This window comes from Hyperolius riggenbachi, chromosome 1 (genome assembly GCF_040937935.1).
Source record: "Hyperolius riggenbachi isolate aHypRig1 chromosome 1, aHypRig1.pri, whole genome shotgun sequence".
NCBI classification, from domain to species: Eukaryota; Metazoa; Chordata; class Amphibia; order Anura; family Hyperoliidae; genus Hyperolius; species Hyperolius riggenbachi.
Window position 1 is genome coordinate 71,043,539 of NC_090646.1, and position 144,179 is coordinate 71,187,717.

A 144,179-nucleotide genomic window follows, 5' to 3' on the forward strand; every position below is an offset into this window, starting at 1 on the left:
CTTATTATCTCAAGTGTCTGGCTCTGTATTGTTTTTTTTTCCTGCAGAGAACAGTTCAAAAGGTCACTTGCCTGTTCTGTAAAATCATTTAGAATGCTGAGTAGTGTGTAAACTGCAAATATTAGAGAATGATGCAATGTTAAAAAAAAAAGGTAAAAAACAAAACAAAACAAAAAACAATATAACTGAAAATATAAATATGAGAATATTTTCTGTGCTACTAATGTTCTAGTAGTTATCCGTACTACACAACCAATTCATTATATCATTTTGTTTTCACTTCAGTGTCTCTTTAAATGTTGTAGCGTCACATCCCAGCCAATATGTTACTGCCATAATGTCCATATGTTTCTATTGCAAGGAACACTTTTGGCGGGACATGACTGGAACTATGTTCTATCAAAAAATAATAAATACAATGCACTCCTTCTAAAGGCCCCTACCCACTACGGGATTCTTATGATGATTTTTCAGATGACCGGCGATTTCTTCATCGACAAGTGATCATTTCCGTGATCCTGCAACCTGGGTTCAGGTGCATGGCTACATGAATAACGCTTGGCAAAGCACAGCAACGACGACCGGCATGACGGATTGGATCTTTAAGATCCCAGAAGCCCGTGCAAAGTACCTTAACTACTTGAACTCTCGTTTACACCTGTAGTGTGCCATTGTGTGATGTTTTGTGTACCCGCAGGCAGGAAAATGGATCAGGGAATGCTCGTCGGAGGAGGAGCTCGATGTGATCCATCTCTCTTCGTCGTTATGTGAGGATCGGGCTTAATTCTTTACAAAACACTTAAACGTAAGTGAGCACCTGGAGGTAAAAATGTATAAAATTACCCCCCCCCCCCCCGATTCACCATAAGGGAGGCTCATATTAGAGTGTGCCGTTGGGGTGGGTGAGTGTTATTACCTACCTATGGTATGCTGCTTTTCTAGCACCCCCCCATCCATATGAGATCTGCCATCTTCCCCAGGAAAGGCCACAGCTGCACCACTTTTTGCATTTTTTTTTAGCCACTTTAATTTATACTAGTTCCGGCTCTGTATACACATTTTATACATTTTAAGAAAACAGACAGCCTGGGGTCCCCCTCCCAAGCCTCTTTAAAGGATGCCTGAAGTGATAGGGATGTGGAGGCTTCCATATTTATTTTCTTTTAAACAATGCACATTGCTTGGCTGTCCAGCTCATGCTTGTTTCAGGTGGGTGATTCATACACTACTGAAGTCCAAGAGAGCCTTCAGCAGGACTGCCAGGCAACTGGTCTTATTTAAAAGGAAATAAATATGGCAGCCTCCATATCTCTTTCAGTTCAGGTGTACTATAACCCCTTGTCACCCATGCAGGCTTGTTTAGTTAGAATGTGGAACGTGGACCACATGGGGCTCTGAAACCTGAGCCATAAAAGCTGGAATGGTCCATGATATGGGGGTGGGAGGGCTCTATTAGAGGAACGACAAAGCTTTCCCTCTCATCTAGAACCCTTGTCCAAGCCATGGACAGGGGACTCTTTCCCACCTCCAGTGTCCAGGAAGAGGTAGGGGCATATGCCCTAGAGTTCACGATGTCATCTGGGGGTCTCTTTTAACAAGGAGTTTACTTCGTGGTGAGATATAGGGCAATGTCAGGTGTCAGGGAGCTGTGCATGGAAGTGGTGGGTGATGGCAACCGTGCTCTTGGTGTCGCCAGGGGGTCAGGGAGCGGTCCTCAGGGCACTCAGGGCACCAGACAGGGCTTGTTGTACTTTGTGCTGGCGGTTGCGCAGAGATCTTCAATCAACATAACAAGAGGAGATTGGTGCAGGACATTTCCTAGAATATTGACGTAGGAACATTAATTAAAGGTAAGTATTTATGGTTAATTAAGAACAATAAACTACTTTTCTCCTCACTGTGTTTTTGTTTATTTTTTATTTTTTGGGGAAATGGGGAAGTATACCCATTTCACCTGGAGGGTGGCATCTGTGGGTCCCATAATTAAAGGTGACCCCTTCAGGCCACCTTGAAGCCCCCAGGGTGTGCACACCCCACTTCCTCCTGGGCACCAAAGGAAGGGAAGTGCCACTTGTCCATGAATTGGACAAGAGCTCTAAGGGAGAGGGGAAGGCTTGTCCACCGCTCTCTTTCAGAGCCCCTCATACCATGGACCATGCAGTCTGGTAAAGCTCAGGGTACAGAACCTCACACTCAGTCCGGGTTCCACTTTCTGACTATAACAGCCTGCATGGGTGGCAAGAGGCTTAAGAGGGGGACCCCACACTGTTCTTTTTCCTTAAATGTGTATACAGAGCTCGGAACTAGTATATGTTAACAGAGCTCGGAACTAGTATATGTTAAAGCCAGTGAACTGCAGCAAAATGTCATTTTGTCAAAAAAAAACAAAAAAACAAAAAACATCTTTTTAATCAAAATCAATGTCCTCCAAAACTACTGAGTCTTTTTGAAAAGCATTTTTGGACTTGTAGCAGATACCGTGGCTTTGATAAACCACCGGCAGTATTGACTTCAATGTAAATGATAAAATATTATAAAATTACAAACGGATTACTGGAAACCAGCTGAATTTCAAAAACATGATTACTTGTAACTGTAATTGTGAAATTTTGTACAAAATTTTGCATGATCAAAATTAGCAAATTTTGATGATCATCACTCATTAACAGCTTTTCAAAGGATAGAAGACAGACAGTTGACCAATAGTTCCAACATCACATTCTGCTCTCAGTTTTACAAAAACACAATGGGGTGGATTGTTATTTTTTATAGCTTGAGAGGGTATCCACTTTTAAAAGTTGAAATAATATTTTCTCTTAGAGTTCAACCGTTGTAACAGCAGATTGCTATAGAATGTGTGCCTTTTTTTTTCTTTTTACCATACTTTCCTTATGTCACATTGAAAATAGATGACATGTATTATGTCGTTCCCCTTGTGAAAAGCTTTGTGCGTCTCTGAAAAAAATATAGAATTCATTTTATATCATTCCTATTATTATTAAAGACACATTTTTTGCTTTTTTTTTCTTTCCTGCGTTGTCGTTGCCAAATATCAAGATCTTTACATTAGAATACACATCCCATGATCAAACTGCATAATAAAATAGATTAACATATCCTTAGAGAGAATAAGATTTCAGAACAGAGAGAAAAATACATAGACTCCTAATTTCTCCAAGGGAAAATTCTCACATTGTCTAGCAAGCTTGTCCTAGATATTATTCTACACAGAGATGTCTGCACTGCATCAGCTCCTCTGAGGATAGCCCTTTTTTTATATCTCAGATCATTTCTATTGAAATGTAACTTCACCGTAATACTTTTCAGTCTCTGATGTCTCCATGTTTATTTGTGTTATGATCCATTTAAAAAAAGGGGCTCAAGGCAAATGTATAAAACAACCTTTTGTTGTATTCCTTCAAAAGTCGTGAAATCATCTTTCAGTCTGACTGGCATCATTTTAACACATATCTTACGTTAACTTACACAAAGGTGAAGGATGACATCAGGCTGCCAGTTGGAATACTTGCCCTGAACGTGACATTTCCTTCTGCTTAACAAAAAAAGGGGCGGTTCATTTTTGCACTCAGGGTCTCTAAGACCCGAATCCAAATCCAAGAAATGCTTTATTGGCAGGACCAAATACATTTAGCATTGCCAAAGCAAAACATTGGTATTAGCATAGAAGGGGGTGGTTGTGAGGATGAGGAAAGTGTATAGTGGGTTGGGGAACACAGTCCATAAGGGAGTGGAGAATATAAGGGACAGTATAGGGAGCTGGGTGAGGATGGTATTGAGGGCAGTATAAGGGGTATACAGTCCATACAGTCTATGGGGTATTATGTTCCTCTCAGTTAGTGGCAAGCAGCGACATATTGAGCGCTATTTGAACGGTTGTTTCCTCTGACCCCAGTAGAATGTAGAGTTTCCTCTCTTTATCTGTGTGTGAGAAAACGCGGAAGAGCCGCCGCCATGAGCCAGCGGCTGGCGGCTCTTTCCGCGTACAGCGGCCACACACACGGAGAGGCAGCCGCCTCCTCCCAGCAGGAGGCAGCTGTCCCCGTGCAGAAGCGTGCAGAGCGCGGAGAAACCGCCGCGTTGGACGCGGCGGTTAGCACGCATACCTCCACGGTGGAGGCACAGAGCGGGGCTGCTGTGGCTGGGACATGTAGTCCCTCCAGATTTAGAGTGACGCGCGCGCACTCAGGCAGGGCCTATATGGTAGCCAGAGGTAGTCAGCTGACCAGGCTGGTCAGCTGATTCTGGCTTCACTCCCCATTGGTCCAGCACTGTGGGAGGTGCTGGGGAGCGAGATGTGTATATATACTGCTGGCTGGTCATTTCTCGGGTGTCTGGCGTTGCGATCATATATGTGAGAGCACCCAGATCCGTAGTCAGATCCGCAAGTGTGCCGGGACCAGCTGGAGCTGTAATCCTACACTTAGCTAGATATTGATAGCTAAAGTACTAGTTTGATTGTGATTATCTGTTTGACCTATTTTCTGCCTGACCATTCTCCTGAACTCTGATCTTGTACCTCGATATTTCTGATACTCTGTTGCCGAACCACGGCTCGTTCCTAGACTCTGTTTCTGCCTCCTGATTTTGTACCTCAATCTATCTGATACCCCGTTGCCGACCCCTGCCTGTACCTTGACTCCGCCTTTGCCTACTGATCTTGTACTTTATCTGTCTGTGTGTGTACGACCTGGCTTGTCCGACCTCGAGAACCGAACTTGCAGTTAGAGGCGGTTCCTCGCTCTGTTAGTGACCCTTCCTCCTGTGGGTTACTTCCAGACAATCCTTCATACTGTCAGCCTGACTCCTCCCGTCTTGGAGAGTCCAGGTCTGCGGAAGGAATCCATGCAGTACTCTCGACTGCGCTGAGGCCTTGGCCTCCAAGTGTTACTGTTACACCAAAACACTACACTCTACTCAGGTGAACAGAGGTTAGTTAGTATATTGGATTATCGGTGATACTGCAGATCACTTATAATCTGATATACATCTGTATTCCCTGTGATACTGCAGATCACCGGTAATCAGATCCTCTCTGTGCTTCACCGATCGTTACACTGTGGGGGTGAAATCCTGGATGTGGGCGGAGAGTCTCTGGAAGTGGGCAGTCCCCACAGGTGCATATTTGCTGCAATGTAGCAGGAAGTGGGCCTCATCCTCTAGGGCCCCCTGGTCACATTGTCTGCACAGTCTCTCCTCCCGGGGCTTCCATGTCTGTCTGTGCCGCCCTGTCTCTATCTCCAGGCTTTGGGTGCTCAAATGGTATAGGCTCAGAGTCTGTCTGTCTTTGGGATGGTGTAGCTTCATTGTCTATGCCTTCTGCAGAGATTGGTAGATGGTGAGTTTCATGGAGATACTGTACTACTGTAGACAAAAATTAGCCAGGCCTCAGAGCAGAAGCAGAGGGCTCTTGTAATGGTGTTTCTAAACAATTAGACAGGCCTCGGGGTAGAAGTGAAGAGTGTTTTTAAAATATAAGGAAGACAAAATAGTAGATGCAAATGGCCATAGCGGTCTTACTAAGTAAGTTATGGTTTGTGGTTGTGGTGTGGGGGGGGGGGGGGGGGGATTTGAAAGTTGGAAAAGTAGGTTATGCCTGGACTTGCTTAGGCAGACCATGGTATTAAATGGTTGACCAGCAACATTTGATTGGTAATAATTTAAACTATGTATCAAGTCTAACTTGATCACACTCTGCTCTTTTCCAAATGGGGGTAGGAAGGGCACAGTTCACTACTGTCTGGAAAATACAATGGAAAGGTATTGATTTATTTATGCTAAAGGGCAATTTACATAAGTGTGTCCTAGTGGTAAGCTGCTAGATTCCCTGCTCTTTACACTTTCTCATTATAAAATTGCAGCAACAGTTTATGGCTGGTTGCCACTGCTGTTTTATGCCAATCTACAGTACATTTCTGTTGTAATAAATGTGTTAGTGTGACAAGTTGCAACAGGCCACTACTATACACTCTGATCAAAATGTGGGAAGGGGGGGCTGCCTAACATATTTGGCTATGGGGAGGGGGGCTGTATCTGGCTATTTATACTTTGGAGGGGGCTTATTTACAAGACAATTATTGGTTTCTGAGGGAATATTGGGTACCTTTTGCTTATACGCGGGTAGTTATGCAGCCTTCTGCCCAGAGCACCAAGTGTTGTTTCTTCTCATATCAGAACACACAACAAATATTCCGTAGTGATGCTCCTTGCCAGTTTGCAACATGTGAGACATGGTAAGAATGCAAATCAGGGAGAGGAAAGATTTGACAAGGGGCAAACACTGACTAGATCATGTATACATAATTATTGTAAAACGCAAGCAATTGTAATTATTAAGTTATATTCTCACTAAGCACACTGTCAGTCAGAAATTCCTTGTTTTTTGCCTGTACAATACTGGATTATCTCTCCTATCCAGAAATTCATACGAAAACAAAAACAAAAAAATTCCTAACAGTGGGCAGAGCTAATTGTGGTAGAGCTTCCCTTAGGTTCAGTCACATGATGAGGCTCCACTGGAAAATGAAAGCATGCCTCTTAACTCTTGACTGTAATTTTTCTTTAAATGATAAAATGCCTTGTGTAACACTTTTTTATATTTCTCATAAAACATTTCCTTTAAATGTCAAAGAAAACGCCATGTAAAATTCTAACTTGAAAAATTATTTTGCTTTAATTCTCTACAGTATAAACAGTGTTAAAATTTCTCCCCAGGAAATTAACTGCTGTCTAATAATATGTATTAGGTGCAGTGTTACAAGCGAACAGATGGTTCAAGCTAGTCTGTATCTAGGGCAGAGACTATCCATTCTGGCTTCCAAGTCCATATTTCTTATGAAGAAATTCGAAGCACTCCTCGGGGAGACCTCTAAGAAAAGAAAACGGGAGATGGCGTAGTTTATCCGTGCCATAGGTGATACCCAGCCACCTGGTAATTTTGGCCTTGCCCTAGTTCCTGCAAGAGCATCAATTGGTGTCAGAAAACCTAGAGGTAAAAATAGCTACAGTTGCGTAGAAATAATTATAGCATAATTTTAAATTGACAGAGTTCCTTTTTTCCCAACTCATTAAATAGGAAAAAAAAGAAAAATCTCACCCTACTTGGCAAACGTTCTGCAAATTTTGAACCATTTTTAAATAGGTGCTGCTTTGCATCTGGTATCAAGATTTTTTTTTTTTTTTGCTAATTTCTCACTGTGGCCGTTTGGTTTATTATCCCCATTAAAATGGAAAAGGTAATCAGGGTTGACATTACCTAGCTCATTTACAATTTTATGCATTACAGTTAAATTTTCTTTTAACAGTCTCTGCTATTTAAAGTTAGTTCTCAGCTCAACTTTGGAGCCCGGGGATTTGCTTTGATGTGTTTTACTTGGAGCAATTCTCTTTTAATAGGGATATGTTCATTAAAAACAAATTGTATAATCGCAACATAAAGATCATGTTACTGGTATGACCATAAATGTAAATGGGTCCTAACTGCTCTGGGATTTTGGAAAGAGCATGGGAACTAAAGGGGATGCCTTGTGAGACTTCAGAATTTGAGAATAGGTCTCGGAGTTCCCTAAAATAAAGTGTATAAGGAACTAAAGAGGGGGAAATGGAGAAGATTTTTTTTTTATTTCAAGTAACTTCCTTTTTATGGAGAAGAACAAATTACCTGCATTACAGTTATCGACATGCTTTTCAAAGATTAAAAGCAAACCTGTGGGAAACTTTGGACAGTGATGATCTCTGGAATGCTAACAGAAGAAATCCTAATGACTTTGATTTGGATTTTATCCTCCTAATTAATGCACCTGAGCATGTGTGTGCGTGGTGGGTGGGGGGAATTTAAACTTACCCAGCAGGGCGTCTTTTTTAACCCATCCCATGGCACCTCCCACACTGCGTTCCAAGCAGCGTCACGTGACTACAAACACTTCCTCCTTCAACCCAGAAGGAGGAAGTGTATGTAGTCATGTGACCGGCAGCTTGGAACTCAGCATGGGAAGAGCCGTGGGATGGAAGAAAGAAGTCGTCTGCTGGGTGACCCCCACTTCCTCCCGCACACAGGCGCTCAGGTGCATTATTTAGGAGGATGAAATCCAAATCAAAGTCATTCGGGTTTCATTTGTTGCTCATCTCTGACTTTGGGCTCAAATTTAGATACTTATCTTGGTATAGGGAAGTGTCTGGATCCTCCAGAGGCTTCCTACAAAGGAAGGGATGCTCATTTGGATTCCACGAAATTGAAAATTACGTATTTTGGTTTAGAAATTGGCATTTCCAGTTGGATAACGGAACTCGAAAATTTGATTTCCTTGGAAATCTGATTAAATCACAACTCTGCAATTTTAGCCCAATACAGAGCTTGGAAGCATTGGACCAATCAGAGAATGCAGAATTTTTACGCAGAGGTCAGATTACTGTGGTCATTTTAGACCAATCACAAGACTCAAATATTGTCAAGTATCCGAGTCTTGTGATTGGCCTAAAATTTCCGTTGTAAAATTCTGCATTCTCGTATTGGTCCAATAAATCTGAGCCAACTTCTAAGTATGTAGAAAATCAGGGAATGCAAAAAAAATGACAAAAAAAAGAGTTCTCGGAAATCGGAAAAATGGAAACTTGGAAATTAAAAAATTTAATTTGGAAATTGTGGAAATTGGAATTTGAGAGGAATTATCCCTATTACTCCATCCCCCTTCACCTCACCTTTCCAGCATTGGGACCCCTTGAAGCCCCCAGTCATGCTCCCTTACAATAATGAGTGCAGCCATGCTGTGCAGGTACAGGATGGCTGGCACCTATGTAGTAGCACAGAGCTGCCACTTGGGTCTATCGGAAAAAGCCAAGCCCATTTGGGCTATTGCACAGTGCTCCAGTGCTCCATCGACAAGGGCTTGCCGTGCTTGTTTTGGGGAGTCCCAGCCCTGGAATGGTGGTGAGGTAGGAGGAGCATCTAATGCATCCAGAGGCTTCTCTCTACTCTCTATTATATTTTTGACCAAATAGCAATTTTCAAAAATAACTGCCATATTTGAAGTGTGCTTTGTGCAAAAACGCAAACATTTATAGAAAGTAATTTCCTTTCTCCCTATATTAGGCCCATAATAGGCCTTACAGAAATCGAAAAATCAAAGCGAAAAAATGCTAAACAAAATTTTTTACTTTTAAGAGAAAATTAAAAATCACTAAATTATTCGAGCGTATTTTCACTTGTCGAAAAGAAAATTATAATTATTTCTGCGAAAATAAGGCGAAAAGAATATCAGCATTTTCGCTCATTACTGGTTGTGAATGTGCGCACATGAGCTGGGAACAGACATTTAGGATTCGGACATTCCTTTACATGTGAAAATTCCTATTGGCTTGACTGTAGCAATCACATCAGAAACCTCTAAGATTTTTAAAGAGGATCTGTAACATGAAAAGATCCCCTGGGGGGTACTCACCTCGGGTGGGGGAAGCCTCCGGATCCTAATGAGGCTTCCCACGCCGTCCTCCATCCGTCAGGGGTCTCGCTGCAGCCCTCCGTGGAGTCCGTGCAGCGGTGATGTCAATATTAACCTTCCTGGCTCCTGCGCAGGCGCTCTGACAGCTGTCGGCTCCGAACTACACGGAAATACCCAATCGCCGTCGGATCTGCTCTACTGCGCAGGCGCAAGTTTCCTGCGCCTGCGCAGTAGAGCAGACCCGAATGAGATCGGGTATTTCCGTGTAGTTCGGAACGGAAAGCCGCAACAGCGCCCCCGCTGGAGCCAGCAAAGGTAAATATTGAACTGACAGTCGGCACAGTCGCCGGCTGTTCGGAGGGCTGCGGCGAGACCCCCGTGGGACAGAGGACGGCGTGGGAAGCCTCATTAGGATCCGGAGGCTTCCCCCACCCGAGGTGAGTACCCCCCAGGGGAGGTTTTTAATGTTACAGAGTCTCTTTAAGTAGGAATGTAAAAATTAGATAAAATGTTCTATCCTCCAAACAGCAGCATAGCGTTGCCACAGTTGCAAGGCAGTATATTAGATCACCAGGGAATATCGGTAAAATTACTGATATTCTATTACCATTATTTCTCACCAGTGAGGAGCAGAAATGCCAATATTCTTTTTGTGTTCATTTTCGCGAAAATAATGTTCATTCGATTACCGATCGAAAATGCCATTGAAAATACGTTTTGTTATTTTTTGTGCTTACCGCGGTAAAATATTTACTTTTTGCGTTTTACAGGTAAAAACTGACATGGTAAAAAATAATTTTTCCATGTTTTCATGATTTTTGTAGTAAAAATATCAATGTTTTGTGTTTTTGTGAAAAATGCAAAAAACACAAGCTGTTTTTGCAAAAAAAATAAAAATTCCTGAAATAAAAAAAAAACAACCTTTTTCTATGTGAAAATGACTTTGGAGAAAATTTGCAAGCAACACTGTTTCTCACCCATTTATACAAGCAGCACTTTCATATGCACACCGTGTGATAGCTTCCTTACAAGTGCAACTGTAACAAGCTTACCTCCTCATAGCAGGTCCTGCGGCGTCTCCAGTGGGACTCACTCACGTAGGGGGTCTTCTGCGCCATCACCCTCAAACGGCATCTCCGACACCGCTGCGGCGGTGAGTCAGACGCGCGCATGCACAGTTGCCTAGATGTACGAGCGCAAGTCAGAGCGGCCTTTACAGGCTGAGGAGGCGTGTCTGAAGGAAGACTGTCCTCCTGTGAACTGGGTTGATTCCCTCTCCTAGGTACATTAGGCCAAGCGAGTCATTCACTCGCTGGCCTTGATACTAATAATCAGTACACTGGTTCTTGGCCTAGCTAGCCAATATTTGAGCTACATTTATATATCATGTAGACACACAATATATATGTACTCTAGTTAGTCAGTCTTGTATTTTGTAGTTATATTATATATTTTTTGTAATATATCGTAATAACATCTGATTGTACACTTATCTGTGTACCAACTTTTCACCTGCCTCTTGACCTTGTTCTTGTCTTATCCTTCTGTGCCACTGCCATCTGATACACGTGTTCGACTCGGCCTGTCCCTGACTTCGTTATTGCCTGATCCTTACAATGCAACTGACATCTGACTTATGTGTATGACCCTGCCTGTTTATAGACTACGATATTGCCTTGCTACTCTGTACCTCGATACCTCTGACTTTGTGTATGACTACGGCCTGATCCTGACTACGCTTTATGTATTACTGTCTGTGTATACACGTGCATGTTACCTCATTACATACCAGCGTGATAGCAACATTGCAAGTGCTTCTCTCTTCTCCAGAAATACCCAGCAAAAAACATTAGTTAGGGAATTCAGGATAGATGCAAGTTCCATTTCTTTGCCCCATGGCCTTTGCCACCCATTTCAGCCACATGTTTTCTGCTGTAAATAATGCAGGCATGCCTGGGACCTGTACTATGGCGGATACTAAAGCCCTGTTCACATCACGGACATTGCTGTATGCTTTTCACAGGCACAGCTTTGCTAGGTACAGCTTTTTACATGTATTCTAATATACCACATTCACATTTATGTGCTTTGTTACTGTCCATGTGAGAAACGTGGTGTTGCATGCATTTTTGTACAATGCACTGTGAAGCGCTCAGCAATGCACTGAAATGCGTTAGCATATGCACATTTTTTTTTATCATGCGCTTAAAGGGACATTTAAGCCAGAAAAAAAAGAGTTTTACTCACCCGGGGCTTCTACCAACCCCCTGCAGCAGTCCTGTGCCCTTCACAGCCACTCACCAATCCTCTGGTCCCCTGCTGCCAGCTAGTTTCGTTTTTGCCGACAGGACTGGCCACACGTAGCTTTCTCCACATTCCCGACTATTATTATCGCTATTGCGGACCGCAACACGTACAAAGATACGCGTTGCCACATTACCTACGTATAGATATGCGGCAACGCGTATTTTTGTACGCGTTGCGGCCCGCAATAGCGCTAATTACAGTTAGGAATGCGGAGAAAGCTACGCGTGGCCAGTCCTGTCGGCAAAAACGAAACTAGCTGGCAGCAGGGGACCAGAGGATTAGTGAGTGGCTGCGAGGGCACAGGACTGCTGCAGGGGGCTGGAAGAAGCCCCAGGTGAGTAAAACTTTTTTTTTTCTGGCTTAAGTGTCCCTTTAAATACGTTTCTGAACACACCCAATTTAAATATGATTCTGAACGCACCCAATGTGAACGAGGCCTAAACGTCTTACTTTCAGTGTCACATGGGGAAATCTGATGTTTCTAGAAGGACTTGGAGGAGAGAGGAAATAGAGTTTTGCTAAGCCCGTTTGTCCACTGAAACCAGGATCATGCTCACCACTTTGATTTTATTGACTGTTTAAATTCAGTTATTAACATGATTGCTGTTAACATTTGCCCTGTTCAACTTTGAGTTTAGTTGATCTTTAAAGAGCCCAAAATACATGGTCTTGCCAGTAAATGTGGCATTTATCCAGCTATAAATGCTCATAAATGTGTCAGACTGTCAAGAAGTCAGCGTCAAATGCTTATGTATGAACTGCAATTCCAAGAAACGTTTCTTCTGTAACACATTCAGTGTGTCAGGCATCTGTTTAGTGTGAAGCTGTGTAGGTGTGAATTCATTCAACGTTATTAGATAAACCCATTGCGTTGCTGAATTTTTCTTTATACTATGTACTTTCTCTGCTCTCCTACCTAGCATGAGCTGGTGTAGAGAGGTGAGTTAGGCAAAAAATGGTGCTGGAAATTTAGGGTGCAAATGGCAAATCAGGTTGTTTCGGCGGTAGGCAGCGAAACTTGGTGCCGCTATAGCACTGGTGCTATACTACATGCCACGCACTAGGGTATTTTCGAGTTCCGGTAATTGCCAAACTCCAAATTACTTCTCCTTCTGAGTTGCTATGACTCAACCACTTTACCACAACGCGTGCGTATATCTACACTCCTTTTAACACCCTTTCCCCACCAAGGGGGGTAGATAATACGCACCTCCCACCGCTACCGCCCCTGTCCGCACTCCCGCTTGCTCATGCGCGAGCTCCCGTGCATGCCGCCGGCCGCTCTTCTGGAGAGCAATGAATGGGAAAAACCATTTCCGTTCGTTGATCTCAGCTCCCCAGCAATGATCAGCTGCTTCTATGAGAAGCAGCGCGATCATTGTAAAAAAAAAAAAAACGTTTCCCAGCCTCACTGAACTTCCTGTAAGCGTACTTCCGACGCTTACAGGTCGCATGAACAAAAAATTAATGTGCCCATCTTGTGGCCAAATAGTAAAACTACATCCAAAATATTTTTCATATACAAATACATACTTTTACACTATAAAGTAACTCATTACCTCCCACACTCCCCAATTTATTTATTTTTTTGTAATAAAAAGGAAAAAAAAATTACAATTAAAAAAAACATAAAAAGTTACCTTAGGGACTGAACTCTTTAAATATTTATGTCAAGAGGGTACAACACTGTTACTTTATAAACTATGGGTGTAAAGCATAGCGGAGATGCCACCGCAACAGGGAGCGGCATGGCGGCTATCTCCGCGTCTCAGGCGGCGGTTTCCGCTGCGCGGGTACATAATGGAATTGTGCCTGGGACTATGGTGAATGAGGGGGAGGCCGCCGCAGCGCTGAGCGGCATGGCGGCTGTCCCCGCTACTCAGCCAGCGGCCTTCGCCGCGCTGTTACATAATGGAACTTTGCCTGGTCCCTCAGTTGCACATAGACTGAGGTCGCGCACAGACAGGATCTTTATGCAAGCCGAAGGGGAGTCAGCTGATCAGCCAGTCAGCTGACTCCAACACTGATCCTGATTGGCTGAGTGACTGGGGCGGTGCTAAGGAGCGCTCCCAGTATATATAGGACATGCCTGTCAGTTGTTCCTCGTCTGCTGTTGCATATGCTACGTGTTAGCACTCAGACCCTTAGTCAGATCCGAAAGTGTGCTAGAACCAGCAGGAGCTGGGGATCCACACTTAGCCAGATTCTCTTGATAGCTTAAAGTACTAATTGAATTGCATTATTTGTTATGACCCTCTGCTAGCCTTGACTACTCTTCTGTCTTGTGATTCTGTGCCTTTGCTTATCTGATCCAGTTGCCGACTTAGCTTATCCCTCACTCTGATTCCGTCTTCTGCCTTTGTACTGTATCTGTCCGTGTGTTGCGGAACCTGCTTGTCTGACTCTTCTGCCCTCACCAGTGAGCTTAGTCCTGGTGAGGGATTCTCAGTTTAGTAATCACCTGCTCCTCAGGTTGATAGCTGCTGTACAGTCTTAATCACCTGCTCCTCAGGTAGATAGCTTCAAATACAGTCTTAATCACCTGCTCCTCAGGTGACTAGTTACTACGGTACTGTGTGGATCTCCTGCCCCTCAGGTGATCACCTGCTGCAGTACAGTCTGAATCACTCGCTCCATGAGTGATCAGTATACGTTGTCTTACTGTGCATCACCCACTCCTCGGGTGAACCTATCACTAACTCATCTGTGTCTCCAGCCTACTGGAGTACTGATTACAGTGTTCTTTAGAGATACCTCCTTCTACCAGCTCCTCTGGGTTAGTGGGTATCTCTATTTATATTTACTGTTGCACCAAACACTTATCTTACACCTGGGTGTCCTGTGTCTTGCTATACTTGCATTATTGGTGATTCTGCAGATCACCACATAATCAGGTATAACATCTTTAATATTGGTGATACTGCAGATCACCAATAATCAGAAAATCTGTTCTTGCTGACACTGATCGTTACAATGGGCTTGTAATAAGGGATGGATGCAAAACTGAAAAAATGCACCTTTACTTCCAAATAAAATATTGGCGCCAAACATTGTGATAGGGACATAATTTAAATAGTGTAATAACCGGGACAAATGGGCAAATGCATTTCATGGATTTTAATTACAGTAGCATGCATTATTTAAAAACTATAATGGCCGAAAACTGAAAAATAATGATTTTTTTCCCCCACATTTTTTCCTATTTTCCCATTAACACACATTTAGAATAAAATAATTCTTGACATAATGTCCCACCTAAAGAAAGCCTAATTGGTGGCAAAAAAACAAGATATAGTTAATTTTATTGCAATAAGTAATAATAAAGTTATAGACGAATGAATGGAAGGAGCGCTGAAAGGTGAAAATTGCTCTGGAGCTCAAGGGGTAAAACCCCTCAGTTGTGAAGAGTACTTAAATTATAAATTACAGTTTGCTTTAAACCTAATAAGTTGTTAAGATATATAAATTCACACATGACAAAGTGTGACTTTCTCATCCCCAGGGTCCACATTTCATATATGGTCTTGAAATCCCCACCCCCAATGTGAAATTGGGCCCTGGACCTTTTTTTTCTTTCCAAACCATAGGTGCAAAGGATGCTGGGGGATTGATGTCAGAACTCTACCCCTCATGTTCATGTGATCTAATCTAGGCAGACAGACAGACATCTGAAATAAGAATTATCACAGAAAGACATGATAATATAGTCTGCAGCAGTTTTCCTGTGTCTCCTCTCTGTTACACATTGTAAAAAGAGAAGTAATTTGATCCAGGCAAGCAGACAGCAGGGGCGGGAGGGGCAGGGGAGTAAACCAGGCTGAAGAGGTGGGCACACTGCTTTCAGCTTCAGGAGGAATAAGGACGTGCTACTTACAGATATACAGTAAATGTGAGTCTGTTCTATCCAATATGATGTACCAGATGTAAACTTGATATGTTCATCTAACTGTACACAGTGCATAGACTATATGTATTGCCATTATGTATTGCCATTCAGACCTTTTTTTGGCTAGATATGGTCTTTAACGCCACCAGGGATTTGAGCAGCAGTACAGTAAGCCGACATTTGCGTTGTACGGGAGACAGCTATGTCACTGGGCACACAGTTGAGTCCCTCTCATAGGCTGATGTCTATGACACTAGACTGGTCACTACGGGGGTGTAAGCCTGTGGTCCTCAGTAGCTATGCAGTGGTACAGAGGTGCCAGAAGAATAAAAGTGGTATAAAAGGTTTAAAATGAAGAAGGCAGTGGTGGACTTACCCCTTCAAAGCAGACACAAAATTCTGTTGATTTTTTTTAAGAAAAATAGGTTTATTTACATATTACAGAATAGGTACAACATGTTTTGTGGGTATATCCCACTTCCTCAGGCTATAAAAGAGGAGCATATAACTCATGCAGGTCTGTTACCAAGCTTAGCGCTGTCTGTTACCATGACAGAGGCGCTAAGCTTGGTAACAGACCTGCCTGAGTTATATGCTCCCCTTTTATAGCCTGAAGAAGTGGGATATACCCACGAAACGCCTTGCACCTATCTGAAGTATGTAAATAAACCTATTTTTGTAAAAAAAAAAAAAAAAATCAACAGCCTTTTGTGTCTGCTTTGAAAGGGTAAGTCCACCACTGCCTTCTTCATTTTAAAACTTTTATACCATTTTTATACTTCTGGTGCCATTGTACCACTGCATAGCTACTGAGTCCACCCTTGCTGGAGGGGATTTGGCCCCTTTCTTCCAATCTACAGAGAGTGACTTATTAATCCTGACCTGAGTGGGGACAGGTCTAATTCTCCCCACCTGCCCTTTCAGTGGTTACCTGGACGGTAACCCGTGTTTGTGAGCATTAAATTATACTTACCTTATAACACACACACTTCCAGTACATACTACACTATACTGGGCTCTCAGTGTCTCCCTTTTACATGTGGTCCTCAAGTGGTTAACCTTTTCAGTTGAAATTATGTGTTTGCTTGAAATTTTTTAACCACTTATATACATTTTGACAGTTTATCTATGCCTAATAGGAGGACTGTTCCTGTTCCAGGGGCGTAGATATAAGTATCTTGCCGCATCACTGTTTTGCATGCTTCTGAGTGAGTTCCCATGCGTATTCTCATATCCAACTGTTAGTAAAGATATCAGTGAATGGGAACACAGTTCCCATTCATCGATCTAAGTGCCTGTGATCAATTATACCCAGCCTCAATGAGACGCCAGCTGGTCATTGACAACAGTAAAAGTAAAGCATACATGTATGCAATACACAGTAAGCACTAGGAATAAAGTGGGGCGTGAAACATCTAGTGGCCAAATAGAAAAATCACACATACATAAAATATTATTTTTATCCCATTAAATAAAAATACATAAAATACCCCATTAGTTATCCCCTACCATCATTACCAAAATAAAACACTTTAATAAAAAAAAGTGACATTTAAAAATAAATAAATAAATAAATAGTTACTTTAGGGGTTCAACGTTTTAATATATATGTCATGAGGGTATATTCCTGTTATTTTTGCAAATTAGGGCTTGTAATTAGTGACGGATACAAAACTGAAAACATACACCTTTTTTTGAAAATAGAATACTGTTTTCATACATTGTGATAGGGACATAATTTAAATGGTGTAATAACCAGGACAAATGGGCAAACAAAATATGTTTGTTTTTATTTGCAGTAGCATGTATTATTTTTAAACTATAATGGCTGAAAACTGAGAAATAATTATTTTTTCCCATTTTTTTCTTACTATTTCCATTAGAATGCATTTAAAATAAAAAAAAAATCTTAGCAAAATATACCAAAGAAAGCCTAATTGGTGGTGAAAAAAAACAAGATAAGATAATTTTGTTGTGATAAGTTTTGATAAAGTTATTGGCAAATGAAAGGGAGGAGCACTGAAATGGGAAAATTGCTCTGGTCCATGAGGGTAAAAATCCCTTAGTGGTGAACTGATTAAAAGGGGGATTATACTCCCAAAACTAAAGTTTCAGTTATTACTCTTAATTACATAAAAGAACATGTAAAAGCAATCAAACACATTCTCTGTATGTAAAAATGTTACTTTCACTGCAGCAAGCAGTTTAAGATAGCTTATCTCTGGCTAATGGCAAATGTAATCATTGCTGGCTGAAGCTCTCTGAGGCATGTGCCTTCACTCTGCCTCCTTTCTTTTCTGCTAAAGTGACTAAGCTGTTGCCAGGTCGATGTGTCAGTTCAGCAGAGGGAGGGGGGGGGCAAATGAGAAGAATCAAAAAAGCAGCAGAGTATAAAAGTACAAAGTATATGTTTTTACACACAGAGAATGCGTGGGATTTCTTTCAAATGTTCTTTTTATGTAACAATGACTAGTTACTTAAATTTTAGTTTAGGGAGTATAATACCTCTTTAATTCTGCTGTAACTTGACTTTGGAGCAGACTGAATAATTACTACTAGTATCATGCGGACTAGACGTTTCGACTGGAGTTCAACCCAAACAGCGGTAGCTGCAACAGGTTCTGTATAAAGGCCTTAAACTTCCATTCACAGGGGAATGGGAGAATTCATTGTCCTGGCTAGAATTCAGTATAAAGAAGAACATTAATAATTCAAAGAGAAATGGCCTGAATGTTATTGTACTGTGGGAGACTCAGTGGACAATCAGAACTCACATTTCCAGTTAAAGCTTTCATTATTTTTCGTAATGAATTGCTCTTGCCCAAGTGAGTTTTTATGGCTCAATTATTAATAAAGCTGCATTATATCTGTTTCCAGCATGCTGTTGACCCGCAGGTCAGGGAAAGAGCAGGGTAGTTTGAAGGCACCACATTTAAGCGGAAAGTTTGCAATCATTTCTCTCCTCTATTCTTTTATAATTTGCACCGAGCAAGGGCTAAGTGGCACAGAGGAAGGCACAAAACCAAATTGACCTCATTTACACATGAATTCGTTGGAAACTTTTCTTTCCCCTATTGTAAGAGGTGACTAGGTAAAGAACTGCCAATATTTACAGTGAGTGGAAACACTTAGCTGCATTGTGAAATAGTAACTGAAAAGCACTTAGTCCCTTAGCAAAATAGATATAAAAGATGGATTTGTGATAAACTGCGCTATTAAACTGGACAAATGGGTTTTACTTTCGAGACATGTCCTCAAATTACCCCCACCCAGAAACATCCATGGGTCAATCTCTTTAAAGGCTTAATGCAAACCTGAAGAAAATAAACATATGAGATAGTTAATTTATAAATTATAAAATAAAATAAGAAATAGAACATTGGTAGCACAAATATGAGTCTCATTGTTGCAGTACAGGGAGAGTAAAAAAAACAACAACAACAACAAAAACTTTAGTTATTATCCATGCAAAAGAGCTTCTCTGAGCTATTTGACCAACTTGGGTCGAATATAGTCCATTTTTCTGAAGCACTTAAACAGCCAAGAAACAGTGAGAGATGGCTTGAGATAAGGTTTTACTGCAGGGAAGTTCAAAGGGTTATTATTTCTGCTTTGTTTTATAATGTAAAAGATAGAGTTTGTTTTCTCAGCTGCACCTGTGACAGCATGGAAATAAACATATGAGACTCTTTAGTAGATGAGGCCCCAGAGCTGTGAGGAGGCCACATCTACTAACCTTCTTTTCTTCAATAAAGGTCTCCATGCTTCTAATCAGGTGTTTTAGTGGCTTAAGATTTAAAGAGACACTGAAGCGAAAAAAAATATATGATATAATGAATTGGTTGTGTACTATGAATAATTACTAGAAGATTAGCAGCAAAGAAAATATTCTCATATTTTTATTTTCAGGTATATAGTGTTTTTTCTAACATTGCATCATTCTCTAACATCTGCAGATTACACAACACTCAGCATTCAAAATGATTCTTTCAGAGCAGTCTGTGAACTAATGACCTCTCCTCTGGCAGAGGAACAGTAAAAAATTAACTAACAGTTGAGATAATAAAAGTCAGAAAACAGCCCTCTCCATGACTTTGAAAGTCGTAGAGCTTAATGGCTTTTTTGTATAGAGATAACAACTGGAGTTTCTTAAATCTTCCTGTACTGGAAACAATTAGACTGATGTATCTGATCTTAATGCTTTATTTGTTAGCTGTACTACACATACAAATCATAATATCATCATTTTTTTTTTCGCTTCAGTGTCTCTTTAAGATTATGATATCCACACTTGTTTTATGACCCTTGCAAGATGGGCCCCCAGGCTGTGAGGGTCACCAAGGGTAGACAAGGGGAGAGTGTGAACAACATTAGGGGGCACCATAAAAGTTTGGGGAGGGGGTCGTGATTTGTTGCCACGCCCCTGTCCTCTAACCCTTTTCATGATACACTAGCCATGCCTTGGAGCAGATGCTGGTTTACAGCCACATAGATTGAAAGAGGCATGGCTATACTCCGTGAAGCCCTGACTCACCTACCTACTTGACATGAAACCCGCTTTTAGAGCCAGGTGGGCAGGTGAGGGTGGAGCTTCAGGGCCATGGCCTTCATCCCACGCACATGACCATAAACCTCTATTCTAATGCAGTCATACACACGGCCGTATCTCTTAAGAGGCACCCGTGGGCCGGTGCCATGGGCGGCCCCTGGGGGGGGGCGGCCACCTATTGGCTATATATTTTTTTATTTTTATTTTTTTATTTTTTTTTATACCTCTCAGTTTTTTTTTCTTGTATGTGCGGCCTGTGGGGGGGGGGGGGGGAGGTGTATGAGCAGCGGAGAGCAGGCACACACTCATCAGGGGAACTCTCTCCCCCCTCCAGAATTCAGCAAAGTGGCAGCGCCCGGCCGGAACTTGCTACTTCCTAGCATCCGCTCCTCCCCCCCATCCACTATCCTCTTCCGTCTCCTTATGCACTTCCCCTTTCAAGCTCCCGCCACCTGCCGACTTTGAACTTGGGGGCCGGGAGCTAATAATTGGCAAGCAGCAGCCACTTCTTTGATAGTCAGGAGGACTCTAGCTAGTGGGAGACTGAAGCAGCTGCAAGCGGTGACTTGGTGAGTCAGTTTAGTGTTACTGTGTGCTTGCCAGCTGCAGCAGCCCCTAGCAGTCTTGTCCTCCTATTCAATCTGCCCTGTGCCGCGCTGTCATCAGACAGATGACAGTCACAGCTGTGTGGCATAGGGTTGCTAGGCAACAGCAGGAAGCAGATTTCTGCTTCATCGGAAGTAGCCTTCTGCAGCGTTGCCTGAGAACAACCATGTGAGCTGTGGCTGGACTGAACGGGACAGGAAACCCTTTATCTCACTCAGGAAGCAGTGAACCGTGTCTGTAATGCCATGCATGACACAGAGTCCAGGCATCCACATGATGACAGCTGGATCCTTGTCCTGTGCCTGGAATAAAACAGGTATGGAGGGGGAAGGGGCTTTGAAAGGAGCACACGATCAACAGCCAGTCACACACATCACATCAAATAGCTGCCCCGTGACCAGATGTGTTTTCAATATCGCAGTGTCCTCAGTCTAACTCCCCCGGGCCCTCACATAAATCCTATGTAAAGTGAGGGGTGTAGATTGAGGACACTGCAGTACTGAGAACACACATCTGGTCAGCCCAGCCCGTTAGACTGTTCTGATCAAATCTGCTGACATTATTGCTCGTATTTCTGGTCAAATCTGCTGAAATGATTGCTCGTAGTTCCGGTCAAATCTGCCGACATGATTGCTCGTATTTCTGGTCAAATCTGCTGAAATGATTGCTCGTAGTTCCGGTCAAATCTGCTGACATGATTGCTCGTAGTTCTGGTCAAATCTGCCGACATGATTGCTCGTATTTCTGATCAAATCTGCTGACATTATAGCACGTATTTCTGATCAAATCTGCTGACATTATTGCACGTATTTCTGATCAAATCTGCTGACATTATTGCACGTATTTCTGATCAAATCTGCTGACATTATTGCACGTATTTCTGATCAAATCTGCTGACATTATTGCACGTATTTCTGATCAATTCTGCTGACATTTTTGCTCGTATTTCTGATCAATTCTGCTGACATTATTGCTCGTAGTTCTGGTCAAATCTGCTGACATGATTGCTCGTAGTTCTGGTCAAATCTGCTGACATGATTGCTCGTATTTCTGGTCAAATCTGCTGACATGATTGCTCGTAGTTCTGGTCAAATCTGCTGACATTATTGCTCGTAGTTCTGGTCAAATCTGCCGACATGATTGCTCGTAGTTCTGGTCAAATCTGCCGACATGATTGCTCGTAGTTCTGGTCAAATCTGCCGACATGATTGCTCGTAGTTCTGGTCAAATCTGCCGACATGATTGCTCGTAGTTCTGGTCAAATCTGCCGACATGATTACATGTATTTTCTGGTCAAATCTGCCACGATTGAATATATCTTCTGGGCAATCTGCTCACATTACGTGTATTTTCTTGAGAAAACCTGCACAATTATGTGAATTTTCTGGGCAAAGGGTGACCTAAACTTGGGCCCACTGTCTTTGCGTTGCACTTTTAAAGCGAACCCGAGGTGAGAATAATATTGAGGCTGCCATATTTATCTCCTTTTAAGCAATACCAGTTGCCTGGCTGCCGTGCTGGTCCTCTGCCTCTAATTCTTTCAACCATAGACCCTGAACAAGCATGCAGCAGGTCGGGGGTTTCTTACAATATTGTCAGAACTGATAAGATTAGCTGCATGCTTGTTTCTGGTGTAATTCAGTTCACTACTGCAGTCAAATAGATCAGCAGGGCTGCCAGGCAACTAGTATTGTTTAAAAGGAAATAAATATGGCAGCCTCCATATCACTCTCACCTCAGGTTCACGTTAAATTACAGTTAGCTCCACCCTCATCCGGTCATGGCCACACCCATTTTTTTATAGCCACAAAAATTAATCCAGCACCTGCATAGCACCCCTCCCAAAAAACCTGGAGCCGCCACTAACTGTACTTATACTAATTATTTATATAGCGCCAACATATTACGCATCGCTGTACAGAGTATGTATTGTCTTGTCACTAACTGTCCCACAGTGGGGCTCTCAATCTAATCCCTACCATAGTCATGTGTGTATGTAAGTATCGTAGTCTAGGGCCAATTTTTAGGGGAAGCCAATTAACTTATCTGTATCGTATGTTGTTGGGATGTGGGAGGAAATCAGAGTGTCTTAAGGAAACCCACACAGACACAGGGAGAACATACAAACTCCTTGCAGATAGTGCCCTGGCTGGGATTCGAACCAGGAACCCAGAGCTGCAAGGCGAGAGCGATAACCACTACACCGCCGTGCTGCCATACTGCTGTACTATATTGTACTGCCATCTTCAGCAGTACTTCACAGAGTATGTAGTCATGTCACTGACTATCCTCTGAGGAGCTTACAATCTAATCCTACCATAGTCTAATGCCCTACCATATTATTATGTAGTTATATAGCACTGACATCTTCTGCAGCACTTTGCAGAGAACAGTCATGTTACTGACTTTTCTCAGGGGAGCTCACAATCTAATACCTACCACTACTTTGTGCGAGAGAACACTGGCTAATGTGTGTGTGTGTGTGGGGGGGGAACATTTCCTACTTGATTTTTTAGGGTCACTTTACTCATACCCAGGGAGAAAACATGGCCCCACCGACTTTGGCTTACTAGAAAATTTTAATTGGCCACACCCACTGGGTTATGGACACACCCACTGTATTATGTGACCACGCCCATTTTTCGCCGCGGCGCGCTTTGCGCGCCGCCAACGTCCTCGGGAGGGGGGGGGGGCGCCGTAGGTTTGGGGTGCCTAGGGGAGCCCAAACCCTAAATACAGCCCTGGTCATACAGGCATGTCACCGTGGTCCCTTCTGTGGTTGGACTGTAGTACTAGGAAGTTTTAGCTGCGGAGGGACTTCTACAAATCTCTATAGTGTTTTTTTTTTTCAAAAAAAAACATCTTTGAATAATCACAATCACGATCAGTGAATAAACAAAGATCTGTTTTATACTGGAGTATACAAACCCTCTGGATTGTTCTATTTGCTATATTGGTCCAGTACTGCAGGAACGGTGTGTGACTTCTCTGCTGCTATTTCTTCTTTTGCAAAAGGTGCACTATAGGAAAGAATGGTGAGGCTATGTACAATATAACTCTATCCTCAGGCTTAGCACAGATTCACTTTAAAGTGGACCAGAACTCTTGCACAGGACGGAAGGTTAACATGTAGAAATGCAACCTGTATGTATTTAGAGAGTTAAGCCTGTCTAATTTCCCCTCATCTGTGACTAAGCACAAGTTGTAATTTGATCCCTTAGCAGTGTCTGCCACAGCAGAGAACTCATTAGTAAACACAGGATGTTAACACTGTGGGCTTGATTCACTAAAGCGTGCTAACAGTTAGCACGCTGGTGAAAAGCCCCTTATCACACCTAAACTCAGTTTGGGCGTGATAAAACAAACTCGCGCGCAAAGTCCCGTGCGCAAAATGTTGTGCGCACCCATTAAACGCTATGTGACGTTGCGCGTGCACCTGACTTTGCGTGCAAAACTTTGTGGGCGTGACTTTGCACACGAGTTTATTCCTCAAAATGGTGCTAGCCTACTTAGTGCAATGGTTATCACGCCCAAAAGTCTTTAGGCATGCTAACTAGGTTAGCACCGCTAACTAGGTTAGCACCGCTTTGGGAATCAAGCCCTATGGGCTTGATTCACTAAAGGGTGCTAACACAGTTAGCACGCCTAAAAGCATTGCAGCGCAAACTAGGGTGCTAAGTAGTTTGCACAGCAAAGCTGTTACTGTCCACGTGCTATTTTAGCACTCACAAAAGTTTGCGCACGCAAAGTTTTATGCGCACTACTTTGAGTGCAAAATCAGCTGCTTCACATGCAAAGTATACTTATCACACTACTTAGCACGTGAAGCAGCTGATTTTGCATGCGAAGTAGTGCGCATAAACTTTACGTGCGCAAAACTTTATGCGCATTAAACTTTAACATTTAACATTAGCACGTGAAGAGGCAGTTTGCACGTAATAAGCGGCTTTTCACTGGCGTGCTAACACTTACCACGCTTTTGTGAATCAAGCCCAATCTGCTTCCATGAAAGCAGGAAGTAGACAAACTGCAGATTTATTGTAGGATTTGTATCAGCTGTAACAAATAAATGTTTTTTGTAAAGGTTATTATGCTGTTGCTTATCATTTAGAGCTGTTCGCTTTAAAGCAGATCCGAGAGGAAAAACTAACTATAACAAGTAGCTTGTCTATATACAGTGGGATCCAAAAGTTTGGGCAACCGTGTAAATCGTCATGATTTTCCTGTATAGATCGTTGGTTGTTACAGTAAAAAATGTCAGTTAAATATATCATATAGGAGACACACACAGTGATATTTGAGAAGTGAAATGAAGTTTATTGGATTTACAGAAAGTGCGCAATAATTGTTTAAACAAAATTAGGCAGGTGCATACATTTGGTCACCACAAAAAAGAAATGAAATCAGTATTTAGTAGATCCTCCTTTTGTAGAAATTACAGCCTCTAAACGCTTCCTGTGGGTTCCAATGAGAGTCTGGATTCTGGTTGAAGATATTTTGGACCATTCCTCTTTACAAAACATCTCTAGTTTATTCAGGTTTGATGGCTTCTGAGCATGGATAGCTATTTTTAACTCACACCACAGATTTTCAATTATATTCAGGTCTGGGGACTGAGATGGCCATTTTGAGCAGTGTTTAAGGTCGTTGTCTTGTTGAAAGATCCAGCCCCGGCACAACTTCAGCTTTGTCACTGGTTCCCGGGACATTGGTCTCCAGAATCTGCTGATACTGAGCGGAATCCATGTGTCCCTCATCTTTGACAAGATTCCTAGTCCCTGCACTGGCCATACAGCCCAACAGCATGATGGAACCACCACCATATTTTACTGTAGATAGCAGGTGTTTTTCTTGGAATGCTGTGTTGTTTTTAATCCATGCATAATTCCCCTTTTTATGCCCAAATAACTCAATTTTAGTTTCATCAGCCCACAGCACCTTATTCCAAAATGAAGCTGGCTTGTCCAAATGTGCTTTAGCATACTTCAAGCGGCTCTGTTTGTGCTGTGGGTGGAGAAAAGGCTTCCTCTGCATCACTCTCGCATACAGCATCTCCTTGTGTAAAGTGCGCCGAATGGTTGAACGATGCACAGTAACTCCATCTGCAGCACGATGATGTTGTAGGTCTTTGGTGCTGGTCTGTGGGTTGACTCTGACTGTTCTCACCATTCGTCGCTTCTGTCTATGCAAAATGTTTCTTGGTCTGCCACTTCGAGCCTTAACTTCAACTGAGCTTGTGGTCTTCCATTTTGTCGATATGTTCCTAACTGTGGAAACAGACAACTGAAATCTCTGAGATAGCTTTCTGTATCCTTCCCTTAAACCACGATGGTGAACAATCTTTGTCTTCAGGTCATTTGAGAGTTGTTTTGAGACCCCCATGTTGCTACTCTTCAGAGAGAATAAAAAGAGGAGGGAAACCTATAACTGAGCCCCTTAAATACTCTTTCTCATAATTGGTTTCACCTGTGTATGTAGGTCAGGGGTCACTGAGCTTACCAAGCTAATTTGAGTTCCAATAATTAGTTTTAAAGGTTTTGGAATCAATAAAAAGACAACAGTGCCCAAATGTATGCATCTACCTAATTTTATTTAAACAATTATTGCACACTTTCTGTAGATCCATTAAACTTAATTTCACTTCTCAAATATCACTGTGTGTGTCTCCTATATGATATATTTAACTGACATTTTTTATTGTAACAACCAACGATTTATACAGGAAAATCATGACGAGTAACAATGTTGCCCAAACTTTCGCATCCTACTGTATCTTATCTAAAGTTTAGATAGTTTACACAGCAAATCTAGCTGCAAACAGCTTCAACAGTATATGATTATTTCTTCCTGTGATACAATGAGGGCAGCCATGTTCTGCTTGTGATCATTACACACAGGCAAGCTGCTCTGCATCTCCCCACCTTAGCCTCTGAAAACTTCACTCCCCTCTCCTCCTCTCTCTTCCCCTCTGCCTCTGAAATCTCTGGCTAGTAACACCTCCTCCTCCTGCCCAGACTGAGCTCCCATAAGCCCTTGCTACATGAGTCTTAGAGGGCCTAGGCGCTGGAGGGGCTGTGGGCAAGGCTTGTTTAGTTTATAGGGAATTCGGGTATTACTGTAAATCCATAAAAAAGTAATTGGCTTGAGGAATGCCCTTTAACTATATGTAAGGAACACAATTATGCAATGAGTAAAACTTTATCTCGGCTCCACTTTAAATATCAAGCTTATCAGAATCAATGCATCTCTCATCTACACTCTAAAGCGGAGAAGACCACTGAAGCATCCAAGTATTCTGCCTATTACCCAGCTTCATCCAAAATAAAATAAAGTCAAATCAAATCTGTAGGACAGAATAACAAGCACTGCTTTTTTTAATTGTTAACATCGTACCTGCCTGACCACGAACAATGAATTATTTATAGGCTATTATAGAGTCTGTTAAAAACAATGTTGAAAGTGATTGAAAATGTTGCGGGCTTATTTCAGACTCCCATTAATATGTAAAGTTGAAAGGCATTGCCAATCTGCTGCCTTGTAAGCTGAACAGAGAAATTCCTCTGAAAAAGCCTCTCTGGAAAGAGCCACACAATGGCCACTCTGAGAAGTCATTTACATGTTCATGCAGCAGAGCCGCTTCTCTCTGCGGCGCTTCACACTGCGTGTTGCTCATTCATCTGTAGAAGGCGGTGGGTGGTATATGAAGGAATTTAAAAACATATTTATCTCTTCACCAGCGGATATATTTAGTTTATTTTCAATAAGTAAAACACTGAAGTGGCCTGCGCCAACTGGTGTGGCTGAGAATGAGTTCAATCACTTGTGGTATAAGTCACTAACACACACGCGCACACACACACACGCGCATGCACGCACGCATAACTACAATTCATGGTGCCCCCCAGTGAAACCTAGATGCCCCCCCTCATGTTCACACCCTTTCCCTTGCCTCCCCTTGGTGGCTTCTCTCACAGCCTTGAGGTTCATCTCAGAAGGGTCATAAAACAAGTGAATTTTGGTGACCATGCTGCAAAATGAATTCACTAAGGTACTTTATTGATCTGAGGAAGCGGGCAGAGACCCTAGAAATGCATTGTCTTTTTTAATTGTGCTTGAATAAACCTTTCCTGATCTAAACCCGTGTTTTTCTGTGTTGGATCATCTGGAGAGGTAAGATACCTCATATATATATATATATATATATATATATATATATATATATATATATATATATATATATATATATATATATATATATATATATATGTGTGTGTGTGTGTGTGTGTCTTTATAACGTATACTGTGAGAGATGTTTATTTTTGGGCCCCTCCACCCTACTTCATAAAACAAGTGGAGCCATCATGATCTTCACACCCAGGACAAGTGTAGCCACAAAAAGTCTTATCTGAAGTACAGGCCCCTGTATCAGAGGAAGGGGAGGTTATTAGTTGGACACCCTCACAGCTCTGGGCCCCCCTGCAAGGGGACTACTGCCTTTAGATACGACCCTACACACACACACACACACACACACACACATTCACCCTCAGGGCTGATGCTCCAAGAAGTGCAAGAAAGGGCAATAGCTCAGACCTCTGAGCTTTTTAGGGGCCACCAAGTCAGGGGTCATGGAAGCCCTTTGTTTAGAGAATGGCCAAACTAAAGCTCTATTGCCCGTATAATCTCAATGCAGGTGTTGACAAAAGGAAAGTGGAAAATCCAGAATACTTACTGGGCTCTTCCTGTCTTGTGTTTATCTCTCTCTGCTAGCCTGTATCAGTAGTGAGGCAGTATGACTGCAATATATATATATATATATATATATATATATATATATATATATATATATATATATATATATATATATATATATATATATATATATATATATATATATATATACAGGATCTTCTCAAAAAATTAGCATATTGTGATAAAGTTCATTATTTTCTGTAATGTACTGATAAACATTAGACTTTCATATATTTTAGATTCAAATATACACAACTGAAGTAGTTCAAGCCTTTTATTGTTTTAATATTGATGATTTTGGCTTACAGCTCATGAAAACCCAAATTTCCTATCTCAAAAAATTAGCATATTTCATCCGACCAATAAAAGAAAAGTGTTTTTAAAACAAAAAAAGTCAATCTTCAAATACTTATGTTCAGTTATGCACTCAATACTTGGTCGGGAATCCTTTTGCAGAAATGACTGCTTCAATGCGGCGTGGCATGGAGGCAATCAGCCTGTGGCACTGCTCAGGTGTTATGGAGGCCCAGGATGCTTCGATAGCAGCCTTAAGCTCATCCAGAGTGTTGGGTCTTGCATCTCTCAACTTTCTCTTCACAATATCCCACAGATTCTCTATGGGGTTCAGGTCAGGAGAGTTGGCAGGCCAATTGAGCACAGTAATACCATGGTCAGTAAACCATTTACCAGTGGTTTTGGCACTGTGAGCAGGTGCCAGGTCGTGCTGAAATCTTCATCTCCATAAAGCTTTTCAGCAGATGGAAGCATGAACCCACTTTTGAACCAGAAACAGCGGCAGATGCGTCTGACCTGGGCTACAGAGAAGAAGCATTGGACTGTTGCTCAGTGGTCCAAAGTAGTTTTTTCGGATGAAAGCAACTTTTACATGTCATTCGAAAATCAAGATGCCAGAGTTTGGAGGAAGACTGGGGAGAGGGGAATGCCAAAATGCCTGAAGTCCAGTGTCAAGTACCCACAGTCAGTGATGGTCTGGGGTGCCATGTCAGCTGCTGGTGTTGGTCCACTGTGTTTTATCAAGGGCAGGGTCAGTGCAGCTAGCTATCAGGAGATTTTGGAGCACTTCATGCTTCCATCTGCTAAAAAGCTTTGTGGAGATGAAGATTTCATTTTTCAGCACGACCTGGCACCTGCTCACAGTGCCAAAACCACTGGTAAATGGTTTACTGACCATGGTATTACTCTGCTCAATTGGCCTACCAACTCTCCCGACCTGAACCCCATAAAGAATCTGTGGGATATTGTGAAGAGAAAGTTAAGAGATGCAAGACCCAACACTCTGGATGAGCTTAAGGCTGCTATCGAAGCATCCTGGGCCTCCATAACACCTGAGCAGTGCCACAGGCTGATTGCCTCCATGCCACGCCGCATTGAAGCAGTCATTTCTGCAAAAGGATTCCGGACCAAGTATTTAGTGCATAACTGAACATAATTATTTGAAGGTTGACCTTTTTTGTTTTAAAAACACTTTTCTTTTATTGGTTGGATGAAATATGCTAATTTTTTGAGGTAGGAAATTTGGGTTTTCATGAGCTGTATGCCAAAATCATCAATATTAAAACAATAAAATGCTTGAACTACTTCAGTTGTGTGTATTTGAATCTAAAATATATGAAAGTTTAATGTTTATCAGTACATTACAGAAAATAACGAACTTTATCACAATATGCTAATTTTTTGAGAAGATCCTGTATATATATATATATATATATACATATATATATATATATATATATATATATATATACAGTATATACAGTGGGTTGCAAAAGTATTCGGCACCCTTAAAGTTTTCCATATTTTGTCACATTACTGCCACAAACATGCATCTATGTTATTGGAATTCCACGTGAAAGACCAATACAAAGTGGTGTACATGTGAGAAGTTGAAACGAAAATCAAAGTGGGGTGTGCGTAATTATTCGGCCCCCTGAGTCAATACTTTGTAGCACCACCTTTTGCTGCAATTACAGCTGCCAGTCTGAAATCCTTGTCCATTCTTCTTTGCAAAACAGCTCCAGCTCAGTCAGATTAGAATCTAATATGAAAACTGCTGTTCACAAACGCTGTCCATCTAATCATTAGATGGACAGCGTTTGTGAACAGCAGTTTTCATATCTTGCCACAGATTCTCGATTGGATTTAGATCTGGACTTTGACTGGGCCATTCTAACACATAGATATGTTTTGTTTTAAACCATTCCATTGTTGCCCTGGCTTTATGTTTAGGGTCATTGTCCTGCTGGAAGGTAAACCTCCGCCCCAGTCTCAAGTCTTTTGCAGACTCCAAGAGGTTTTCTTCCAAGATTCCCTGTATTTGGCTCCATCCATCTTCCCATCAACTCTGACCAGCTTCCCTGTCCCCGCTGAAGAGATGCACCCCACCATATTTGACAGTGGGGATGGTGTGTTCAGAGGGATGTGCAGTGTTTGTTTTCCGCCACACATAGCGTTTTGCATTTTGGCCAAAAAGTTCCATTTGGTCTCATCTGACCAGAGCACCTTCTTCCACATGGTTGCTGTGTCCCCCACATGGCTTGTGGCAAACTGCAAATGGGACTTCTTATGCTTTCTGTTAACAATGCCTTTCTTCTTGCCACTCTTCCATAAAGGCCAACTTTGTACAGTGCATGACTAATAGTTGTCCTATGGACAGAGTCTCCCACCTGAGCTGTAGATCTCTGCAGCTCGTCCACAGTCACCATGGGCCTCTTTACTGCATTTCTTATCAGCGCTCTCCTTGTTCGGCTTGTGAGTTTAGGTATATAGCCTTGTCTTGGTAGGTTTACAGTTGTGCCATACTCCTTCCATTTCTGAATGATCGCTTGAACAGTGCTCCGTGGGACGTTCAAGGCTTAGGAAATCTTTTTGTAGCCTAAGCCTGCTTTAAATTTCTCAATAACTTGATCCCTGACCTGTCTTGTGTGTTCTTTGGACTTCACGGTGTTGTTGCTCCCAATATTCTCTTAGACAACCTCTGAGGCCCTCACAGAGCAGCTGTATTTGTACTGACATTAGATTACACACAGGTGCACTCTATTTAGTCATTAGCACTCATCGGGCAATGTCTATAGGCAACTGACTGCACTCAGATCAAAGGAGGCCTAATAGTTATGCACACACGACTTTGCAGTTATTTATTTGTAAAAAATGTTTGGAATCATGTATGATTTTCGTTCCACTTCTCATGTGTAAACCACTTTGTGTTGGTCTTTCATGTGGAATTCCAATAAAATTGATTCATGTTTGTGGCAGCAATATGACAAAATGTGGAAAACTTCAAGGTTGGCTGAATACTTTTGCAACCCACTGTATATATATATATATATATATATATATACATATATATATATATATATATATATATATATATATATATATATATATATATATATATATATATATATATATATATATATATATATCTATATATATATATATATATATATACATATATATATATATATATATATATATATATATATATATATATACATATACATATATATATATATATATATATATATATATATATATATATATATATATATATATATATATATATATATATATATATATATATATATATATATATATATATATATATATATCAGGAGATGAGCAGCACAAACCAGATTCTATGCAGTACTACGCAAAGCAAAACTATGTATGGCGTGCACCGATGGAGGGTAAAAAAATCAGTAGTCATGCTCTAGACTCAGAACCACCTGTGCACTACAGTACGGTGACCATACGTCCCGGATTGCCTGGGACGCGTCCCGCCTTCGAGGGGCGCTGTCCCAGGCTGCATAAGGTCCCGGGAAACGTCCCGCTTTTAGCTGTGGGACATCCCGTCCTCGGGACGCTGTCCACCGTATCTGCATGAACTGGCAGCGGCGTCTATAGACGCTGTGCCAGTTCATTGCCCGCAGCCCCGCTCCAGCCTCCTTAGTGTCTTCCGGTGTTCCGACACCAGCAGGCAAGCAGGGCTACGGGAAGATGGCTGCCGAAGCCCTATATACTGGAGACTATTTGTGTCTCCAGTACAGGGCTTTGGGCACCATCTTGCCGTAGCCCTGCTCTGCCTGTCAGCGCAGGAGATGTGCTGCAAGAGAATCGTCCAGGGGAGCTGCGCGCCAGAGGAGACTTCTGCCAGGCGAGTAAATTCTTTTTTTTTTCAGATGAAATGTGCCCAGATTGGGTTTATTTTGTGCTGAAATGTGCCCAGATTGGGTTTATTTTGTGCTGAAATGTGCCCAGATTGGGTTTATTTTGTGCTGAAATGTGCCCAGATTGGGTTTATTTTGTGCTGAAATGTGCCCAGATTGGGTTTATTTTGTGCTGAAATGTGCCCAGATTGCGTTTATTTTGTGCTGAAATGTGCCCAGATTGGGTTTATTTTGTGCTGAAATGTGCCCAGATTGGGTTTATTTTGTGCTGAAATGTGCCCACATTGCGTTTATTTTCTGCTGACATGTTGCCCATTGCGTTTATTTTGTGCTGACATGTTGCCCACATTGCGTTTATTTTCTGGTGTCTGGGGTAACTGTTGCTGCATTTATTATTTAATGGTCATAGTAGGCTATGTTTGCTGCTTTGGGGTTATGGTATACTACTAAATAGCATCACACAGTTTCTGAACACCCATGATGCGAATTCGCGTTTGACCACATCATGGCGTAAACACTGCTTTCGTATGCCTCGCTGTTACATCATTATGTTAGCTCCGCCCATACAATGTCATGGCCACACCCATTTTTCAGTGCGGTGCTTAGCGCGCCCACCCATTTTCTGGTGCGGCACGCTGCCCCGCCGCCCCCACCTCCGTCCCAGGTTGAACCGACAAAAATCTGGTCACTCTAACTACAGTCATCTTCCAATCCATCTTCCAAAAGAGTCAGCACTGACTTGAGTAAAAATAGCTCTTTTATTAGTAATCAAAAAGGGTTAAAAAACACGATGCAGCAGCAGACAGCGACAGCTCTGCTGTTTCGGGCAATCGGCCCTTTCTCAAGCTGTGAAGCTTAACATCATATTCCAGCATTATCACAGATTCCATTTATATAGTGAGCTAATCCTCAACAAAATGGTCAGGTGATCGGTGCACTGGCCAATCAGCAACATGTGACCCCCGGCAGACCTGATGGGAAACTTACAGGCTTAATATTCAAATGACTCTCATAGTCCACACCCCTGAAGGGCAGTGCAGTTTCTAGGCTAAAATGCACCCAGGGCGAGGGTGTAAAAATTGCGCCCCCCCCCCCCCTAGGTTAGATAGGTAGGTGCCTCTCAGTATAGGTTAGATTAGATAAGTGCCCCCTAGTATAGGCTAGATTAGACAGGTGCCCCCCAGAATAGGTTAGATTAGGTAGCTGCCCCCCAGTATAGGTTAGATAAGGTAGCTGCCCCCCCAGTATAGGTTAGGTAGGTGCCCCCCAGTATAGGTTAGGTAGGTGCCCCCCAGTATAGGTTAGATAGGTAGCTGCCCCCCAGTATAGGTTAGATTAGGTAGCTGCCCCCCAGTATAGGTTAGATTAGGTAGCTGCCCCCCCAGTGTTGGTTATATTAGGTAGCTGCCCCCCAGTGTAGGTTAGATAGGTAGCTGCCCCCCAGTGTAGGTTAGATAGGTAGCTGCCCCCCAGCGTAGGTTAGATTAGGTAGGTGCCCCCCAGTGTAGGTTAGATAGGTAGCTGCCCCCCAGCGTAGGTTAGATTAGGTAGCTGCCCCCAGTATAGGTTAGATAGGTAGCTGCCCCCCAGCGTAGGTTAGATTAGGTAGCTGCCCCCAGTATAGGTTAGATAGGTAGCTGCCCCCCAGTGTAGGTTAGATTAGGTAGGTGCCCCCCAGCGTAGGTTAGATTAGCAGCTGCCCCCCAGCGTAGGTTAGATTAGGTAGGTGCCCCCAGAATAGGTTAGATAGGTAGATGCCCCCAATAATGGAGGGGGGAGCCGCGGGGAGGGCAGCCCGACCTCTCCCTCCCTCTCCTCTCCCGGGCGCCCTCCGTGCTCCCCCCTCAGATGCAGAGTTCGTGAGCAGCAGGGAAGCGCTGTTTACAACTCACCGGCTGCCTGGCTCCAAGCGCTGCTCTCTCGCCGCTGGTCTCCTCTCTCTCTCTGTATACGTACTGATACACGCTGCTTCCTGTAGCCGGAAGCAGCGTGTATCAGTATGTATACAGAGAGGGGAGACCAGCGGCGAGAGAGCAGCGCTTGGAGCCAGGCAGCCGGTGAGTTGTAAACAGCGCTTCCCTGCTGCTCACGAACTCTGCATCTGAGGGGGGAGCACGGAGGGCGCCCGGGAGAGGAGAGGGAGGGAGAGGTCGGGCTGCCCTCCCCGCGGCTCCGGCTCCCCCCTCCATTATAGCGCCCCCCTCCCAACAGCGCCCCGGGCGGCGGCACGCTCCGCACGGGGCAAGAAACGGGGCTGCTGAAGGGAAATCTGCATGTCTCATCCCTCCCATCTATGCATCTAAAATAATGCCAAATCGTGTCTATTACTCACCTCGGTCAGCGCTATGGAAGCTTGAGCGAAGAGGACGCTCCTGCCCAACTCCCCAGTCATACGATCTATCACATGTTGTACCCGGAGCGAGGCACACACTGCGCACGTCAATGTGTGGCGGCTGTGGCCCTGTATTGCTAGGCAACAGGCTGCATCATCATAGGGCAATCCACGCCCCTCTCTCACACAATATTCCTATTGGCCAAGCCTGGGTAACTAAATAACCATAGTAAACAAACTATTAGGACTAAGGGATGGGGAACGGGACAAGCACATCCCCACCACTCACCCACCACAGCGCTGATCGACACCCTGGGCAATTTGGATACTTATAGGCCCAAGCTTCCATATCACTGGGTAGCCAGTCACCATACTCCTGAAAAAACAAATACATATGCAAGTAATGAAAGACATTGTAAACACCAAAGACAAATGCAGCAGCACCACTATATACACAATGCCAGGTCATAGTCCTTGTTTAATCCTCCTCTCTCCAGAGTACCCATTTTTTTATCCACACAGCTTCCTTCTTAAGTAGCAATTTATGACGGTCTCCTCTATGCAATCTTAGGGGTGCCTGGTCTATAACTTGTACCTTGAGCTGGGAGACATTATGTCCACGCTCCTTAAAGTGACAGGCAACCCATCCCTCTAGTGGCCATAAGTTTTCTATAAAAGGATATTTTACATGTGAGTCCACTTATGTGGTATATTTGCTAAAGTGCCGATATGGCCTAGGTTATGTAGGGAAAACAACTCAGCCACCAAGGGATAGGATTTAATCGCACAAATGTACCATTTGGGGTGATAGTAGAGAACAGTCAGTTGCCTGTCACTTTAAGGAGCTGGGAGCTGGTGAATAACGGCACAGAGTTTTCGGCTGCAAAGCACCGAGGAGACCAGCAGAAGCTGGAAGCAAGTTTTCACCCACTCCCTGTTCTACTCTGCAGGAGGGAGGAGGTGGCAGCAACAATTTTTGTGAGGGGACGTGAGTTTTTTTAACATATCTTCCTCATGCCACTGCTGTCACATCAATCTGGGAGCAATACACCAGTGGCCAGACCCTCAGAAGAAGCAAGCACTGCTGCTTAACTTGAGCCACAGCTGGAGGGACTAGTCCAGACCAGAGAGGACTGAGAGGCAATTTGCTTAGTTGCTGGCAGAAGCTTCAGTCACAGTGCATGATCTATGATGCTAGCAAGTATGCCTTTTTTCCTCCAACCCTTCACTTAACTAGGATGGTCAGGGGAGAGGGGTGCTTTCATGGCACAGAAACCTTTGATTAAAATATCCCCCTGTGCTCCAGCCCCCCCTTCAAACAGTGTGGGCAGGGGATGGGGGTGATGGGTTGCTTTAGTGGTACATAGACTTTTGATTTAAATGTTCCCTTTGCATATCAGTGCTCCTTTAAGCAATGTGGTGGAGGAGGGTGGCATTCAAAAATTTTGCAAGGGGGGACAGTGATTTCTAGTTATGCCCCTGTCTCACTAGTTTGAAGCCAAAAAGGTCAGTAGGACTGCCAGACATCCCAAATTTAGCAAGAAAAATGGAAGCGCTACTACCACCGCTGTATAGCCCAAGGGAGCAGGAATCACTGGTCTCGAATAATACAGGCAAAAAGAAAGGATATCCCGCTACACCATGGGTGGGTGTAAAAAAGTATCTTCCTTTATTAGCACATCAGTGAACACACAAGAAGCTAACGCGTATCGGAGCTCTTAATCATAGCTAGCATGTACAGGTTCTTCACAAGTTTAAATAATAAGGTGCCCACCCACAGTGGGCATGGTTACCTTCTTAAAGTGACATGTACAATATTACATATAAAATGGCCAAGCCAAAATACAAAATTGTAACATTAAAAAACCAATAATGACATGGTCAGGCATCGAGGTATACAGTTAAATAGCAGACATGTACACTCAAGCTGTACTATAACAACATTGTATTATAATATAATTGAGTGGAATATAAATAGTACAGTAGAGCATCCCAAATTGTTTAAAAGGAAATCAACATGGCAGCCACCATATGCCTCTCACTTCAGGTCCCCTTTAATTTCTGAAAGTCACGGCGCACAACATGGCTTTTCGATTGTTTGTAATGACCTTTAAGGTATTTTCAGCATGAAGCTTGAAAGGGCTTGATAGGATGCACAGCAGTAATGGTGTTTCCTAAACCACAATATAACCATCTAAACCTCCTACTCTCCCAGAAAAAGTCATGTGACATCTCAGCTGAAATAAATTGTCCAAAGCAGCCCTTTTAGTCATAGTAAAAATAACAAACCAAACAGTGTTCAAACAAAATCAGACATGATTTACTGGAGAAAGGGATTACTAACAAAAATATATGCTGAGCTAGAATACGACGACAAACACTGACTCGGGGACAACTCAGCTTTGAAACTACATGGTTTTATCTGACACTATCAGCTACTTAAACAAAATAAATTGAAGTTCTGTTTTGATTGGTGGAATTGGCTATACAAATCTCTCTCTCTGCAGTGTCCCTTGCTCCTGATAGTGGTTAGTTGTGTGCAAAGCTGCTAAGTGTGTATTGGATTGTCTTCGCTGACCTTTGCTGAGCTTTGACCTTCACTTGTATAGCCGCATGTCTTGACTTCTGGCCTGTTTTGACTAAGCTTTTGTTTGACTCCTTGGATTATCTGCCTGGCTAATTGCTCTTCCAGGTATGACCTTTTGGCTTGCTCCTGACCTTGATTTTGTCCGACCTCTGGATTGTCAGTTATCTGATCTTGGTTTGACCTTGGTGTCGTTCCTAGACTCTGTCAGTGTATGGTGTTTGGTTCTTCATTGGCCTCCGCTGCCTCAATTCCTATACTGTGTACGCTAAGTCCTAGGGGCAACTAAAGTTGGGTAGAAGTGTTTTTAGTTTCCTGTTCAAGTGGGGTCTTCTTGGCTAAAAGTGAAGAGAGTGGGGAAGAATGGGGTGTAGGGACTGAACGACTGAAGGGAAGCTGGTGATTGCCATATAGCCTTCCACTCTCTCTTTCTCTGCCACCTACCTCTGCCACCTCATGCTCTTTCTTCCTATGCTCCTTTGTATACCCTTCCTCTCTCTATGTATCAACCTGGCATTTTGCCTCTCTCTTTGCCAGTTTTCTCTTTCAGCCATCCCCACACCCACTCACTTTCTCTGCAGGTTCCATACTTCAAAAATGTACTGATCAGATTCCCCTTGTGCCTAAACTGGTACACTTTTCCTACGTTTTTATTTAAAATAGAGATAATGTAAAGTATGTAACCTAATTGGCTGATACCTGTTTATATTGATTTCTTCTTAACCTTTAGTCTAATTTTCATTTCAAAGGCATTTTTTTTAAATTGACTCCAATCTCCCATAAAGGCGCTATTTGCTATGTATCTAAAATATGAAGCTTACTTCATAGAATTGTGGTCAGGCAAGCATAACCATGAAGATATCTGTTTTTCACTAATTAGCTCTAAACTTCATTTAGTTATTTACCGCGCTTTGCACAGACACAGCAGACACCTTCACATTGTTCAAAAGACGCCATCTTATTTTCATTTACTTTCTTACATTCTTCAAAAATATCTCTTATCAATTAATTAATAGCTTCATTCACCAGAGCTCTGCTATCTCTTTATTTTGTGAAGCTTTTCCAGACTAAATTTATGACAATCTATTTGTGGAATGTAAGGAATTAAACTGAAAAAAAATGTCAATTGACAATCTAGTAAATTAAAAAACATTTAGAGACAAAAATGAACCATTTAAGATAAACGTGATCCTTTTTAAAGCAGTGATCTTGTGCACAGTTCTGTATGGTCTGGAGCATCCTTGGCTTCCAAGTCTAGGTACACTGTTGGAGGTGACCTAAGTATCTGATCATCAAGTAATAGATAGGATTATGTGATTCTTACCTCCTCAAGGACGAACCACAAACATCTCCTCTGTATGCCGCCCGCTGCTTCCTGGTTTAGTGCGACCGGCATACAGAGGAGAGGAGACTGTGTGGACCAGGCGGCTGAACCTCTAGCACCTGCTGGAACCGCCAGAGCTTTCCTATATCTGCCGCTATTCCGTCGCGAATACCAGGAGGGGGGCTCGAGGTGAGGGAGGGAGGGAGGAAGGATAGGAGGCGGTCCTCCAAGAAAAAGAAAAAAAAAATTGGGCCCCTGAAACAATGGAACTTCAGGGGCCCTCGTGCGCTTGCATGGCCTGCACGGCCGTATGTCCGCCAGTGTCCCAAACTCAACCATTTAAAGCACTAAAGTGTGGTCTAATGGAGTTGAACAACCTTTCAAAGGGAACAAAAAATGAGACAGAAACACCAGAAGCCCCTAACAGTGTAGTATATCATGGCTATGAGCAGCCAAATAGCAAAATTAATTATACTCACGAGTCTAGGTTGCAAAAACTCACAACCACAATGTAAACATCAGTGAGGAAAATCCGTCCTCACTCAGGCTCTTGTGGCAGGTTGCACTCCAGAAAAACAGGGTCGGGGGTCCGGGACCCCAAAGCACCTTCCAGCAGGCTAGAGGCAAGAGGTGTTCCCAGCAGGATATACACTTGTTTTAAAACACTTTTTTTTCTGATCTGAGGAAGCAGACGATGATCCATGAATTACGCTATCTACCGAGTGTCTGATTGTCCATTTAATAAACCTGTTTACCTATTGTAGTAAACGCGTAGGAGCAGGACGCTATTTCGAATGGGAACATGAGCAAGGATATGTGTGGCCAGGGCTGCACAGGCGCAGTGGTCAGCCGACTCTCCGTCTTTAAAACCGAAACTAAACCACGGCAGGGGAACGGAGGATCGTAGAGGACTGACACAGGCACAGGACAGCTGCAGGGGGCTGGTAGAAGCCCCAGGTAAGTGAAACCCTTTTATTTTCAGTTGGCTTAAGTAGCCCTTTAATATTACTATGTACTATATTTTACGCATTTTATAATTTTGCATATGGGTAAAGGTTTGATGTTCTTTGATAAATGTTCTGTAGAATAATGAATACAAAAAAAAAAAAAAAGCTTGCTGTTGCTTTTTTTCTTTATAAATTCCCCCAAGCAGCCCCTGCTTTGTTCCATTTTTGTCTCGGGGTACCATTATGATAGCATGTTATGGAATGTTCATCAGGATAATTGATTTAAAAAATAAAGGGGAACTTGGAGCTCCCATAACATGCTATAGACTTCTAAAGAAGGATGGGGTAACCTTCAGGTGTGCAATTAAGGTATTATTAGTACGTCTATGGTAGAAATTAAATTTCTCTGAGAAACATATTATTGAAATGTCAGCACTTTACCAATACATTATACAGTAATAACAACAACAATAAAATAAAAAAAAATGATTGTGGGGGAGACTAACTTCTTGTGTGACCTCAACACATAGGTGGAACGGAATGCACACCAGAGCCAGGACAAGGTCCTCCAGCACCCAAGGCTGAGGCACCAAAATGCGCCCCTCCATCCCTCCCACCCCAGCAGTCACACACTGATTGCTATTAGACTTAAGGTGGCTACACACCATACAATTTTTTTAAATATCTGTTCAATTTAAGAATTGCAATTTTTCTTACTGATTATTACATTTCAAAAATATGACCAATGTACCACACACATATGTTCAATTTGTCCCCGGTTATGATAAAAATGATTGGAAACTCTGAGAAAATTGCACACACCATACAATCTTTAGAAAAATTGAAGAAACATTTCCAGCATTCTGGATCGATACAAATCGGGAAAAAACAGGAAATCGTATTTTTCAGTCGAATAAAAAAAGGTTTCAAATTTTTCGGGAGATCCAATAATATTTATCAAATTGCTGTAAAATCGGATCATTTTATTGTATTGTGTGTAGCCACCTTAAGAGGTACCCCAGGCCCCCCAACCACCCCCAACACTAACACCTTAATCTCTAGTTATCAGGCTTGCAGTCACTACCATTTATCCCCTATTCTTATTTCTCTCTGCTTCAAACTCAATAGAGGAATTATAGCTGTGCGAGTAAGTTGTGCGCCTTCTCCAACACTGCACCCTGAGGCTGGAGCGTCTCTCGCCTCTGTCTCGGCCCGGCCCTGATGCATGCTGTCCGAGGTTATAGAATGCAGTTGTGAATGCGTGATCAAGTTTTGTACATAAAGGCAAAGTGAATGAGTTATAATAATGAAAATGAGCAGTTGACTTATCTAAGGTACTTTAGAGATTTCATTTTCCTCAGTTTTCTAAACTCAGTATCAACTAAATCAGTTATTACTATTTTGCCTCCCTTGAGATCTAGCTATTATTAAACTTTATTTATAAATTGCTAACATTACACAGAGCTGTACAGTAGATCGGAGAGATAATACAACGTCGAACAAAATAACAAGGGACATTACAGTGGTAAAGGACAACTGAAGTGAGAAGAGTATGGAGGCTGCCATATTTATTTCCTTTTAAACAATACCAGTCCTGCTGATCTGTTTGGCTGCAGTAGCGCCTGAATCACACCAGGATCAAGCATACAGCTAATCTTGCCAGGTCTGACAATATTGTCAGAAACACATGATCTGCTGCATGCTTGTTCAGGGTCTATGGCTAAAAGCATGGGAGAAAGAGGACCACCAGGATAGCCAGGCAACTGGCATTGCTTAAAAGGAAATAAATATGGCAACCTCCAAATACCTCTCACTATAGTTGGCCTTCAAACAATGGTGCACAAAATTGTTTGTGAAATCATAAACAGTGTTGTGCAGATTGCAATGAAGGGATAAATATAGAAAACAAGTAATTGAGTCCTTATGGTGGTGGTGAACTTGAGGAAGAGGCCTAGTCAAAAAGGCTTGCAAATACAATCTAATCTATGTTGATGAATGTCTCTACGAAATAATAGGGCCAATGGCAAGTTTAGAAATGGAGGCCTTCCTGCACTTTTTGTCTATACTAGTTCAATTCAGCTTTTTAGATATTTTCAAAATGTTTCTCAGCTTCTTGGTTTCTCTGTATCACACTCAGCTTTCAAATGTGGCCACCAGTTTCCATTTTATCCATATGTCCTACCCTTTCCTATTCGGTTTAGTTGTGATCATTTTGTTTGGTGTCCAAAGCTTTCTAATACTAATGACTACTGATACAGTGGGATTCGCAAGTTTGGGCAACCTTGTTAATCGTCATGATTTTCCTGTATAAATTGTTGGTTGTTATGATAAAAAATGTCAGTTAAGAGTTGTCTATGCTCGGAAACTATCAAACCTGAATGAATTAGAGATGTTTTGTAAAGAGGAATGGTCCAAAATACTTTCAACCAGAATCCAGGCTCTCATTGGAACCTACATGAAGCATTTAGAGGCTGTAATTTCTGCAAAAGGAGGATTTACTAAATATTGATTTCATTTCTTTTTTGTGGTGCTCAAATGTATGCACCTGCCTAATTTTGTTTAAACAATTATTGAGCACTTTCTTTAAATCCAATAAACTTCATTTCACTTCTCAAATATCACTGTGTGCATCTCCTAAATGATATATTTACCTGACAATTTTTATCGTAACAACCAATGATTTAAACAGGAAAATCATGTTGATTACCAAGGTTGCCCAAACTTTTGCATCCCACTGTATATGCTGTCACTGCATTGTGACCTCTGTCAGATATTGTAACCGTACCATATTTTTTTTACAGTAGTTTTGATCTTAATGGGTATTTTTTATTCACTTATTTTCATCGTGCTTTTCTGTGCTATGTGTCTACTAAGTAGTGATGAGCTACTCCCACTGTCTTGGGTGTGATAGGCTCTGCGGCTATTTAGGTGAAAGACACATTTTTTACATTTGTGGATGGTGCTAAGGATAAATCTCCAATGGAAAAACCTGTTCTGGTGACAACTGTCAAAGGTGGATAATTGCACCACCTTTCTGTTGGGATTCTGAGACAGGAAGTGAGATGAAAGAACTGGCCATCTAAGACCAACTCCATGCTCAAACAGCATAAAGGTTTCCCTGGACCTGTGTAAGTTGTCAAGATAAAAACCAAGTTGTTTCTCTGTGCAGAATCTGCTTGATTATCTAATGTCAAATAAATCACTTTTAAGGAATGCGGTCTTAATAGAGTATTGTACTGTGTTAGCCATCAGTGAAAACAAGTTTTTTAAGTGATTAAGTAAGCCAATAAATGGCATCATCCTAATTCAAAACTTCTTGCAAGGTACTTGGTCAGGAGCTTAGGTGCTAACCACTTCCTGTTCACAGACTATAACTGCTATACAATCTTTCTCAGATAGCTGTGTCCTTGCCTCCACCTAATTTGTAGTTCAAACAGCATGCAGTAGCTCCTCCCCCTCAAAAAAAATATTCTGTTAGCTCCTTCATTTGGGCTGTTCCAGGACATCAAAAGTTTCACAAGCTGAACCCTTATGGGACATAAAAAAAAGGTTCAAATTTACTAAACTATCAGATTATTTATTTGGACCCGTTCCAAACCAGGAGTTGTACTTTTAAAACCTGACAAATCTCTTAATGCATCTTAACTGTCTGCAATAAAGGATTTAATTACAGTAAATTAAAAAAAATTAAAAAAAAAAGAAGAAGAAGAAGAAAAAAAAAAACTGACCATATGTAAATTCCTAAAAGCTGATCAAGCCATAATAAATGATTCAACCAAAAATAACAACACTGCATGCAAACATATCAATAAATAATACCATGCTAATTGAAAAACAAACTGATTCTATCTTCAGAACTTTTTAATTACAATGGTTATCAGTTCAATTACTGGACAGCAGAACTTCTACAGCCTCAGGCTCTTTTATTGCGTGAAAAATGCAGGAAATAGGGCTGATGCTTTCAGTAGCCAAGAGCCATGCTGTGAAATGTGCTGGCATAATGTAAAATGCATGGCCCATAACATATTGCACACCAACTTTTATAGGCTCCAGTAGGTCTTTTAAACAAGAACACTAGCAAGCCAGTATGTCAGGACGGCTGGGAAGTAAAAATGCCAAACAAAACATTAAAAGTTTAATAAAATTGGATATGTTTTCTCTCATATCCTGATGGTGGGACTTCCATGATCCTCCATGTAGTATGGAAAACGATGGTCCAGGTAGCAGGAATCGAGGGACTGCAACAGCAGTTTAACCACTTCAACCTTCAGTTGTTTTTTAACCACTTAAGACCTCAGTCGTTTTCACTTTATGCATCCGAGCAATGTTCACCTCCCATTCATTAGCCTATAACTTTATCACTACTTATCACAATGAACTGATCTATATCTTGTTTTTTTTCCACCACCAATTAGGCTTTCTTTGGGGGGTACATTTTGCTAAGAGCTACCTTACTGTAAATGCATTTTAACAGTAAGAATAAGAGAAAAAATAAAAAAAATCATTATTTCTCAGTTTTCGGCCATTATAGTTTAAAAATAATACCTGCCTCCGTAATTAAAACCCACGTATTGTATTTGCCCATTTGTCACGGTTATTTCACCATTTAAATTATGTCCCTATCACAATGTATGGCGACAATATTTTATTTGGAAATAAAAGAGCATTTTTTCCATTTTGCATCCATCACTATTTACAAGCTTATAAAAAGAAAATATAGAGAAATATTTCATCTTTACATAGATATTTAAAAAGTTTAGACCCTTAGGTAAATATTTATGTGTTTTTTTTATAGTAATGTTTTTTTGTTTTTTTTTATTAAACATTTTATGATAGTATTTTAGGGAGGGTGGGATATAAATAGTGTTTTATTTGGGGAAATATTTGTGTATTGTAATGTTTTTTTACTTTTAGATGTAGTTTTACTTTTTGGCCACAAGATGGCAATCTTGAATTTGTTTACATGACGTCACTCTAAGCGTACAATGTACGCTTAGAGAGACATAGAGTCAGAAAAAGCATAGCTTCCGAGAGAAGCTGTGGCTTTTTCCGGGGGGGGGGGGGGAGGAATCAGTGATCGGGCACCACAGCCCGATACATTGATTCCTGGGCTACCGAATCCATGGTCGGGAGTGCGCGTGTGTGTTCCTATTCATTGATCTCCGGGCTAACGGGCCGTGGCCCGTGAGCCCTTGGGCATGAGCGATTGGCTGCGGGAGCGCGCAGCAGCAGCCTTTTGGACGTAGCAGCTACGTCCAAAAGGCTTTAATGGTTAACATGGGATCTACGTCTTTTCAGTAGGACATTGGTAACATTTACCTTTGTACTATTTTACTTAAAATTTTCAAACCGCTAAACCGTAACCCCCCTCCTGCCCCAGAAAAATAAAATAAAAAAATTGGCAAATACGTGGAAAAACAAAAACAAAGAGCTTTGTCGAACATACAAAAATGAGAATTTTCAGCAAATGTACCAGAAAAACAATTGTGAGTGGGCGGCCCCGTCACCTGTTATTTGTCAGGTGTATTTCCATACATAGGCAATAATCCTATGGGCAGCTATTGCAGCGGCCATACTTCCTGAGCACCCAAATTTTCTGCTTCCAACTATACTCCATTTCTAGATGTGTTCCTTGCTTTCGGGGGCATAAAGAGATGATTTTCATATACGGCAATGATGCATCATAGGAAACCACAGATGCTCATTTAAAGAAAAAAAATTCTGTAGGATCTCAATGAGATTCATGCCAAAGAGCAGATAAACATATCTCAAAAATGCAATAAGGATGAAAAAAAGTGTTGTTGGTTTTTTTTTTATGCCGTCAGAAGGCTGCAGTGCAAAGGGATCTAGAAAGATGATTGCTAAACTCAACAATAGAGAAGAATCCTACTGAGCCCAGGGGAGGAGCCAGCAGTACACAGCCCGGTTACATGGGGAGAGAAGCGACAAATCAGCAGCTAGAAATATGAACTAAAAGGGAAGCAGCATAACTTCAGAGGTGTGTAATATATGGGACACTTATGGTTGAACTTTAAAGGACAACTAAAATGTTTGGGACATGGAGTGTGCCATATTTATTTTCTTTTAAATAATACCAGTCTCCTGGAGTTCTGTTAAAGGAAAACTATCGATACCCAAGTGTTCTAAAATGACAGTGTGCAAATAATCTCTAAGTAGCTATGTAAACATTTTCCTACTTTTCATGTTAAATATCAGAGGCAAAAGCTGTAATTTATTGATGGTAGGATTTAGCTATATTGGGACAAATCAATTGCAGAAGGAGTGTCTGCTTCAATGTACAGCCAGAGTTGCATATCAGACTACAGAAAGCAATTATCAAACATATCAAACTCTGAAAGCAAAAACCGTATGAAAAAGCTGTGACAATTAGTTACATTTCCTCTGCTCTCTTCAGACATGTCAGTCAGAAACACAGGACACAGGAGCTGCAGCTGTTGGGAGCTCTCTTCTCTGTCACACACAGAGCTACACAGAGTTAACTGATCAAGTGTGAGGGGAATTTCCCCTCTCCTCATGGCTCAGTCAGCCGTCAGTTTTGGCGTCAGTAAAGTTTGAATGTATTTTTATAAGAGTAAACAAAGAAGTTGCTACTAAAATGTATACACCAGTACTTAGCAGCACTTCCCAAACAATTCCTGTGTCAATTGAAAAAAATATGTGAATCGATAGTATTCCTTTAATCTTTCATATATTGGTAATGTCTATTACACACCTGAAACAGCTTGCAGCTAATCCATGTAGGGTGGGAGGGAGCGCCCCAATGTGAGTGTAAACATTTCTGGGGAGTTAATAAGGAACAGTCTTACCTCGGTCGGTACTACAGCAGGTAGTATAAATCTGACAGAAGCAACAGGTTTTGGACATCTCTTCATGGGGATTCTCAGGGATTTATTTATTTTCAAAAGCACTTAGTGAATGGCAGTTGCTCTGTCCAACTGCCAAAAAAAAAAACTGTGCAGCGAGCAGGGAAGCTGGCCAGCATCATTGTTTAAATCCTTTTTAGGGAATATCTTTATAAAGAATAAAAGCCTTGCTGAGAATCCCCCATGAATCCCCCATGAAGAGATGGACTAATCCAAAACCTGTCACTTCTGTCAGATTTCTACCTACTGTAAGTGACAGCAACATAGGAGAAAAGTAATTTATGGCTCATTTTACTCTGGAAAAAACGTACTTGTTATTTGTCTATGTTCGCACATATTTTAAATTTTTCAATTTTTCACCATAGTGCCCCTTTAACCACTTTGCATCCAGACCTTGTTTTCCCCTTATTGACCAGAGCAGTTTTGACACTTTAGCGGTGTCCCTTTTTAATCAGCAATAACTTCATCTGTACTCGTACCACTTAAATTATCTATATATCGGTTTTTTCAAGACAAACTAAGCTTTCATTGGGGGGTATTTGGTACAAAGGGAAATGTTCCTCTCTATGCATTTTAATGGGAAAAAGTGGGAAATTTTTTTAAAAAATGCATTGTTTCTCAATTTTTACCAATTCCTGTTTGGAAATAAAAAGTGCGATTGACATAAAAACTGTGCCGACAGTTAAAGTCACCCCAGTATAGATATCCAGATGTGCCCCCAGTATCACCGCCTCCCCCAGTATAGTCAGATGTGTCCCCAATATCAGCCTCCCTAGCATAGCCACATGTGTCCCCTGCGTTTGACCGCCCCAGAATAGATTGACAGACGCACCCCCAGGAATAGTGCCCCTCTTTATAGCCATATGTGTCCCTGGATCAGGATTAACCCCATTATGGCCAGATGTACCCCCAGGATTAGTGCTGTCCCCCCATTTTAGCCAAAATGTGCCCCCAGTATATGATTACTGCCCCCCCCCCCCAGTTGCCCAGATGCACCAAATTAGTAAATCCCCCCTCCCCTTAGTCAATTAGATGCCCCCCAACAAATATGTAACCCCCCTTTTATTTATCCTACCCCCACCCCCCAGGATCGATAGCCAGATGCCCCCCGCCCCCTCCGTGCAGAAATCCTAAAAAAAATCCAACAGCAAGCAGCCTCACTCACCTACCTCGTTCCTGCGACTGTCCTGAAGCCCGATCCTCTGTTCTCCGCTCTGCAGTCAGCCGCTTATTGACGTCATCAAGCCGGGACCCGGGTTTCCGGCAATATGCGTCTGAATGCAGAGCGGTGATTGGAGGATCAGGCTTCAGGATCGTCGCAGGAACGAGGTAGGTGAGTGAGGCTGCTTGCTGGATGATTTTTTTTAACTATTTGTGCGCCGAGGGGGACAGATGAAGGATCGAGCAGTTCACTACTGCAGCGATCATTCGTGGGAGGGGGGTGGACTAATTGGCCAAAAGGGAACATGTTCCCTTCCACCAATTAGTATTGCAGCTGACAGTGCCGGAGGGTGCGCTCTGAAGTGCACCCGACCGTGCACAGCAGGGCTGCAGCCAAGTCAGTATATCTACGTCGCTGTGGCTTGGAGGGTGCCACAGCTGACGTAGATATACTATAGTGGTGGGGAAAGTGGTTAAAGATCCAATCCGTGTAGTTTCCGTAATCACACACATGTACCCAAGTTGCGAGATCACGGAAACGATTGCTCGTCGTCACTCAAAAAAATTGCCTTTCATCAGAAAAATCATAGGAGAAATTGTGTATTGGGTATGGGCCTTTAGACACAGATGTCACAGATGTCATAGTGGGCTCTAGGGGATAAGTTCCCTCTTGTTTATATAATTATTACAAGTGGTTTTTAACACTTTAAAATATACCACGGCCTAGTCTTCTGTTTCCTAGTTTGAATAAAACTAGATCTTGGAATAGAAACAATTTTCCTCCTATTACCATTTAAGTCACCAGATGAGTCATTTAAAAGTTAAAGCACAGGCTGACCCCGCTGATTATCTGAAGCACGTACAGTAGCGAGACATGCAGAGAATGTGTAATCAAGTAATATTTTTGTCTGAGACAATGAAAAAGGAAATGCATTTGATGTGAAGCCAGCTTACAGTCATAAAGCCATTCAGTCTGCTCCGTTAAGAGATTCATACATGAGAAAGGACTATAATGTGCAGCTGTCTCGATTGCCAGTCCCAGTGCTGAGGCAATGCTTTCCAAAAGTCAAAAATAGAATTTCTGAGCGCGCGGCACAATGGAGGGGATGCTAAATATTTCTGCAGGAAAATTAATTTCCCAGTTGATGCTCAGATGAAAGGAGGAAATAGATATTCATGTAAAAAATATTAAATTGTTAAAAAGAGGAAAACACGGGCAGGGAAACTCAAGTGTTCATAGATTTAAGAAAGAACTCCCTATGTATTAGACTAATTTTTTTTTAAGAGCTGAAGTGATGGAATAATGAAAAAAATTGCAACTGAATTTTTGCATCAGCTGAACAGAAGGACAAACATAAAGCATTTGAATAGAAGCACTCCAAGCTTAGGAGGGCCAAGCAGAGAAATTGTAAGGGAATCATTTGAATTATTTCAAGCTGAAGTGGTCGTTATTCAGTGAACACTCTGTAGGTAATTACTGAATCTAACACTTACCCAATGAGGTATTATATTTGCTAAACAATGGCCAAGCTTTTATCGGTTGGCACTCAGGATTCATAGGCATTATGTTTTTGGCACAGAGGATGCTGAGGGTTGAGGCTCCACTGAAAAACCAACCCTTACACTAAAGGAAAGGCTCTCTCAAGTTCTGTAAATAAAAAACAAAAAAGTGTAAGTGTGTGTGTGTGTCTGCCCCACTAATATTATAAACTAGCCGACCCGCGGCGTAGCATACGCCGCATAAGAGGGTAGAGGGCAGGAAGGGGGTATTGGGCACAGCGGCGGGGAGGGGGGTTGGACCCCCCCTCAACTGGGTCCCCCATGTGTGCTCCCCCTCCAGCTTAAGCTCAGCAGGAACCCCCCCCCCCCTCACCTGGGTCCCCCATGTGCACTCCCCCTCCAGCTTAAGCTCAGCAGGAACCCCCCCCCCCTTCACCTGGGTCCCCCATGTGCGCTCCCCCTCCTGCTTAAGCACAGTAGCAGCCACCACTATTAGTAAGAGGCAGCGGGCGGGGATGACTCACCTCTTCCGTGTTCCATTGTGCGTTCCACTGTCGTCACTTCCTGCAACGCCGCACACTGTATTGGTGTAATTTGCCTTTTTAAAACAGAAGGAAATCTGCAATAATTTAGCTATAAGTGAACATTTGTGGTTACCCACAATGCACTGCTACTAAATATGCAAATTACCCCTTTTCCTCTTTGGTAAGCCAAGCAAGCATCCAGAGCCGCTGGTGTATAGCAAGCATATAGCTTTAAATTTTACACAGTCATATCAAACCCACATGTGACAGCCTGTTTCAGTCTTTTGGTCCTCATCAGGGATTGATACGGCTGTATGAGATAGGGCTTGGACCAGTACAACAGAGTAACCAAGCAGCTCAGGGTGACCCAAACCACTCAGAATGTATAGGGGGATAAAAGGGACAAAAAAGACCTTCTACTAAAAAAATCAAAGCTTGGTGTAATTTGCCTTCTTAAAACAGAAGAAAATCTGCAATAATTCAGCTATAAGTGAACATTTGTGGTTACTCACAATGCACTGCTACTGATTGAATATGCAAATTATCCCTCTTTGCCCTTGGTTTGATATGACACTACTTCTTCTTCTTGCTAGGACCAGCCCCTTCTTCTTGCTTGGACCGGCCCTGGGGGCAGGGCGCTACTTCTTCTTCTTGCTTGAAGGTTGAGGCACTTACTCTAGTATATATATAGATGCAAAAGTTTGGATGTTTGTTACTCAATCAATCAAAAATGATTGAATAGATTTGAATGAAATTTGGCACACAAATAGAACATTTCCTGGGATAAAGTATAGGATATTTTGTATCCCCATAACCAAAAAGTGGGTGGAGAGAAATACACATTTCACTGGGAAAATGTAAACTGCAGCCATTCTTACACTGTTAATGGTAGGGATTGGGATTAAAAATATAGGAATTGGTTGGGATTAATATTCAGAAAATTGGGTGGAGCCTACAAAAGCCAATCAAAATTCACCTATTGATTTTCAAGGGGAATATTTAATTGCTGCCGTTCTTGCACTGCTAATGGCACAAGCCTCAAACCTGGTACAGTTGGTCATTGGGTGACTGGGGTTCAAATTTAGAAAAAGGGGTTGGAGCACAAACAGTAAATCAGATTTGTTTCATTTCAATGCAAATTATTGATGACAAAGACCACAAAGTTCATAAACTTGGTCATTGAGTAATTGATTAATTGTGTGTGAGGGTTCGAAAAAGTGGGTGCAGCCAACAACAGCCAAATACATACACGGGCAACGCCGGGTCATTGTGTGTGTGTGTGTGTGTGTGTGTGTGTGCGTGCGTGCTTGCGTGCGTGCGTGCGTGCGTGTGTGTGTGCTCTAAAATATAATAATAACCAGTAAAAAAAAAGAAAACATTTCTTTGTTACAGCTGATACAAATCCTAAAATAAACCTGCACTGTTTCTACTTTGTGCTTCATGGAAGCAGACACATTGTTAACAGCCTTTGCTTTCAAATGAGCTTCTCTGCCATCTCTGCCATGGCAATCATGTGACATGGGGAGAGCTCAAATTACAAGAGCTGAAATGAAGTTCTGAGTTCAGGTCCGGTTTAAGTTAACTCTATCTCTAGCCCTAACCTTGTATAAAATCTAGTTTGCATATTTTGCATGGTGGTACAGTGGATAGCACAATGCAGTCTAGGATGAGTTTTTCATATGATAGGTCTAACTGTAATTTTGTAGAAAATCTATTTGACATAACAGAGACATAAGGCTATGACTATGGTAGTAATTCATCCTGCATCACTTCCCCCCAAGTCCAGGCGTCAGGTCTGCTGGGTCTGTCAATCATGGCAATATCGAACATGATTACAACACACACCTGATTACCCTTGCAACCAAGATTTTTGTGCCATTTCTAATCAATCCATTTGACTGTTTTTAGCTGGTAATCAATCTAATGGTTGATCCCACACCCATTTTGCAGCACCGATTCTCTTTCAATTTGATAATTGTCAAGTTGGAAGGTTGATCATGATGCAATATTGAGTAATATTTGGGCACACTTAAGGGATTCATGGTAGAAAAGTGTTCTACTTCTACAATATCGATCACCAAGGTATAAAACTTTTTCCCACTTTTAAAAATGTGGCCTTATAAATGTGGCAATTAAAGTTTCAAAAGTTGTGCACAAGAAAAGATAGATCTTTGTCAGAATGGTACTTTCTTACACCCCCAAGTGATGCAGTTGAATTCAATTTCTTTTTGGGACTTTTTCTCCCTTAGAAGATAGAATTTAAGTTTAAATGTTATAATGGCTTTTGGTTTCCTACCTTTTCAAACACTTTTTCAGCTATTACTAAATAATGGTTGTTGTTTATTTCTGCTCCTCTTTTGACATGAGAATCAATAAGGTTCTCCCTCATTCTTTTGTTGGTAATAATACAGTCTATGATTGACTTTTTCTTCCTCGTTGATTCTTCTCGGACGTAACTCTGCCCTGGCCTGTGAGGGAATTGTGTACTTTGCTTCGTAGAAATAATTCCCGCTATTTTTTCTCCATCATTGCTTATTGTATTGTCCCCTCAAATTTCCCAAAACATCCCTATTGCTTTTTGTCTGTTTTCCACCCTTCCATTAAAAAAATCTACCAAGATTTTTGACAGAACTCAGAGCTTCACTGATATTGTTTCCCTGTAATTTCTTGAAGATTTTTCTTTAGCATTCACATTATTTATCTGCTGAGGTATTAATATTATCATTATTGTATACTAGCTAATTGCCCGGCGTTGCCTGGTATGTATTTGGCTGTGTTGGCTTCGCCCACTTTTTCTAACCCTAACACACAATTACTCAATTTTCTCAATGACCTAGTTTGTGAGCTTTGCGGTCTTTGGCATCAATAATTTGCATTGAAATGAAACAAATAAGGTCCAGAATAGAAGACACACCTAGGTTTAGAGGGTAAAAACTAGAGAAAAAAAACAAACAAACCTGGTGTGTCCATGTTCCAGAAGCATCTTGTAGATGTTCTCCTCCAATCATTGTCTTCCTGTGGCCCCATGAGGCACCTTCCTTTGCTCCCCCTGTGTGTCCCGTTCTTTCCCTAGTGTGTCCCACTGTGTCTTACTTTGCCCCCTGTGTCCCCTACTATTATTCTGTGCCCCCCCTGATCCCCCTAAGGGTCCCTACAATGCTAGAAAATTTGGTACTGCTGAGCCATTGACCTTTGAAAAGATGTGAGATTTTGGATAGTGAAATAGGGAGCCAATGAAATCCTACCCCATCTTTGGAATCCAAGTCTAACAATATGTCTTCTACCTGCATGAGACATTTCGTGAGATTCAGACGTTGCTAACGGCCATTGCTGCGATTTATGTACGTCACCATCACTACCATTGAAATAGCCCAAATAAACAGGTTTTTGTGACCCTAGGCTATGACCTCTTCGGCCTAGGGGCCTGAAACTCACCAGTCATGTTCCCCCTAAGGGTCCCTACATTGCTAGAAAATTTGGTACTGCTGAGCCATTGCCCTTTGAAAAGATGTGAGATTTTGGAAAGTGAAATAGGGAGGCAATGAAATCCTATGGGGGATTTTACCAATTTTGGACCCCTGTAACTCTGGTTTGCAGAGATGTAGGGACCCCATCTTTGGAATCCAAGTCTAACAATATGTCTTCTACCTGCATGAGACATTTCGTGAGATTCAGACTTTGCTAACGGCCATTGCTGCGATTTATGTACGTCACCATCACTACCATTGAAATAGCCCAAATAAACAGGTTTTTGTGACACTAGGCTATGACCTCTTCGGCCTAGGGGCCCGAAACTCACCAGTCATGTTCCCCCTAAGGGTCCCTACAATGCTAGAAAATTTGGTACTGCTGAGCCATTGCCCTTTGAAAAGATGTGAGATTTTGGAAAGTGAAATAGGGAGGCAATGAAATCCTATGGGGGATTTTACCAATTTTGGACCCCTGTAACTCTGGTTTGCAGAGATGTAGGGACCCCATCTTTGGAATCCAAGTCTAACAATATGTCTTCTACCTGCATGAGACATTTCGTGAGATTCAGACTTTGCTAACGGCCATTGCTGCGATTTATGTACGTCACCATCACTACCATTGAAATAGCCCAAATAAACAGGTTTTTGTGACCCTAGGCTATGACCTCTTTGGCCTAGGGGCCCGAAACTCACCAGTCATGTTCCCCCTAAGGGTCCCTACAATGCTAGAAAATTTGCCACTGCTGAGTAATTGCCCTTTGAAAAGATGTGAGATTTTGGAACTGTAAATAGGAGGCCCAATGAAAGCCTATGGGGGATTTTACCAAATTTGGAGCCCTGTAACTCTGGTTTGCAGAGATGTAGGGAACCCATCTTTGGAGCCCAAGTCTAACAATATGTCTTCTACCTGCATGAGACATTTTGTGAGATTCAGACGTTGCTAACGGCCATTGCTGCGATTTATGTACGTCAGACTCGCCACCATTGAAATTGCCCAAATAAACAGGTTTTGTGACCCTAGGCTATGACCTCTTCGGCCTAGGACTGCATTGAACGCGACCCACGCATTGTGCGCATTCTGGACAACACCAATTACTGGGTTTATACCCTTCTGGATCCACGGTACAAACACAATGTTCCAAAACTGCTTGAAGAAAGAGCCAGACAGGTCAAAATGGAAGAATACCAGCAGGCCCTTGTGGAGACTTTAGAGAGGAGATTGACATCCTCCCCCTCCTCTAGCCAGTTGTACGCCGACAGACTGACTTCCGCAAACCCAGGACGACCAGGAGGACAGCAAACAACACAAGCCGCAGCTAGTGCCCAAAAGGGAATGGTATCGGCAGTGTCCTTGGAGTGGGAAAATTTTCTGACACCCATGCAGCAGCACACAGAACAGCAAGCGTGCAGATCCACCTCCAACACCGATCGCCTGGAGAAGATGGTCAAGGACTACATGTCAGATGGCGTAGCTGTGTTGAACAATCCATCTGCACCCTTCAACTATTGGGTATCGAAGCTAGACACCTGACGCAAACTGGCAATGTACGCAATAGAGGTGCTGGCTTGCCCGGCAGCCAGCATTATGTCGGAACGCTGTTTCAGTGCTGCCGGAGGCATCGTCACAGATCGGCGGCGTATCTGCCTCTCCACAGAAAATGCAGACCGTCTGACTCAAATTAAAATGAATCAATCCTGGATTGGAAACGACTACGCAACACTCCCGGACCCCAACCAAGTAACATGAACAATGAACATCTGTTCCGGTCCCTGTTTATTGAACCTCTCATCTGTATTACATTTATGACTGCATGGCGACAAAATGCAAATTGCTATCCGCACGCTTCTTGTCCTCATGCAAGGCCTGGGTTGTTGTGTCTCAAAGCGTGGCCTTCTCCTCCTGCGCCACCCTCCTCCTGTTCCATCACGTGTGCTGCTGCTGGGTTAGCGTTACCGGTCCCTTTTCCTGGAACCTCTTATATGTATTACATTTAGGACTGCATGCCGACAAAAAGCATGTTACCTGTGCAAAGAAAACAGACATTTCCCGCATTTAAAAGACAGTTTTCCCTTTGAAACTTTAAAATCGATTTTCTCAAAAACTATAAGCTCTTTTTGCTATTTTTTTTTCCTCTTGTACCCACTCCCAAGGTGCACATACCCTGTAAATTTGGGGTATGTAGCATATAAGGAGGCTTTACAAAGCACGAAAGTTCGGGTCCCCATTGACTTCCATTATGTTCGGAGTTCGGCCATGTTCGGCCCGAACCCGAACATCTAGATGTTCGCCCAACACTACACGTGACCCGTTCGGCCAATCACAGCGATAGCCGAACGTTCGGGTAACGTTCGGCCATGCGCTCTTAGTTCGGCCATATGGCCGAACAGTTTGGCTGAACACCATTAGGTGTTCGGCCGAACCCGAACATCACCCGAACAGGGTGATGTTCTGCAGGACCCGAACAGTGGCGAACACTGTTCGCCCAACACTAATCTGCAGCAGCAGTTCCCCTACCTACACTGACTACAGGCAACAGTTCTGTCATCACTAGTGATAGTCAGTACTCCAAACAATACCATTACAAAACCATTACCCACCCATTCATTAAATTCATTGAAAGAACACAGACATGATACAAGCTCGGAAACAATACAGCATTGTCCTTGTATTGTGCCTGTCAAAGTGACTTTAAAAAACAAGTTTTATACATACTGTACCTGGGGCTTCCTCCAGCCCCATGCGCACGGATCGCTCCCACGCCGCCGTCCTCCACTGTCTGCAGCTCCAGTATCGGGTCCTGTTAGTTCTACCAGTCTGTGCAAGAGAAGTGCACCCTCTACGTATCTCTCTGGCGGCTTGATACCGGAGCTGCAGGCAGCGGAGGACGGCGGCATGGAAGTGATCTGTGCAGATGGGGCTGGAGGAAGCCTCAGGTATGTATACAACTTTTTTGTATTAGTTCTCTGGTTTCCTTTAAGGTATTGTTTATAGTTTACAAATCCTACATAATAACATTGATGCAAAGTATAAATTCAAACAGCTAAAATACATATGTTTATTCAGGCTTGAAAACAAATACCTGCTGTAGCCTTTGTAGCATTTCTTTTTAAATCAGTTTCACTTAAAGAAAAGTGGAAGGTCTTATTAGATCAATGGACTTCTTTGCAAAGTGTGTTTAATAGGCTGCTGCCCTTCTCGGCGTACTCATTGTTTTTCAGGAAAGAAAACACACAACACTTCAGAGAGAATCTAAATCTTTCCTTTCCTCGGGGCATTCGCAGGTTCCTCACATCACACAGAATGCAGAAAAGGAGAGAATGCGGCCTTATGGAACAGACTGTACACTGCTGCACAGGGCCTAGGGAAATGGCAATGTACAAAACCTACGTAAAATGGAGTCAGCAGAGCCTCCTGATGTTGCAGTGGAAACAAAGCCCTTTACTAGGAAGCCTGTGTAGTGTTTGTAGTGGTCAGCTGCAGTAGGTAAGGATTCCCAAGTTGATTTTGTGGTTTTAGATGGAGTTTGTGTGATGTCTTGTTGCCACCTTTGTTTGTGTGTGAACTGTGAGCTTGGCTGAGAGAGTATAGGGTACCTGAAGCAAAACACCCCATCAGTACCCCGTCCTATTAAGTTTGAATATGGTGACCATCTGCTGAAGAGAGTTGAAGAGGACCTGCCATGCTGCTGAGAGCAGGTAATGTATAATCTTCCACTGCCGTTGCTGCTCTGCATTATGTACATAGATACTTGGGGAGGGCAGCCAACAGCAAGACAGACAGAAACGGCTCAGGAAATTTGGGGCACACCAGGCACCGCCATAGGCCATAATGTGAATTATGGCTATAGCAGTAATCAGTAATGAGTCAGTAATTTGGGAACTGTCAACAGACAGATCTCAAATTACTATAAAAAATACCTGCCGAATTATGCCTTACCTTATTATGCCTTATTATGCCATGGCGCCTGGGAGGGGGAAAGTACTGAAAGCACTGGGACTTTTGCAAGAGCAGGGTGAGCAATCTTTTGGCTTTACCCTGCACCCCAAATTTCCCGGTGGCTTAATTACATGTACACAGTCAACAGACTTCTGCAGGGGAGAGGGTGGAGCTTAATGTAGTTATACCCCTGAATAGCATTAATTTACAGTAATCCTTTTGTATCAGGTAAAGCTCCCTTGGACAGCATTTCCCCTGTCCCATGTGTTGCTCCTAGGAATGATCAGAACAGCCAAATGACATTTTGTTTGGGATTCCAAGTTTGGCCTGGTAAATCCAAGTTTCGTTTCAAGTTTAGCAATGGCAGTTAATAACAAAGCCCCTGAACATGCTATGATTGCCAAATTTGCTAAGTATATTAAGGTCAATAGTAGGATCATGTACACTTGTTTTATTCAAAAAAGGTTTTATAATTTTTGAGAAAACCAATTTTAATGCCAGGTTCACATTGACACATTGCAGTGTTCTGTTCTGCTAAAGAAAATGTTTTATCACTTCTGATGAGTAATGTATTCAGTTCTAATGAGTGAAGGAGTTTCATATGCACAGGTTGATACAGATAAAAACAACACCTCTGATCACGATACAAAAAAAAAAAAAAACAAGGACAGATGTTAATAGGTTTATTTAGAAGTGTGAGTTACAGCATACAAATAATAAGAATAGACATAAGAAAAAAAAAGGATTCATGCACAGTACATGGGCCCGCCCAATAAAGGTAGGTAGACACTAAGCATCTTATCAGTTCAGCAGCTAAGACATATTTCTGGCAAAATGTCAAATAGTCAAATAGGACCAATTCACTGTATTCATATTAATGATTATGCAAAGTAAACCATAACTAATGCGTTTGGAACACTTATACAAATTTACATGTCTCTGATACATGGTGTTGAGCAGAGCAGGATCATCCACCAGGCAACCTAGGCAATTGATTGGGGCCTAGTGGATATTAAGAGGCCTATCTTATTTTATCTATCCACTTTAGCTTACCAAAAGGGCCACAAGCGGACCACAAATCTACTACCTTGCCTAGAGTCTCATTACATCTTAATCTGTCTCTGGGTTGAAGCTCCTTTTTCCTAATTTAAAGGGGAACTTCAGCCTAAACAAACATACTGTCATCAAGTTACATTAGTTATGTTACTTAGAATAGATAGGTAATATAATCTCTTACTCACCCTGTTTTAAAAGAACAGGCAAATGTTTGTGATTCATGGGGGCTGCCATCTTTGTCATGGGGGCAGCCATCTTTTTGGTTGAAAGGAGGTGACAGGGAGCATGAGACACAGTTCCAACTGTCCTGTGTCCTGATTACCCCTCCGAGCTGCATACGCTAGGCTTTACATGTCAAATTCAAAATGTAAGAAAAAAAATTTGTACCAAAACAGCAGAACGAGAGCAACAACATCAGAAATCCCATCATGCTTTGCACAGCATCAGGGGAAAAATGTCCGGGCAGTCGATTTTTAGTCTGGAGGTTCACTTTAAGGCTAGCTATTTCAGTTTGACGTTCTCAGATTTTTTTTTACAGTTTTTGCAAACCCCTTTGAGCCTGCTATACCTATAACATATGTGCTGCTAGTGCTGATTCCAAGAGCCCTGAAGTATGGTGTGCAGAGGGGGATGCCACTGTACCACATCACAGTTCTATCCTGTAGTATATGGACCTTCATAATCCTCAGTATGACACTTTTACTCTAGTGTGCCAATATCCATGCTTCAAGGAGCTCACTAAGAGTGGAAACAGCATAGGATAGAATTCTTATCCTCCACTCAATAATGTTTCCCTATCAAAGTCAGGCTATCCACTGTCATCAATTTGCCTTTTCTACAAGCACCATCTTTGCAAGAACTTTATTCTGGTTTTAGAATTTTGTATCGCTAAACATGATGGAGTAATGTTGACTCTTCTCTCAACCCCGTCATCTAGTAAAATGTTGTTTCATCTGATACATCCTTTTACTCCTCCAAAAAAGTCCTAGGTAACAGTTCACAGCCTTCTCAGGTTCAGCGCTTTTCGGGTAAGGAAGTGCCCTCAACCTCTGAGAGGAGCAATAATGTCACCACATGATGCTACACTCATTTTATAGCGTACGCCTTTCTAATGTCAGGTTAAACCCTTCTTTGTGTTGTACATTCAAAAAGGTGTTTTATACATACCTCAAACATGTTGGTTCATATTAATTGCTGCATATCTGTTAGCTGTACATCCATGATGCATATCTCCTGTTCAGCAACATTCCAGAGGTGCTCAATTGGCTTGAGATCTGGCAACTGTAGAGGCCATTGGAGTACAGTGAACTAATTGTCCTGTTCTAGTAAAAAGTTTGAGATAATGTGAGCTTTGTGACATTGGGCATTGTCATACTGGAAATAGCCATCAGAGCATAGCACATAGGTAATCTTCCAGCGTATCAAAGGTTGAGAGTGAGACTCAGCTATTGCTGTTACTTGGATTAAAGAACTAAGGGGTTCAATAAATTCCAGATTCAGATCTACCACTTTATACCTACAGCTTTCTGTGTCTAAGTTGTGGTGAAGGTTAGTGTAACATATAGGTTGTGTTGGGTAGATCAGATGGCAATGACTCAACTAGTAATTCAGAATGCATTTGGTCACTCTAAGCCAATGAAAAATCCCCTCAGGTCTGCAGATCAGCTATCCTGGTCTTTTGAACCTCAACTTAACAAGAGAGTTGGCACTGAAAGTGGAAACAAAAATTCTGTCTCAGAGCATGGAATCTCTCTGAGGAATCTCTCTGATTGCCTAACAATGACCAGTGATAACACTCTTCTGCAGAAGGTGCCAGTGGTCCATACATAGTATTCATAGATCTGTAATGAAAAAAAGTCAGACATGTCTGAAACAGCCTATCTTTACTGGTACACTGCTATATTAGCTTTCCCACACTGTTTTGTTGGTAATTTGGCTGATTATGCACTGGGGATAGCCTAACCTCAATCAATCCATGTAATCCATGTAAAGGTAAATAGTATTTTCATGCATAGCTTATCCCTTCTATTATAAATCTCTTGAACCTTAGGTTCTACTCCTAACATTAATCATTGTTTGTTGTGAAAATGCTGTTTTCAATTTCTAGAAAAAAGGAATGACAATAGCTTGTACTTGTGCGTTTTTTGAAAAAAATTGAAAAAATCTGGACTTGGATTTATAAGCAATACTTTTTTTAATTCATATATCACAGTGAAAACAAGCACAACATTTATGTCAGTGTGACCTTCAAGTGCAGAACTAAAACTAACCTTTTAGTCTGATCCTACCCTTTAATACTCATATGCCCTAGCTGACCCTAGCCAATACCCCTAGCCAGTACTCAACTACTCTAACAGCATTAGGTTTTTAAACATATAGGTGACTATAGTTGATATGCAGTACCGGTTGTTACTTGTAGTTACCAGCACATATCGCCTAAAGTCATGCAAAATTGCCATTGACAGCTGAAATAATTGAAATTATTTCAACGCTCAATGCAAGCGTGGTTTTTCACCATGTCAGTTTTAACTGATCTATTTGCAAAGTAGCCTCTGTTGTTATTAGCATTCTCTCAGGTACCCCTGAGATTTTCTAGAGACGTATTCATTCACAAGTGTTTTTTATTAATAGAGGTGGCCCGAGCAGTTCGCCGGTGAGCAATATTCTGCAAACATCGGCTGTATGCATTTGCGGCAAACAGTGAACATTTGGTGTGTTCGCTTCACCCCCTATACATCATCAATGAGATAAACTTTGACCCCATACCTCACAGTCAGCAGACACATGGCAGCCAATCAGCTACCACCCCTTCCTGGACTCTCCACCCCATATCAAAAAGCAGTTGCAGTGGCCATATTGGATCAATTCTCTGCTGGCTGCTGACTGTTAGTGAGAGCAGGGTCAGACTTGCTGCAGATAGGTTGGGAAAGCATTAGCTTGGCCTGTGTTCTTGATCCTTTCTTGCTGTAAAAGCACTCCAAACAGCTCTTATGAGGGCTAGCAGATCCGTTTCGTGATATTTTTTCTTTTCTTTGTGTGACACTCCACAGCCCACTGACACCCAGAGCTGTGTGCACACTACTGCTGTTGTCTCATTAAGTTGCACAGAACGACCCCAGTGCATTATTATTTCAATGTATTCTGATAGCACTGATTGCATTTATTTGTGTGAGACACTCCACAGCCCACTGACACCTAGAGCTGTGCATAATGTGATTTCTGTCCATTAGGGTTTAAAACCCGACTTTGCGTCAACCCCATAATTTTTGGTGAGACTTTTGGCATGGACCCCCCTCTGGCATGCCACAGTCCAGGTGTTAGGCCCCTTGAAACAACTTTTCCATCAATTTTGTGGCCAGAAACAGTGTTTGTAAGTTTTAAAATTCGCTGCCCACTGAAGTCTATCGTGGTTCGCCAGATTCACCTGTTTGGGAACATTTTGCGGAAGTTTGCGTTTGCGTTCGCAAACAGAAAATTCTATGTTTGTGACATCTCTTTTTATTAACTAAGAATACTTATTAAGATTTTCTTGTGTATGACTTGACTTCTATGTTTTTAGTACTGCAATAGATTAACAGTTGCAAATTGAAGAGCCCCTCAGGTTAGGTATAGTAACACTGGATTAAACACAGCCAAGGCAGCCATGGAGGACCTTCTCAAGCTGAGAATCTACTGTGTGTACAGGAGCCACACCCCTTCCCCTTGTGCTGCCTAAAGATCCAGCATGCCATATATTTAGCAGCTCTAACGTCTGACCACCACCAAAGCGCATTGTTCTTCTGCTCATCCCACCCACTACAAGCCGCCCACCATGCTCCATGCTTCGCCCCCCCTCTATGACAAGAGATGCTTTTCTATCCTCTAGGCTAGCAACACATATGTACAGCATAAAACCAGGACTGGTTCAAGTAACAATTGGGCCCTAGGGCAAGATTAGCCAGGGGGCCCCCTAACAGACACCCTCAACCAAAAAGCATCATTAGAGGCCCTTTGTTGCAGCCAAATCTCCCTCCTGGGCCCCTAAGCTGGCTGCTGACCCTCCCCCAATCACCTCCCAACTTAACAGACTCTGCAGAGTCCCTGGGGAGCAACAGTTAAGATGGGAGAGGGACAACTTGGGGGCCCCTACAGGCTCTGGGGCCCTGGGGAAATTGCCCATTTTTTCCTATGGTAGCTCCAGCCCTGCACAAAACCCTGAGCTGTAACTTGAAGGATTGAGTACTGATCTTTGCAGGCAAAAATATGTGTACGTGGCTTTACACTCTAAGTATCTTCCAGGCAGGGGCAGGAGCACCCCTGCAATTGGGAGGGGGGGGGTAATTTCTGACCTTCCCTTCCTCTAATACAGGACACTTTTTTTCAAATCAGGAGTTTTTGTAGCTACACTTGTTACAGCATGGGTAAGGGGGGGCAGGCAAGGAGAGCCAAGTAAGGGGGGCAAGCAAGGAGTGGCAAGGGAAGGGGTGTGAACATTGGGGGGCTATCAATTTTTTTGGGGGGGCTCCATACTTCTGTGGTGCGCATAATGCATATTGGGAACCTAGGTTCTAAGCAGATAGGGTCTTCTGTGTGTACATACAGTATACATGTGGGGACATAAACATCAGAACTATTATGTAGAATAAGAACAGACATGAATTATTTTATAGATTCTCGTACATTGCAAAGCACGTCAACTCTATACAACTGTGCAAAATAAATAACCACAAGACCTCATCTATGACAATTCTGTGTATCACACATTAACTTTTTAATCAAACAAGTAGCTATTCCTGCTAAATGATGGTTATTCCAGGTCACCATCACCAACGTTTTCCAATTCCAGTTTTATCGTTTTCCTGTTTGTAAGTCCATGTAAGTAATTGACTTGCAAAAGAGCTAAATTGCTCAGTACTCGAGGGAGCATTTTTGATCCACGTCTGCTGTTTTGTTGTTTTTTTCCCCTCTTTCTTTCTCTTTTCTACTCAATGGTCAAACTACTCATTGCATTTTGAAGAGTAACCTCTAATAGCTTTTTAAAGAATGATAGCGTATTTGCTCATCTGTTTCAGTCAAGAGATCACTAAAGTTCTTTCCTCTTAATATGCTATTACTGGAGGCCTCAGCCTGAGATCTCCAATTATAGCATCACTTTTCAGAAAGTGTCAGGATTTCATTATGATTTTTCTAATATGCTGACATAAGTATTACATCTCGGCAGGAGCATTAAACATTCCGCTTGATGTGTCTATTTTCACCTGGCCGTAAGCGGCGGACTTCTGTCACTTTTGAAGAAACTTTCCAGAGCGTTTCATTGTCTGCTCCGAAAGATGGCTTTGTACGGAGAAAAAGTATGATAGATACTTATTCAAAAATATGCAGAATGAGCAACGGTGAGGCTGACAAGTGCTGCATTAGTTATGGGATTCGCTCTGTAGAGGGATAATGTCCTCTTCTTTTTCAAACAATGAATGTAAATTGTTTTAAAATAAATGGAGATAAAATGGAATATATTTATTTGAGCGACTGAAAGGGATTTTTACAACCTTCAGATGAATTTAATCTATTGCTTAGAACATGTTCTTTTCCTTCTATCACTAAATAGATTATGCCTACCTTGGTCCCCTTAGGAACATTCTATTATGGACATTTCAACAGTGATATCATCATTCTCACTTCTAAGAATGAGCAAACTTGGTTGGGTAGATCGTGCTATGCTCTAATTCACCTGTTGTTTTAGTGTAATTCTATTCAAAGAATTGTAGTAGCTGCATAGTGTTCAAAGTGACCCTGAGATGAACACATATAAAATATTCGCTCCCATGCCGTCTTCCTCCACCCAGTAAGTTTGGCCAGTCGGGGTGCACTGTGCATAGTGATGGTCATAATCAGCAAAATTGGAGCTGATGAAACTACGACAGTGAAACCGGTCGGGTGAGGCGAACGTGTGGCTGGACGGTGTCCCATGATTGTTACGTGCTGTTTTTCGCTGTGGGTCCCTGTGATAAGGGCCCAGATGTAAGTGATTCATATAAAGTTTTTTATGCTCGTTTTTTATTGGATTTTTATTAAACACCAAATAGATACGCTTAGATGAGTTTATTGTTTCTTTCCATGCATTATACGGTTGAAACACTGCTCATAAGAATTTGAATCGGTGTGATTATTTCTTGCGTGGAGAGGAGGCCAGCTGGGAAGACACCTGCCGCTGACCTTATAACGCTTGCAGACCCTGTAATTAAGGTCTGTAGCAATCTGGTAAGCGCATCTGTTTTCATGGTGGTTTTGGTGGTGGATATTCATGATTAAGCGCCGAAGTTTTATATCCAATATAGAATACTAATGTCAGCTATTCAAAAAAAAAAAGAAGTTTTAAATCAGGATGATACCAATTATTGGCTAGCTAAAAAGAATAAGAATAAGCAAGCTTTCGGCTTTGCAGCCTTCGTCGGGCTTAAACAGGATTAAAGCCCGACTAAGGCTGCAAAGCCAAAAGCTTGCTTATTCTTATTGTTTTTAGTTAGCCAATAAATGGTATCATCCTGATTTAAAACTTCTTGCTTTTACTGATGGCTAACATGGTACAATACCCTACCGCTACTACTGTTCAAAAAACAATCCAATGAGACTATTTTAGTTATTTTTTTAGTATATGAATGTTTATTTTTTTGAAAATAATAATAATAATGAAAACCCAAAAATCTATATATCAAGCTGGGACGTTTAAACAGACAGCATTCCGCTAATTTCTAAAATTCAAGTCACTGCTGGAAATTTCCCACCGCTAAATGGTTTTCCGATTTTTTTTTAAAGAGCACATGAAAAACGCCTTTAAATATTTCAATATGATATATCTGCAGATAAAAAACCCTCCATAGCCCTTGACTGTGCGGAACATTTCTAGAAAGAAAATATTATTTACTGCAAATAATATTTCCAATTATTATTTTGACACTGGTAACATTGTGTTTATATAGCGGTGCCATGTTTTCATCTCTGTGGCTCAATTTGTTACTGTCTGTCCTGAAGAGTAAAGCAGACAAGTGGAATCCCAGGGGAAATATTCCTGCCTCAACCTTCATTTCAGAGTGCTGAGTGTTTGTACACATTGCAGGCAGCACCGAGGTTAAAATATTAGGTGACATGACTTTTCTGTTCCTTTCAGTAAGGAATGAAGATAGAGATAGATGTCAATTCTAACAATGTTTGCCATTTCCTTTCCTGTGTTGGACAGATGGCATAACCGCTTTATAATCTCAGGAGGAAGACCTGAAGGCGATAAGGGCAAAATATAGCAAGCAAGGTGGTGTGTCGTGAGTTCAGGCACAACCCAAAATTCAATAATGAACGCACAATATTATTAGCTATTTGCACAAGTCTGCTTGAGAGCCGTGATAAGAAGAAAACAACCTCAATAGCAAGCCTGTTGTGGGAAATCTGTTTTACCTCTCGCAACACACTGCTCTGCTGGTTCTGGAGTCCGGACTACAAATTAGTCATGGAATTGGCTTTATTGATGTAGAGCCTAGGTTCTCAACACATGGGGCCTGATTCACAAAGCGGTGCTAACAGTTAGCACCCTGGTGAAAAGCCCTTTATCACGCCTAAACTCTGTTTAGGCATGATAAGTTTAGGTGTGATAAGTTTAGGTGTGATAAGTTTAGGCATGATAAGTTTAGGTGTGATAAGTTTAGGCATGATAAGTTTAAGCACCAACTGCGTTAGCACCGCAGTACACAGCTGATCAAAAGTTTTGCGCTAGCAAAGTCTGGTGCACTTCGCATAGAGTTTATTGTCGCTGCTTTGCGTGCAGGACTTTGCATGCTATCTACACTTATCTAAACTTAGCATGCCTAAACTTATCACACCTAAACTTATCACACCTAAACTTATCACGCCTAAACTGGCTTTTCACCAGCGTGGTGCAATGGTTATCACGCCTAAAGTCTCTAACTGGGTTAGCACCGCTTTGTGAATCGAGCCCATGGTGCGCATACCCCTGTAGATACTTCAGATGGGCTGAGGGGGGTCTTTATCTTATCATAGTCGGTGTAAATAAATGCATTTTGAGATTAAAAAAAGCAAAACAAAACGATTTATAAATAAAAATGAATAATCATCTATAGATTGTTAACCACTTCCGGAGGGCGGTGATTGAAATATATGCCCTGTTTTGATGCTGTACCTGCCAGGACGTAGATTTCACACCACTGTTGCCGCACGTTCACACCATTCTTGACGCTCCCGCCAATCTCGTCGCTTTCTCCCTGCCCCAGCTCACCCCCCCTGCCGTCTCTATGATGGAAGAGCTCTGTGAGCCGGTCAGGAGCAAATTTCATTGGCTCCTGACCCTGTCATCAATGTAAGCAACTCCTATTGGCTTACATTAATCACACAGTCAGGAGCCAATGAAAGCAGCTCCTAACCGTCTCACAGAGCTCTGCCATCATAGAGACGGCAGGGTGGGTGGCCTGTGGCAATGGGTGTTTGGCGTGGATGGTGGTAGCTGCGGGTATGTGTGGAGATCCGTCGGTATTTGGCAGTTTCTGGCACCAGCGGTCTCTGATCCTTAAGGGGCAGAGACTGCTGGTACTGAAGAGGTTAAACTCATCAAAAAATGTTTGAGACACATTCATTCATAATTTTCTAGTACTTTAATCAATTATAAATATGCATCAAGGGGTACTAGAGGTGTACGCAAATGATGGCTCACCCTGCTGCCGCTCACATCCCCGGCGGAGTAAAATACTATTCCTCCTCCGAGTCATAGAAACTCGGAGGGAGATGTAATTCAGGGTCCGGCAATTGCCTGAATTACCCTTGTGAGGTATAACGTTATTATAGGGTGGGGATTGATTTCAGAGACGATGCTACCTACAATATGGGATACTTGGCTAATGCAATCATTAATAAAGGGGCACATGCAATAATAGTGTTGAGAAACACTGATATAGCATTAAAGTAAACCTGCGAGTTTTAAAATGAAATAAAAATTACATACTTACCTGAGTGGCACAGCATGGAAAATCGTGACGAGGGAAGCCTCTGGATTATCCAGACGATTCTTTAATCTAGTTAAGTTGTTTTCCTACAGGCACTCTTTAACTTCCATGGCAGTGCATTTCTGTCTGGATTTATGGGTCTAAAAGCGGTACTTTTTTTTTTTCAAGAATCTTAGGCCGCCAATTCTTAAAGCGGTATAAAACTCTGGCATAATATTCAATAAAAACATGTTTACCTACTTTTTATATGCCATATAGTTATCATATTTGCATTTGTGCTTGTGCATAAGTATTATTATTCATTTGGAAATTATACGTTCCCAAAAGTACAGTTTTTTTGCTTTGTGAGCTGACTTTGCATTTTTTTTTCATATCTGGTTTTATTCATTATGTATTGAAGGCAGAAATGCTTTCAGTGTCTCTCTGCGTCCAGCAGCTTCTGCACAGTCAGAGAGTGTGTCACATTCCTCACTTGATACATTTAAGTAAAGACAAGATAACATTATCTACAACTTCGGATGTGTCCACGTTTCTCTGCACTGAACTTTCCAGCCCTGTGTGTAACCCTTTGAATGCTGTTTTAGTAAAAAAAAAAAATGCTGGTTGTATATAATATGCTGTAAATATTTTTTTAGAGCAAAAAAGAAATGCTGGGTTTCATTCCGCTTTAAGTCATAACTCACCAAAATATGTCAGAATAAAAGCCTGGTAGATGTTCTGCATATAAATAAAAGACTGGAACACAAAATTGTTGAATTAATTAAATTCATGAATAAACTTAAAAAAATGTGAAACTGTTCAAATAAGGTCAGTGCATGCGGCAGGCAGAGAGTAGTCAAAATCCAGGCAGAGGTCCATGCAGGTGGCAGGCAGAGAGTAGTCAAAATCAAGGCAGAGGTCAGTGCAGGCGGCAGGGTGAGAGTAGTCAAAATCGAGGCAGACATCGGTGCAGGCGGCAGGAAGAAAGTAGTCCAAATCCAGTCAAAGGTCGGTGCAAGCGTCAGGCAGAAAGTAGTCCAAATCCAGGCAGAGGTTGGTGCAGGCGGCAGGCAGAGAGTAGTCAAAATCCAGCAAAGGTCGGTGCAGGCAGCAGGCAGAGAGTAGTCAAAATCCAGGCAGAGGTCAGTGCAGGCGGCAGGCAGAGAGTAGTCAAAATCAAGGCAGAGGTCGGTGCAGGCGGCAGGCTGAGAGTAGTCAAAATCCAGGCAAACATCGGTGCAGGCGGCAGGAAGAAAGTCGTCAAAATCCAGGCAAAGGTCGGTGCAGGCGCCAGGCAGAGAGTAGTCAAAATTGAGGCAGACGTCAGTGCAGGCGGCAGGCAGAGAATAGTCAAAATCCAGGCAGACATTAGTGTAGGTGGCAGGTAGAGAGTAGTCAAAATCCGGTAACAGTAAGGCAGAAGTACCTAGCTCAGAAGCAGTTAGGAACCAAATGGCCATGTTGTTAACAACCCGTGCTTTCAAATGGGCTTATCTGTCATGGCAGTCAAGTGACACAGGGGAGAGAGACAAGTGAGGAGGAATTAGACAGGTTAAACTCTCCCTCTCTGTATATACAGTATATACAGTATATATACTGGGGTCTGTTCTGGGTCCAGTGCTCTTCAATTTATTTATTAATGACCTAGTAGATGCAGTAGTGAGCAATGTTGCTATTTTTGCAGATGATACAAAATTGTGCAGAATCATTAACTCTCAGGAAGATAGTGTCATATTGCAACAGGATCTGGATAGGATGGCTATATGGGCACATACATGGCAGATGAAATTCAATGTTGACAAATGTAAGGTCATGCATTTTGGACGTACGAATGGTCTAGCACCATACAAAATAAATGGGATACAGTTGGGGACATCAAACTTGGAGAAGGACTTAGGAGTACTCATTGACAACAAGTTAAATAATCGTACTCAATGCCAAGCAGCTGCAGCTAAAGCTAACAAAATTTTGGGATGCATTAAAAGGGAAATAAAAACTCGAGATGCTAGCATAATATTGCCCCTGTTTAACTCTCTAGTAAGGCCACATCTGGAATATGGAATTCAGTTCTGGGCACCACATTACAAAAAAGATATTGCAGTTGTAGAGCAGGTGCAGAGACGAGCAACAAAATTGATGCGTGGGATGGAAGGTCTCACTTATCAAGAAAGGTTAGATAAACTGGGTTTATTTAGTCTAGAGAAAAGACGCCTTAGAGGGGATCTAATTAACATGTATAAATACATCAGAGGGCAATATAATACCTTGGCGGATGAGCTTTTTGTCCCTAGGCCTTCTCAAAGGACTAGAGGACATGATCTGCGCATGGAGGAAAAACGTTTTAGCCATTTATTTAGGAAAGGGTTCTTTACAGTAAGAGTGATTAAGATGTGGAATGCATTGCCACAGGAAGTCGTTATGGCAAACTCTATACCTGCATTTAAAGGGGGCTTAGATGCTTTCCTTGCGTTGAAAGACATCCATGGCTACAATTACTAGGTAATGCCTAATGATGTTGATCCAGGGATTTTATCTGATTGCCATCTGGAGTCGGGAAGGAATTTTTCCCTTTAGGGGCTAATTGGACCATGCCTTGTAAGGGTTTTTTCGCCTTCCTCTGGATCAACAGGGATATGTGAGGGAGCAGGCTGGTGTTGTACTTTGTACTGGTTGAACTCGATGGACGTATGTCTTTTTTCAACCAAAATAACTATGTAACTATATATATATATATATATATATATATACAAACAAATTTTGACTTAAAGTTACTTTTATTCAATATACCCTTCTCAATAATCAATACAAAAGCCTTTATTATCTATTACAGCAATCAGGCGCTTCATATAATTGCAGACCAGCTTTCTGCATGTCTCCACAGGTAGTTTTGCCCATTCATATTTAGCAATGAGCTTCAAATCTTTCAGGTTGGAGGGTCTTCTTGCCATCACACTGATCTTTAGCTCCCTCCACAAATTCACAATTGGATTCAAGTCAGGACTCTGGCAGGGTCACTCCAAAATGTTAATGTTGTTGTCTGCTAACCCCTTTTGCTGTGTGTTTGGGTCATTGTCATGCCGAAATGTCCACTGGTGGCGAAGGTCAAGTTTCTCTGTAGATTACCTGGTGTTGTTGTTCTCATGTATTGCTCTTTTTTCATGTTGCCGTTTACTGAGTCTGTGATTAGGTTCCCTGTTCTATTGGCTGAAATATACCCCCAAGGCATTAGGTTCACACCATCATGTTTGACAGTGGGGATGTTTTTTTTGGGTTGAATGCTTCTCCTTTTTTACTCCAAATGAAGAAAACATCCTTGTGACCAAATAATTCAAATTTTTTCCATCTGACCATAACACAGAAGACCAGACGTCTTCTTCTTTGTCCAGATGAGCATTTGCAAAGGCCAAGTGAGCGTTTGTGTGGCTTATCTGGAGAAGTGGTGTCCTCCTTGGTCTGCATCCTTAAAACTCAGAAGTGTGCAGTGTCCGTTGGATTGTCTGCCTTGAAACATTGTCACTAGCAGAGCCCAGATTCACCAGGATGGCCTTGGTGGTGATACTTGGATTCTTCTTCACCTCTCTCACTAGTCCCCAGACCAGCACAGGTGTCACTTTTGGCTTCCGAGTTCCGACCACGTCCTCTGAGATTTTCCACAGTGTGGAACATCTTGTATTTTTTAATAATACTTTTTACACCCTTTTAGACCCTAAAACCTGAAAAAAATCATGCTGCCAGGGAGATCTGCAGCAGTTCCAGCAATCACTCACCTCCCTGGCTCCAGCGCTGCAGTTTTCCCGTCATCCTTCGGGTGGCGCTACAACCCTAAAGTGAGATTGCTGGTTGTCATCATGATGACAGACGGCTATCCCACCATGGGAAAACAGTCTCGGAGGAGCGGGAGAAGAATGGTGACGACGTCGGGATCCCCTGGGAGGTATGTTGAAAAGCCCACTGCGCGCATTGCTTTGTATTGAGCCTCCGGCGGCTACCCCAAGCACAGGTCGGGGTTACTGCTCTGAGATGTGTTTTTCCGCCCCGATCCTAGCTCGGGAATACTGCCAAGGAGGTTAAAACAGCTGTTCCCAATTAGTCAGGGTAATTAGGATGCTTTAGAACAGCTTGGTTTATTTGGAATGGTATAGAACTTTGGATTTTCCACAGACTGTGACAGTTTGTGAAGGGTATGCATAATTTTGGACTGGACACTTTTTGCTCAATTGTAAATAAAAGCTGAGGATTTTTTTTTTTACAATAATGCCTCGTATACATCGTCTTATTATCTTTTGGGAGTCACCTATGCCATTTCCCATCAAAAAATCACTTGCTCTTTGAATAAAAGTAACTTTAAGTCTAAATTTTCCAAGGGTATGAATAATTATGGGCAGCACTATATATATATATATATATATATATATATATATATATGTATATATATATATATATACGCAGATCTGGGTCCAGATGGAGGATCAGACAGGCTGAACTCTCTATATCCACACAGGGCACAGTTCTCTGTCTCCCTTCTGCCCTGTGCAAAAGTTCAGTTTACTTTAATTTTTTTGGCTGCCCCCCCATGAAGACACACCGCCCAACGTTATGCCGCACCACGGCACACCGCCATTTGCCCATCCTGATTGGCCACCGGGATCCCCAGAAAAGAATAGAGGTAAGGGGATCCTGGCAGCCGGGGGGAGAAGCCTGGGTCCCGCTGACCAGCGCTGATTGGGAGCAGGACCCAGGAAAACAAAGCGTGAAGCGGTTTTAGTTAGCCCAAGGTGAGCTCGGGCTTAGCGATTTCAGCACCTTAATCTCAGCCCAAGCTCAGCTCAGGATTACTGCCAGGGGGTTAAGTAGTAAAAGGGGGGCAAGCCTTTGATTCCCTCAAAAAAACAGATAGCTAAAGTTAGAAACCTATGCTACTTGCATCTTTCAATTAAGTATGAGAAAAGCCAGATTAAAGGTGTGTACACCCCTTTGGTGGATGTTGCCCGTCGGGTATTCGGACCCGATCCCCTTAGGCATCATTGTTGGGCTAGGCTTCAAGGCTGTATAGCTGATAACACGCTCTCTTGCTATGCGGGGAGATAGAGGGACAACAGAGCGACATATATGTGACTTGACTTTCTCTAAGTTTTATTGCCAGGAGGAGGATGCATTGCCTGTTGCTCTCCTCATAGATTGTTTGGTTCAAAGGAAAACATTCTCAATGGTTTAACCCTTTGGGGACTGGCCGTCTAACCCCCCCTTAAGGACCGGGTGTTTTTGCTGAAGGGTGGGGGCGCATTTGGGGGGTCAGGCAGCCAGATCCTCAGTGGGGCTTGCTGGGCACGGTGTCCCCCCTGTAGCCAGGTGTCCTCCTTGTAGCTGGTAGCCATTACTCACATTCCAGGCTCCAGCGATGAGCCACAGTTGACCCCTCCGCTCTGGCCAGCATCCCCGCTTGTACTGCCGCTCAGTTCCGGGTCACGGCTTGATGCTGTCATCAAGCCGGGACCCGGCACTGATGTCAGAGAGAGCAGGGATGCTGTACAGAGTGGGATGGGGGGGAGACCATCGTGGGAACGGCAGGGAGGTGAGTGGATCCTCTTCTCCCCCCCCCCACCCTACCGCAGCAGCTCTTACTAGTGATCACTACGATCCACCGGTGATCGTAGTGATTACGCGATCAGCAGCCATATGTGATGGCTGCTGATCAATGAGGGTAGATGTCGACTGTCATATCACAGCTTAATCAGAAACAGTGGGCGGCGTAGATCCTATGCCGCATCAGGCTAGAACAGCCACAAGTGCGGCGTAGGATCTAATACAGGCGGTCCCCAAAAGGTTAAAGTGACACTGAAGCAAAAAATAAATAAATATGATATAATGAATTGGTTGTGTAGTATACAGATAATTAATAGAGCATTAGTAGCAAAGAAAATAGTCTCATATTTTTATTTTCAGTTATATAGTTTTTTTTACAACATTGCATCATTCTCTAATATTTGCAGTTTACACACAGCATTTTAAATGATTTCACAGCGCAGGCTAGTGAACTTTTGAACTGTTCTCTGCAGGACAAAAAAACCCAAAATACAGTGACAGACAGTTGAGATAATTAGCTTCAGAAGACGCTGCTCTCTGAGACTTTGAAAGTCAAAGAGATCAATGGCTCTTTTGCATAGATAACAATTGGAGTTTCTTAACTCTTCCTCTACTGGAAACAATATTAGACTCATATCTCTGCTGCTGATGTTTTATTTCTTAGCTGTACTACACATACAAATCTTTATATCATAAATGTATTTTCACTTCAGATTCCCTTTAAGTCTAGAAGATTATATGAATTTCTTGCTCCTTATTCAAATTAAAGTGGCGGTAGACTTTCTTTCTTTATGGTTTAACTCTTGAGTGGCTATTTCATCTTGTAAGTGTTTGGGCCTATTATTGTTTGCTTTTCTCTGAGCTGTTGCCATAAATACAAAGACTCTGTTGATTATTGCTGTGTTGACTTCCCATCATGTAGAAATAGATGAAACTGATGAGATATTGTCTGAGAAATATTACGCTAAAGCATGTGATAAATCTAGAACTATCTTTGGATCTGTTAATAAGACTCTTCACAGTATAAATGTAGCATAAGTACAGTACATTAATATATTCTTCTAAAGCCCAATTAACCACTTGAGGACTGCGGTGTTAAACCCCCCTAAAGACCAGGCCATTTTTTCCTAAATGGCGCCACTGCAGCTTTAAGGCCTCGCTGCAAGGCCACACAACTCAGCACACAAGTTATTTCCCCCCCCCCCCCCCCCCACCACCTTTTCTCCACACCACAGAGCTCTCTGTTAGTGGGGTCTGATCGCTTCCCTAACGTTTATTTTTTTTTCAAATTTTTATTTTATTATTTTTTTCTATTAAAAGTTAGTGTTTTTTTATTTCATTTTGTTCCCGTCCCTCCCTCCCTCCCCCACCAGCCAATCAGCGTGATTGCCTGTCTTAGGCTTCAGCCTATGTCAGCTGATCACTTCCTGCACTACAGAGGGTACAGCCGTGTTCCCAGTACAGCACTGCCTTACATTGCAGCGCTGTACAGGTATATTAGACAATTTCGCCATCTAACAGTCTAACGGGGATCGTTGCTGGGAGACTGAAGGCAGAGCATCGGGGTACGTGTTCTCCGCTAGCCCCATACAAGACCGTTCACACCAATGGAGCGGTCCTGGAGCTGCCGCCGCTTTAACCCCAATTAGCGTGGAGCGGTCAGCAAGAAGTTAAAGACTTTATTAAACCTGGTTATACATGTTGTACTCAATAATATAAAGGCTTACTCAGGAAAATAGTTCAATCTTATGTTTGTTCTATGGACCTACATAAATATTCTATGTACATTTTTTTAACTGAGCAGTTATTATTTTCTCATGTATTTAGGAGTTGATGTTCACTCCAGGGGCATAACAATAGACCCTGCAAGGGATACAGCTGCAGGGGGGCCCAGAAGCCACAGGGGGCCCTGTCCTGAGAGACTGACAACTAAGAACAAGGAGAGAAAAAAATGTTCTGCACTCTGCACAATTTTTATAATGACTGCATCTGCTCAGCCACTAATAAGGAATCCTACAAAGTTTAGCAGACAAAGATTTGTAGACAGTCCCTATTCAGTGTTCAACATGGTCTTGTGTACAGTGCCGTTCTACCCCCAGCCTCTCTGCGGTTTTGTTGGGGCCCATCCAGTGATTTCTAGTTACGCCCCTGGTTCACTCACTATGTTTTTCAGCGGTTGTGATAAGTGGTTACTATTATGGGTTTCTGTTATATTGATGCTGATTGCTGACTTGTGAGGAAAATACTGTACATGTTACGGTTCTCTCCTAGTAACTTATCCTCATGATTTGTTTTCCTTATTTGAGCAAGTAGTTCCTCAAAGAATTATCCATTTCAGTGTCAAGTTCAAAATGATTTGATAAAATCCCTGATTTTTTTGTCAACAGATAGTGTAAAAACCTAATCTTCCCCTGGAGCAAGTCAGGTGATTTCAGCGCTGGGTTCAAGCCAGCACTGCCGTAGACCATAACGTTATTATGTCTATAGCTTTGCAGGGGGGAATCACAGAAATTTGGGTGCTGGCAGTGGCCTGCCCCCAATTTACGCCCCTAGAAAAATGGCCTTTCTCTTGAAAAAAACAAATCAAACAAACATATATGTCCCTTCTATTCTAGAGGAGATCAAATTCAGATTTTTTTCGTATGAAATATTGTGTATGTTAGTACATGTGAAAGTGAGTTTACTGTGTCACAATGTCTGCCCATTCCTACCTAAGCTCTCCATACGTCAGTTAGCTCTTGCTTGGGGAAGTTGATATCTAGTGAAGTCTACATTATAATTGAGAGTACCTACGAGGTAAAAAAAAACAAGCTGGGATATTTTCACTTTAGAGGCCATATGCAATTCACTTTTTCACCTGAATTTTCTCCTAGGTGATATTTTTAAACTTGTCAATAAAATGCCTTTTAAGCCACCAGAAAACAAGAAAATACTCAAAATAATTTTGATAGTACCTTTTCACCTACTTTTTGGTACTTTTTTTAGTTGAAAAGTACTGAAAAGTTATTTTAATCGAAGATGAAAAATTATCTCCTGGGAGAAAAGTCAGGTGAAAAAGCGAATTGCATATGGCCCTAGGTGTGGTAAGTAGGTGTAGGATATTGTAGTTGCACTAGAGGAGTTTTGGAGGGGTAGGGGATTGAAGGACTGAGGAAGCTGGAGTCTATTGTTAATTCCTATGGTATTAGCTAGTAATTTTTTGAGCTGAAGGTAAGAGACGAGTTGTGAGGGGGATAAATTAAAATGAAGGGACATCTCTGATAAGCGTAGAAGTCTTTTATCTAAGTCCAAGACATTTTGAAGACGGGATACTTTTATTGGTAACAAAAGAATTAAATAGGGCACTGGAGTGTATAGCTAATTGTTGACTGGCCTACCCGCATAAGTACATATAACAAAATAAAAAGGTTTGGCATCAATGGGCCACCTTATCAAACAAAAAGACAATTTATGAATATGAAATACTAGCTGATGGCCCGGCATTGCCTGGGTATGTATTTGGCTGATTTTGGCTGCACCCACTTTTTCTAACCCTAACATACAATTTCTAAATTACCTAGTTTGTGAGCTTTGCAGTCTTTGACATAAATAATTTGCATTGAAATGAAAAAAATCTGATTGGCTGTCTGTGGCTCCACCCCCTTTTCTGAATTTGAACCCCAGTCACCCAATGACCAACTGTACCAGGTTTAAGGCTTGTGCCAATAAAAGTGCAAGAATTGCAGCAATTAAATATTACCCTTGAAAAGTAATAGGTGAATTTTGATTGACTTTTGTAGACTCCACCCACTTTTATGAATATTAATCCAAGTAACACAGTAACCAAATGTACAAAGTTTGAGAACCCTACCATTAACAGTGTAAGAATGGTTGCCGTTTACATTTTCCCAGTGAAATTTGTATTTGTCTCCGCCCAATTTTTGGTTATGGGGATAATAAGTATCCTATATTTTATTCCAGGTAATGTACTATGTGTGTGCCAAATTTCATTCAAATCCGTTCAGCCATTGTTGCCTGATTGAATAACAAACATCCAAACTTTCACATTTATAATATTAGTGAGATAAACACTCAAATCTGATCTACAACAATGATAGGTAATGGACTAGTACATTTTAGGATTAAATCATGTGCAAAAGTGGTTAACCTCCCTGCCGTTCTAAAAATGTGCTGTGCACGGCAGGGAGGGTGTTTTTATTTATTTTTTAGCATGTAGCTAGCCTAGCGCTAGCTACATGCTTCCCCCCTTTCTGCGGCGTCCCCCCGTATGCGCCGATCGCCGCCGGCACAAATGCCCATCTGGAAATCCCGTTCTGAACGGGATTTCCATGCGGGCTTCCCCCGTCGCCATACCAACGGGCGTGATGACGTCACTGACGTCATCGACGTCGTGACATCAGAGGGAGTCCCGATCCACCCCTCAGCGCTGCCTGGCACTGATTGGCCAGGCAGTGCACGGGTCTCGGGGGGGGCACCCTCTGATGCGGCGGGTAGCGGCGAATCAGCGTGGAGTGGTGGCGATCGTAAGTGACACGCAGCTAGCAAAGTGCTAGCTGCGTGTATAAAATAAAATTATGCAAATCGACCCAGCAGGGCCTGATGAATCCTCAGCGGCAGGTTACCCCAAGCTGAGCTCGGGATAACCGGCAAGGAGGTTAATGGCCATAAGGTGGTAGTTAAATATTAGGTAAATGCAAAATACATATACAGTAGCTGCTCAGTTTATTTAATATTCAACCAGCTTTTGTCCAAGCATTCCTCACACCACACATAAAGTTATTTTGTGCCAGGATTGGATAGGTGGCCCCCCCCCTTTTTTAGGATACTTTTATTGGTCCATTCTTTAAAAAGAGGCAACTGCCCTTTGGGGGAGAATGTAGTAGAAATTAAAGGTAAATTATACAGAATCAGCACTTAATCCAAAAACAGAAGACGAGTCTTTAACAAACAACAAGAGCAGGCAAATCTCCACTACAATAAATATCGGGGTCACGGCACAGCTTTGCAATCATGGATAATCAGAAAAAGGAAAGAGGCTTACCAGGTGGTGACGACCCACATTATAAGGTTGTATCAAGGCTTTGGTAGGACATCAGGAAGCAACAGTCAATCCAGCATCCACCAATTCAGCAATGATTCATCTCACAAATGGATATCAGTAAACATCATAAAAAGCAAACAAACAGCAACTCTAAGTGTAAACCGTTTAATACAGGTATATAGAGTTTTCATAGTAAAAACAGCATAAAAAATTGCATAAAACCCCGAGAAAGTCGCACGCGTCTATGGATCAGCAGTATAGGACAGTATAAAGGTGCCGCCTGTGCTTTTTTCATGAGCGATGCTCAATCCATGTTTCGATGCAAATCAATAGAAATTGGTATTCATCCACCCCCAAAAAAACCCAAAATTGAGATTTGCACATGAACAGTTATGCTTATCCGGATTCCGGATATCTGGGTAATCCGGATATCTGACCATTTTCCGGCTATCCGATTCGGATTCGGATTCCGGATTTCTGTGCAAATCCAGATAGCAATCCACGGATATTTGGTCACATACCCGGATATCCGCGAATATCTGGTGGATATCCAAATCTGAATACTGTAACTAAGGAGATGACATCATTGAGCCTATCAGAGGGCTCCCAGCAGAAGCCCTAGCAACCAATCACAGAAGGGAACCCTGGCCAGCCCCACCTGACCTCATTGAGCCAATCAGAGGGCTCCCAGCCTAAACCCTGGCACCCAATCACAGAAAGGAACCCTGGCCAGCCCCCCCTGTATAATAAGGAGGGCTGCCATGATGAGAAATATTGTCCTTGCTTGTGAATGCTCACTGAGAGACATGCTCCAGTGCTGCTGGTTTAGAAAGTGCTGTATACAGTGATAAACCTAAAGCTGTTCAGTGATTAACCCCTTCACTATCACTGCACTATTATATTGTTAATTAGGTAGCAGCTAGCTTGATTTCATTCAGTGAGTGAAAGTCAGAGTGTGTGCTGAAGGCCTGCTGCAGCTGCTATGTGTCTGTGTGTGCTGTGCACAGACCTGGTCAGCTGCTGCCTGCTGGCCAGCTAGCCTTAGCTACAGTATAGGTTAGGTTAGGTAATAGGATTACTGTGTTATTGTGTAGTTAGTACTGTAGTACTGCAGTCAGTGCTAGTAGTTGTTTGAGCAGTAGTACTACTGTGTTAGCTTACTACAGAACTGCTGTGCTGTAAGCAGTGCCAGTGTGACAGTTAGTGTGCACTAGTGTCTTCTCCTCTGCTGTCTGACTGTCATTCGGCACGTGGCACTTTGCATGTGGCATTTTGCACATGGCAATTTGCATTTTGCACGTGGCACTTTGCACGTGGCACTGTGCACGTGGCACTTTGCACGTGGTACTTTGCACGTGGCACTTTGCACTTGGAACTTTGCACTTGGCACTTTGCACGTGGCACTTTGCACTGGGCACTTGGCACATGGCACTTTGCACCTGGCATGTGGCACTTTGTACGTGACACTTTGCACATGCCATGTGACACGTGCCATGTGCCAAGTGCAAAGTGCCACGTGCAAAGTGCCATGTGCAAAGTGCCACGTGCCAAGTGCAAAGTGCCACATGCAAAGTGCAAAGTGCCACGTGCAAAGTGCCAAGTGCAATATGCCACTGCCAAGTGCCACGTCCGGCATGCTCCTGGCATGGTTACACCTGCTGCTGCTGCATTGCCCTGCTCCTGCTGCCTGTGCTGCAGTGCTCACACTGCCAGGGTGCCACAGGCCACTGCTGCTGTGCTGACACCACCTATATTTAACCCAAAACACAATTGCTGCATAATTTTTCGAGGTGTCTGGGCTGAAAACAGTCATGTCCCAGTTGTGCGGTTTGACTTTGGACACAATGGGCCTGATTCACAAAGCGGTGCAAACTTTTTCGCAGACTTTTGCGCGCGCAATTTGCCGCGATTCGCGCGATCGCGGACTTTTGCACGCGCAATTTGCCACGATTCGCGCGAATCACGGTAAATTGCGCGCGCAAAAGTCCGCGAATCGCGGCAAATTGCGCGCGCAAAAGTCCGCCAAAAAGTTTGCACCGCTTTGTGAATCAGGCCCATTGCGGGCTGCACGACCGCTGTCTGGAACCTAGTCCTGATGTTAATTGACAGTCATTTTTTGGGGGAGGGATTTTAAGTCCCCACATCATCAATTTGTGTCCCCACATGCCTCGTTTACCCTTAAAAACTTTTAAAAGCAATTTAAAGGCCACTTCTGGTTTCCCTATCCGGATATCCTGGATACTGGGGCTGGATATCCGATTCTATTTGGATACCCAAAAGTTCGGATCTGGATATCTGATCCGGATCTGGATATCTGGGTATCCGGATCCGGATCAATTCTGATTTCGAAAAGGGGTATCCAAACACCCCTGCATATGAATAAATAAACCATCAAATCAGAAAAAAAAATCAACTAAAGCTACAAAAAAAAAAAATTGTGCCTGAAAGAAATTGCATGCAAACATTGCAATCACAAGTGTACATGGCCCCTAAATTAGACAAAAAACTCTGGAGACCGTTGGCTAAAGGGAGTTGACTAACTGCATGAGTCTGTGTATCTCTTGCAGTTATTAGATCTGAATAAGTAAGCCTTTTGATGAAACAGCTTGTAAAACACAAAAAAGTGTTCAGTTGAATCAATTGAAGCTAACATTTTTCTTTTTTTCTTTTTTTTTTTCTTTCTTTTTTTTTACCTCTAGGTAACTTTGTAACTTGCAGTTGAAGCTGATATCTCACAGCTGCTGTGTTTAAGTTTCTTCACAAGTTGTTTAATTACTTTAGCAAGATCAAGTGCATTCTAAGCAGGTTCTCTGGTTAATTCTGTTTACAAATTGTATTCAAAAAGGATGCTAAGCTTACGCAAATAAAACAATTCATGTTTATTAAACAGCTTTTAAATCCTGCATTCTTTCACTGTAAAATAAACATTTGTTTTTGTTTTTTGCTTTCTGTACTTCTTAAAGTAAAACTGTAGTGAGAGATACGGAAGCTGCCATCTTTATTCTCTCTTTTTTTTAAATAAAACTACTTGATTGGCTGATCCTCTGCCATTGACTGCTTGGTTACGTGCTTGTTGCAGATGTGCTGTCTGTGATCCATGCATTTAAAGGGAACCTGAGGTGAAAGGGACATGGAGGCTGCCATATTTATTTCCTCGTAAACAATGGCAGCCCTGTAGTAGTGGTGTCAAAACCCTGGAACAAGCATATGGCTAATCCAGTAAAACCTGAGTCAGCTGAGTCAGAGAACCTGATCCGCGGCATGCTTGTCACAAACTTATTGCAAAACTCTTAGAATCACCAATAAGGAAATAGACTAGTCCACAAACTGTCAGTTCTGTCAGATTTAACCATTTACTGACAACCTATCGTATTAAAACGTCATGCTTACCGCTATTAACGACAACATGACGTTTTAATACGTCGCGCATTCCCGCCGCTGCTACCGCCGTGTGCGCGCCGCTACCGCCGCCATTACCGTCGGGATCCCGAGCTGGGTGATTGGGGAAGAAGACCGAACGGTCCTCTACCCAATCGCAGTGCCTGGAGTGAATGGACGTGACCGCGAACAGCGGCTACGTCCATTCACATAAACAGGAAATGTAACAGTTTAATAAAGTGTAAAAAAAAAAAAAAAGTGAACACGTCCTATGAGTGTTCACTAGCGCCATCTTGTGGCCAAAAAGTATATTACACCTACAAAATACATACATTTTCAAGTATATACACATCATTAATAAAATTACACTTCCAACCCTTCCCCCCCAAAAAAACACTTGTAAAAAAAAAATCAGCTTAAAAAAAATAAATAAATAGTTGCCTTAGGGACTCAGCTTTTTTTATTCTATATTTTATGGGGGGGAAATTTATTTTAATTTATTACATAGGGGCTTGTTGTAATTATGGCCAGAACAAACAGAAAAATAACCACTTATATTTCAAAATAATATACTGTCGCCATACATTGTGGTAGGGACATAATTTAAATGGTTTAATTATCGGGACCACTGGGCAAATAAAACGTGTTTGTTTTATCCACAGGAGAATGTTTAACTTTAAAACTATAATGGCTGAACACTGAGAAATAATGATTTTTTTTCTTTTTTTTCTGTTTTTCTCATTAAAATGCATTTAGAATAAAAAAATTCTTAGCAAAATGTACTATCCACAGAAAGCCTAATTGGTGGCGAAAAAAACGAGGTATAGATCACTTTCTTGTGATAAGTAGTAATAAAGTTATTAGGGAATAAAAGGGAGGAGCGCTGACAACTGAAAATTGCTCTGGTCCGTTAAGATAAAAACCCTTGGGGGTGAACTGGTTAAAATCCTTACTGTAAGCGAAAGCAACAAAAAAATAAATCTATAATGCTTTTTACTCTGGAGCAAATGTACATTTTGTACGTATGCATACACATGCATTTTAAAATTTAACAATTTGTTTGTGATAGTTGGTTTATGAAGGAAAACGGATGATGATAGAAGGGACCAGTTTGCTTGGAATTATAAAACTACTTGCTGATGACCCGGCGTTGCCCGGGTATGTATTTTGCTGGTGTTGGCTGTGCCCACTTTTTCTAACCCTAACACACAATTACTCAATTACTCAATGACCTAGTTTGTGAGCTTTGCGGTCTTTTTCATCAATAGTTTTCATTGAAGTTGAACCCCAGTCACCCAATGACCAACTGTACTAGGTTTGAGTCTTGTGCCATTAACAGCGCAAGAAAGGCAGCAATGAAATATTCCCCTTGAAACTTAATAGGTGAATTTTGATTGGCTTTTGTAGGCTCCACCCACTTTTCTGAATATTAATCCCAGTCACCCAGTGATCAACTCTGCAAAGTTTGAGAACCCTACCATTAACAGTGTAAGAATGGCTGCTGTTTACATTTTCCCAGTGAAATTTGTATTTGTCCCTGCCCACTTTTTGGTTATGGAGATAAAAAGTATCCTATGTGTTATTCCAGGTAATGCACTATGTTTGTGCCAAATTTCATTCAAATCCATTTAAGGGCAACTGAAGTGAGAGGTAAATGGAGGTTGCCATACTTATTTCCTTTCAAACAATACCAGTTGCCTGGCAGTGCTGCTGGTCTATTTGGCTGTAGTAGTGACTGAATCATACCCGGAACAAGCATGCATATAATCTTGTCAGATCTGACAATAAAGTCAGAAACAGCTGATCTGCTGCATGCTTGTTCAGGTTCTATGGCTAAAAGTATTAGAGGCAGAGGATCAGCAGGATAGCCAGACAACTGGTATTGCTTAAAAGGAAATAAATATGTCAGCCTTCATATCCCTCTCACTTCAGTTGTCCTTTAAGCCATTGTTGCATGCTTGAGTAACAAACATCCAAACATTTAAACTTTTGCATTTATAATATTAGTGAGATGTCTTGTTCCTTATGAATTCTTTGAGCCATGCGTGACTATGAAAATACTATTTTCAATTTTGAGAATTGTATTGTTACATTGTATCTGAAATGAAAGAAAACCCCTTTTTCCGTTCCGATGTAAAAAAAATCACAGAAAACGTGAAAAACCTTTATTGTTACCATGAACATTTGTAAAACTTGTTTATTTTACCGTGAAATTTTTCAAAAAATGTACAAAAAAAATCGCAAACTTATCGCAAAACGATTTTCCATGGCTTTTCGCTCGAAAGTAAAATTTTACATTATTTTTGCAAAAATGAGTGCAAAAAGAATATCGGCATTTTCCCTCATCACTAATAAGAAGAGAAAATTCATAATAAATGTAATTCACTATAAAAGTAATTGAATCAGACCCCCCGTATAACTGCATTATGGGTAGGGGCAATCTGAGATTGATTTAGCATAGAAGCACACAAATCCTTAAATTTCCTCTGTATTATTTGGTACATAGCACACTGACATACATGATAAAAAATCTAGTCTATCTATATACAGCTGACAATCATGATCGTCCCATTAATTATGCAGCGTGACATACAGGCACTTGGTCTAACAAGTTTGATTCATTGAATTAAAACCCTCATAGGTTATGGCAGCCACTGATAAGGGCATAAAAGGCTTAATTTACTTCATTTATGTCTTAAAACATACATTGTAAGCTAGACGTGATCAATTCATTAAAACTAAATCAAGTTTGGAATATATCAAAGCCTGTCTGGGCAGTGTTTTCTATGGCCACCAGGTGGCGAACATGCAGCTGCAGAAATGGAGCAGCAACCGCAGAATCTCCTTTTTACATCTGTTTCTCCTTTCCCAGTCTTCTAGTTATCTCTTGTTTAATTTACAGCACAGCATTTTCAGCACAAATAGGATACAATAAAGGCAACACAATTGCTTCATAGAAGAAACATATGTGGGGTGTATTTTCTCATGTAGCAGAAAGAGAGCGGAAAAACAGTTTTAATGATATCCTTGGGCTAAACCTTCTTCTTCTTGATGTAAAGGAAAAAAAAACAGATATTCTCACTTGAATATGAGATGTGTTTACATAAGGAGTGGCCCGGATCAATAATACGCTGGCCACATGCTGAGTGAATCGGCCCATTAAAAGTAGGAGAAAGGAAAAACTTTGAACATTGTTTATACGTTAGTCATTTTTACACAACCCTTTTTTCCAGACATGTAATTAAAACAAACCTGAACTGAAAAAGGTATTTTAAACTAACCAACTAGATGTAATTAAAGCGGACCCAAACCAAACATTTTTTTAATTCAAAATATTCAGCTGCACCACTCTGACACATAGAAAGATAAATAAACACTCCTTCAAGCCTATGAGCATTTCAGTGCATGCTTTTCACCCTTCTCTTTTCATAACTAGGTTTATACAGGTGTCAGCCATTACTTCTGAGCTTAGTAGGAGGTTTTAGATCATGGGTGTGTTTGTCATCAGCTACCCTCCCTCACAGGGGCGTCGGCTATGTGAAATGTTACACAAGCTGAGATCACCTCCCCTGTGACATCATCAGTAGCAGCCTGTGTTTTGTTTTTTAACTCCTCCACCAGTCTGCCGGATTCTGTCCCGGCAATCTGAAAAGAAGGAAGGGGTTCCTCCAATAAATGTAACATATTTTATATTTGTTATCATGCAGCTGTGCCCAGAGAATCACGCCTCTTTTACGCCTCTGGCCCGCCCTTGTATCCTATTAGCAATACCGCCTTCTCTGCCTCTCAGATCTCGCTCCTGAGGACTGCAGTGAAGCGGCAAAGGCGTGCATGTGTGAGATCAGAGAGGCAGAGAAGGAGGTAATAGTATAGAAGGGTGGGCCAGACGGGTGAAAGAGGCATGTTTGCGCCACCACTCTGATAGTCTTGGAGACAAGGATAGCTGACCAATCCAAGCAGGCTTTGTATAGTACAACCAACCAAGCGCCGGTAAGGTACATTGCTTGCCGTGATTGGTTGGTTGTTGTATACTGGGTACCACATACAGTACAACACCAGTATCTGTACCTGTTTAAACAGTATATCACCAGTACATACAGTACAGTATACAAATGTCCAACAGTCAAGAGGGGTTGTCTTATACGGTGAGTATATCCCAAAATGTATATTTTAACTGGAAAAGTTGGGGCCCGTCTTATACTCCCAGTCGTCGTATATGTTGGTAAATACGGTTTTAATCAGCTTTTCTGTAAGTACCCATGATTGCAACAAGTGCTTCTCCACTGTGCATATGCAAGTTCATGAATGGCACAGGTCCAGTGAAATAGGAAGTTGTGAAGGAAACTTGTTTCCACAAATGGTTTAATATGTATTGGCTTAAAGTGAACCAGAGACAAAGCCCCCTTGTGTATTTTATCATATATATAAGTGGGAACATTAGAGAAAACACCCACCCTGCTCTCTGCTTCATCCTTCACTGTTCAGCTTGCTTGTTATCAGCCCTAATAAAATCCCCAACTGAACATTCAGTCTGGCTTTGCTCAGGAATCTTTATAGCTGAGTCATTATAGCAGAGCCAGAAGCGGGAAGGCTTGGGCTTGAAAAGACATCGGAGAAGACAGACTCAGATATAATGATTCATGAGCAAAGCCAGACTGAATGCTCAGTCAGGGATTTTATCAGGGCTGATAACAAGAAGGCTGAGCAGTGAAGGATGAATCAGAGAGCAGGGTAGGTGTTTTCTCTAATGTTCCCACTGATATATATGGTAAAATACATGAGGGTACTTTGTCTCTGGTTCACTTTAAAGTGGTTTTAGTATTAATCAAACAATGAAATGATACTCTTCCACTATGAAGACAGGTGGGGAGAATAAACCTGACCCCATTTGTTTTAAAGGATACCCGAGGCACAGGAATTTCTTCAAACGGAGGGAGCAGGCATGTCTAGGCAGCAGGCATGTATAGGCAGCAGCCTTCATGCCCTGCCCCCACCTCCTGTTCGCCTCTGCCCCCCTCCATTGCCTCATAAATACCGCTGTATGTCCAGCCAAGTCAGCCAGGTTGTGCATACTACGCAAGCACTGGCCAGGTGGAGTACATCCTTAATTGCTCTACCATGACTGGGACCATTCTGCACATGCACACTACATCCTGACTAATAGTACACATGCAGGGAGAGCTTCCAGCCACTGAAGCACGACCAAGGACTTGCGCCGCCAGGCCAGAGCTTTAGCAGTACTGCACAACTTAGCCGACCTGGCGGGGTGTATGGCACTATTTATGAAGCAATGGTGGGTATGAGGACTGTTGCCCATGAATGCCTGCACCCACGGTTTGAAAAAAGTACTTCACCTCAGCTATCCTTTAAGAAGTTGCTATCTGCAGTATCTAGAAGAAAAGGGTAAACCCCTCCAACAAAGAGCAGACAATTATGTATTGATTTATATAAAGCCAACACATTAAAGGACCACTATTGCAAAAAAAGTAGGCAGTCAAAAGCTGACAGAACCGACAGGTTTTGGGCCAGTCCATCTTCTCATGGGGGATTCTCAAGGTTTTCTTTGTTTTCAACAGCATTTCCTGAACAGCAGTCTAACTGCCGAAATAGTAAGATACCAGCCAGCCCCCCTAATCATTTAGACACTATTTTGTCAGTTAGACTTTGCAACTACTGTTCAGGAAATGCTGTTGAAAACAAAGAAAATCCTGAGAATCCCCCCATGTGGAGATGGACTAGCCCAAAACCTATTGGTTCTGTTAGATTTTAACTACCTACTGTATTTTGCAATAGTGGTCTTTTAGCAGCACTGGACAATAAATAGGGATACAAACAATGTTAAAAAAGGGGTTTCAAACATAACGTAGCATAACATTTATACAGGCAGACAGGGTAAAAGGAACACGATCATGAGCTTTGGGAGCTGGTAACAGAGGTCCAGCAATTCAAATACAAATCAGTCCATGGGAAAGGTGCTACTGATGAAGGTGCATGATCAAGAAGGATACACTTGGGGCCCCTTACAATTTAAGGGGAGAGGGGAACGACACATTAGGTAGGGCTGCAAAAGAAGTTGGATGAACAGACACAGCAAAAGAATAAAATACACTAAAAACTGTTTAAAATGAGAGGTAATGGTACACTTACATCCCAAGAGATGTTGCACAAGTGGTCTATTTGAAGAAAAAAAAAAACACAAACGTTATTGTAGTACACTCCACTTAGTGACACATTTAGCAAGCAGTGCCAGTTTCTTCAGGCAATGAGAAGATTACTGTGCATAACTCCAGAGGCACCCACTGCAGAGATAGACTTAAACACAGTGACTTCCTTATTGCCTGAAAAAGTGTTTGTACTACCCTGTGATCTCTTACATGCATAGCTTTACTGAGTGAACCACCATTTGTCTTGTATTTGGTAGGCACAGTGACACAAGCAGGGGTGTAACTATGCATCATGGGGCCCACTTTTAGGGGCCCTCTCATCCTACATTCAGACAACATCAACCCCCCCCCCCCATGCCCAGCATGGAGGAGGAGCCCAGACACAGCTCCTCCCTGTGCTCCTCTGCAGTGTTGCTCATCCGGATTCTGGATAAGTGGGTAACCCGGATATCCGACCTTTTTTCAGCTATCCGACCGGATTCGGATTCCAGATACCTGGGCCTAAATCCGAATGTCTATCTGCGGATAGTTGGCTGGCAATCCGGATATCCGCGGTTATCCGGCGGATATCCGACTATTGAGATACTGTAACTAAGTAGATGATGTCCAGGACGTCATTGAGCCAATCAGAGGGCTCCCAGCAAAAGTCCTAGCAACCAATCACAGAGGGGAACACTGGCCAGCCCCACCTGACCTCATTGAGCCAATCAGAGGGCTCCCAGCCTAAGTCCTAGCACCCAATCACAGAAAGGAACCCTAGCCAGCCCCCCCCCCCCCCTGTATAATAAGGAGGGCTGTCATGATGAGAAATCTCGTCATTGCTTGTGAATGCTCACTGAGAGACATGCTCCAGTGCTGCTGGCCTAGCAAGTCCTGTATACAGTGATAAACCTAAAGCTGTTCGGTGATTAAACCCTTCACTATCACTACACTATTGTTGTATTGTTAATTAGCTTGATTTCATTGTGTGACAGTCAGAGTGTGTGCTGCATGGCTGCTGCAGGCAGCTGCTATGTGTCTTTGTGTGTACTGTGCACAGACCAGGCCAGCTGTTGCTTGCTGGCCAGCTATTAGCCTTAGCTAGCTACAGTATAGGTTAGGGATTAGGGAATAGGATTACTGTGTTATTGTGTAGTTAGTACTGTAGTACTGCAGTCATTGCTAGTAGTTGTTAGAGTAGTAGTACTACTGTGTTAGCTTACTACAGAACTGCTGTGCTGCTGAGCAGTGCCAGTGTGACAGTTAGTGTCTTCTCCTCTGCTGTCTGACTGTCACTCGGCACATGGCCCTTGGAACTTGGCACATGTAATGTGGCACTTGGCACGTGGCACTTTGCATGTGGCACTTTGCACATGGCAGGTGGCACATGGCACTTGGCATGTGTGGCACCATACATTTTTGATAGGGGCATAATTTAAATGGTGTTATAACCGGGGTAAATGGGCAAATAAAATACATAGGTTTTAATTATGGTATTGTATTGAAAACTGAGAAATAATGAATATTCCTGTTAAAATGCATTTAGAAAAAAAATAATTCTTATCAAAATGTACCACCCAAAGAAGGCCTAATTGGTGGCAGGAAAAACAAGATATAGAACAATTAATTGTGACAATTAGTGATAAAGTTATTGGCGAATGAATGGGAGGTGAAAATTGCTTGGATGCATAAGGTAAAAACCGACTGAAGGCTGAAGTGGTTAATATTGAGGGTACTTCTGGCTATCTAATACATAGGGGCACCTGTAGCTACCTGTGATAGGAAGGGAAGTAGGGGAGAAGTGACAGCGGGGACAGCCAGCACATTTACGGTATGTTTCAGTGGAGGGTTGTAGGTATATGGAGGGTGAAGCCTAAGGTGCCAGGGCATCTGTGCTTATAAGTTCCTGAAAGGTAAATCCAGGCATGATTGTAAGTCTTTAATGAATACAAAGATTATTGTTTTTAACTATTTCTTGACAATTTATTTTAAAGCTCTACATAACTCTGTTATTTAGGGCCCAAGCACACTGAAGCGCCATCAATGTTATATAGAAAAAAGGGGACAGAAGTGTACAGATGTTGGTTAGGCTCAGTTCACATTACATGGATAGAAAACTTATCCATGAAAAAACTGATCCATAGGATAGACCGTTTTTTAAAAGGCATTGGTTTTTCATCTGGGACCTTCCATTCCTTTAGCGCACGATCAATGCGACACACCTGTCGCTCCGGATTTATCACAGTCTCCCCAAACTTGCAGTCTGTTTGGTGGAAAGTGCCGAACGGATCAATTTTAATGGAGCAATCTAAACCGATTCTATTGATTAACATAGGATCCATTCACCTCCGTTAGGATCTGGTCCATTTAGTCCACATGCGTTGAACTCCAGGCCTGGAGGGCCAGATACATGCCAGTGTTTAGGAGGGACTGAGAAAGAGAGGAATGTGTTCTACCTGATGGACCACACCTTTACTGATTCTGACCCATCAATGAATTTGAGCTGTGCCAAAAATGTGTGAGGACCTCGGCCCTCGAAGGACCAGTTTGACAACCCTGATTTAGCTACACTAAATGGACCAATTTTAATGCCAGGGTGAACGGGGCCTGGTGTGCTCAGGCCCTAATTAGCATTCGACTAGTTATTTTGTCAAGCTTATCCTTCAAGAAAATGTTTTGATGCAAAAGCTATGAAAATTGCTTGACAACCTTGGAATAAATATTGGAATAAATATTGTAATTGGTTAGAGAAAGTTTTTTTTTTTTTCTGCATGGCAATCTGTTCATAAGGTGGAGATATTTCAATGCTGTGTGGAAATCTAAAGTATAATTGATACTTGACCATTTTATGATAGCTACACGGTTCTCTTATGTTTGAAAATGTTCTGGTATTGTTTACAGACACTGGATGAGAAAAGATGAGTTGGGCGAGGTCAGAATGCTATGAAATGAAAGCATAAAACAATTATACTTTCTTTTGAAAAAAACAAACAAACATAAAAAAACAAAAACTTAGGCTGAACTATCAAGCCGAGGGATTATAGATTGTGATAACGCAGCATAGTGCTGACACAATTGCCTAAGCAGTAGGTGAATGGGAAGAGTATAAAGAACGTTGCTATACCTTGAACTGTGCCTGCCAGCTCCTGCATGACTCCAACAAATGAAATAGGAAAACAGTTTACACACATAGTGGAGTGGCTGCGGTTACCTAGGGAGGGAGGGTAGGGAAAATAAATCAATAAATTGTAAAGCTATTGAAAAAAACCCATAAATATTTATAAAAAAATAAACACACACCCCAGCAGCAATCAGAGCCCAGCAACAGGGAGCTCTGTTGATGGGCTGAAGGCGGGGGGGAATCACTTGTGTGCTGAGTTGTACGGCCCTGCAGCGAGCCCTTAAAGGACTTACGAGCCCAAATAGGTAAAAAAAGAGAAGTACCTTAATCACTTTTAAATGCACGGAGGACGCCATCCGTGCCCTCCGTGCAGTTCCGCTGGGTCCCCGCAGTGTGATAGCCCCCCATGCTGCTCCCGACCCCACAGACGGGGTCGGGCTCCCCTTCCTCTCCTAAGATGGCCGCCGGAGCTGGCCGCGGCTGCGCAGTCCACATACACGTTAGTGCGGCTGCGCAGCTCTAGGGCCCTCCCCCCGATCCACGCACAGTAGCGTTTGTGGGGGGGAGGGGGGTTACGCCCGGGGTCCTTAAGTGGTTAAGAAGGCAAACCACACTAAGGATAGCTTTATTAGTATTAGAGCTATTTGGTCTCTTTTAGTCCCCTATACTTTCCTAGTGGTTTTGGGTCACCGCGAGCTGATTGGTTACTCTGTCACATATAGTGATGAGCACAGATTTCTAATAATTGTAATTTTGCATTGTAAATAATTCACAATTACAATGCAAAATTGTAATGTGAAATTTTGGAGAAAATTCTAATTAATTTTGTATGTACACATAATCAGCAACTGTAATTTCGTATTTTCATGTAATTTTGTGCCGATTTTTGGGGTTAATAGCGAAATACCCATACATGCTATCATCACCAAAATTGCTACGTATGTTAAAGAGACTCCGTAACAAAAATTGCATCCTGTTTTTTATCATCCTACAAGTTCCAAAAGCTATTCTAATGTGTTCTGGCTTACTGCAGCACTTTATACTATCACTGTCTCTGTAATAAATCAACTTATCTCTCTCTTGTCAGACTTGTCAGCCTGTGTCTGGAAGGCTGCCAAGTTCTTCAGTGTTGTGGTTCTGGGATGCATCTCCCCCCTCCAGGCCCCTCTCTGCACACTGCCTGTGTATTATTCAGATTAGGACAGCTTCTCTCTTCTCTCTTATCTTTTACAAGCTGGATAAATCCTCCTCTAAGCTGGCTGGGCTTTCACATACTGAGGAATTACATACAGGCAGAGCTGTCTGCACTCTGCAGGAAGAAACAGCCTGACACTTCAGTGGAAGATAGCTGCAGGGGGAAAGAAACACACAAATGATCTCTTGAGATTCAAAAGGAAGGGTGTATACAGCCTGCTTGTGTATGGATGTATTTTCTATGTGTGGACATACTGTACATCAACCTACTTCCTGTTTTGGTGGCCATTTTGTTTGTTTATAAACAAACTTTTTAAAACTGTTTTTAACCACTTTTAATGCGGCGAGGAGCGGCAAAATTGTGACAGAGGGTAATAGGAGATGTCCCCTAACGCACTGGTATGTTTACTTTTGTGCGATTTTAACAATACAGATTCTCTTTAAGCAGAATAGTGAAAAGGAACTTTTTTTTTTTTTTTAGGAAAATCATTTTTATTTTCTATTTAAATTTGCAACGGGAAACATTTTTTTTAAACAGTCATTTTTCTGAGTTTAAAAAAACATTTTTTCTTTTCATTTTTAAAATCAATTTTTTCAAAAACTACATGGTATTTCTGAAAAATTCTCACTTTTTTGGCGTGTTGCCACTATTCCCCTTCATCAGGGGAGTAGCTAACGGTGGGCAAGGGGGAACATATGTCCCGGGCACAGCCCTGTGAGGGTGTTCAGTGCGGCTGCTGCACCCCCATATGTGTAAGAGTCGGCTTGCTGGCCACCTGAAGTGCCACCTCTTCTCCCCCTAACCTCCCTCTGCAGAGGAGTGAGTAAACATTAATAACACCAGAAGAATCACTGGCTCCAACGTTCTGGAGATGACATCATCTCTCCTCTGTGACCAAGGAGAGGATGCTATAGATAAAGATGAATCCGGCACCATCCTCTTTTATGCTCTTTTTATCTTTATTATCAGATCACTGACATCTCCAATACAACGTTTCGGAGGGCAAACCTCCTTTGTCAAGTAACAGCCAGTATCTGAAGAACAATTTCACCAATATTTCTTATATACCTCCTTATTCCCAAACTGACCAATCAGTGCAGTGTGCTGCTCTATGGCGACCAATCCCCTTACGTCCGCCTAGCGGACCTAATGGGGAACTTCTATTTAGCATACTAGCGCTGTGCCTACCAATCAAAAAGCAGGGGGAGCGGCTATGACGCACAGGGCGAGGACGGACTCAGACCGCCGCCACGTGCAGGCGCCGACCAATGGGGGATCAGTCAGAAGTGACATCATGTCAGGCTCCGCCCGGCTAACGAGCTGACCTGACAGACGACTGATTCCCAGAGGACGGAACTCTCCGCCCTCTAGTCGTGCCGCATCACAGTGCAGCGAGGTGGATGCGTCATCATCCACCCGCCCACTGTAACTAGGCGACGAAGAGGACGCCTCCGCCCGGCGTCAATGCGCTCCCATGTAAACATACCTATAACACAATGTGATGACCATATCTAAATGCAAAAGCATATTTGTATCGATCATACTCATCTACTCCTTGTCTTTTCTTAGAAACCTTTCTTAAAGGGCACCATACACAGCAACCAGATATCTAAAAAACAGAAACAGTAATGTAAATTTAGATAAATGGAATCATATCATAATCTCTATTCATACCTCTAGGTTCTAAAGTATCAAGTCTGCGTATCCAAACTGCTTCTCTATATAATAATTTTTTAATCCTATCTCCACCCCGTCTCAAAGGCTGGACCTGTTCTAGAATCTGGAAACGCAACTGATTGACTGAATGTCTTGCTTCTGTAAAATGATTAGGTATCGATAATTCTGCTGTATTATTTCGAATAGTACTTTTATGGGCTGACAATCTTACTTTCATAGGTTGTGAAGTCTGTCCTATGTATAAAAGCCCACATGGGCATTTAAGTGCATAGACCACATAACGTGAGTTGCAATCAAATTGGCTTCTAATATTATATCTTGTCCCCAAATGTGGATGACAGATATAACTCCCCTTAATAACACTATGACAGTGTACACAATTAAGGCATGGGTAGGTGCCATTGGGTCGGGTCGACCAAGTCACCCCCCGCTTCTGAGTACCCATGTCCGCCCGAACTAATTTATCCCTTAACGTGGGAGCCCGTTTGTATGACATAAGAGGTAAATTTTGAAACTCCTCAATATGAGGAAATGCTGTCCTTAATAGTTTCCAGTTGCTGCGTATGATGCCCGCAATCTTATCACTATATACATTGTATTGGCTCACAAAAGGAATTCTTCCGTGGCTACCCAATCCATGTCGTCCCTGTCTATTGACTGATAACTTAATTTTCTCTCTAGCCTTCGTAAGCAGTCCCTGTGGATATTGTCTTCTCCTAAACTTATCCTGCATTTCATTTAATCTAATTTCCCTAACATCATCATCATCCACTATCCTTGTCACCCTCTGAAATTGACTCATAGGGATTGAACGTTTAGTAGCCAGTGGGTGAAAGCTCCCGTAACACAACGTAGAATTAGTGTCTGTAGGCTTAATATAAAGGTCTGTGCCTAGCCTACCACCAAAGACACCTACCGTTGTGTCAAGGAAGCTCACACTCTGCGTATCACTATGGATAGTTAAGCGTATCGCTGGACATTGTAAATGTAAAATATCAACAAATTGTTGTAGGCTCGAATGTGACCCCCTCCAAACGCAGAAGACATCATCTATGAATCGTAGCCAACACATGGCATTTTGTGTAAATATATCATTAGTATAAACAAATGTCTCCTCATAAGAATTCATGAAGATGTTAGCGTAGGAGGGGGCCACATTCGAGCCCATTGCTGTACCCCTCAGTTGTAAAAAGAATTGGTCCTCAACGAGAAAATAATTACATGTCAACAACATCTGTAATAGATTGCACAAAAATTTGACCTGAGTCTGACTAAAATCAGAAGCACATGTCAAGATGGACTCGACCGCCTCCACACCTCCATCGTGTGGGATGGAGGTGTAGAGGCTCTCAACGTCCATGGTGACCAATAGTGCACCCTCAGGAATCTCAGGTAACTTCCTAATGGTCTCAATAAACATCATAGTATCTCTCAAATATGATTTACCAGCTATCACAAATGGTCTAAGTACTACATCTAAATATCTAGCTATAGGTGAGGAAATAGAGTCTATCCCGGCCACAATGGGACGACCCGGTGGCCGGGATAGACTCTTATGTATCTTGGGACAGATATAAAAAACCGGAACAATCGGGTGTCGTTGAATAAGATATTCCATTAATTTATCATCTATAATTCCCTCTTCTACTGCTCTTTTCAGCATAGACTCAATCCTCATCTGATATTCTGTAGTTGGATCCTGGTCCAATCTAGCATAAGTAGATGTATCTGCCAATAACCTATATATCTCATTTTTATATTCCATAGTGTCCATAATCACTACTGCCCCGCCTTTATCGGCTTGTTTAATAGTGATTGCCGGGTTATTGGCAAGTTCTTGTATTGCTCGTCTCTCATGTATGGTGAGGTTGTGTTTGATAAAGACAGTTCTGTCCATTGACACAGTCCGAAGCATAGCCTCAATCTGCTTATTCGTTTTTTCCATGAACTGGTCGATAATTTGACAAGAGGGTGGGTTGAATCTACTCTTAGTTCTCAAAGGAGTACCCTGTAAGGATAATATTTCTTCATCTATAGCCTGAGACTGTCCAAATAAGTTGACCTGGGGTGCACTAAAATAATATTTCAACCGTATTGATCGGTAAAACCTCTGGAGGTCTATATCAAGGTCAACAAGTTGAGGCCATGCTGTAGGGGCAAAGGAGAGTCCTTTCTCCAACAGAGACTGCTGTGCCGGCGTCAAATCTACTGTAGAAATATTTACTACTATGGTCTCTGTTATGTGTTCTTCGGTATTGTTTTCTGCTGCCGAGGTCGTTGCCTCAATCGATTTTTGATATTTGTGCCGCCTGCCCCCTCTGCGCGTTCGTCTGCGCTTCCTGGAGGGTCTGAGGATGATTGGGAATTGGATATCAAAAAATCAGATGAACCTTCTGATGGTGGGCCCCCTTGTCCCCCAGAGGGCTTAGGTCGTCATGGTTTCCTACGTCTAGTCATCGGTTTTTGCCATGGATATATATATCCAGATGTGTAGTCCATAGCATCTCTTTGGAATTTGTCTCTCTTGATGATTTGCAATTGTTTTTTATGTGATTCTATCTTATTATCCATTTCTACAGTGAATTTCCCACATTCATCAATGCTCATGTTGTCCATAAGTTTCCGTTTGGACTCCGCTATTTGTGCCTCTAATTTCGGTATTTCCTCCATAATCCGATCGATGGTCAAGGTCATTGAATCGAACGAGGCCTTGTTCCAAATCTTAGTCCAAGTGAGACAAAAATTGACATCATTTGGGAACATCAATGGACTGACGTGGGCCCGTATTCCACGGGGTATCCTTCCCACCTTAACATATTCTGCCAATGTAGAGGCATGCAGTTCAAGTGAAGTGCGTGTTTTTAACAATTTTTCCAGTTGTTTAGCAATGGCTTTTTCATCTACCGTGTTTAGAAACGCCACTTCTGATGTAACTTTGGCAACGATTCTGGCAGTATCCTCCGGTGTATAGGAAAAAATATGCTCATCAATTGAAGGCGTGGTCATGATGGCTGGGTGCAGTCCTATAGCTGAATCAAAATAAGCAGTGAAGGTAGTCCGCACTTCCAGCTGATGGTCGCAGTGGGATGTGCCTGGATCAGGAGTTGACAGCCAACAAATCCAATCTCATATAGATAAAGATGAATCCGGCACCATCCTCTTTTATGCTCTTTTTATCTTTATTATCAGATCACTGACATCTCCAATACAACGTTTCGGAGGGCAAACCTCCTTTGTCAAGTAACAGCCAGTATCTGAAGGAGAGGATGCTAGGCACACTGCAGAGGACAGATGACAGAATCAATGGAACGTTGGAGCCAGTGACTCTTCTGCTGTTGTTTCTGACTACATAGAGGGGGACACATCTGGCTATCTAAATGTGGGAAGTGGAGTACATTTGGCAACTGTAGGGGGGCACAGTGGCTATCTGAATGGGGAAGGGGGCAAATTTGGCTATCTAAATGGGGGGGGGGGGGAGGCATATCTGGCTATATAATCAGCATTTGTACATTATGACCATACTCACATTTTTTTTGTGTGGAGGGGGGGGAGGGGGCGCAAAAAACTGTCTTTGTCCTCGGGTGCTGAAAACCCTGGCTATGCCTCTGCCCTTCATACTCAGTAATAAGTGGTGATAACAGCTTGTATGGTGGCTTAGCTATTAAAGCGGACCCAAATCAAACATTTTTTTTTTATTTCAAAATATTGGACACACAGACTCTGACACATACAAAGATAAATAAACACTCCTTCAAGCCTATGAGCATTTCAGTGCATGCTTTTCACCCTTCTCTTTCCATAACTAGGGTTATACAGGTGGCAGCCATTAGCAATTCCTCCTTTGCCGAACACCATCTACTCCACCAGTTTGCCGGATTATTTGCCGGCAATATGAAAGGAAGGGAGGGGTTTCTCCAATAAATGTAAAATATTTTATATTTGTCATCATGCAGCTGAAAAAAGGCTGCTATTTATTATTATAATTTAGAAAATAGATTTTTTTTCTGAAATCTTGTATTTTTAATTTGGGTCCACTTTAACTGCTAAAATTGACACATTATTGCAATCCAGCGATTCTGGAGGTGTGTTTGGCTTACAGGGACAAGAAAGGGATAATTTTCATATTCAGCAGTGATGCATTGTGGGACACCTCAGATGCTCACTCCAACCTGAATAATCGCAAATACCTTCTGTTTTAAGATGGCAACATTCTGCTTTTACACAGTATTTCAGTAAGGAGGCTTTTTGGTCCTTTTTAGTCTTTTACATACTCCCAGGGATTCTGGTTCATGAAATTGCTGGGGAATTTGTAACTCTATAAATGTGTGTGTTAAGTTTTTGTTTTTGGGGTGATTTTCACTTCCTGTTGTCCCATGAGTTTCACAAAGGAAATGAAGTGAAAGGAAGTCTCCACAAAGGCTGCACAGACATCAATAGAGATACTTGTTTTCCCTTCCAGAGCAGAAAGAAGTTAAAATACTGTATGACAGGTTGTATTGCTGTCATAGAAAATGTTTAGTACATTTCATAAATGTACTGTATCATCTCAGGTGTCAAAATGGACAGAAAGAGAGAAAAACGCTTCCTATATTAACCCACTCGCAACTTCAATAGAGTTCTCTCGTTTGAGATATATGCACTGCTTTTGATGTCAGTCAGCAGAACTCATTGTGCTGTAAATTATTGAAATGCTTTGATCTCTTTCTACTAGCAGAAAATAGAGAAACTGAAATCAGAAGTCCTCTGTTATTGCCAAAAATACACATTACAACAGTACCAATTAGAAGCAGAGAAATGTGAATGAGACATAAAAAAATAAATTGGTCTGGAACACTTGAAAGCTTCTAAATATATTGGCTGCCAAAGGGTTAATACAGGGGGCAATAACAAACGGTCAATTGTTTTAACCTTTCTCCTGTCTATCTAAAGCAAACAAACAAACAAAAAGTTTATTGTGGAGTTGAGCTTTAACCTCCTGAGAGATAATCCCGAGCTGAGCTCGGGGTATATCGCGCAGGAGGATTTCTCAGGCCCTGGTGGGCCGATTTGCATAAATTTTTTTAGTTACACGCAGCTAGCACTTTGCTAGCTGCGTGTAACTTCCGATCGCCGCCGCTCGCCGCCGATCCGCCACTACCCGCCGTGCCGCGCCCCCCCCCCCCAGACCCCTTGCGCAGCCTGGCCAATCAGTGCCAGGCAGCGCTGAGGGGTGGATCGTGACTCCCTCTGACGTCAGTGACGTCATCCCGCCCCGTCGCCATGGCGACCGGGGAAGCCCAGCAGGAAATCCCGTTCGGAACGGGATTTCCTGCTTACTCTGATCGCCGAAGGCGATCGGAGTGGGTGGGTGATGCCGCTGCGCAGCGGCTATCATGTAGCGAGCCCAGGGCTTGCTACATGATTTAAAAAAGAAAATATTTTTTAAAAAGTGCTGCGCCCCCTCCTGGGCAATGCAATTGTATCACCCAGAGGGTTAAGGGCCTGTTTCCACTTGTGCCGCGCGATTTTGACAGGAAAATTGCGGCAACGAATCCGCATGCAGTTGCTTTTTTGTTGCCATTTCTATGCGGATTTTACCCGTGGAATCGATTGCGGTTTGTGCAACGCGATTTTGACCATGTTAATGCTGGCGAGCATTGACATGGGTTTTTAAGCAGAAACGCACGGAAAACCGCAAGACTAAAATGTTTGCGGTTTTCCTATTTAGTTACATTACCGACGAATCGCATGCGGGTGTGCGGCATGTGAATTCTGATGGGTTTGCCGGGCAGAATTGTTCTGCACGACAAACCGCACAGAATCTCGCACAAGTGGAAACAGTCCCATTCACTTGTGTTGTCTATGCGAATCTGCATGCAGGAAACACATGCAGATTCGCTCTAGTGGAAACAGGCCCTAAGTCACAAAAGTTCATAAAGTGCTTGTTTATCTTTCTTTTTTCTTTCTTTTTTTTTTTTTTTTTTTGCATTCAATTTTCCTTTAATATGCCTTAAGAAACTAAATATGGTACTCTAAGTCAAGAAAACAACTATACTTCTCTATAAATATTCAAAGTATTTTTCTTAGTATGCCATTAGATTTCCTCTAATGCCTTTTTTATTTGAATTTATTATAGTTTACTAGATAAAAGTAGCTCATGACTGCTCAGAATACACCACCACAGAAATCCTATATGTTATTGCCTTTCAAGTGCTTACAATTTCAGTAATACCATGCAAATGTGTCAATGTATATTTTAAGAATGCCGTTGTTAAAATGAAATATTAGATATTTTTGTCCTAGTTCCTTCATTGAACTAAAAGGAAATAGGTATTTCTAGGTACTCTCTGGAGAATAGCAAATATAATTTTCTGTGTGCTTATGCCAGAGTGCCAAGGGCCTGTAGAATATTCTCAAGGGAATTTGGTAAGAGCATATTGCATTCTCTGCATATTTGATCAAAGTTGTACTTAATGTATAGCTCACCTTACAAATAGAGATGATCTAGAAACTATTTTGTAGAAAGAAAGTGAACACCTGAAACTATCTATCTATCTATCTATCTATCTATCTATCTATCTATCTATCTATCTATCTATCTATCTATCTATCTATCTATCACTTTCAGTCATGCAAAATGCTATTTAAAGTGAATCCGAGGTGTGAGTGATATGGAGGCTGCCATATTTATTTCTTTTAACCACCTGGGCGTTACGGATGAGCTCAGCTCGTCCAGTAACGCCGTAGTGGATTGCTCAGGCCCTGGTGGGCCAATTTGCATAATTTTTTTTTAAACACGCAGCTAGCACTTTGCTAACTGCGTGTTTTTCCGATCGCCGCCGCTCGCCACCGATCCGCCGCTACCCGCCATGAAAGAGCCCCCCCGTAGACCCCTTGCGCAGCCTGGCCAATCACCACCAGGCTGGAGGGGGTAACCTACATGAAAAAAAAAATAGGTAAAAAAAAACCTCCCGCGGCCGTGTGCCGCGCATTATCAAAACGCCAGGGAGGTTAAACAATACCAGTTTTCTGGCAGCCCTGCTGATCTATGTATCTTCAATAGTGTCTGAAATACTCCAGAAACAAGCATGCAGCTAATCTTCTCAGTTCTGAGAATATTGTGAAAAACACCTGATCTGCTGAATGCTTGTTCAAGGTCTATGGCTGAAAGTATTAGAGGCAGAGGATCAGAAGGACAGCCAGGCAACTGGTAATGCTTAAAAGGAAATAAATATAGCAATCTCCATATCCCTCTCAACACAGGTTCACTTTAAAGGATTCCTGACCCCAGATAAAGCTGCCTAAGATGAGCACAGAGGTACTTTCATGCTGGATCCATGTACCTCTGTGCATTATCCATTACTCCATGCTCCATACAGTCTCCATAATCACTGCCTAAATTTTTTTTAGTCAAAAAAGAGGCAGAGTTGCTGCAACATATCGTTCTACCACTCCCCCCTTAAAGCGTTCTGAGCACAGTTTTTTTTTCTTTTAAAAGAGAACCTCACCACAAGGAAGGTTGGTAATTTGTACAAAAAACAAAAAACATGTCCGTACTGCACACGCAAGAGTCCAATACTCACACGTGTGCAGCACAGAGCCACTCATTTTTGGAAGACCCGTGTACTTCCATGAGGCGCTTGGCCCAGCTACAGACCTTCACTCCTATCTCCTATCTATTGCCTGATGAAGCGGGGTCATCTTCCCCTGGAGTATGCAAATGCGTTGCATTTTCCCCTGGAATATGTAAATAAATGTGTTCTGCTAAACTTTGTTGCCATATCTTGTGTCTGTTTGGAGGAGATAAGTCCACCACTGCCTTCAAAAATGTTAAACTTTTTAGACATTTTTATTCTTCTGGCGCCTCTGTATCCCTTTTACTGAGTACTTCCATGACTAGGGATGATCGGAAAGAGCAAATTTCGTTCCACCAGAATTGCGGAATTCCGCCAGCACTAAATTCCGTCTCCATTACATTTCCGCGGAATTTTGCGGATTTCCGTGGAATTCCGCATTCCGGCGGAAAAAATTTAAGTAATCGCAAATAAAACCTTGTTTTTGCTAAATGGTAGCCCATGGGACCTAGTTGCTGTTCCACCGGTCATTTTTTTTTTTTTTTTTTTTTTATGATTTTTTTTTTTTTTTGCAGGAGGTGTCTCTTACGTCATGGGACCTAGCGGTGGTCCCATGTCGGTCGTTTTGGCACCGCAGGAAGTGTCGTTTAAGCCATGGGACCTAGCTGTGGTCCCATGGCAGTCATTTGGGCACCGCAGGAGGTGTCGCTTAAGCCATGGAACCTAGCGGTGGTCCCATGGCGGTAATTTTGGCACCACAGGAGGTGTCGCTTAGGCCATGGGACCTAGCGGTGGTCACATGGTGGTCGTTTTGGCACCGCAGGAGGTGTCACTTATGCCATGGGACCTTGCGGTGGTCCCATGGTGGTGGTTTTTGCGCCGCAGGAGGTGTCGCGTAAGCTTTGGGACCTGGCGGTGGTTCCATGACGGTGGTTTTGGCGCCGCAGGAGGTGTCACGCAAGCTTTGGGACCTGGCGGTGGTCCCATGGCGGTGGTTTTGGCGCTGCAGGAGGTGTTGCGTTAACTTTGGTACCTGGCGGTGGTCCCATAGCGCTATGGCAATTCCGTTCCAATGCGACGGAACCACCAAATTCCGTCCAGACTCGCGGAAAAATTTATTCCGCGGTACGCGGTGAGCATCCCTATCCATGACCTTCCATGAAAACCTAAAGGTCTCTTTGACATTAAAGTTGGAGGCTGGAACAGGGGGCTCTGGCGGGGAAACGAGAGGACGCAGAGAGGAGCGGGAAGGTTCTAAGGGATCCAGAGCCTTACCTTCTCTTAGGTGAGTATCTATTTTTTTTATTTTTTAGGACTTACCGTTGTGCTTTAAGGGTGATTTATATGTCGTTAGCCAATCAAGGAGCTATTACACTGATAAAAAATATGTTCTGCCTCCAAATATGTGCAGAGTTCTACAAAAATGTTTCAGCCCGGAGTTAGCTTTAAAAATGATTTTCCCCTTATGTGTCCACTTTAATTATTGTTAAGTCCAAGCACACACTGGAAAGCATTGCTGTGTGCAGAGCATGCTCATTACAGCTGCTAATTACAGCAGACACAAATGCTTTTGCACAATGCAGCTTAGCATAATCTATGAATAGCCATAATTAAAAGTGTTTTCAGTGGGAATATATAATTTCATTTTAGTCATTCAAAAAGAAAGAACAAAACTGCTTCCAGGCTTTTCACCCGGTCCTGTAACCATTTTTAATGTGTTAAGCTGAACGCACCACAAAATCTTTCTCTTCCTGTCACTTGTTAAAGTTCTGTAATGCATAGAGAGACATACTGTACTTATAGTTAGATTAGCCACTGAAGGTATGCCACCACTGTATTTATTAGAGATGCTCATTTGGATTTAGTGGAAATGCAATTTCTGTGTTTCCAATCTGAAATTGCATTTCCTGCATCGGAATTTGGAAATCGGTAATAAAAGTTTGGTAGGCGGATTTTCGCAGATATTACAGAAATTTTTGCTGAAGTTTCTGCTGACTTTACTATTGATTTTCTCAAAATGTACAAGGTCTTTTTGAAATATTTTTTTTCCTCTTGTCCCCACTCTTCTGCTTAACAAAGCCTGAAAATTTGGTGTTTCTAGGCTCTAGCACCTACAGGGGCGTTGCTATTAACTGCTAAAGTTGATGGCCATTAACTGTAATGTAAAATGCAGAAAATCTGCATTAACGATATGCGGTATGCCGCCAAATTTAGAGGGTAATAGCAAAGCCCCCATAGGTGCTAGAAACACCATATTTTCAGGGTATGTTAAGCAGAAGAGTAGGAACAAAAGGAAAAAAAATCTTTCAAAAATACATTGTACTTTTTGAGAAAATCAATGTTAAACTTGGCGGAAATGTAAAATACAGAAATCCGCATTATCGATATGCGGTATGCCGCTGACTTTAGAGGTTAATAGTAAAGCCCTAGAGATGCTAGAAACACCATATTTTCAGGGTATGTTAAGCAGAGTGGGAACAAGAGGGAAATTTTTTTTTCAAAAAGACCTTGTACTTTTGAAAAAATCAATGTTAAATTCAGTGGAAATTTCCGCTAAAATCCGCATCGGGATCAGTAGCTGAAGCTGTAGCGGTAATCGGCAATATAATGATTATACAGTATGTACATGCAAACCTAAAGAAGGAGTTTAAGCTAATTAAAAGCATAATAGAATGTTTGGAAAGAATGTATACACAATAAAGCCAGAAACCCACTAGGAGCGATTTTCTGAGCGTTTTGCGATTTGAAAACTCTTGCTAATGTAATGCTGTGGGTGTGATCCCACTTGAGCAATGAGATTTTATAATAATCCCCCATAGCATTGCACTAGCAAGAGCTTTTTCAAATCACTAGCGCTTAGAAATCGCTCCTAGTGGGTTTCTGGCCTTATGGAATATATTTATACATCAAGGGGTACTTGAGATTATGTTACCTACAAGGGGATACAACACAAAATACTATTATTCTTATATGGTTAATTCTATAATAATGTTAAAAAATACTGCTTTGGATTATCTAGCTGTCATGTAAACCTGTTTTGATCTCAGATATTGAACAGCAGGTTTGTTATGCTTGTAATGACTACTTACACACTTCAAACACTACCAGGGTAATACCAATTATCCCATGAACAACCAGTTGGCTCATTTCTGAAATGTAATTAGTATATCTAGGCAAAATACTAAAAATGGCATTCCCATGGAAGAAAAACTGTTCCCCCTACTTAAATTAAAATTCATTATTTCATGAACATTTGCTATAACTTCTGAGTTCATCTCACCCCGAAGACCACCCATTGCACAGGCTGTCAAAGTCTGAAAAATAAAATAGATGATCGTATGGTGTTTTGCCCATAATTCTAATGAGTACTGCAAAATTTATGAACTGTATTAGTACGATTGGAGACTTTATCATTCAAAATGATGCACCGAATAATCAAATTTACAAATGCAACAACACAAAACCCTCCATCTGTCTTGATGTTCTCCATCTGTTGAATACGAATACATCGGAAACCTAGGAGTTGGAAGAACGTTGGTAGATCTGATTATGCCTCTCACCAGCAAGCAGCAAAAATTATGCAAGCGCAGACTCAAGAGGGGGAAAGGTTTATAGAAATACACTGTGCTTCATAAATACTTGATAACATCAAGCAGTGCTTAATGAATTAAAGAAAAGTTAGAATGTCTGATCTGGATCAAAAATGAAGGAAGACATGGGCAGACAGGGAGTTCCATCGGGATTCAGTCAACACATGTTCATGAAATACTGATTTAAAGTACACCTTCAATGACAGAATGTGGAGGCTTACATTGCTGACTCATTTTCTGGCTGGTTTGCTCAGCTAACACAAGTATGCAGATCACATGTCCGGACTTTTCTCTGACTATTCTCTCTAATTACAGATTACTCAAGAAGTCTTGTAGTAAGGGGATTGGTGACAAACCACGTCATAAAAGCACCAGATGCTATTATGCTAGTATACAACTCACTTGTGATGCAACATCTGGAGTAGGGGATACAGTTTTGGGCCCCACACCATAGAAAAGACATTGACCTTCTAGAACGGGTGCAAAGACGGGCAACTAAATTTTTCAGAGGTATGGAAGGTCTCACCCAGAAAGGTTGGACACACGGTGCTATATGCAGTTCACTTTTTCACAGGAGTTTTCTCCAAGGTGATCTTTTCACAACTTGTAAATAATATGCCTTTTACACCACCAGCAAGCAAACAAATATTCTGTGCAATATGCTGGTGCTTTATAAATACAATAAATAAATACTCAAAATAATTTTGACAGTACTTTTTCACCTACTTTTCGATATTTTTTCCATTAAAAAAGTGCTAAAAAGTTAATTTAAATTGAAGATGTTCTCCTAGGAGAAAACTCAGGTGAAAAAGTGAATTGCATATGGGCCATTAGGTTTATTTAGTTTTGGGAAAAAAAGACATCTGAGGGGGTGGACTGACTTGTCCCTAGGCTTGTACAAAGAAAAAGGGGACTTATTCTGCATATGGAGGAAAAAAGGCTTTGCCATCTACAGGTGAAACTCGAAAAAAATAGAATATCGTGCAAAAGTCCATCTATTTCAGTAATTCAACTTAAAAGGGGAAACTATTTTATGAAATACACTCATTACATTCAAAAGGAGAGATTTCAAGCCTTTATAATTTTGATGATTATGGCTTTCAGCTTATGAGAACCCCAAAATCTCAGACCATTAAACTATTGCTAAAAATGTTCAAAAATCTAGGCTCAAAGTGTCAGACTCTAATCAGATAATTCATCAAAAACACCTGCCAAGGCTTCCTACTTCATATATGAGTTTCACTTTTTAAGTTGAATTACTGAAATAAATGGACTTTTGCACCATATTCTAATTTTTCACATTTGGTTTCACCTTTCAGTAAGAATGGTAAAATGTGGACATTTTTACCACAGGAAGTACTTATGGCAAATTCTAAATCTGCATTTAAAGGAGGCACACTTTTTTAAATTCTCATATCTAATTTTGGGCACTTTCTTGTTGTTTTCTGCTTCGTAGTTTCAATCCGTGGGGTGTTTGAATTTTATGTTTTGGACAAAAGAGTCTCTTTTGGGGCTGTAACCGTAATAGAACATTAAGGCTGAGTGGGGCAGTTACATGCCCACATGCCATCAAAAGTGATTGCTCAATTAAGCAACCCACACGTAATTATTATCACATCATCTGTATTATTGTCTTCTACACCGGATCAGAGACTTACTATTCCAGATTGGGCTCCTGGAGTCCCTGTGTTTATTTTCTTATCTTCTAACTGTGGACTGCGATGAGTAGCACAAAGCTAGTGGTGATAGCATTCTGGTAAAATCCGACATCTAGTGGTGCAAGGTGGTAATGCAGGCAAATGATCACTCACTATCAGGGAGATATGGATTGTTTACCCAATAAAGCAAACATCTAAAACCTGCATGCAAGGCAGAGTTCCTTTTCCCCAAATTAAAATTAATTGTCACGTGATCAAGATCCTGGTGGCTATCAGGGATGGGCTTTCCAGTCCAGAAGGACTCGAATTTGGATTTTTAATGAAGTCTAATAACTTCAGGTGTGACCGCAGGCAGCGGGGAGTTAACTTACCCAGAAGTCTTCGGGGATGTCTGCGTTCCATTATGCGTCACAGGCGTAATGAAAGTTCCATGACTAAATATTGCACTTACTCTTTCAAGCTGGAGGGAGGAAGTGCGGTAGTGAGTCTTGGAACGCGGAATTCTCTATGCCTATGATGCATAATGGAACACAGACGTCCCTGAAGACTTCTGGGTAATTTAACTCCACGCTGCCTGTAGTCACACCTGTAGTCATTAGATTTCTTCTGAAATCCGAATTTGAGTCCTTCTGGACTAGAGAGCCCACCCCTGGTGGCTATCGATAGTGGGGGTATGTAGCTAATCTTTAGAATGGATTAAGTGTGGTTTGAAGCAGGCCTGTTTTGATAGCAACATGAAGAGGCTGATAGGACAACAAGGAACTGATGCTCTACCCAGCTGAATGGCAGGTGGAAGAGAGAAGGAAAATAAATGATTTTCTCAGGTGGTTACAAGGATCCTGGTAACATACTTTTCAGTATGATAGAGAGATTTACTCGTAAAGATTTAACTGTTGATTCGGCCAGTGATTAAGCCAACACATGCCTCACTGTATTATGGAAAACTGACAGACTGAGCTCATCTTTAAAGAGACACTGAAGCAAATTAATTTTGCCCTGTTTACCTTATAATTCACTTCAGTGCTCTCAGCACAAGTAAACCACCGTGTCCCCACCACAAATCGATGGCTGCAGAGCCCTCAAATCCCTGGGGGGCAATCCGGCAGGCATTTCCTGGAAGGGGCAGTGCTTACAGCTTCAGCTCTGCCCCTCCTGACGTCAATCGCGACATCAAGCTCTGCCTCTCAGGGCAGCAAAATCCATGACCAAGTTGGTCATGGATGTTTGCACAGGGATTTGGGGGTGCCGCAGTTTTGCGGCGGGTATGTGGCAGTTTACTTGTACTGAGACTACTGAAGCAAATAATAAGGGCAACATTTCTTTGCTTCAGTGTCTCTTTAAAGAGGCACTTTAACAGTGATGAGCAGAAACTACGCCAGTGCGAATTTACGCATTGTAGTTCGCATCTACGCATCGTAGTTCATAGGTGAAGTTTCAAAACTATGCTTATGAATTTACGCGTAGAGAAGTACTGCTACGTGCAGCTTACACCCACTATGCATAGTTAACATGTGTATTGCGTAGTGAACTACGAATGCGTTACTCACGTCTTATTTTCCGCGCGGGATTGTATGCTGACAAATTTACGCATTGGAAAGGGTAATGTATGCAGAGTTCCCAGTATAAGCAATTAAAGAGGAATTAATGCGTAAAAATTTCTGCATACGGGCATAAGCATCTGCATACACTACACTTCGCACTACACGTAATTGCGTATTTTAACGCGTAGTCTACGAAATGCATACGAAGCAAATATTTGATTTCGAAGCCGTAGTTTGGCAAAGCGTAATTGCGTAAAACTACGCGTAGTTCCGGTGTAGTGAAGTTGGCTGACTACGACCATCCCTGCTTTAATACAGGACTGAACTTCATCTCAGTAGCCAAAACCCCCTTTCCTATGCTAAATCTTTACCTTCTGGCTGATATTATCGGGTGTTGAAACCCCTCCCACAGTGTGATGTTAGAGACATGAACCTGTCTGTGAACCTCATTCTCTAATGGTTAAGCAAGAAGTATATCTCTCTGAGCAATTATATACTACATATATACATATATATATATATATATATATATATACATATATATATATATATATATATATATATATATATATATATATATATATATATATATATATATATATATATATATATATATATATATAGTATTTTTCGGACCATAAAACACACTTTTTTGGGGGGAGAGGTCAGTGCATCTTATAGTCCGAATATACGATATCCTCCCCCCACCCCCCGCGCGCGTGCGCACACACACACACACACACACACACACACACACACACACACACACACACACACTCGCTTGCATGTCCAGGGCCAGCTGAATCCTAAAGTGAGCGGCAACTGCTCCTATTCACCCTGCATCTTGCCTCTCTCCTCTCTCCCAGCAGCTGATTTCTGTGTTCCACCATGCCCGGCAGACACTGGCGATCCACCCCCCGCACGGCGGACATCTGTGTTCCACCCCTGCATGGCGGGCATTGGAAATCCACCCCGTATGGTGGACATTGACGATATACCCCCACAGACATCATCCAGCTCTCCCATCTCTGAACCTCCTCCTGCGCAGGGGGCTGGAAATGGATGCGGTGGGAGATCAAGCAATAGATGGATGTGGTGGCTGTACTGCCTGGGGGTTATGGAGGTTCCCCACTACCACTATCTTTCGGTAAAGTTCCTCTTTAACTATCTTTATTTATGTTTGGGTTGCTGTCCATATCATTTGTTTTCTCTTCATTTTCAAATATCTAATATCAAATATCTTTTTTCATGCCATAGCTCTGATATTAAATATGCCCATTCTCTTCCTACCATTCTGTGCAATTTCCTTTCGAATGGAGCCTAACTTATTGAGTAAATTGATCAAAATTAATGCCTCTCTGATTAAGTCTGAACTCCATCCACGCCAGGCACTTTCATCACACTCCTGCTGAAAATCCAATTAACTTATACAGCTGATTAGCATTACTAGTCTCACATATTAGAACTGGCAGACTTCCTTAACCATTTCAGTCTTTTTTAATTTTCTTGTCTTTAATCCAAATATTACCACGAGATTTGACAAAGTGATTGAATGTAATCCAGCTCGGTCTTTAGAAGGACTTGTACGGATCTTATTAGTTGTTTTAAGTGGGAAAGGAGCAAATAAGATGGAGAATAAATATTGAAAAAAAAGATCACAGGCGTCTAAAGTTGAAGAGTCCAAAGCTAATTATGCGAATGTATAGAATACACTCACTGCTGAACCTGGATCTGTTTAATGCATGCGTGCCATGACTGAAGTGGGATGGAAGGATGACAGCTCTGTAGAACTGGCAGAGAGTCAGGACTTCAAGCGGATGGTAAAATCAAAGTATAGACAACTGGAATTTAAAGGGACTCCGAGCAGTGCAGAAACTATGGAAAGATGCATAACATTTTAAAGCTCTCTTTCTCCTCTTTGCGATGATATATAAACCGCCGCCCTACGCCTTTTAGTTTTCGCTATTTTTGCGATTGAATTTGCCGCGGCTGCGATTTCAATCGCGAAAATAAACAAAACTAAGAGGCGTAGGGCAACGATTTAGGTGTCTCCAGAAAGAGGAGAAAGAGAGCTTTAAAATGATATCCATCTTTCCATAGTTACATTGTATTACACAGACCGACTTTTTCTGCTGAATGGAGCTGCTGACACTGGGGAAATTGTCGCCCTGTGTAATACAATGTAACTATGGAAAGATGGATATCATTTTAAAGCTCTCTTTCTCCTCTTTCTGGCGACACCTAAATCGTCGCTCCACGCCTTTTAGTTTTCTTTATTTTCGCGATTGAAATCGCGGCCGCGACAATATCAATCGCGAAAATAGCGAAAACTAAAAGGCGTAGGGCGGTGGTTTATATATCATTGGAAAGAGGAGAAAGAGAGCTTTAAAATGATATGCATCTTTCCATAGTTTCTGCACTGCTCGGAGTCCCTTTAAAGAGGCACCATAACAACATATAGTAGATTGTAATATATTATTTAGAATGCCCAATGTTAACCGCTTCCAGACCGAGCTATTTGAAATCTACACCCTGTTTGGGACCTGTTATCCCTGCCAGGATGTACATTTCAATTAGCCCGCCGTATGCTCCTGCCGCTACTGCCGATCATACCGTTCTCCTGCTACTGCAGCCCACTCACCCTCCTGTTGGGATGACAGCAGAGCTCTGTGAGCCGGTCAGGAGCTGATTTTATTGGCTCCTAAGTTAACCCCGTGATCACTGTGAGCCAATCTCATTGGCTCACATTCATCACAGGGTTTTTTTTTTACCAGCAGTCTTAGGTCCTTAACCACTTCACAACTGAGGGGTTTTACCCCTTGAGCACCAGAGCAATTTTCTTCTTTCAGCACTCCTTACATTCATTTGCCTATAGCTTTATCATTACTTATCACAATAAAATGAACTATATCTTGTTTTTTTTGCCGCCACCAATTAGGCTTTCTTTAGGTTGAACACTATGCCAAGAATTGTTTTATTCTAAATGTGTTTTAATGGGAAAATAGGAAAACATTTTGAAAAAAAAAATCATTATTTTTCATTTTTCCGCCATTATAGTTTTTAAATAATGCATGCTACTGTAATTAAAATCCATGTAACTTATATGCCCATTTGTCCTGGTTATTACACCTATTACAATGTTTGGCGCCGATATTTTATTTGCAAATAAAGGTGCATTTTTTTCAGTTTTGCGTCCATCCCTAATTAAAATCCCATAATTTATAAGGTAACAGTGTTATACCCTCTTTATATAAATATTTAAAGATTTCACTCCCTAAGGTAACTATTTAAGTTTTTTTTATTGTAATTTTTTTTTATTTATTTTAATATTACCAAAAAAAAAAAATTGGTAACAATTGGGGACTGTGGGAGTTAATGAGTTAATTTTATATTTGAAAATCATGTATTTGTATGTGAAAAATGTTTTGGGTGTAGTATTACTTTATTTATAGTACATTATTTTTTTTGCAGGCGTCCTTCAAGCGTCGGAAGGACGCTTGCAGGAAGTTTAGGGAGGCTGGGAAACTGAGTTTTTCTCACAATGATGGCGCTGCTTCTCATAGAAGCATGCCACTCATTGCGGGGGCAGAGATCAACAAGCGGGAATGGGTTTTCCCATTCATTGATCTCCGGGCGAGCGGGCGGCGGCGTGCACGATCAAGGGAGAGCGCACGTGCGAGTGGGAGCGCGGACAGCGGCAGCAGCGGCGGGGGTGCGTATATCTACCCTCCGGGTGGGGAACTCAAGTCCAAAGGAGCGTAGATATACTGTACCCAGGCGGGGAAGTGGTTAAAGTGAACCTCCAGACTAAAAATCTACTCAGCAGAACTGAAAAGGCTTGGTGTTTCTTTAATAGTTTCACAGCATCAGAACATTGTTTTTCTTACCCAAGCCTTATTTTTAGCTGCACAGAAGCTAAGCTCTGCCCCATCAAAGAAATCTACCCGGGCATTTTTCCCCTGATGCTGTGCAAAGCATGATGGGATTTCTAATGTTGGTGTTCTTCTGCTGTTTTGGTGCAATTTTTTTTTTTTTTTATCTTGAATGTGAGATTTGAAGCCTAGCCTTATATTACCTATCTATTTTAATTCACATAATTAATGTAGCTTAATGACAGTATGTTTATTAAAGTTCCCCTATAAGAGGTCAGAAACTGCTGGTACTGATCCTGGTTTTAGCATCAGAAATAGAGGCGTTGCAATAGGGGATGCAGAGGTTGTGACCACACTGGGGCCCCTGGACTAGACAGACCCATTAGGGGCTATCCTTCATACATCTTATTAGCTTTTCATTGGTGCTATGCTAATTGATACCTCTATATTTGCTTTGCATAGTGGTAATCCTTCACAAACTGTTTTCTTACTCTGATTACACCTTTCTGACACTGAAACTGTCATTGTTAGGTTTTGGGGCTTCATGTCAATAGAGTGCTTGGGGTCCCATTTAAAACTCACACTGGGGCCCCAAGGTCCTCAGTTGTACTACTGATCAGATAGATCTAGCTGCACAGGTCTTTCTAAAATGTAATGTTATTAAAATTGTCTCCCTTCCCGAATCTATGTGCTCTTCTTAGGGACCCCAGTTTCCGCAGTTAGAAGCCTGGTGAAATTATTGTGTTTTTTATGTAAATAGAAAAAAAATGCAAACTATAAAAATGTTTTTTGATTTATCCATGCACTACATGGAGCTGAACTGACAGCACAGAATTTTTTCACAAAATCAGTGGAAACTCCCTTCAAAGTAGCATTCCGCAATCCTTAATAACAATTCTAATAGTAACTTGGAAGCTTGTTTATAATATTAATAGAGAGTGAAAAGTGTTGACTCACCAGAGTAGCAGACTTACTGTGATGTGCATTGTTTGATGTATTGAATTGGTGTAATTCAATAGAATCCATCAATGTATTTTTAGTGCGGGATATGTTATAGCAGATGGTAATCCTCTTTTTAACAGCTGTGGAAAGTGTTTTTGAAAGCTGTTCGCTCACCTCACTTAATGTGGCATGTTGAAAGTAACCCGATAACATTTATTTCTATAGAAATTAATGAGAGGTGGTAAGGTAAGGACCCTTTACTGGTCAGGGACATGGAAAAAAGGCGCCGAAGATAGCTGCTTGTATAATACTGGCAAAGTTACCAATATTCTACTACTTATTAATTGAACATATTACCAATATTTTACTATGACCTAACATAACACTACAGAACATAACCTTCCCTCTACCCATCCCTAAACCTAGGAACTGTTGGTGCCTAACCTACCTCCACCCAGGTGGTGCCTAACCTTAAACCCCCTGGTATTGCCTAACCTTAAAGAGTAACTGTTAGGCAGAAAATACCCAATACATTCTCTACTGCAGGCTAATAGAGCAGTAGAGAGGATGCTAACCAGGCAATGTAAACATTCAAAATCATTCTTACTTTAGTATATTTCTCTCCTCATGTCCCAGTCTCTAAAAGTGAACGCAAGGCTGCAGAGAGAGTGACAGGCATGCTGAATCAGCCTGATTGGCTGATGCCTCTGTCACTCATCTCTCTGCAGTGCGATTGGCCGCCTGGTCTCCCCCTGTCTGCCTGGTCGCCGCTGCTGTTAGAGCGCACGGAGGGGGGCCAGAGGCTATCTCCTGTCACTGTCCTCTGCCCCCTCCTCCAGTGGCATGTCCGCGCCCCCCCCCCCCGCTGTTCTGCCGCCTGCCGTCGCTGCATTCTCCTTTTTCCCCGCACTGAGCTTTGGGGGAAGGATAAAGGTGGTGCACACACACAGACTCCCGGAATAATGATTCCAGGCGCTGCAGTATCCTACACTCTGCACTAGTGCAGAGAATAGATGGGAACGACAGCGCTTGGATCCATTATTAGGTGAGTCTGTGTGTGGCTGCTGCATTTATTCCTCCCCGCTGTGCTCAGAGTCAGTGCGGGGAGGAGGGGAATGCTGGGGGGGAAAAAGATCTAGCCGGACACAAGATGGCCCCTGCCAGCAACAGGAACCTTCTAATATATAAATATGATTATAACTGAAATGAAAACTTTGACACCCAGATACATCTGTTATGTAAGTAGAGCATGTATTTATCTACTTATGTATGTGTTTTTTTGAGGGGGCATTTTCACCTGCTGGTGATGCCTAGCCTTAATTCTCCCCCTTGCCTAACCTTAACCCCTAAAGACATCCCCCCCTATTACATACTCCTAGCACTATAGACCCCGCCTACTAAACCTAACCCTCATTATTCCCTATAAGTGGCTAAATCGGTAAATTGCAGTTTTAAACCTCAGGCACCTTGGGGTACCCAAATTACCATGTAAAGCATTTTATAGCCGTTAATCATGGCTTTTAACATTGGCACCAGGGATGGTCATAGTCAGCCAACTTCGCTACGCTGGAACTACACGTATTTTTACGCAAATATGTAATCAGAAACTTCACTACGTTTGCATTTTGTAGGCTACGTGTTAAATTACGCAAGCTTCGTGTAGTGCGAAGCGTAGTTGATGCGACCACTTATGCCCTTATGCGGAAAAATTTCCGCAATAATCTTCAACCTATTTGCAAATATAAACTAATATAAGTGTACGTTCCACCTTCCAATGCGGAATTGTATGCGTATTAAAGGGCAATAATATTTCTGCGCATGCGCAATGATCCATATAGATGCAGTTACCGCACGCGTAGTTGACTTCGCAATACATACGTCAACTACGCGTAGCGGGTGAAGCTTTGCATAGCGGGACTACGACTACGCGGAAATGCGTACGTATAGTTCTTAAACTTCGTGTACGAACTACGATGCGTAGTTGCGTACTACGATGTGTAGATTCGCGCTGGCGTAGTTTACGAGCAACCCTGATTGGCACCTTTTTTATGGCGGCATCATTTTGTAACAGGGAGCCTCTGGCATCCTTTTTCTCTGCTTGGATTATGGCCACCTACAGTTACACTGAGTTTAAAGTAGAACTCCAGAATGGGCATTCAAGATCTCGCCCCGACCTGGCTTTCATCCTACCTCTCCAACCGCTCCTTCACGACCTCCTTCAATGAGTAGTCGTCCACCCCCAACCACCTCTCAGTGGGAGTTCCCCAAGGCTCGGTCCTTGGCCCCCTACTGTTCTCCCTATACACATCCTCCATTGGCAAAGTTATCTCCTCCATGGGTTTTAACTATCATCTGTATGCAGATGACACCCAAATCTACCTCCACACCCCTGACATATCCACCACTACCATGGACAAGGTCTCCTACTGCCTATCTGCCATCTCCTCCTGGATGTCCGCTAGGTTCCTGAAACTAAATCTAGACAAAACGGAATTTATGATCTTTCCACCCCGGTCATCCCTGGACCTCCCAGATGTGCAGGTCACTGTTAACCACACTACTATTCGCCCTACCTCTCAAGCCCGCTGTCTGGGTGTCACCCTGGACTCCACACTCTCCTTCACTCCCCACATCCAAAACCTCACAAAGTCCTGCAGCTTCCACCTTCGTAACATCTGTAAGATTTGCCCTTTCCTGACCTCTGCCACCACCAAACTCTTCATCCATACCCTCACAATTTCCCGCCTCGACTACTGCAATGCCCTTCTGTCTGGTCTCCCTATGACCCAAATAGCCCCACTGCAGTCTATCATGAATGCGGCAGCCAGAATTATCCACTCCTCCCATCGCTCCACCAGGGTGGCTCCCCTCCATGAATCCCTCCACTGGCTTCCTATCCAGTCCAGAGTCAGATTCAAGATAATGTGTCTGACCTACAAATCCGTCCACAAAACCTGTCCAACCTACATTTCTGATCTTACTCAGAGATACACACCAAGCCGCTCACTCCGCTCCTCCAATGAACTTCGCCTGACCGTCCCCCGCATCACCCAGTCTCATGCATGCCTCCAAGACTTCTCAAGAGCCGCTCCAACACTATGGAACTCCCTACCTCCACCCATTAGGGCAGCCCCCTCCTTCAACACCTTCAAGAAGGCCCTAAAAACTCACCTTTTCACTCTGGCATACCACCCCTCACAATTGCTCTAAACCCACAGCTGAACTCTGGTCCCCTACCTCTCGTGTCCCTACCTCTCCCTCTAGATTGTAAGCCTTTGGGCAGGATCCTCCTCCTTTTGTGTCCTACCTGATCATACACCTCCATTACTGTAAACCCATGCTAAGCATTTGAGTGAGCCTAACTTCCTAATCTCCATGCTCCCCTCCAGTGACTGACTGAGCATTACCTTGTACTCATACTGTGCTGTGTGATCTGGTTTTCTTGTATTCCTGTATTGTCATATTGCTGTTTGTCACCCCTAAATATTGTCTGTAAACTAAATTAATGTCCAGCACTGCGTAATATGTTGGCGCTTTATAAATACAATAAATAATATTAATGATAATAATAATAATAATATACTAAAGAACAGATATCAAATGACTGCTTTATCCACAAACCCCAGTATTAAATAAGAGAGCATCCTATACAATAAAACCTAACTGTCCCTGCGTCATCCACTTTTCCTGTCTGTCCGTCCGAGTTTTTTTTGTACTGCACATGTGCGCACTGACTGGCGCCAGTGGCACAGTAATTTCACTACCTAGATCCCATTTTTCAACGGGCTTAGGTAGACTAGTCCTATATAATAAAACCTAACTGTCCCTGCGTCATCCTTCCTGTACCTATCTGTGTGTCTGTGGGTTTTTTGTAATGTGCATGTGCGCAGTACAGACAACTGTTGGGACAGGAGGATGGGCCAGGGAGCCAGGAGGACAGGTGGGTGTGTGTGCTTCGGGCGGGTGCGTGTGCAGTGGATGCGTGCGCGGTTGGCGGGTGCGCGCACACTGACTGGCGGCGTGAAGAGACCTAGAGCCCTTTTTTAAATGGGCTTAGGCCAAGTAGTCTGTAATAAAACAGTACAGCTGGTGTCCTATATAAATACAGTGATGATGCTGACGGCATTGGGCCACAGAATAGTCCATCTGCACAGGGACAGCCACTCTGATAAGTTATGTGGGGCTTAATTTATTCACTGCTCCCCCCTCCCTCACACACACACACACACACACACACACACACACACACACACACACACACACACACACACACACACACACACACACACACACACACACACACACTCTCTGTGCTGTAAGCCATGCAGCTGCAGTAACAAGATTGTCATTGTTTTATCTCATTAATGCCCTGCCCCCCAGCGACTGACCATGCCTGCATGTAGCAGCCATTCATTGAATGTTTAAATATGGCCTTGCCTTTATTTTACAGTTGATGTTCTGCACGAAGTTAAGTCCTTTGAGTGGCGGAGTGGTTTCCACCTTGTGACAATTGACATCAGTCTATACCAGGCTTTCTCAACCAGGGTTCCCTGGAACCCCAGGGTTCCTTGAGGACCCTGCAGGGGTTCCTTGGCATTTTACCCCATCGTGAGGGAAGTATAGTAGAGCATATTATAATAGGGGTACTGTAAAAAGTAGAACTAAATTGGGGTCAGAATAATAATGAGCACAGTATAATGAGTGTCAGTGTAACAGGAGGTAGTGAAATTAACAGCCTTGCCTACTTTTAAAGACCATGCCTCCTGAAAAATAAATGCAGGGGTTCCTCAAGATCGAAAAATTGTTTGCAGGGGTTCCTTGAGATCCAAAAGTTATTTGCAGGGTTCCTCCGGGGTAAAAAGGTTGAGAAAGGCTGGGCTATACAGTAGGATCCCCCTGGGAAGGGGCTAGATGCAATGCACCACATACTGAGTGACTTTGGAAAAAGTGAGGAATATGTTGAATTTTTGTGTGAGTGCTTGAAATTTGTACTCGAGCACAATACATTTAAGTTCAATGGGGAATGGTACAGACAGCTCTCTGGGACAGCGATGGGGACCCCGGTAGCCCCCACCTATTCTAACTTGTTTTTATCAGTTTGAGAAGATGAAAAGATCTCGGCCCCCACGCCACGAACCCCTTCAAGCATTCCTTAAAATTATGGCGGCGGTACGGATGACATCCTGATTGTCTGGGGTGGTAGCCAAGGAGAATTTGAAGAGTTTATGAAATGGATTAATTCCAATAATATCAATATGGAGTTTACAGCTAATTTTGTAGATACCAGGATGGAGTTCCTGGACCTCATGATTGAGGTGGGTGATGAAGGTCTCACCACCAGGGGGTATAGGAAGGCCACCGCTACTAATAGTCTGCTGCATTTTGATAGCTACCACCCCAGACATGTGAAGGATGCCATCTCATATGGCCAATTCCTCAGACTCAAGAGGAATAATTCCGATACAGATGAGTTTGAGGTACAGGCACTTGAACTTACTAACCACCTCCTAAATACAGGGTACCAAAGTAGATTGATGGAACAGGCTCTAGAAAGAGCCAGATCTATACCTCGTGCCCAACTACTAATAAGAAAGGGTAAGAAGAAATCTGAAGAGAAGAGATTTTATTTTATTTTTGATTATACCCCCATGTCTAATCAGATTCATCAGGTAATACGTAGCCATTGGCAAGAGCTGTCCTTGGATGAACACTTAAAAGAGGTTGTTGGTAGACCTCCTAGAGTGAACTTTAGAAGAGGAAATACTATTAAAAAGTTTTTAGTCCAGAGTGAATTCAAACCAACTCACCAAAAATCGAAAAATTGGTTGACAGAGACAAAATGGGAAGTTAACTTCCCTTGTAGCCATTGTTCAGCATGCAAGTTTGTGAGGAGGGGCAAAGTAGTCCAGATAGGAGGTATCACGTGGCACATTAAGGAATTTATTAATTGTAGGTCCAGATATGTGGTGTATTGCATCTGGTGCCCCTGTGGGAGATTCTACATTGGGGAGACCACTCAGCCACTTAAGGTCAGATTCAATCAAGAGTGGGATGGGTTCACGCTGCATGATTGATCAAGTTAATTCTTGCCATGGGGGGAATGCAGACTGCCTGGAAGTAGCTGGCCTTTTAAAAATCACAGATATGTCCAGGGGGGCTCTAAGGAGGAATTATTATTGCGTAGGGAGGCTTCTCTGATATCAATGACCAATGTGCTGGGCAATTTAGGATTTAACGATAGAAATGAAATTTCAGCTTTTTCAAGTAATTGTATTGGTTTTATCTATATAGAATTGTATGTGTATTGTGACACCCCTCCCTTTAAGGGTTAATGATCTTTGTATGTTTTGAAGAATGTGCCCGCCCTCCCGGATAGGTAAATAGGTGGGGTAGAGGGAGGAAGGGGTGAGTCTTGGTGTCCTGAGGAGGCGTGACTACACGCGAAACAGCTGTGGACACAGACAGTCTGTAACTTGTTGCTATTTGTCTACCGTGCTTGAATAAACTACCTCTGCATTGCAGTGCCGGAGTCCTCTTTCTTCATTTCCTATTGCCTTTATTTATTGTCCATCCACCTACCTCCATGGCCTCCATTGTGCTTGTTGCTGTTGCAACAGCAGCAAACATCTAATGAACCGCTGCTGTGTTCACACACGTGTGGTAAGATATTGGGGGAGGGCATGAGTGAAAGTGTTTGTTTCACGCCCCTGTGACTGTCTTGTCGTCATGGCAACATGACTAACAGAACACAGAAGGGGAGCAGAAAATAGATAAGGCACACATTACTTCACAGGGCAGCATCGACTATAAAGATGGACATAGCAATGCCAACGTTTGCATACAAACTCATATACAAAAAAGGCAAGACACACACAAATGTTGGTTTATAACTGAATACACAAATCATGCAATGCAGAATCGTGCACGTGGAAAATTGCATGCATCAAATTCCAGGACAGGTAGGAGGGAGCCCAAAGGACGCTGAGGGACCTTGCGGCTACAAGGGACTGGAGGAAACCCCACGTAAGTTCAGTATGGCATTTTTTCATTCTGTTCAGGGTCCTTTAAAGATGCCTACATACCGTTGCACTGCAAGGCCCCACTGTGAACAGGGCCTTAGGGTTTGTTTGTGTTTTTATAACATAGGGTTCTTACAGTAGTTAAAGAAAAATCAACTGCAGGAACGCTTTATAGGAAAGATTTACTGGTATCTAGAAACTAATGAAACTTTACTGAAATAATATGCTGTTTCCATGGCACCTGCATGAAGAAGCAGTTATTGCAAGGATTACCAGCAATATTTTGACTTGTCTGTCCATATCTAATGCTGAAAAACTTTTTTCATCTTTAAACAGCAACACGCTGAAGCAAGCACCGAGCCTATTCATTATAACAGACATAGTAATGTACAAATGTTCTGCAGTCCACATATTTATTCCAGCATGATAATAACTCTGTATCAGTGTATTTGTATTGTGCTACCAGCCCCAGGGCTGTTCTAGTGCCTTTGTTTAACTGAAAGATTTTTCATATGTAATGCAGTATTTGTGAGAAATACTGTAGCTGTGCTTTGTATGGCATCTCAAGCCGTGTGCCTACAGCTTGTCTTGGACTGTTAATCGATAATGTTTAGCTACAGTGCTGCTCAGCAAGATTTCAGATATCCGAGTTACCCAGATAATCCAAACATTTTCCACGTTTTCCGAACTTTCAATAGCAATTCAGATATTTTTTTAAAATCCGAATAGACTATCCGAGCAAACTCGGATTCCCAATCTAAAATTTGAAATCTGGGTGAATAGTTAGTTCTAATATCCGAGCATAGTCAAAATCATGTATGTGTGTATGTATATGTGTGTATGTGTGTGTATGTGTGTGTGTATGTATGTGTGTGTGTATGTGTGTGTGTATGTGTGTGTGTGTATGTGTGTGTGTATGTGTATGTGTATGTGCATGTGTATGTGTGTGAGAGAGAGAGAGAGAGAGAGAGAGAGAGAGAGAGAGAGAGAGAGAGAGAGAGAGAGAGAGAGAGAGAAGAGAGAGAGAGAGAGAGATTTTTTACCTTCCAAACAGTTTTGGAAGTATTTTAAAGGCCACTTCTGGTTTTCACTCTGGATAGCCAAATCCGACCGGATATTGGGTTCTGATATCCGAGTCTACTCGGATACCCAAAAGTTCGGATTCCGATATCTGATTCGGATCCAGATATCTGGGTATCCGAATCCAAATCTATTCGGATTTTAAAAAGGGGTATCTGAGCACCACCGTTTAGCTATATGGAGTTGGATCAATAAGCCTAATTAGTACTGAGCATGAATTTTTGCATAATCATAATTTTGCATCATAATTTACAGTTACAATGCAAAATTATAAAGCAAAATGTATGGGAAATTTGTAATTAATTTCACATGTAAATAAAATCAGGAAATGTAATTTTGCAATTTTGTGTAACTTTTGTGAATTTTGTGTTGACTTTAGCAATTAAAGAAAACCTGAGATGCTAAAAAAATAAATAAATAAAAATACAATTTTATATATATATACAAACACATATACATACATACGATGTCTGGATACTCTGCTAGGTGGTCAATAATACCACCAGTCTGGGGGAATTGTGGCCCATTGTGCTCCCATCGCCAGTAGCATTCTGCACCTGCGCAGTGTTACAGGGGTGCGTGTGCGCCTGCACCAAATGGATCCAACTGGCAGATTTACCCGGCTGCCTAGCGGAAGATCCAGGTGGCCTGAGAGGGAGGTAATGACCAATCAGCCTGAAAGGAGCTGGAGGAAGCCCCCGGGATGTATACTTTTTTTTTTTAATCGTCTCAGGTACACTTTAACAGCAAAGCCCCCATACATGCTATAATCACCAAAATTGATACATACAGTAAGTTAAGAGGAATAGTGGCAACAAGTCAAAAAGACCTTGCATTTGTTTGTTTTTTACGACACCTGAGGTGAGAGTGATATGGAGGTTGCCATATGTATTTCCTTGTAAACAATGTCAGTTGCCTGGCAGTCCTGCTGATCTTCTGATATATGTATAGTGTTGGGCGAACAGTGTTCGCCACTGTTCGGGTTCTGCAGAACATCACCCTGTTCGGGTGATGTTCGAGTTCGGCCGAACACCTGACGGTGCTCGGCCAAACCGTTCGGCCACATGGCCGAACTAAGAGCGCATGACCGAACGTTCCCCGAACGTTCGGCTAGCGCTGTGATTGGCCGAACGGGTCACGTGGTTCGGACCCGAACGCGCTCTGATTGGCCGAACGGTCACGTGGTTCGGGTAAATAAATACCCGAACCACGTCATATCTCCGCCATTTGTCTGTGGGTTTAGCTTTGGGTAGGCAGGCAGGGTAGTTCGCGCTCCAGCCACGCTAGCCAGGGTCCCCCCTGTCATTGTGTCACTGCTGGGAACAGTAGTACACCGCTTGCTCAGCCACACTATATAGCATTCTGTTTACTGCCACTCTGTGTACCTCGCTCAGCCACACTATATAGCATTCTGTTTACTGCCACTCTGTGTCTGCTGGGAATAGTAGTACACCGCTTGCTCAGCCACACTATATAGCATTCTGTTTACTGCCACTCTGTGTACCTCGCTCAGCCACACTATATAGCATTCTGTTTACTGCCACTCTGTGTCTGCTGGGAATAGTGGTACACCGCTCGCTCAGCCACACTATATAGCATTCTGTTCACTGTTCTGTGTCTGTTTGGAATAGTGGTACACCGCTCGCTCAGCCACACTATATAGCATTCTGTTTACTGTTCTGTGTCTGCTGGGAATAGTGGTACACCGCTCGCTCAGCCACACTATATAGCATTCTGTTTACTGTTCTGTGTCTGCTGGGAATAGTGGTACACCGCTCGCTCAGCCACACTATATAGCATTCTGTTTACTGTTCTGTGTCTGCTGGGAACAGTAGTACACCGCTCGCTCAGCCAGAGTATATAGCATTGTGTTTACTGCCACTCTGTGTACACCGCTCAGCCAGACTATATACCATTGTTTACTGACACTCTGTGTACACCGCTCAGCCAGACTATATACCATTGTTTACTGACACTCTGTGTACACCGCTCAGCCAGACTATATACCATTGTTTACTGCCACTCTGATTCTGCTGGGAACAGTAGTACACCGCTCGCTCAGCCAGACTATATACCATTGTTTACTGACACTATATAGCAGACTATATAGCATTGTGTGTACACCGCTCAGCCAGACTATATACCATTGTTTACTGACACTCTGTGTACACCGCTCAGCCAGACTATATACCATTGTTTACTGCCACTCTGATTCTGCTGGGAACAGTAGTACACCGCTCGCTCAGCCAGACTATATACCATTGTTTACTGACACTCTGTGTACACCGCTCAGCCAGACTATATACCATTGTTTACTGCCACTCTGATTCTGCTGGGAACAGTAGTACACCGCTCGCTCAGCCAGACTATATACCATTGTTTACTGCCACTCTGATTCTGCTGGGAACAGTAGTACACCGCTCGCTCAGCCAGACTATATACCATTGTTTACTGACACTCTGTGTACACCGCTCAGCCAGACTATATACCATTGTTTACTGCCACTCTGATTCTGCTGGGAACAGTAGTACACCGCTCGCTCAGCCAGACTATATAGCATTGTGTTTACTGCCACTCTGTGTACACCGCTCAGCCACACTATATAGCATTGCGTACTCTGCCAGTCAGTGTGTATATTGCTGGGATCAGTAATACTCCACTCACCGTCAACCACTATATGAGCTCAACATGAGTTCCCCAGAGACCTCCGCTGTGAGCAGCACTCCCAACAACAGCAACAGCCAACGCCCCACGCAAGCTATAACATCCACCCCAGCAGCCAGTGGTCAGCAGCAGCCCTCCCCGGAGGAGAACGTTGTGTCCATCAGTCCGTCGCCAGAGCGATTAATGAGGGCTGCCATTGAGGAGATGATGGGGCCTGATGTGGAGGAGGAGGTCTGGCTCAGGCCAGCATCCCAAGTTAATGTTGAGGACGATGAGGGGTCTGTGTCTGGGGATGTTGGGGTGGCAGAGGTGGTGGGTGGGTCAGACTCAGGAGAAGAGTTGTATGATGAGGATGATGATCGGGACCATCTGTATGTGCCTCAGAGTCCGACCCCGGAAAACATGTTGTATCGTGTGTTTAGGTACTAAAATCTGCGTTCCCTCCCAGTAGTGTTGGGCGAACAGTGTTTGCCACTGTTTGGGTTCTGCAGAACATCACCCTGTTCGGGGTGACTATATAGCAGACTATATAGCATTGTGTTTAATGCCACTCTGTGTACACGGCTCAGCCACACTATATAGCATTGTGTTTACTTCCACTCTGTGTCTGCTGGGAACAGTAGTACACCGCTCACCCGCCACTGTATAGCATTGTGCTCTGTGTCACTGCTGACAATAGTGGTACACCGCTCACCCACCACTGTATAGCATTTCTGTACTGCCACTGTACTGCTGCCAGTCAGCGTGTACTTTAAGGATAAGTGAAATGAGGAAGAAATCCGGTGAAAGAGGGAGGGGCAAGGGAAGAGGTGTTTCCCCTGACGGTTCACGTACAGGCCACAGGGGAGCACCCAAGAAAACCCACTCAATACTGCCCATGTTGTCCAGGACAACAACCCTCACAGATCCAAAAGAACAGGACCAGATAATTACTTGGATGACCTCTCAAGCGTCCAGCAGTGGGTTAAGCAGCACCAGCACATCACGCACGAGGTCCGAGTCCTCAGCCAGTTAAAGTCTGGGCTTTCTTTGAAGACTGCACTGAGGATGTTACCATGGCGATTTGCAAGGTGTGCAAGACCCGCCTGAGCAGGGGGAAAAGTATTAACAACCTCTCCACCACCAGCATGAGCCGCCACATTCTATCCAAACATCCCACTCTGTGGGCAAACGCGGCAGGACAGGGTACCACCAGCAACACTGCCTCCCTTGGGTTCACCAGACTCACCACCAGACCCGCCTCAGCAGCAGCAGTAGCCCAGCCATTGCGTGGTTCACAACATTCACAAACATCAGACGATGCTGACACTGTCACTTTCCGGACTAGTGCTCTTGAGGTCTCCCAGTGTTCATCAAACACAACAACCAACAGCCCTTCGGTGTGCAGCGCTACGGTTGAGTTGTCTGTCTCTGAGATGTTTGAGCACAAGAGGAAATTGCCAGCAAATGACCCCCGGGCCGTGGCAGTAACAGCCAGCCAGCATAGCCAAGCTTCTGGCCTGCGAAATGCTGCCATATCGAGTGGTGGAGACAAACAGCTTCAAGGGCATGATGTCAGTGGCCATCCCACGTTACGTGGTTCCCAGCCGCTACCACTTTGCGCGCTCTGCAGTGCCTGAGTTGCATGAGCACGTGGTCAGCTAAATAACCCGAAGCTTGAAGAATGCCGTTGCCTGCAAGGTTCACCTCACCACTGACACCTGGACGAGTGCGTTCGGCCAGGGTCGATACATCTCCCTTACCGCGCACTGGGTGAACCTTGTGGAGCCTGGCAGCGATTCCTCACCTGCTACGGCGCGGGTGTTGCCCACGCCGCAAACAGCTGGATAACAACAGCAGCACCTACCTCTCTGACTCCTTCTCCTCCAACGCATCTCAAAGCTGTACCTCATCCGGAAATGCTAACCCAGCACCAGCAGCAGTAGGATCGTGGAAGCAGTGCAGCACAGCTGTTGGCATGCGTCAGCAAGCGTTGCTGAAGCTGATCTGCCTTGGGGATAAGCAGCACACAGGGGAGGAAATTTGGAGGGGAATAAAGGAACAGACGGATTTGTGGCTGGCACCGCTGGACCTGAAACCGGGCATGAAGCTAGACACCTGGCACGAACTGGCAATGTACGCAATAGAGGTGCTGGCTTGCCCGGCAGACAGCGTTATGTCGGAACGCTGTTTCAGTGCTGCCGGAGGCATCATCACAGATCGGCGTATCCGCCTCTCCACAGAAAATGCAGACCGTCTGACTCAAATTAAAATGAATCAATCCTGGATTGGAAACGACTACGCAACACTCCTGGACCCCAACCAAGTAACATGACCGATGAACATCTGGGATGGTTTAGCGTTTCCGGTCCCTGTTTATTGAACCTCTCATCTGTATTACATTTATGACTGCATGGCGGCAAAAAGCATTGCTGCTATATCCGCACGCTTTTTGTCCTCATGCAAGGCCTGGGTTGTTGTGTCTCACAAAGCGTGGCCTTCTCCTCCTGCGCCTCCTCCTGTTCCATCACGTGTGCTGCTGCTGCTGCTGCTGCTGCTGGGTTACCGTTGCCGGTCCCTGTTTATGGAACCTCTTATCTTTATTACATTTATGACTACATGGCGGTACAAAGCATGCTATCCGCACGCTTTTTGTCCTCATGCAAGGCCTGGGTTGTTGTGTCTCACAAAGCGTGGCCTTCTCCTCCTGCGCCTCCTCCTGTTCCATCACGTGTGCTGCTGCTGCTGCTGCTGCTGCTGGGTTACCGTTGCCGGTCCCTGTTTATGGAACCTCTTATCTTTATTACATTTATGACTACATGGCGGTACAAAGCATGCTATCCGCACGCTTTTTGTCCTCATGCAAGGCCTGGGTTGTTGTGTCTCACAAAGCGTGGCCTTCTCCTCCTGCGCCACCCTCCTCCTGTTCCATCACGTGTGCTGCTGCTGGGTTAGCATTACCGGTCCCTTTTCCTGGAACCTCTTATATGTATTACATTTATGACTGCATGCCGACAAAAAGCATGTTACCTGTGCAAAGAAAACAGACATTTCCCGCATTTAAAAGACAGTTTTCCCTTTGAAACTTTAAAATCGATTTTCTCAAAAACTATAAGCTCTTTTTGCTAAATTTTTTTTCCTCTTGTACCCACTCCCAAGGTGCACATACCCTGTAAATTTGGGGTATGTAGCATGTAAGGAGGCTTTACAAACCACAAAAGTTCGGGTCCCCATTGACTTCCATTATGTTCGGAGTTCGGGTCGAACACCCGAACATCGCGGCCATGTTCGGCCTGTTCGGCCCGAACCCGAACATCTAGATGTTCGCCCAACACTATATATGTAGTGCCTGAGTCAAAACCCTGGAACAAGCATATGGCTAATCCAGTAAAACCTGAATCAGTTGACCTGATCTGCTGCATGCTTGTTCAGACTCTATGGCTAAGAGTATTAGAGGCACAGGATTAGGAGGACTGCCAGGCAACTGGAATGGTGGGAAAGGCAATAAATATGGCAGCCTCCAAATAACTCTCGCCTCGGGTTCCCTTTCAAGATAATTGATTTTGAAAATGCAAAGGAAAAATGTTTTTTTTTTTACTGAAATTTTTCTGAGCTTAACAACCATTTTTCCTTTGCATATTTTAAATCAATCTTCTCAAAAACGACAAGGTCTTTTTGCAAAATTATTTTTTTGTAACTTGTTCCCAACTATTCATCTTAACATACGTATCCATTTTGGTGACAATAGCGTTTATCGAGCTTTGCTCTTAACGGCTAAATTCAGCATGAAATTATGCAAAATTTCATTTAATTACACAAAATTACAAATGGCGTACACAAAATCAGTTGAATGTCCAAATTGTTTATTGTCTCTGCTCAACGATAGTCTATTAAGTGTTCCAGAGGTAAAATACATGACCTATTGAACTTTTTTATCTATCTTCTGCTCTCAGAAATAAACACTGTAAAAAATAAATAATTTTATTTAAAATGCCATCCTTTACAGTTCAACTGTGTGATTTTTTTAATAAGAGGGTTTCTATTTTTGTAATGCTATTTGAGGCTCAAGTAGAAAGTAACACAAACCTCAAGTATTCTCATGAAGACTTTAAAAATGTGCACTGTAGGGAATAAACATATAAACAAGGTGGAGCAGGATGCATGGAGCTGTCAAGTGTGGGCTTCAGGTATAATATATCTTCTGTTTCTGTGGGCTTCAGAATCAATAGGTGACAGACTAAACACTACCTTGCAATTGATGTGCAGCTGTAGAGGAATTCAGTTACAGACATATGTTGTTTCTCAGGAAACAAAGCTGCTGTCTTTTGAGATTGAAAATGGTGATTTCTGGGTGTGCGTTGGACAAGAGAACCAATATTCCAAGTGTTAGAGATAAAAAAGTGGACAAACAACAGTGAATAGTAAAACAGAAAACTGAACTCAATTTCATATGTCATATCTCCCAATTCATGACCCTGAATGGAAGCTACATATCAAAATATTTTTTTTCAACTTGATAATTAAATAAAAGATACCTTTTTGGTTGATGCTTTTATGCTATTGTAAAAAGTACTCATTGATATACAAAAAAATATGATTTTGCATACACAGAAGTATGACAAGCCTAAATTATTTTTAGATTTTTAAACCAAAGCTCACTGCAAACCAAATAAGCAGACATGTAAACTGAATAACATTTTTGACCAAGATAATAAAAGAGGAAAATAGAAAAAGAGATGAAAGCTAGGGAAAAAACACACATACATGTTTTCTTCAAACAGTATTAAACAAACCAAACAACAAACCTAAAAGGTAATTCACACTTGCATTGAACACTAGGGAGGCTCATTCGGATTCCGCAGAAATGAAATTTCCGCATTTCTGTTCGGAAATCAGCATTTCCAATCAGAGCGCAAAAATCAGATTTCTGCAAAAATACCGCATTACCACAACTCAGAATTTTTAGCCCAATCAAAGAATTTTGAAGCCCTGAACTAATCAGATAATGCAGAGTCAACTTGAAGCTATTTGGCTAATCAGAGAATGCAAAAAAGGCCCCGCCAGCACTACCAAATTGGAATCGGAAAACAGAAATCCGCAAAATTGGTGACTGGCATTGGCCGACATCAGAATTTTTGTGGGATTGGAAATCAGCATTTCTGACCATACCTATTGGACCCTGTCTTTCTCATCACCAGGTACCTAGTAACAGGAAAATGGTGGCAGCATTGCAGACATGCGGGTTCAATGGCGGAGCTCACACTAGCAACAGATGCTGACATTGGATTGGTGGATTACTTGTAGCTTTTTTGGTCATCTCAGTGGCATCTCATGGTTATTACCCTTTGGGAAATTACCATGCAAAAGAGATGCTTCACTATTGCTATGCTAACAATCGGGAAACATACAGCAATGAGGATAGTGTGCCCATTCCAAATATTTGCAAAGGCTAGTATGAATCTAGCCTAGGAAGTGCTGGGCAATGCATGTTTGCTTCACCAGGTTAGGGGTGTTTGAAAATTATATAAACCCTTTTGAATTTTTAATATTTCTGCATTAATATGAATAGCACTGGGGCTAGATCCTTCAGTACCCAAGGCAAAGGTGCCAAAGTTAACTCCATTACCTGATTGCTCATCACTGTCCGTGATAGTGTGCAGTTGCAGCTATGCTAAGCTGCTAGGTGATTTCGGACTGCTCTTGTGTGACAACCTTGCTTGAACTTTTTGACCATGTTTTGGATTGCTGTCTGTATTGACCTGTGCTTGTACTGACAATGCTCTTCTCTTATTGCTCATGAAAAGTGTTAGTGTAATGTATAGTATATGGCAGTAATCTCACTGCAGCGATAGCCAGCAATTTGTGATTTGCAGTAATTGGAAACGTGGTGCACGCAGTGCTTTTCTGCAATTTTGGAGAAATTGTGGTTCAAATGATAAAAAATCACAAATCACAATCGCTCAAAAATTGCTTTTGTGTTCAGTGAAAAAAAACAAACAAAAAAATCATTCTGCAAAATACTAGTGCTTTTGCTAGCATTTTGCTATCTCCAGTGTGAATGGGGCTGGACCATGAGTTTGCCTATGCATTAGATTGCTAATCCGTCTGACCTCCTGTGTTTAACCTTTGACCTCCATCTGTGGACTCTGTCTCTGTTTGGGCTTTGGGTGTTCTTCCCCCTCAGATCTTATACTTTGCATAATTAAGTCCTGGAGGAAAGCAAAGTTGGGTAGACAGTTCACAACACTCCTATTTAAGCAGTGATTTGTCTAAACGTTAAGTGTGGGGAGGAGATTGAGGTATAGGATCTAAAAGGAAGCTGGTGACAATCTGGTATCCTTACACAATAAGTTGTAAATGTAAAAAGTCAAAGAACACGCCTTACACTAAGCTCTATTGCACCTAAAGGCAGAAGCCGTCCTTGCCTATTCCTTGACCAAGCCCTGGACATGGTCTAAAAATGGTATTTCTCCGTAAGTCCTAAAACAAGGTAATGAGAGCCTACTGTAGTTTACTCAATGAGTCTAAAATTATATGTTATTTTGATTATTTGTGGGAGAAATCCAAACTTGCATATGGCAAAAGTATGTGATCTTTTTACTTTTATTTTCCTCCGTGACCCCCCCCCCCCCCTTTTCCCTGACCCACATTCAAGTCAGGGTTTGTTTACTATTACATGGCTCGATGTCGATGTTGTGATCTTTGCGGGTGCACCATTCCTGTAGAGGGTAAGTAAGGTGTTGAATTCACTCTGTTTTTACACAATCTGTGTGACAGCAGGTATGCTGAGTCTGAACTCTTTTGAAATAGCTTTTGGTCATTTTCCCACCCACAAAGAATCAATTTTGTATTTCTCCAAGGAGCTCAGAAATATATATGTTTTCTTTTAAGCCATGAAACACCACAAATGTGTACTGCGAAAATCAGATCTAAACAGTGAAGAACCAAAGGTCTGTTTTTTTGATACCTCATTATCATCCTATTGATTGAAACACCTGACTGTAATGAATGAAGAATAATTATCATGTAATGAATGAATAATCATAATGTTTTGGACTCATTACTTTAATTGTCTTTGAATTATCAAGTTTTAGAAACTGCATGAAAAAGATCCTGTGGTAGGTCATATTTATGAAAAAAATAATAAAAAAATAGGTATTTGAAACTTTAAAGCAGGACTGAAAAGATGATGTCATCTGCTGGAAAAGTAAACTAAGTGTATAAATCTAATCTTGAGAAAACATTATTAATTAACATCAATACAACAGGAAACGCTTTGGCTCTGGCACCCTGATCACAGATTAATTTATTCAAGCATGGCAGAAAATGACAATAGAATTAAGAAAAGCTGCCCGCATTCACAGTGGTTTTGTGTGTGGCCAGCATGGAACCCTTCCCACCACCCCTCATTGCCCCTAAAAGACTTACGTGACTAGACACTGAATTTTTTTTTTAAATACCTGGCTGGCAGCTGTAGCCTTAGGGGACGCCATCCGCGTCCTCCGTTCTATTCCAGTGTGGGTTTTTTTCAATTTACACTCTCTGTTCCGGCCCCAACCCCGACCTCGGGTGATCCTGATTGTCCCCAATAAAGATGGCCGCCAGTCTCTTCGCATCTGCGCAGTCCATATAGCCGCGAGTGCAGCTGCGCAACCCTTAGTCCTCTTCCAATCCCGTCCTCAGTCCCAGCAGTCTCATAGACGTAAAGCGCGAGACCGCTGGGAGTGAGGACGGGACTGGAGGAGGACAATCTAGACTATACGGACTGCGCAGATGCAGTGAGAGTCATGCGGTGAGACTGGCGGCCATATTTATTGGGAAAAATCAGGACGACCCGAGGTTGGAGTCAGGGCCAGAACAGAGAGTGTAAATTGAAAAAAAAAAAACACAGTGGAATGGAATGGAGGACGCAGATGGCGTCCCCTAAGGCTACAGCTGCCAGCCAGGTATTTAACTTTTTTTCAGTGTCTCGTCTCGTAAGTCCTTTAACCCTCCTGGCGGTAACCCAGAACGCAGTTCGGAGTAAGCCGCGCAGGAGGATTTCTCAGGCCCTGCTGGGCCGATTTGCATAATTTTCTTTTTTTGCTACACACAACACACCGATCGCTGATGCTCCACGCCGATTCGTTGCTACCTGTCGCGCCGCCCCCCCCCGACCCCTTGCACAGCCTGGCCTATCAGTGCCAGGCAGCGCTGAGGGGTGGATCAGGACTCCCGATAACGTCACAACATCGATGAAATCGATGACGTCATCATGACTATCGCCATGGCGACGGGAAAAGCCCTCCAGGAAATCCCGGGATTTCCTGATCGCAGATCGCCGGAAGCGATCGGAGCGGGTGGGGGATGCCGCTACACAGCGGCTATCATGTAGCGAGCCCTAGGCTCACTACATGATTTAAAAATAAATAAATAAAAAAACAAAAAATCTGCTGCAGTTTTTAATAGACAGGAGGGTTAAAGGGAACTTTACATTTTTTTTTTACTTCTCAAACAAGCTTCCCCTTTAGGGAATTTTGTTAATTGTGTGGGCTTTTGGGGGATAAAACAGGCATGTATTTATCTATGGGGGAGCTGCCCAGTAGCCCCCTCATCTATATGGAGGTCTTCATTTGCTATGTTCCCGTGCTGCAGAACCGCAGATCCCCACAGTGATGTCCTATGTCCCGGGCAGCCGCAATATATACCAGAAATGTGCAATGTATGCAGTGGTGTAACTACAATTCATGGGGCTCTCAAGCTAAACTTTGATGTCCCCCCAATGTTCACAACCATTCCCTTGCATATTCTTGGTGCCTTCATGGCCTTGGGGACTATCTTAAAAGAATCATAAAACAAATGTGGCCATTATGATTTCCACCCCCATAACAATTGTAGCCACAAACACACCTGATCTGAAGTATAGTCCCCTGTATGGGAGGAAGGGAAGGTTAGTAGTTGGCACTGGCCCCTCTGCAATAGGAGGGGCTGCTGCTACTTCATAGTTATGCCTCTGGATGCAGAACAGCAGATGTAATTCCCATTGATGTGATTACATCTCCTGGACGGGAGACCAGTAACCACACCAATGAATGCGTCACAAGTAGACAGCATTGTTGAAGTCAAGGAACACAGGGCATCACCATGGAAACTGATTGGTGGACCTTCTTTACCAGTGTAGGGTATTTTCAGATGTGACTCTGAAGGCAGCAGCTTACCAACCTGTGACTGAGGTTGGCACAAGCAAAGGATCAGCAGACAGGGCATAGTCAGTAAATACTAAATAGTCAATGAAATAGTTACTAAAAAAGAACTTAGGAATGGAGAATTAAGAAGGACCTCTTTGGCCTTGCATCTCTTCAACCTTTATATTGAAGTGTATGGCACCAACTTTCACACAGTAATTGCAATGCCCCATACATACTATCATCACCACATGTTGTTATGATCAGTAATAGCTCTAACAGCACAGTAGTCAGTATTTTATTCAGAGTGTGATCACACGTGTTTTTGTGCACAGTATAACACAGGAGTACTCCTATGTGATAGCCCTTGACTGTAGGGACTTTCACTAAATAGAGTGGTCATACAGGCAATGTCGGTAACAGGTCGGTCAGGCAGCGGTACAATATCGTCAGGCGAATACATAGTGAGTAAACAAGCCGAGGTCGGTAACAGATCAGATGAGCGAAGGTACAGAATCAGGAGACAATATCAGAGTCGAGGTCGGGCCGAGGTTGGCAGCAATCAGATAGGCAGGGTACAGAATTGAGAGGCAGAGAGAGTAATCAAGGAAACAGGCAAAGAGTCATACACAGAAATTCAATATACAATTATCTGTCTTTTCCTAAGCTAAGTGTGAATCCCCGGGGTCCTGCCGGATCAAGCACACATGGATCTGACTAAGGTCTGAGAGCTTAACCGCAAAGTATCAGCAACAGCAGACAATGAGCCACTGACAGCTCAGGTCTTAAATACGGGCAGGTAATCCCAGAAGTTCCGCCCAGTGAACTGCAGCCAATCAGCGGCGATAGTCAGCTCAGCACTGTCAGCTGACCGGCAGGTCAGCTGACCCACCTCCTTAATGCATAAAGGTCCTGTCTCCTGGTGTGCGCGTGCACCGCTCTGCTCTGATGCACCCTGGAGAGACCTGTTCTGCCTGAAGGAAATGATTGAGAGGGCGCGGCGAGATCCGTGGTGACGTCACACGCGGGAGCGGTGGCTTCACCGCTCCCCGCTATGGAGGTAACTATATCACTCCTAACACATGTGCTGTGTATGTTAAAGGAACACTATTGATTACCATGTTTTTGTTTTTTTTTCAATTGAGATACGATTAGTTTGGGTAGTTTGGGAAGTGCTATTAAAGCGGACCCAAACCAAACTTAATTCAAAATATTTAGTTGCACCACTCTGACACATACTAAGATAAATAAACACTCCTTCATGCCTATGAGCATTTCAGTGCATGCTTTTCACCCTCCTCTTTGCATAACTAGGGTTATACAGGTGGCAGCCATTAGCAATTCCTCCTTTGCTGGACACCTCCTACTCCACCAGTTTGCCGGATTCTGCCCGGGCAACATGAAAGGAAGGGAGGGGTTCCTCCAATAAATGTAAAATATTTTATATTTGTCATCATGCAGCTGAAAAAAACGCTGATATTTATTATTATAATTTAGAAAATAGATTTTATTTCTGAAATGTTGTATTTTTAATTTGGGTCCACTTTAAGTACATTGTAATGCTTATCTTTTTGTTTACTGTTATCAAATTCCTTTCACACTTCACTGACATCAAATCTGACTGACCGGACCAGTGAACCATGAGGGGAGGAGGGATTCACTCACACTACACCTTTTAATCCTGTGTGTGAGAGAAAGCTTTCACTAGCTGCAGCTGCCTGTCTTTGGGAGCTGTCTGCAGAAAGCAGAGTAAATGTATCTTATGTGCCACATTAACATTTGTGAAAGTATGTGAAACCTGACACCAGAGGCTTTTCATATAACTCTGCTGCACTGTTCTTTGCATGTCAGACTGCAAAGATTCACCTATGCAAATGAGACATTCGAAACGTAGCTAAGAACTACACACAACGAATTACAGCTTTTGCCTCTGATATTTAACATGAAAGGTAGGAAAATCTATTTGTAAATTGTCATTTTCGAACACTTGATTTGATAGTGTTCTTTTTATTTTAGGAACCTGTCAAAAAAAAAAAAAATGGCCCACCTTGTTGTATGGAATGGGAATTTCATTTATATGAAAACAAATTGAGAACAGACTTGAAGTTTTTTTAAATGCTGATGATACAACAAATGCTGAAGATTCATTGGTGACGCAGAAACATCTAATGACACTATATTGGAGATCGGAGCTAGGGTAGTGGTTGGATTAAGGAACAAAAAAGGAGAAAACTGTGTTTAATGATATATTTTTTGCCATGACTGCTTACAAATAACACTCTTGGAGAGGGTTGTTAAAGGAGTCATCAAACAAAGTTTTTCCAATATAAATGACCTACCTGCTGCTCTTCAGTAGCCCAATCTGAGCTGGATCGCATGCTTTTTTCCCCCAACAGGGCTTCACCGGCTCCGCAAACCGGGCCGTTTGTATTTTGTGCCCTGGAAGTAATACTGTTACTGGCCTAGCAAAACGTCCCTGTCCCTGTACTTGGAACGCAGGGGGAAGTTATTGTGCATTGTGGGCTTCCGTACGTCCACATACAGCTGCGCACGAGTAGTAGAGCGCCGGAGGAGGGTTTGAGCTTGCCTATGTCACTCGCAAGCCAAACCCTCCGCTTCTGCTGCCGCCCATCAGACACGCCCACTCCTCCCAGCCCACTCCTTCCAGCACACTCCCACAGCAGCCGCCTAGCCTGTATCTGCGCTCCCAGCACAAATAATCTGTGCATGAGACGCGCAGACGTGTCTGATGGGCGGCGGCAGAAACGGAGGGTTTGGCTTGCGAGTGACATAGGCAAGCTCAAACCCTCCTCCACCATGATCCATGCTCCCAAACAGTTCTAATTTTGTTTCATTAGTCCACAGAACACTACCACAAAAGTTTTGGGATAGTGTTATGTAGACTGATGAAACAAAATTACAACTGTTTGGGCCATGGATCAACACTAGGGGCCTGATTCACAAAGCGTTGATAACTCAGTTATCACGCCTAAAAGACTTTAGGCGTGATAACCTTTGCACCACCTAGTTATCACCGATTTGTGCTGCTCTTCGCGCCCAGCTCCCGCGCGCAAAGTATTGTGCGCGCAACCGCGCACACGCGCGTGCAAAGTCCCATAGGGCTTAATGGATGCTGCGCGCGAAGCGGGCGCTGCGCGCGTGCGCGGTTGTGCGCGCAACACTTTGCGCACGGAAAATTCGCGCAAGTTTCTTCTTATCATGCCTAAACTAAGTTTAGGCATGATAAAGGGCTTTTCACTCGCGTGCAAACACTTTGCACCGCTTTGTGAATCAGGCCCTATGTTTGGAGGAGGAAGAACAAGGCCTATGAAGAAAAGAACACCTTGTCTACGGAGAAGCATGGCGGGGGGTCAATCATGCTTTTGGGCTGTTTTGCTTCTGCAGGTACAGGGAAGCTTCAGCATGTGCAAGGTACCATGAATTATCTTCAGTACAAGGAGATATTGGATGAAAATGTGACGCAGTCCATCACAAACCTGAGGTTTGGGAGATGTTGGACCTTTCAACAGGACAATGATCCCAAGCATACCTCAGAGTCCACTAGATCATGGTTGCAAATTAAAGGCTGGAACATTTTGGAGTGGCCATCGCAGTCACCAGACTTAAATCTGATTGAGAACCGCTGGTGGGACTTAAAAAAAGCAGTTGCAGTACACAAGCCTAAGAATGTGACTGAACTGGAGGCTTTTGCCCATGAAGAATGGGCTAAGATACCCGTAGATCGCTGCAAGACACTTGTATCAAGCTATGCTTCACGTTTAAAAGCTGTTGTAACTGGAAAAGGATGTTGTACTAAGTACTAAGAATGAATGTCACTTGGGGGTTGAATAGAACAGATAATGATGTGAGCACTGAAAATACATTTGTGGTTATTTCATTATAAATGTTATGTTATATTTGTCTGACTTACAAGTGCCTCTTTGATTTAATTGTAAACAAGATGACTGAAATGATCAAAATCAATCAAGGTTGAATAATTTTGAACACAACTGTACATTACTTGTAGAATAGGTAACCCAAGGGTTGCATGCATAATGCGAGTTAAGGTGGCCACATGATACAATAAAATGATCAGATTTTACAGAAATTTGATAAAAAAAGATCGGATATCCCGAAAAATCAAAAGCTTTTTTTTTTTTTTTTTTTTTATTTGAGCAAGAAATCTAATTGGATTTTCCACTTATTTGATAAAAGTTTATCGGGATTGCTGGATTTTTCTGATCAATTTTTATGAAAATTGAATGGTGTGTGGTAGATTGTCCGTTTATTAATATATATAACCAAGCAATTTTCTGTGAGTTTCCAATCAGTTTTATCATATTTGGAGAAAATTGGTCATAGGTGTGTGGTACATCGGTCAGATTTTTGAAATGTTACAATCAGAAAAATTGTTTTCTATTCCTGAATTGAACAGATATTTAAAAAATTGTATGGTGTGTGGCCACCTTTACACTATTTGGGTTTACACATACATTTTACTGACTACCCTGCAAGCTCAAGGCGAACCAGAACATTTTAGTGATCTTTTGTCAATATACCCCACTGTCTCTAAAATTATTCTGGGCTTCATTTATGTCAGCAGCATTGAGTTTAGCATATTTCACTCAAAGATAATAAAATATTGGCCACCTGACAGATGAGGCATATTGTTGTAAACTTGTATAATATTCACACATTTTTGAACAGGTGTAGAAATTGAGTGTTTAAGATCCTTCATGTAAATATCTTACTTTCAAGATTCAGCAGCAAACGTCTGAAAAAAATTGATTGTTCTTCATTAAGAACTTTTAGGCACTCTGGCCCTTATTCAATTCACTTTTTAGCCAAAGTTTTCTCCAAGGTGATATTTTTACACCTTATTAACCTTTTGAGGACCGACGCAAGTAAATCCTACGCCGCACTTGTGGCTGCTCTAGGCTGAGGCGGCGTAGGATTTATGCCACTCGCTGTTTCCGCTCTCAAAGCGATCGTGCGCACCCAAGAGGGGAGATTAAGCTGTCATATGACAGCTGACATCTCCCCTCACTGACCAGAAGCAATCGCGTATGGCTCCTATGTCACGTGATCACTACGGTCGCCGGCGGATTGTAGTGATCCCTGTTACTGATCAGAGTTAGAATCAGAATAATTTATTTTGCCAAGTACAACGGGCGTTGTACCCGGAATTATTTTTGGCCAATACAGGTTTGGCGGAGGTACAGTACAGTGGACACTTAGTAATATACATAGAGTGGTACACATAGTAACATAACAAAGTAACATACAGCATAGAGTAATAAAAACATACAGATAAGTTGCATAGAGCAGAGATGGAGCAAAGTAAAGAAGGACTAGTGTGGTCATCCGAGCACATTACGCCTGAGGGAGAAATAGTTCAGAGAGAGAAAAGTGAGTGCTGGTGCTGCAGCAGTGACCTGCTGGCTGGTGGCATGGCTGGAGGGACCTCTGTGGCTGCGTGCAGCCTAGTCCGGCAAGGATGGTCAGATGGTGGGGGGGCGACACTGCAGTCTCATTACAGCCTCCTGGCTGTGTTTATCTGCCCTCGGCACTGTGATGTCTTGCTAGCCAGGGTCCCGCGGGAGATGCTGTAATGGAACCTCTGCAGCAGCCGTGATGGCGTGGCTGAGGGCCTGTTGTGGCCTGTTGTGTGACTGAACTGCAGGTGGGAGCAGTGAAACTGCGGGAGAGCAGGTCATCCATGTTCCATGGGCAGCTGCAGTCCGACTTCCCCTGGCTGCGGGCTGAGGAGCAGCCCGTGTGCGTCCTCCTGTTAGCATCTGGTTTCCCTGGCAGTAGCGGTAGTGACATAACTCACATGCTGGGGGATCCGGCAGTGTGCCTGTTAGGTCAGGCCAGCGGCGTCCCTGCGGGTCCCAGGCGGGTTGCGACAGTGAAGAGGGGGCGCTCCGGTTGGTCAGGCAAACGGTGTTCCTGTGGGTCCTGGGTAGTGGCGGTGAAGTGGCTCATGTGCAGCGCATGTGGGCTTCAGGGTCTAATTGGGCCAGCGGCTCCTGGATCATGGCAGGCGAAGTAATGGCCCACGTGCAGTCTATGTGCTGCAGAAGGAGGTTGTTTGGTGATCGGCAAATCGACCCCAGTCAGGGAGACCAGAGAGAGCACATTAGTATTCCCTTCCCAGGTAGAGGTAAGAATTTAAAGACATTTAAAAGGAAAGGCCAGAGCCCTGTATGGCCGTGGCTACCCATCCGGCGCAATCTTGTACCTTATTGCTGTACAGGGGGAAAGAAGAGGATCCACTCACCTTCCTGCCATTCCCCCGGCGATCCGCGCTCCCCTCCGCTCTGGCTGGCATCCCCGCTTGCTCTGACATAAGTGCCGGGTCCCAGCTTGATGACGTCATCAAGCTGCGACCCAGAACTTAAAGGATACCCCAACTGAAATGTGACATAATGAGATAGACATGTGTATGTACAGTGCCTAGCACACAGATAACTATGCTGTGTTCCTTTTTTTATTTTTCTGCCTGAAAGAGTTAAATATCAGGAATGTAAATGGCTGACTCAGTCCTGACTCAGACAGGAAGTGACTACAGTGTGACCCTCACTGATAAGAAATTCCAACTATAAAACACTTTCCTAGCAGAAAATGGCTTCTGAGAGCAAGAAAGAGGTAAAAAAGGGGAATTTCTTATCAGTGAGGGTCACACTGTAGTCACTTCCTGTCTGAGTCAGGATTGAGTCAGCCACTTACATACATGATATTTAACTCTTTCAGGCAGAGAAAGAAAAAAGGAACACAGCATAGTTATCTGTGCGCTAGGCACTGTACATACACATGTCTATCTCATTATGTCACATTTCAGTTGGGGTATCCTTTAACGTCAGTATGATCAGGTATGCCGACCAGAGCGAAGGGGTCCACAGCGGCTCATCATTGGAGCCTGGGAGGTGAGTAAATGCTGCTGGCTACAGGGGGGACATCTGGATACAGGGGGGACTCCATACCCAGCTATCAAAAGTGGGGATGCGACTGCCTTATCCCTTCAAAGAGGACCTGAACTTATGCATAGGAGACAAGTAAAACATAAAGCAAAGCCGCTTGGTTGTATTTAAGACATAACAGGCTGTCTAAGGGCCCATTCACACTAGGGCAATTCGTTGGCGATTCCTGTTAATCGCCGAAGCGGTAGCGCTTTTTAAAGTGCTAGTACAATAGATCACCACCGATCGCGGGCAATTTGCGATTAGCGTCAATCGCCAAATGCGTTACCTGCAGAATTTTTTGGTGATTCAGGAGTGATCATGATTAGCATCTATTGAAGCACTAATCTCGATCGCTCCAAGAATGCAAATTTGTCTAGGGATTTTTCCATGGTAAATTGTGGAAAAATCCCTTGCGCAAAGCAATTTGCGCTTTTAAGTGTGAATGGGTCCTAACTCTCCCTTATCTACTGGTAAGTAGTCACTGTAATTTGAGCTGACCCCTCTCTCTAATCTGTGCTGCTGTGACAAAGTATGTGTAACACTGGAGAGTTAACCCTGTATGTGCTTACAGCAAACCAGGAAGTAACAGTTCTGCAGCATCTCTGTAGGGTTCTGTAAACAGTAAGAAAGAAATGTTTTTCTGTAAAGGTTATTATGCGGTTGCTTCTCTTTTAGGGCAGAGAGGAAGTCCTTGGTTTAGGTCCGCTTTAATAAAATGCCTTTTAAACCAACAGCAAGCAAGAAAATACCCAGACTAACCAGTTCGGCCTATCTGGACGAGCTTCCTCGTCCAGATAGCCACTGCTGCTGCCGCCGGCTGGTGCGCGCGATCGGGCGTGCCCCTGCGCATGCTTCCGCTGCCCGCCGCTAGCCCCCCAATCAGTGAATGGGAATATAATCCCCATTCACCGATCTACCTTCCCCGCAGAAATACCGACGCTTTCTCTCCAGAGAGCACGGTATTTCTGCCCCCAGGAAACATCTCCCCAGCATTTTAGTTCCTGGATGCGAGATCGTTCGCATCCAGGACTTTTTTCACTGTGGCCATCTTGTGGCCAAATAGTAAACTGCACCAACATACAATTTTAATAAAAAAAAAATATTATTTTACATTTAATAGTAGCAGTTTCCCTCCCACACCAAAAATTACCCACATACACTTTAAAAAAAAAAAAAAATACAGTAAAAAAAAAAAACAACAACATAAATAGTTACCAAAGGGTCTGAACTTTTTAAATATGCATGTCAAGAGAATATGTTATTATATTATTTAAAATTATAAGCTTATAAATAGTGATGGACGCAAATTGAAAAAATGCACCTTTATTTCTAAATGAAATTTCGGCACCATAAATTGTGATAGGGACATCGTTTAAACTGTGCAATAACCGGGACAGATGGGCAAATAAAATACATGAGTTTTAATTACGGTAGCGTATATTAATTTCAAACTATAATGGCCAAAAACTGAGAAATAATGAATTTTTTTCATTTCTTTCTTAATCTTCCTGTTAGAATAGATTTCGAAAAAAATAATTCTTAGCAAAATGTACTACCCAAAGAAAGCCTAATTAGTGGCGGAAAAAAAAAGATATAGATCAATTCATTGTGATAAGTAGCCATAAAGTTATAGGCGAATGAATGAGAGGTGAATGTTGCTCGGATGCATGAGGTTTTCGGACTGCGGTGCTGAACCGGATAATTTTGACAGTACGTTTTCACCTACTTTTTGGTACTTTTTCAATTGCAGAGTGTTAAAAAAGTTATTTTAAAAAGAAGTTGAAACATCATCTCCTAGGAGACAATTCAGGAGAAAGGGTGAATTGAATAGGGGCCTCTGTTATGATGTTATCTTATCTTGGTACTTTGTGGGATTTTTGCTTATTGAATACATTTACATTTTAAATGTGGTGGTCACATTTGACATTGTGGTGATCATATCCAGGTGCCAGTTAGGACTCCAAGTGAGTTCATGGCTGTTCCAGATGTGTGACTCTGAAAACACGAAAGTCAAATGACTAAATGAGTAGCTAGGTACCTGGAATTTTTCAAGGAAATAAAGAAAGTCAACCATAATCCTCTCACTTGCAACTTCTCAATTTTCTTCACAATTAGCGTTAGTACTCCTAAAATAATCTGCAATCATTTTCATTCCCAGTCAAGAGGAACTTCATTACTGTGCTCAAGAAGACTATATTTATACTTTACACGCCAGTAGAACACCTTTCCCCTTCCATGTGTAGTGCTACCCTTCCATTCCAAGTGCAGCCCTTCATCCTTGTCTACAGCTGCTTCTTTTCCTTGGCCAGTTGTCCCCTTGTGCAGCAGGACACCAAGGCCCGAGCCTTTGTGGCTTTCTGGGAAATCCAGCCCTGGCTGCACTCCCGCACACCATCATGACAAGTACACCATAAAGCTTGGGCAGCATGTGATCTAGTCAAGAAGCTTGTCAAAGGACAGTATTTGAAGTCCCAGGTGGAGACATTCCTAAGGAGAAGCGTTCTTTATTTTATTTGACAATCCCCTGCTATTTTAACAGAAAAAAAAGAAAGTCGACTAAATGAAATGATGTTGTTTACGTTTAATCACTTCTCTGTGAGTGAATGGGCTTAGGCATCCGTTAACTTTTAACTGAGACGGAGAATAACAAGCAGATTAAATGGTGTGCATCTTGACTGTTCTAATATTGACGCATGAGAGTGGAACAAAACTATGGCTTTTGAATTACAATGGAAACAGAGTATATTATTTGCCGTAAGAACCAATATAATTTTCTTCCACTCAATTAACTTATGCATAATGTGGGAATTAGGAATATTTATATCTCCATCTATCCAGTTGACAGGAGTGTTACTTGATGGAAACAGCTAAGGCATGAAATATACCTTCCTGTTATCTTTCTAGTGGATGTTTACAGCCAAGTGACTGCATTGGCATAGGTTACCGTGGGCCTTGCTTGCTAAACTTAGAATTACACTATATGAGCAGTCAGCTTTGGATAATGCTGTTTGTATGCAGATGACACCTGGATTTGTCTTTCCACTCTTTACTCATCTCCTGGGGGAAAAGTTTCACACTGCCTGTCAGTAAGGCTTCTCATTCGGATTCTGCGGAAATTAAATTTCCGCGTTTCGATTTCCGATCAGAACTCTGAAATACCGTATTACTGCAACTCGGTAATTTTAGCCTAATCACAGAACTTGAAAGCGTTGGACACATCAGAGAATGCAGAATCAATTTGGATGCATTTTGCCAATCAGAGCATGTAAAAAATGACCCCCAAAAAAAGACTCCTTGGAAAACGGAAAACAGAAATCAGATTTCTAGGGAAATACTGCATTATCGCAATTCAGTAATTGTATCCCAATTGCTGAACTCAAAAGCATTGGACCAATCAGAGGATGCAGAGTCAAGTCTAAAGTATTTCATTCTTCAGATCGGGTGTTTTTGTGGCTACATTCGCTATGGGTGTGGAAATCATGATGGCCACACCTGTTTTATGGCCCTTGGAAGATGGGTCTAGGCTGTGAGGGCCACCAAGGGAAATCATGAGAACATTGGGTGTCCTCATCAAAGGTTTGCTGGAGGGCCTCATGATTTGTACTTTCTCCACTGGTAGTTTGGCACTCTCCATGCATTGTGTGCTTTCAAGGTTTTATATAATTTTATTTACACAAAGCTTTCTCTTATTTCTTTGAACTACTCAGAACCTGCAGATTACTAGCTGAACATTCTTTACATCTAGTATCAACTAAATCAGCTTTAGGCATTTAGCCTGGGGCTCTGGATTTTGGCTCGTAAACTTCTTTATTGAAAAGTTGGCAGATTTTACTTCATTCCTTCTATATTAAGAAAAAAAGTAAACTTCTACTCCCAGTATCAATGTTTGTTTTAAAAACTTTTACGATAAAAACCTGGCATACTGGATCTTAAAGTGGATCCGAGGTGAACTTTTACTCATTGCATAATTGTTTATAGCGCATTCCTCAAGCCAAATACTTTTTTTGTTTTTGTTTTAATACTCTAATTCCCTATAAACTAAATAAACCACCCCCACAGGTTTTCAGAGAGCCTTGGCAGTAGCAAGGGCTCATGGGAGCTCAGTCTGGGCAGGAGGAGAAGGAGGAGTTACTAGCCATCGATTTCAGAGGCAGAGAGGAGGAGGGAGGAGGGGGGATTTGTTTTTTTCACAGGCTAAATGCTCAAGATACAGATAAGTCTTGCCTCTGTGTAATGTTTACAAACAACATGGTCATTGTCTCACAGGAAGAAATAATAGTTTTTTTATTAAAGCTGTTTGCAGCTAGATTTGCTGTGTAAACTATCTAAACTTTAGATAAGATATATAGACAAGTTACTTGTTATAGTTAGTTTTTCATGTCGAATCGGCTTTAAGGCCTGTACACAAGATAGATTAAAGTCATCTGAATTGGCCAATACCAACCGCATCTGCCTCTAATTTGACATGTGTACAGTGGCCCACAACCCCTGACCGTTGCCCAGCCAGCAAGTGAGTTGATCTCCTAGGCAGATCAACTCAGTTGAGCAATGGCCAATAGCTTTGTGCTTGCCTCTTGCCCCGCCCACCATGTG

The 144,179-nt window shown here is 42.5% G+C and overlaps 1 long non-coding RNA gene across 1 annotated transcript; it reads left to right on the plus strand.

Moving 5' to 3' along the window:
* The first annotated feature begins 34,744 nt into the window (after positions 1-34,744).
* Positions 34,745-80,932, plus strand: LOC137545409 (uncharacterized). The gene is made up of 4 exons (XR_011026030.1): positions 34,745-34,799; positions 39,747-39,939; positions 45,755-45,927; positions 80,745-80,932. It is a non-coding gene; the product is annotated as an uncharacterized lncRNA (long non-coding RNA).
* Positions 80,933-144,179: the final 63,247 nt, after the last annotated feature.